Genomic DNA, 144,179 nt, shown 5'->3' with positions numbered 1-144,179 from the left:
GGACAACAACTTTTGGGGTCCAATTTCTTCTGTAACCCTTGGGAAAATAAAAAATTCTGGGCTAAATAATTATTTTTGAGGAAAGAAAACGTATTTATTATTTTCACGGCTCTGCATTATAAACTTCTATGAAGCACTTGGGGGTTCAAAGTGCTCACCACACATCTAGATAAGTTCCTTTGGGGGTCTAGTTTCCAAAATGGGGTCACTTGTGGGGGGTTTCTACTGTTAAGCCACATCAGGGGCTCTGCAAACGCAACGTGACGCCCACAGAGCATTCCATCAAAGTCTGCATTTCAAAACGTCACTACTTCACTTCCGAGCCCCGGCATGTGCCCAAACAGTGATTTACCCCCACATATGGGGTATCAGCGTACTCAGGAGAAACTGGACAACAACTTTTGGGGTCAAATTTCTCCTGTTACCCTTGGGAAAATAAAAAATTGCAGGCTAAAAGATCATTTTTGAGAAAATAATTTTTTTTTTTTTTTCATGGCTCTGCGTTATAAACTTCTGTGAAGCACTTGGGGGTTCAAAGTCCTCACCACACATCTAGATTAGTTCCTTTGGGGGTCTAGTTTCCAAAATGGTGTCATTTCTGGGGGATCTCCAATGTTTAGGCACACAGGGGCTCTCCAAACGTGACATGGTGTCCGCTAATGATTGGAGCTAATTTTCCATTTAAAAAGCCAAATGGCGTGCCATCCCTTCCGAGCCCTGCCGTGCGCCCAAACAGTGGTTTACCCCCACATATTGGGTATCTGCGTACTCAGGACAAACAGGACAACAATATTTGGGGTCCAATTTCTCCTATTATCCTTGGCAAAATAGGAAATTCCAGGCTAAAAAATCATTTTTGAGGAAAGAAAAATTATTTTTTATTTTCATGGCTCTGCGTTATAAACTTCTGTGAAGCACCTGGGGGTTTAAAGTGCTCAATATGCATCTAGATAAGTTCCTTGGGGGGTCTAGTTTCCAAAATGGGGTCACTTGTGGGGGAGCTCCAATGTTTAGGCACACAGGGGCTCTCCAAACGCGACATGGTGTCCGCTAACAATTGGAGCTAATTTTTCATTCAAAAAGTCAAATGGCGCGCCTTCCCTTCTGAGCCCTGCCGAGTGCCCAAACAGTGGTTTACCCCCACATATGAGGTATCGACGTACTCGGGAGAAATTGCCCAACAAATTTTATGATCCATTTTACCCTACTGCCCATGTGAAAATGAAAAAATTGAGGCGAAAAGAATTTTTTTGTGAAAAAAAAGTACTTTTTCATTTTTACAGATCAATTTGTGAAGCACCTGAGGGTTTAAAGTGCTCACTAGGCATCTAAATAAGTTCCTTGGGGGGTCTAGTTTCCAAAATGGGGTCACTTGTGGGGGAGCGCCAATGTTTAGGCACACAGGAGCTCTCCAAACGCGACATGGTGTCCGCTAACGATGGAAATAATTTTTCATTCAAAAAGTCAAATGGCGCTCCTTCCCTTCCGAGCCTTACCATGTGCCCAAACAGTGGTTTACCCCCACATGTGAGGTATTGGTGTACTCAGGAGAAATTGCCCAACACATTTTAGGATCCATTTTATCCTGTTGCCCATGTGAAAATGAAAAAATTGAGGCTAAAAGAATTTTTTTGTGAAAAAAAAGTACTTTTTCATTTTTACGGATTAATTTGTGAAGCACCTGGGGGTTCAAAGTGCTCACTATGCATCTAGATAAGTTCCTTGGGGCGTCTAGTTTCCAAAATGGGGTCACTTGTGGGGGAGCTCCAATTTTTAGGCACACGGGGGCTCTCCAAACGTGACATGGTGTCCGCTAAAGAGTGGAGCCAATTTTTGATTCAAAAAGTCAAATGGCGGGGCGTGGCCTGGCAGGCGATGTGAACAGACGTGCAACAGAGCTCTCCCGCTTCATTATCTCTGTATTAACCCCTTAGAGGCGCCGCCGAACGCAAATCATACTCTCAGGAGTGCACATAGTCTCGGGGAGCGAGGTGTGACCCGAAGGAACGGAATCTTATCTGAGGATGACACGCAGGAGACAGAAGGAGCTGACAGCTGCGGGAAGCTCACAGGCCCAAGATGGCGCCGAGGCTGCAGAGGAGGTGGCGAGGGCAAGCACTGCTTATCAGAGGAAGATGGATGTGATCGCTAAGTTGGAGCGATTTGCCAGGTCAGAGGAGGCTGTAAATCTGCAGTCAGAGGCTGGAGGTGTGAAGTCTGGAGCAGCTGGTGCCCCCGGAGAACAGCAGGAAGGAGGGGCTCAGCTACAGTGCGGTGGGTCAGACCAGGGATCTCCTACAAGGGCCGCAGGAGCTGTTCTGCCTGCACAGTCTGACATGCCAGAAATGGAGGAGCCGACTCTGAAGGACATATTTTCAGTGGTGATGTACTGTAAGTCTGCCCTGGGGGCTCTAAACCTACGAGCGGATGAATTAAAGGGAGAGATGGTCGCTTTAAACTCTGCTATGCGTAAAGTTGAAAAGAGAGTGGAAGAGGTGGAAGAAAGGGTTGGGAGTGCAGAAGATCGGATTGGTGAATTGTTAAACAGGGAAAAAAAGTATATTCAACGTATTGCTGATCTGGAGTTTAAGACTGATGACCTTGAAAACCGATCCCGCAGGAACAACCTAAGGATTGTGGGGGTCCCAGAAAAGGCGGAAGGGAGCAACCCCACGGCTTATATTGAGGCATGGCTAAAAAACGCTGTGGGTGGAGATGGCCTTACTAAGATGTTTGCCGTTGAAAGAGCGCACCGTGTGCCCACCAGACCCCTCCCCCCCGGCTCGGCCCCAAGAGTTATCTTGGCTAAAATTCTGAACTATCAGGACCGAGACATTTTGTTGAGGAAAGCCAGGAATTGTGATGAGCTGACCATTGATGGTAATCGGGTCTCCCTTTATCCGGATTACTCTGCGGCGGTCCAAAAGCTTCGGATGAAGTTTGGAGAGGTCAAGAGGAGGTTGCGAGACTTAGATGTCCGTTATTCAATGATTTACCCAGCAAAATTAAGGGTGGTGGCTCTGGATCGGGTGCATTTTTTCCAAAATCCAGAGGAGGCGTTACAATGGCTGGATCTCAATACTAAGCATGTCAGAGCGGGGCAGACCCGCTGAAACTGATTTAAGTGCTACTGAGGCAATTGTTAACCCTTCACTGTTATGTTTGGTTTGATAGTTAACTGGTACTTATACTGTGACTTTATGGTATATTGATATCATCAGGTTGTGTTCGGCGGCGCAACGGAATTTGCATTTTGGCTATGGTGGGCGGGGGAGCTGAAGGAACGCAGAGTTTTTATCGTTAGGCTGTGAAACAGCGTTCCCAGATCTCAAATTGAGAGGGAGAGTTTATTTTGATATTCTAAGAGTAGAGAGGAGTTGGGTGGGCTTAAGAGAGGGGAGAGATGGAGAGTTATTTCAGTTGGGAATTGGGGATGGGGGGGAGGAGGGAGGGGGTGGGAGTTGGGGTTGAGACCTTAGGGAGCTTGAACTCATTCATTGTTTCTATAAGCTACAATGGGTGGGGAGGTTAAAATCCTAAGTTGGAATGTTAGGGGCCTTGCAAATGCTACTAAAAGAACAGCTATTTTCCAATATGTACTGAAACAGAGGCCTTCAGTGATATGTCTGCAGGAAACTCACCTAGTGAAGGAAAAGGTTGCTATTCTACAGAAGAGATGGGTGAGAAAGGCGTATCACTCACTGTTCTCAAATTATGCCAGAGGTGTGTCCATTTTGATACACGTTAGTGTTCCGTTTGAAGAGATTGAGGTAACCACCGATAAAGACGGCCAATTTGTGTTTTTAGTATGCAAGATATTTAACAGGTTAATTTGTATTGTGTCAATTTATATTCCACCACCATATTCCAAGAAAAAGATACAGGAGATTCTGGAAATTACGGGTAGGTGGGATGGGGTGCCCCTCCTTATAGTGGGGGATGTGAACAATATATCTAATGATCACTGGGACAAGGGTAGACATGCGGAGTTGAGAAGTGAAGGGAACTCTACTCCTTTTGGAAATTATCTAAGAGAAATAGGATGGATAGATTTGTGGCGGGTGCGTAATCCTAGGACATATGCCTACTCATGTTATTCAGCTACATACGGATCTTTATCTCGCATTGATGTGGCTTTGGGAAATGGGGGGGTGAATAATCTAATACACGAGGTGGAGTATAGGCCTAGAGTAATATCGGACCATAGCCCAGTACTGGTCTCGGTACAAATGACTGGGAAGAGTGGTCTGACGGGGTTGGGATGGAAATTTCACCCCTCCTGGCTACAGTATTTGGATATGGAACAGGTGGGAACTGAACTCGGGGAGTTTTTCAGGATTAATGAAGGGAGTGCGGGGAATCTTGTAGTGTGGGACACCATGAAGGCATACCTGAGAGGAATTTTATTCCGGGACATCTCGAGACATAAAACTAAGTCTAAAATTCAAGACAATGCAGTGATGGAGGAACTGAGGGTGGCGGAAGAGACACTGGCCTCTCAGAATTCAAGAGAAGCGCAACTTCGTATGAGGGCGGCTCAGGTAGCGGTCGATGAACTCCATATGCGTAGGGCAAATAGGTTGAGAGCCTTTCAAAAGGAAACATTTTATTCTGAGGGAGAGAAGGTGGGACATTTGCTCTCGGTGGTGGTTTCTGCGCAGCGGGATTCTTCACATGTATACTCCATAAGAACAGAGGAAGGTAAAACGGTTACTCAAGGGGAGGAAATTTTAGACGTTTTTCGGAGATTTTATAGTAAATTATATTCTTCTAGGGTGGATAAAAGTCCTGAGGAAATGAATAGATATCTGAAAGAGGTTGACTTACCCAGACTAGGTAGAGAGGAAAGGGAGTGGATGGATAGACCGCTTGGGGAGGAAGAATTGAAGGCGGCTTTGGCGGATATGGCGGGGGGCAAGGCTCCGGGGACGGACGGTATCCCAGTAGAGGTTTATAAAATTCTTAATGCAGAGTTAATGTCCAAATTGGAGCGAGTGTTCTCTGAGTCGTTGGAGAGGGGAGTGCTGCCTCCATCAATGAGAGAGGCCATCGTGGTGGTTATTCCTAAAGCTGATAAAGATCCTCAACAGCCGGAGTCGTATAGACCAATTTCACTTCTAACGGCTGACATAAAGATTTTGGCGAAGGCCCTGGCGAACAGGCTGTCCCAAGTGATCGATAAATTGATTCACCCAGACCAGTCTGGCTTTATGCCCAATAAATCCACGGCAATTAACTTGAGAAGGCTATTTTTAAATATGCAAATTCCTGCAGACAATGCCGGAAAAAGAGTTGTGGTGTCTTTAGATGCCCACAAGGCCTTTGATTGTGTGGAGTGGAGTTACTTGTGGTCGGTACTGGATCGCCTGGGGTTTGGTCCAAAATTCATCTCCTGGGTTAAGTTGCTGTACTCGTTCCCAACGGCAAAAATTAGAGTTAATAATAATTTGTCAGAGAGTTTCCCGCTGTTTAGGGGTACCAGACAGGGGTGTCCGCTGTCCCCGTTGCTCTTCGCTCTGGCCGTAGAGCCGTTAGCGGCTAAAATAAGAGGTGCTCAGGAGGTTAGAGGTTTCATCTATGGTAGGAGGGAAGACAAAATTGCATTATATGCTGACGATATTTTGTTGTTCCTGGAGGATTCTGAAAGGTCCCTGTGCAATGCGGTTGCTTTGATTGAGGAGTTTGGTCGGTTTTCGGGTCTCACAATAAACTGGGATAAGTCTTGTATGTTGTTGATTGAGGGGGACAGTATTGGCAGTGGAGAGAGGGCGATAACCACAAAATTAAAGATTGTTCAAAAATTCAAATATTTGGGTATTCAGATTGCTCTTCCTCTAACTACCTTTGAGGAACTGAATTTAAGTCCATTAATGCAGAAAATTCGTACCAAGATTGCGGCATGGAACAAATTACATTTATCGGTGGTTGGTAGGGTGAACCTCTTAAAGATGATTGTAATGCCACAGTTGTTGTACGTGCTACATAACTCTCCCATTTGGATTACACAATGCAGATTCCGTAAGATTAGGGCTTTGTTTGGGGAATTAATATGGGGAGGAAAGAGTCCTAGGTTTAAACAGGAGATACTTCAGAGGGCCAAAACAGAGGGGGGTCTTGCACTTCCTAATCCATGGCTATACTTCTTAGCAGCACAGTGTCAACATCTCAAAGGATGGGGGGAGGAGGCAGGGAGTGTGCAAATACCTAATAGCTTGAGGTTCTTACTACAGGCAGACGTTTTGAGTGACAGTTTGGAGGGAGGACAATTCAAACAAATGGGTTCACAGGGGTGCACTATCAAATTAATTCACAGAGTATGGGAAAAAGTCAAACTCATTAGGGAAGTGAGTGGGTTCACCAGATTCTCGCCTATTTGGGACAACATTTATCTACCGGAATTTAGGCAGAGGGAGGGTTTTCACTTTTGGTCTGCAGCAGGTATTAAACGGCTGGGGCAGCTGATAAGTCAGGGCAGACTTAAAACATTTGAGGAGTTGCAGGAAGAATTTCAGTTGCCATGGTCTGAATTGTTCCAGTATAATCGTATCTCTCATGCTTATCAGGCACAGAATAAAAGGGGAGCCATAGTGGTACAGATTGATCTCATGCTCGACTATATCCTTAAGAATAGCTGCACGAAGGGGGCGATTTCAGAAATATATGGGTTTCTACTTTTTTCTTTCCTGGAAAAATATCCCATCCGAGCCAAAGGGAAATGGGAAGCTGAATTGGGAATAATTGACAATGATAGATGGGAGTCGGTCCTAGAATATGTGCCCAAGATATCAATGAGTGAACCAGGCAGGCTATCACAGTTATTCGTAATCCATAGGGCCTATAGAACCCCTGACAGGTTGTTCAAGGCTGGGCTTAGGCAGAACTCGGAATGCCCTCGGTGCTCACAATCCCAGGCGGGGATATTGCATATGATGTGGCAGTGCCCTAGACTGTCCTCCTTCTGGATAGTTGTTTTAAATCGTATTGAACTGGTGTATGGATGTTCTGTCCCTAGGGTTCCACTGACTTGCATATTGGGATATGTGGAGGAAATTGTTACGGACAACATGTTTAAAATAGCTATTGCACGATTGTTATTCATTGCTAGGAAATTGATCGCCAAATTTTGGATTAGAGAGGAACCTCCAACAAGAAAAGACTTTCTTAAGCAAGCGGAGCATATACTTACTTTGGAGAAAAGTATCTACACCAAAAGGAATAAGCTGGACATCTTCCACAAGCTGTGGCAACCGTGGATGGACTTGAATTAGGATGATAAATGAGAATTTAGGGAACCTAGTATTCAATGGAAATATAACAGATGTTTATTCAAATGTTTGTATGATGATGGGAAGTGGGGTGGCTCTGGCTGAGGTCTCTGGGGTTGGGCGGGGTGGGGGGGCTCTGAGTCGGGGGGAAAAAGTTATCTGTAAATGTTTAATGAAACATTGCCATGAGAAATATTCTGATTGTTTATTCTTTGCGGATAATAAAAATCTATCTGATAAAAAAAAAAAAGTCAAATGGCGCTCCTTCCCTTCCAAGCCCTGCCGTGCGCCCAAACAGTGGTTTACCCCCACATATGAGGTATCAGCGTACTCAGGACAAATTGGACAACAACTTTCGTGGTTCAGTTTCTCCTTTTACCATTGGAAAATAGAAAAATTGTTGCTAAAAGATAATTTTTGTGACTAAAAAGTTAAATGTTCATTTTTTCCTTCCATGTTGCTTCTGCTGCTGTGAAGCACCTGAAGGGTTAATAAACTTCTTGAATGTGGTTTTGAGTACCTTGAGGGGTGCAGTTTTTAGAATGGTGTCACTTTTGGGTATTTTCAGCCATATAGACCCCTCAAACTGACTTCAAATGTGAGGTGGTCCCTAAAAAAAATGGTTTTGTAAATTTCGTTGTAAAAATGACAAATCGCTGGTCAAATTTTAACCCTTATAACTTCCTAACAAAAAAAATTTTTGTTTCCAAAATTGTGCTGATGTAAAGTAAACATGTGGGAAATGTTATTTATTAACTATTTTGTGTCACATATCTCTCTGGTTTAACAGAATAAAAATTCAAAATGTGAAAATTGCGAAATTTTCAAAATTTTCGCCAAATTTCCGTTTTTATCACAAATAAACGCAGAATTTATTGACCTAAATTTACCACTAACATGAAGCCCAATATGTCACGAAAAAACAATCTCAGAACCGCTAGGATCCGTTGAAGCGTTCCTGAGTTATTACCTCATAAAGGGACACTGGTCAGAATTGCAAAAAACGGCAAGGTCTTTAAGGTCAAAATAGGCTGGGTCATGAAGGGGTTAAGTGTTCCCTTTATTTTTTTTTAGCATTTTATATATGTGTATAATAATGTACCCGGATAAGTATAACACATTTCACAAAGTCATAATTTACAAAAAAAGGTCACTGAGTGTATTAGATTTTAGAGAAGCATACTTATCTGCTGTGTGACATCATCGTCTCCTATCCATGCTGTTAAGGTACCTTCACACTAAACGATATCGCTAGCGATCCGTGACATTGCAGCGTCCTGGCTAGCGATATCGTTGTGTTTGACACGCAGCAGCGATCTGGATCCTGCTGTGACATCGTTGGTCGGCGCAGAAAGTCCAGAACTTTATTTCGTTGCTGGACTCCCGCAGACATCGCTGAATCGGCGTGTGTGACGCCGATTCAGCGATGTCTTCACTGGTAACCAGGGTAAACATCGGGTTACTAAGCGCAGGGCCGCGCTTAGTAACCCGATATTTACCCTGGTTACCAGCGTAAATGTAAAAAACACCAAACACTACATACTTACATTCCGGTGTCTGTCCTCTCCGGCGCTCTGCTTCTCTGCACTGTGTAAGCGCAGCGGCCGGAAAGCACAGTGGTGACGTCACCGCTGTGCTCTGCTTTCCGGCCGGCGCTCAGTGCAGAGAAGCAGAGCGCCGGAGAGGACAGACATCGGAATGTAAGTATGTAGTGTTTGTTTTTTTACGTTTACGCTGGTAACCAGGGTAAACATCGGGTTACTAAGCGCGGCCCTGCGCTTAGTAACCCGATGTTTACCCTGGTTACCAGGGAACTTCGGCATCGTTGGTCGCTGGAGAGCTGTCTGTGTGACAGCTCTCCAGCGACCACACAGCGACGCTGCAGCGATCGGGATCGTTGTCTAGATCGCTGCAGCGTCGTTTAATGTGACAGTACCTTTAGTTGTAAAACAAATCAGATTCTCACGCTGTTGAACTCAGTTAACCTCACTGAGTCCAGCACTGAAGGGAATCCCAGCTCAGAGCTTTCCTCTGATACAGAGTTGACTGATTTCTTTGTTACCCTTCTCTCTGTGCTAGCTTCTTAAGCATTGAAGTACGAAAAGCTCATAATGCTTTTAAAGGGCATCTGTCACCACATTTGACCTATCTAAACTATTAATATGGCCATACAGGCTATAATATGCTATAAAAAGTCCTCCCTGTAAGCCTCATATCCGATGCCTTGTTGCTAAGAAATCCTTTTATCACTTTTATCAACTTATATAAATGACCTCTTCCAGGCTCTGGGGAGGATGCTTTCTCGAAGATAACTCTGCCTCCAGAGCTTACTTTACATGAAGGGCAGTTATCAATGAAACAAGTAACTAACACAGAACAGGAGAAATTAAATTTGTCTTTTTGCAAACATTGTTTTCTTCTCTCTCAGCTCTGCTGTATTGCAACAATATTACAGCCCTGTCTGCCTGTGAGCTGGAAGCTGAAGCTGAGGGGAACCTGCAGATGTCAGTGATAACCACACACAGCTCTGCAGTGAGATCAGTAGACCAGAGAGCGGCCATAATACATCACACTGGTAACTCCCCCTTTCATTTAAAACAAGCTCCGGAGGCAGAGTTACCTTTCAGGCAGCGTCTTCCCCAGAGCCTGGGAGAGGTCATTTATATAAATGGATAAAAGGTGATTTCTCAGCAACAAGGCATGTGATATGAGGCATACATGGATGACTATTTTCAGCATTCTATAGCCTCTATCCCCATATTAATAATTTAGATAGGTGAAATATGGTGACAAATTACTTTTAACTCAAATAATTTTTATTAGAATAAAAATGAACATGTATATTTAGTTTTAAATATTAACCACTTTCTGACCTCAGACGGGATAGTACGTCCGAGCTCAGATCCCCCTCTTTGATGCAGGGCTCCGGCGGTGAGCTCGCATCAAAGTCAGGACATGTCAGCTGTTTTGAACAGCTGACATGTGCCCGCAATAGCGGCGGGTGAAATCTGGATTCACCCACCGCTATTAACTAGTTAAATTCCGCTGTCAAACGCTGACAGCTGCATTTAATTGGCGCTTCCGGCCGGGCGGCCAGAAATGAGCGCATCGCTGACCCCCGTCACATGATTGGGGGTCAGCGATGCTTCTGTATAGTAACCATAGAGGTCCTTGAGACCCGGCTAGCAGTGAGCGCCACCCTGTGGTCGGCGCTCATAGCACACCTGCATTTCTGCTGCATAGCAAAGGCGATCGAGTTGTGCCAGCTTCTATTGAAGCATGGCAAAAGTAAAAAAAAAAAAAGTAAAAAAAAAATGTGAAAAAAAAATAAATAAAAGTTTAAATCACCCCCTTTGCCCCATTCAAAATAAATCAATAAAAAAAAAATCAAACCTACACAGATTTGGTATCGCCACGTTCAGAATCGCCTGGTCAATCAATAAAAAAAAGCATTAACCTGATCGCTAAACAGCGTAGCGAGAAAAAAATTTGAAACGCAATTAAAAAAATTGCATTAAAATGCAATAACGGGCGATCAAAAGAACGTATCTGCACCGAAATGGTATCATTAAAAATGCCAGCTAGGCACGCCAAAAATAAGCCCTCAACCAACCCCAGATCATGAAAAATGGAGACGCTAGGGGTATCGGAAAATGGCGCAATTTTTTAATATTTTTTAGCAAAGTTTGGAATTTTTTTTCACCACTTAGATAAAAAATAACCTAGTCATGTTAGGTGTCTATGAACTCGTAATGACCTGGAGAATCATAATATCAGGTCAGTTTTACCATTTATTGAACCTAGCAAAAAAGCCAAACAAAAAACAAGTGTGGGATTGCACTTTTTTTGCAATTTCACCGCACTTGGAATTTTTTTCCCATTTTCTAGTACATGACATGCTAAAACAAGAGGTGTGACCCAATACTTTTATCCTTGTGTTTAATTTTTTACCATGTCGGATTTGTACTGGTGATAACTACAAAGCCTCTTGTCTATCAGCTTTCAGCTGCGTAACACAAGCTCTGTAGGAGGATGCGTGGTGAAACTGATACATACACATTGTGATGTCAGAGAGCTTCCTATCGCTGCTGCAAGTTACACCTGACCTTTTGTGGCACATAAGATATAAAACGTATGCATGACATTATACCTGAGGAAGACTTCAAGAAGTTGAAACCGGTTGTATTTTAGTTTGAAATAAAAATCATCCTTGAATCAGAATATCGAGTTCCATCATCTCCCTTCAGGAGTGCATATTGCTGGGAGAAATATTTACAAAAGATATAAAACGTGCATGCCGCTTCAATTATTTTCCCCTGTTATAATTGCAAACATGTAATAACATAATAAAGTGGGAATATCATCATTATATTTTTTAGAAACTGTAATTTTTATTGAAATTTTTAGAAAATTGCAAATCACATGTATATAAAAACAACATTCACTTGAAGTTTGTACCGCAGAGTAAAACTCAATCTTTCATTCAAGGGGGTGAATAATCAGTCAAGATCCAGCATACAGCCATCACCAAAACCTCAGCAAACCCTTACCGTAAGCAATGTACTCTGATGAGCCTTATTTAATACTAGAATCTATTACTCGGCCATGTTTAATCTATAACATAACCCAGGACTGACAATAGACAAAAGACACAGACTCACAGGGAGAATGAGGAAAAGGGGGAAATGTAAAAGAAATGTCCATTGTGCTGAGCCCAAAAATAATCTCAAGGTGCCCAAACTGACTCTAATAATTCAACCCATGCATTCAGGACAGCTTTCATAAGTCCTGAAAAGATGGAGGATTCTTCTTCCAATTTAGTACAATCAGGCATTTGGATGCTGTTAACACATGGAAGTTTAGAGGAGTTTTTACCCATCACCCTGGGAGGAACGTTGAGAATATGGATCAAAGGATCCAAAGAAACTTCAGAGAATAATACCTTGTGGATCTGGGATTTAACTGCGAGCCAGAACCCCATAATTCTAGAACATGAGCAGAAGATGTGAGTTTACGTATCTGATGAGGTCCAACAGCACCAGCAGGCATCCAGAAACAAAGAATTAAGTTTATGTAAGCTTTTATAATTCTTAAAGCACCACTACAGCATATTGTTTATTGCTGCGCTCGAGTGGTACCACTAATCTAAGTTCCTTCCCTAGTCTTATACCTACCTGTCACCGTCTTCTGTTCCCAGCAGGACAGCCATCAGGGCATTACTGCCCTTACTGGCTTATGTGGCCTGGCGAGCATAGGAGGCCCAGAGCGTGCCCCCTCTCTTCTGCTCACTGGGCCCCAGCGGCAGGATTCTGCCAGTTCAGTAACTGATATCCTCCCGCACAGCAACAGTTAATAGCCCCCAACCTATTACAGGCCGGCTTCTGATGTCAGCATGCACGTCGCCGGCATATGAAGTCACTGCCATACTGCACGTCCACACCGCAGACGAAACGAGCAGAGGACACTGCTGGACTTCTGCCAAGTAAGGAGAAACCTTTTTTGTGTAAAGCTGCACTACGGAGTGCATTATACTATTATATAATAACTATGGGGGTGCATTACACTACTATATATAACTGTGGGGTGCATTATACTGCTATATATGGCATGGGTGCATTATACTACTATACAGTGGGTACGGAAAGTATTCATACTCCTTTAAATTTTTCACTCTTTGTTTCTTTGCAGCCATTTGGTAAATTCAAAAAAAGTTATTTTTTTTCATTAATGTACAGTCTGCACCCCATCTTCACTGAAAAAAATACAGAAATGTAGAAATTTTTGCAAATGTATTAAAAAAGAAAAACTGAAATATCACATGGTCATAAGTATTCAGACCGTTTGCTCAGTATTGAGCAGAAGCCCCCTTTTGAGCTAGTACAGCCATGAGTCTTCTTGGGAATGATGCAACAAGTTTTTAACAACTGGATTTGGGGATCCTCTGCCATTCTTCCTTGCAGATCCTCTCCAGTTCCGTCAGGCTGGATGGTAAACATTGGTGGACAGCCATTTTCAGGTCTCTCCAAAGATGCTCAATTGGGTTTACATCAGGGCTCTGGCTGGGCCTGTCAAGAATGGTCACAGAGTTGTTTGGTTTCCACTCCTTTGTTATTTTAGCTGTGTGCTTAGGGTCATTGTCTTGTTGGAAGGTGAACATTCGGCCAAGTCTGAGGTCCAGAGTACTCTGCAAGAATCTTATTTCTCATAGTCTGGGAGTCTTTCATGTGTTTTTTAGCAAACTCTATGCAGGCTTTCATATGTATTGCACTGAGGAGAGGCTTCCGTCAGGCCACTCTGCCATAAAGGCCTGACTGGTGGAGGGCTGCAGTGATAGTTGACTTTGTGGAACTTTCTCCCATCTCCCTACTGCATCTCTGGAGCTCAGCCACAGTGATCTTTAGGTTCTTCTTTACCTCTCTCACCAAGGCTCTTCTCCCACGATTGCTTAGTTTGGCTGGACGGCCAGGTCTACGAAGACTTCTGGTGGTCCCAAACTTCTTTCATTTGAGGATTATTGAGGCCACTGTGCTCTTAGGAACCTTGAGTACTGCAGAAATTCTTTTGTAACCTGGGCCAGATCTGTGCCTTGTCACAATTCTTTCTCTGAGCTCCTTGGCCAGTTTCTTTTACCTCATGATTCTTATTTGGTCTGACATGCACTGTGAGCTGTGAGGTCTTATATAGACAGGTGTGTGCCTTTCCAAATCAGTTTAATTAAACATAACTTGACTTCAATAAAGGAGTTGAACCATTTCAAGGAGGATCACAAAGAAATGGACAGCATGTGACTTAAATATGAGTGTCTGAGCAAAGGGTCTGATGAATACTTATGAACTTATGACCATGTGATATTTCAGTTTTTTTTTTCATAAATATGCAAAAAATTCTACATTTCTGGGTTTTTTCAGTCAAGATGGGGTGCAGAGTGTACATTAATGTGAAAAAAATGAACTTTTCCAGTTCACCACCTGACAGCACACTGGAGGACGTCCTTCTTATTCTTGATGGGACAGGAACACGAGAGGTTAAAAGGACCCTCCCCCTACCACCCTTCAGTGTTTTTCCTGTCCTATCAGTGATAGGAACGGACGAGAGGATCTGCCGTTCTGTGCGGGGGGATGTGGATCGGGGGGCTCAGCCTCACCCTTCCCTCCTGAGATACCCGTTGGCTGACACCCGCCCGAAGGGTCCCTCAGCCTACCAGTGTAGCGCTGCTCCTGGGTTGGGGATCGCTTCCTCCTGGCGGGGGCTCTCGATCCCTCCATCTGTCCCGTGGTGTGTGCGGCTCAGCGGCGGCCTCTGCTGGCGTCGGCGTCTCCATGCGGCCGCTGGGGGAACCAGTTCAACGCCGCACCTTCCTCTCTTTCCGGCCGCACGTCACTTCCGGTTTGCGGCTGAGGGGGATGGACGGCGTCTCTGCTACAGGAAGTGCAGAGGAAAGAGCGGTGGAGAACACTGGAGCGTCATTTTGAAGTGAGGAACAGAATAAAAGGTATGTGCAGGGGCAGTAGTGATCTCTAGAGCATCATGGAGGACGCAGCTAGAGCAGAGTGTCAGGAGTCAGCAGCGCTAGTAAGTAGAGGCCTTGAAAAAAAAAAAAGAACGCTAGTGTTTGCTATACATGTATATATATATATATATTTCTCCATAGGCAGCCTCCCTATCTGAGAAATCGGTAAAGAAACCCAGTAGGAATAAGAAGTGTCCTATCTGTGCGGTTAAGCTAAAGGATTCCTGGCAGAAACCCCTATGTGAAGCATGCACCTGTAAAAGTCATAGGAGAGGAACAGGCGTCTCTTATGTCTAATATGAGAGCCATGATAAGGGAGGAAGTGCAGGCTTCAGTCTCAAGTCTGGTACTCCCTCAAGTCTCACCTTCACCCTCGGAGAGGCCGAGGAAAAGACCGAGGGTCGAGTACTCTTCCATAGACTCATCATCCTGTGGGTCAGAGGTAGAGGAGGAAGATGAGAGTAGAGATCCCCCGGAGAAAGGGAGAAGATATCTGTTCTCCGCTGCGGACACTGGAGAACTGTTGGAAGCAGTACGGCATACCATGCAGATTGAGGAGCCGCAGCCATCTTGCTCCGTTCAGGACGAAATGTTTGGGGGCTTGCGCTCACAGACATCTAAAGTCTTCCCTGTTAACTCCCAAATCAGATCTATGATTCTGGAGGAATGGGAGGAAGCCGAAAAGAGACTGACTATCCCTAAGGACTTCAGACTTCGCTTGCCGTTCAACCCAGAGGAAGTTAAGGAGTGGGTCGATATACCAAAAATTGACATACCCTTGGCTAAAGTCTCCAAAAGGACGGCGATCCCGTTCGAAGATTCGTCCAATTTGAAAGAAGCCATGGACAGAAAAGCAGATGGCCTTCTAAAAAGGGCCTGGGAAAGCTCCTCGGCAATTATTGGAGCTAATATTGCAGCGACATCAGTAGCCCGCTCCATGGACCTTTGGCTAGATGATCTTAAAGATCAATTGATGGCTAAAACTCCCAGAGATACTATTCTAAAATCCCTACCCTTGCTAAAACTAGCAACTACCTTCTTGGCAGACGCATCTGCAGAATCGGTTAGGTTCGCAGCTAGGGGTCAGTCTCTATTGAATGCAGCCCGTAGAGCCATCTGGCTTAAGAGCTGGTCAGGGGACATGCATTCTAAGAATTAATTGTGTTCTATACCCTTTTCCGGGGGCAAGGTCTTCGGACCGGTCCTCGGCGATATCTTAGAGAAAGCTGCAGATGTCAAGAAAGGTTTTCCGTAAGAGAAGCCTAAAAAATTCCAGCCCTTTCGGAGGCCCCGCTATAATCAAAAACCCGATTATAGGGGTAAGGGAAAGCAGGGTAGATGGAGCTACCAAAAAGGGGGGGATAACAGGCCTAAAAATAAAGAAACAAGCTACTCTGGACCAGGGTCCAGTTACCGCAGAAAATGACGCCATCAGAGTGGGGGGTTGTCTGACAGGATTTCTGGGAGGTTGGAGGGGGATCACATCAAGTCCATGGGTCTTACAAATAGTATCCCAGGGATACAAAATAGAATTCACATCCCTTCCTCCCGAAAGATTCCTGGTATCCAGCTCTCATTTAAAACTGTCATCCCCCATGTGGTCAGACATTCAAGACCTGTTAAAAATGGCGGCTATCGTTCCGGTACCCCTTCAGGAAGAGTGCAGGGGTCACTACTCCAATCTCTTCTCGATAACAAAACCATCAGGAGAATCGAGAACGATTATAAATTTAAAACATCTGAACAATTGGGTCCTTTACAAAAGGTTCAAGATGGAGTCAATTCGGTCTACCATCCCTCTATTGGGGAAAGACATGGTGATGTGCACACTGGACTTAAAGAGTGCATATTACCATGTACCCATTTATCAAAATCATCAGAGGTTCCTGCGGTTCGCGGTAAACTTGGAAGGAACGATCTTCCATTTCCAATTCCGCTGTCTCCCCTTCGGCCTGGCTTCCGCTCCCAGAGTTTTTACAAAACTTATGGTGGAAGTGGTCGCTTTCCTGAGGAATCAGGATATAATGGTGGTTCCCTACTTAGACGACTTCTTAATAGCAGCAGACTCAGAAGTCCAGCTCAGGGTCAATTGTCAGTCTCTCATCTCAACATTACAGAATCTGGGATGGATTATAAATTGGGAGAAGTCGGATCTACTCCCAAAACCCAGAATAAAATTCTTGGGAGTCATGCTCGATTCACAAGCAAGAATGTCATTTCTTCCAGAAGACAGGCTAAAGGGCATAATACAGAAGATCCGTCACTTTTCTCGGGGTCAACATACGATCAGAGACGGGATGAAAATACTAGGTCTCATGACGGCCTGTATTCCCTGCGTGAGATGGAGCCAGTTTCATTCTCGACAGCTTCAGAGGGGAGTTCTGAGGACCTGGAACAGAAGACAGAACTCACTGAACCGGACCCTGAGCCTTACTCCGCAAGTCAAAAGATCTCTGGTGTGGTGGACTCTTTCCAGAAACCTCCGTCTGGGGGTGCCATGGCTTCAGACACCAAGCATATCAGTTACAACAGATGCCACAGTCAGCTCGGTTGGGGAGGTCATGTACTGGGAAGATATTTTCAAGGTCGCTGGGGAAAGGAAGACAGCAACCAGTCATCAAACCACAGAGAGCTACAGGCGGTTTGGGAAGTCTTGACGGCAGCGCAGCATCTGCTGCAGAACAAACACGTGAAGGTCTTCTCAGACAACACAACAACGGTAGCCTTCCTGCGGCATCAAGGCGGTCCAAGACATCTGGCGTTACAAAACCTGGCGGAACACATATTCCAGTGGGTAGAAAGGTCGGTTCTGTCCATCTCGGCGATCCACCTGGAGGGCTCCAAGAACCAGTTGGCAGATTTCCTCAGCAGAAAAAATGTATCCCCCATGGAGTGGGAACTGAACAACGAGCTGTTCAAGGATCTGTGTCAACGTTGGGGGAGACCGACGGTGGACCTATTTGCTACAAGAGGAAACGCGAAGCTCAAGATCTTCTATTCCCTAAACCCTTGGGAGAGTCCAGCCGCATTGATGCCTTCTCACAAACCTGGAACCACGGGTTTCTGTATGCATTCCCTCCTCTAGCAATGATCCCGAGGGCACTCAGAAAGATCTGCGAGGACGGGGCCAAAGTCATACTCATAGCTCCTCACTGGCCGAAACGGAGTTGGTTTCCATTGCTAAGGAAACTGTCAGTGGAAGAGCCCCTCCTGTTACCAGAAAGAGAGGATCTTCTTCTGCAAGGTCCAGTTCTACACCAGAATCCGGGAGCACTTCAGCTGGCGGCCTGGATCCTGAATGGAGGGTCTTAAGAGCGAAAGGGCTTTCAGAGGATGTCATTTCTACCCTTCAAGCCAGCCGGAAGCCGGTGACATCGGCTATCTATACCAAAATATGGAAGCGATTCTGTGGGTTTTGCGGAGAGACGACAGTTGACACTGACCATCCAAACATCCCCAAAATTCTTGACTTTCTGCAGTCAGGGTTTCAAAAAGGTCTTAGACCAAGTACATTAAGGGTCCAGATAGCGGCCCTGAGTGTATTCTTTGATTCTTCCCTGTCTGCCCATCCCTGGATTAGTAGATTCTCTAGAGCAGTCCAGAGATTAAAACCATTGATTAGAAAGTCAGTCCCGCCGTGGGATCTGAACTTGGTCCTAAATTTCCTATGTGAACAGGCGTGGGATGTATCAGGGGATATAGAAATTGATAAACTCTCCCTTAAAACTGCATTTTTAGTTGCGATCACGTCGGCAAAAAGATTGGGGGAAATACAGGCTCTGTCGGTGCAGAATCCATATTTGCAGATATTCGAGGACAAATTAGTACTCAGACTCGATCCGGCGTTTCTCCCTAAAGTTGTGTCAGATTCCAATATGAATCAAGAGATTGTTTTACCATCATTTTGCCAGTTCCCTAAAAATCAGAAGGAGAGTTTTTACCACAACTTAGATGTAAGAGACTCGGTGCTCAGGTACCTCGATTTATCCAGACCCTGGAGACGGGACAACAATTTGTTCGTCCAGTTCAGGGGTCCGAATAAAGGTAGAAAAGCGTCTAAAGCGACTATCGCACGGTGGATAAAGTCCACAATCAGTTTAGCTTATAAAGCTAGAGGACAAGATTCCCCGGTTAACATTAAAGCCCATTCATCCAGGGCCATGGCCACGTCATGGGCGGAGAAAGGGGGGGCGACGGCAGATCAGATCTGCAGAGCTGCATCATGGTCTAGCCTTAGTACCTTCTCTAAACACTATAAGTTAGATGTAGTGTCACCACAGTTGGCTTTTGGTAGAAAAGTACTGCAAGCAGTGGTCCCTCCCTAAATACCATTCTCCTTTGGTATTTCTCCAGTGTGCTGTCAGGTGGTGAACTGGAAAACAGTAATTAGACCTACTGGTAATTGTATTTCCAGGAATCCATCCTGACAGCACTATTAGTTCCCTCCCTAATGTATGATCTTTATACTCATGTGATGTAACATTTGTATGATTGATTATTTTGTTGGAATAAACCTGTGTTTTTTGCATCCATCCAGATGTGTTACTTTGGAAAAGCACTGAAGGGTGGTAGGGGGAGGGTCCTTTTAACCTCTCGTGTTCCTGTCCCATCAAGGATAAGAAGGACGTCCTCCAGTGTGTTGTCAGGATGGATTCCTGGAAATACAATTACCAGTAGGTCTAATTACTGTTTTTTAAATTTACCAAATGGCTGCAATGAAACAAAGAGTGAAAAATGTATAGGGTTCTGAATACTTTCCGTACCCACTGTAACTATGGGGTGCATTATACTAATATGAGGTTCATTATACTACTATATATAACTATAGTGTGCATTATATTACTATATTTAACTATGGGATGCATTATACTAGTATGTATGACTATGGGGTGCATTATACTTCTATGGCTGACTATGGGATGCATTATACTACTATGGATGACTATGGTGTGCATTATATTACTATATATGACTATGGGATGCATTATACTACTATGGATGACTATGGGGTGCATTATACTACTAATGATGACTATGGGGCAATATGGAGAGACACGGGGCAGTTTGGAGAGACATGAGGCAGAATGGAAGGACACTTGGGGTCCAGATTGGGAGGACACGTGGGGTCCAGAATGAGAGAACACGTGGGAGCAGGTTGTGGGACATTATTACTGTAGGGGCTAATTAAAGGATATTATTTTTGAGGATACTGTTTTCAGTGTGAGGGAGAAGAGGTCCTGTTACTGTGCAGGGCGACACGGTCGTTTTTTTTTTCCTTCATCTTACATATTGTAGAGTTTGGGGAAAAATGTGGGAATGTGCTTTAGATAACTGCGTTATTTTCTGGAGAGACGAGTCCTGACTGGAAGAAGTGATGGTGGTCTCTGCTGTATGAAGATGAAGGAAATCAACTACAGACGTCATCAGTGAGTCAGTGTGTTACCTGCACACTGACACTATACACTGTATACGATATACAGAGGTCCTGTACATAATGTCAACAGTGATCACTGTATTATCTGTGCAGTGACACTATATTCACAGCACCTGCGGAGACACGGGCGATTGGTGTGCACCCAGGTCCACTAGCCGGAACCGCATGGACCAGAGATCGTCCCACAGAATGCCTGCTCTCCTTTTAATGTCGGCAGAACACTACTCAGACAACAAAGGGTGAGGGTAAAACAGTGTGGCAATAGTTTATTGAGCCGCCAACACACAATAGCATACAGAACAGTCCTAGCAGATTGCCAAGATGGTGCAAATTACAGTCTCACCCTTCTGCTGACTCACCGGGATTAGAGCTGCTTCCATTGTCGCATACCCCTACCATTGGCTCCTCAGTTTTGGCAGGGCCCCAAAGTGAGGAGGTAATGACAAACTTAGGAAGCTAATCGAGAGCAGTGAGGTATGTAGCCAGGAGAACGGATTGTCCCACTCTGGATTCTTTAAGATGTCTCTGGGGTTTCAGTGATGGTCAATGAAGCAGTCCTGTGTTCTACCAGCAGGGTCTGTAGTACCCTAAGCTGAGATCCTGAAGAGTCACACCAACCAGAAGAAAAAGTCTCTTTCTATAGTGGCATGTAACCTATCTTTTACATTTAACAAGTGTCCTTCAGTCTAACATCACAGGTAAGGGGAAGAATGGTGATTAAATCAAGTTGAATTACTTGATTATTTAAATGATTTGCATAGTTTTTTCCTCTCTGCCTTCAAAGTCAACAAACTGGTTCCATAATACAATACATAGTTAGCATATCAGCAAACTTCATTGTTCAGTGGCCATGCCTTAAGGTACCTTTAAAGGCACAGATGATTGGCCTCGGGGAGACCAAAACATCCAACACCGCGGAGACACCATCACGTGTTTCTCAACGCAGTGATTCCAGAACACTGCCCCCATCCCTTATGGGAAATATGCAGATGCATGTAAAGAAGCTGCGGAGACACCATCACGTGTTTCTCGACGCAAGCAGTGAATAGCCAGGCCTTTCCCCGGGAAGGAACAACCACGGGAAGGGCAGCATCCTATGAAGGAAAGCCACCTATGCCAAGCATGGTATCCATCCACAGACAGCTGTTTCGGGGTTTTTGCCCCTCATCAGTGTGGAGTAGGAATCTGGCTATTAGGAGCAGTGCCTAGTAAAAAGGCTATAAAGGCACAGATGATTGGCCTCGGGGAGACCAAAACATCCAACACCGCGGAGACACCATCACGTGTTTCTCAACGCAGTGATTCCAGGACACTGCCCCCATCCCTTATGGGAAATATGCAGATGCATGTAAAGAAGCTGCGGAGACACCATCACGTGTTTCTCGACGCAAGCAGTGAATAGCCAGGCCTTTCCCCGGGAAGGAACAACCACGGGAAGGGCAGCATCCTATGAAGGAATGCCACCTATGCCAAGCATGGTATCCATCCACAGACAGCTGTTTCTTTTTTTTTTTTTTTTTTTTCCCTCAGATGGGAAAATCCACGGTCCAGAAATCCGAGACCAAAGAAAAATCCCAAACAGCTGCGTCAAATCCAAAACACAAAAGCTGTTCCCATCATCATCGGAAAATTTCACTTTAATACAACATCAGAAAAAACAAATCAAGACATATTTACAAGGTATCTCCACTTCTTCACCTTCCAAATCCCTTCGGCATCCACCTCCCCCCTTCTTCTTTTATCCCATAGAAAACACACATACATCTTCCCCAAAATCACTTTTAGACTATTCTTTACTACAATTTCCTTTCTCTTAAAAACATACACATTCCTCACATCCCATAATACTTCCTTTATACATGCAACTATTAACCACAACACTCTCTCCTTCACTCCACCACACATTCCCAAGCCAAACATGAACAACTCGAATGATAACAAGCTCACACCACACAATTCTTTACACAACGGTCCCATTCTTCCAATCACCTCCCTAGCATAATGACAATTCCAAAACACATGTATTACACTTTCCCTTCCACCACACCCACCTCTTGGACACATATCACTTCTCCCCAACCCACGATTCTTCTGAAATTCTCTAACTGGTAACACTCCATGCAAAGACTGCCACACAATCTCACTCTGCCTATTCGTCATACCGTCCAACCGCACTTTCTTCCATACTTTTTCTATATCATTCCCTCTAACCATGTTTATTCCACACTCTGTCTCTCTACATTCAATCATCCTATACACAGCCTTCTTATTACTCAACAACCTAACATCCACATCACACAACTCATACTTCACCAAAAATTTATAAACCCACACATACCATCTAGGCACGTCAAAAGCAACCGGATACCTCAGATCCCTCTCTCGCCACTTCAAACGAAATAAATACGCCCCAAACAAAAACCTACACAGACAAGAAAACTTGCCATCCATCCTAATCATCCTCAACACAAAAACCACAATATTTACACCAAAAAACACCTCAAGGTTTGGAAAACCCAACCCACCTTTTTCTAAACGTTTCACCAAAACCTCCCTCCTAGCCCTCTCCATTCTAGAATTCCACAAAAACACAAACAGAATCCTATTTAACCCCCTCATACACATATACCCCGGCGGAAAGACCACTGCAATATATAAGAAAATAGGCAAAATCACACTTTTAATAACTAAGATTTTTCCAAAAAACGAAAGACTTCTCATCTTCCAAAAACATAGCTTCCGCTCAACCTTTCCTTTCGCATCATCCCAACTTTCTTTCCCATCCAAACTCTCTGAAAATTTCACCCCCAAAACCTTAATAGACCCAGTCACCTCATTCACTCCTACATCCTTACTTAAAACCCCTCCCCCAAAAACCTTACACTCACTCTTCTCCCAATTCACCTTAAATGCTGACGCACCACAAAAAATAGACGCTAATAACTTCACCCGCCTCACAGAATACTCTGAATCACACAACACACACACGTCATCCATATAAGCACTAACCTTCCATTCCCTCCCTCCACCTCCTGGCACTTGTACTCCTCTAATCACTTTATCTTTCCTCAACATACAAAGCAACGGTTCAATCGCACAAATAAAAACCACAGGAGACAAAGGACAACCTTGTCTCACACCTGAAAAAACATTCACTCTTCTACCCACAGAACCATTCATCAAAACACAACTATAAATGTCTTTATATAAGCTCCTCACCCTCCAAACAAAATCAGGCGGAAACCCCATTCTCAATAATACCCGGAACAAAAAACTATGTGATAACCGATCATACGCCTTTTCAAAGTCCAAACTCAAAACAAATACACTCTTCTTCCGACTCATACAGTCCCACAAACAATCTCTCAACATACACACACACTCATGTATACGTCTCCCAGGCACTGCACAACACTGTTCATCCCCAATCACACTCTCTATCACGTCACGCATCCTATTCGCCATTACTTTCGCATAGATCTTATAATCGCAATTCAACAACGTTATCGGTCTCCAATTTTTTAAACTCTTCAAATCTCCTTTTTTAGGTATTAACACAACCATCCCTGCACGCATACTCTCAGCCACCTCCATACTAGACCACATATACTTACACACATCCACAAAATCCTTACCAATCACATGCCACATCACCCTATAAAACTCTATAGGAAGACCATCCTCTCCTGGAGTCTTATTTAACGCCATGCTATTCATTACCTTCCATACCTCATCACCTGTCACCTCACCCATCACTCTCTCTCTCTCCATCTCACTCAATTTATTTTCTAATACACTTAGTACATCCTCCTCCAAAGCCTCATCCCTCCACTTCACTGCATACAGCTCCTCATAAAACTTAGCCACATGTTCACACATATCCTCCCCACTTACCTCTCTTCCATCCTCTGCATTCAAAACACCCATACTCTGCTTTTTCTCCCATACTCTGCAGATGCATGTAAAGAAGCTGCGGAGACACCATCACGTGTTTCTCGACGCAAGCAGTGAATAGCCAGGCCTTTCCCCGGGAAGGAACAACCACGGGAAGGGCAGCATCCTATGAAGGAAAGCCACCTATGCCAAGCATGCTATCCATCCACAGACAGCTGTTTCGGGGTTTTTGCCCCTCATCAGTGTGGAGTAGGAATCTGGCTATTAGGAGCAGTGCCTAGTAAAAAGGCTATAAAGGCACAGATGATTGGCCTCGGGGAGACCAAAACATCCAACACCGCGGAGACACCATCACGTGTTTCTCAACGCAGTGATTCCAGGACACTGCCCCCATCCCTTATGGGAAATATGCAGATGCATGTAAAGAAGCTGCGGAGACACCATCACGTGTTTCTCGACGCAAGCAGTGAATAGCCAGGCCTTTCCCCGGGAAGGAACAACCACGGGAAGGGCAGCATCCTATGAAGGAAAGCCACCTATGCCGAGCATGGTATCCATCCACAGACAGCTGTTTCGGGGTTTTTGCCCCTCATCAGTGTGGAGTAGGAATCTGGCTATTAGGAGCAGTGCCTAGTGAAAAGGCTATAAAGGCACAGGTAATTGGCCTCGGGAAGACCAAAACATAACCTTTACACATAACGATTTCGTTAACGATATCTTTGCAACATCACGCTTTTTGTGACTTAGCAACGATCCCGCTAACGATCTTGTTATGTGTGACAGCGACCAACGATCAGGCCCCTGCTGGGAGATCGTTGGTCGCTGGGGAATGATCAGGACCTTTTTTTGGTCGCTGATCACCCGCTGTCATCGCTGGATCGGCATGTGTGACGCCGATCCAGCGATGTGTTCACTTGTAACCAGGGTAAATATCGGGTTACTAAGCACAGGGCCGCGCATAGTAACCCGATATTTACCCTGGTTACCATTGTAAAAGTTAAAAAAAAAACAGTACATACTCACATTCCAATGTCTGTCACGTCCCCCGCCGTCAGCTTCCCTGCACTGACTGTCAGCGCCGGCTGTAAAGCAGAGCACAGTGGTGATGTCACCGCTGTGCTCTGCTTTACGGCCGGCACTGACACAGTCAGTGCGGGAAGCTGACGGCGGGGGATGTGACAGACATCGGAATGTGAGTATGTAGTGTTTTTTATTTTACTTTTACAATGGTAACCAGGGTAAATATCGGGTTACTAAGCGCGGCCCTGCACTTAGTAACCCGATGTTTACCCTGGTTACCCGGGGACTTCGGCATCGTTGAAGACAGTTTCAACGATGCCGAAGTCGTTCCCCTGATCATTGGTCGCTGGAGAGAGCTGTCTGTGTGACAGCTCCCCAGCGACCACACAACGACTTACCAACGATCACGGCCAGGTCGTATCCCTGGTCATGATCGTTGGTAAGTCGTTTAGTGTAACGGTACCTTTACTATTTTACAAAGATAACAGAAGATAAACTGTATAAGATAATAAGGGGTTAACCCCTTCAAGACCCAGCCTATTTTGACCTTAAAGACCTTGCCGTTTTTTGCAATTCTGACCAGTGTCCCTTTATGAGGTAATAACTCAGGAACGCTTCAACGGATCCTAGCGGTTCTGAGATTGTTTTTTCGTGACATATTGGGCTTCATGTTAGTGGTAAATTTAGGTCAATAAATTCTGCATTTATTTGTGATAAACACGGAAATTTGGCGAAAATTTTGAAAATTTCGCAATTTTCACATTTTGAATTTTTATTCTGTTAAACCAGAGAGATATGTGACACAAAATAGTTAATAAATAACATTTCCCACATGTTTACTTTACATCAGCACAATTTTGGAAACAAAATTTATTTTTGTTAGGAAGTTATAAGGGTTAAAATTCGACCAGCGATTTGTCATTTTTACAACGAAATTAACAAAACCATTTTTTTTAGGGACCACCTCACATTTGAAGTCAGTTTGAGGGGTCTATATGGCTGAAAATACCCAAAAGTGACACCATTCTAAAAACTGCACCCCTCAAGGTACTCAAAACCACATTCAAGAAGTTTATTAACCCTTCAGGTGCTTCACAGCAGCAGAAGCAACATGGAAGGAAAAAATGAACATTTAACTTTTTAGTCACAAAAATTATCTTTTAGCAACAATTTTTTTATTTTCCCAATGGTAAAAGGAGAAACTGAACCACGAAAGTTGTTGTCCAATTTATCCTGAGTACGCTGATACCTCATATGTGGGGGTAAACCACTGTTTTGGCGCACGGCAGGGCTTGGAAGGGAAGGAGCGCCATTTGACTTTTTGAATCAAAAATTGGCTCCACTCTTTAGCGGACACCATGTCACGTTTGGAGAGCCCCCGTGTGCCTAAAAATTGGAGCTCCCCCACAAGTGACCCCATTTTGGAAACTAGACGCCCCAAGGAACTTATCTAGATGCATAGTGAGCACTTTGAACCCCCAGGTGCTTCACAAATTGATCCGTAAAAATGAAAAAGTACTTTTTTTTCACAAAAAAATTCTTTTAGCCTCAATTTTTTCATTTTCACATGGGCAACAGGATAAAATGGATCCTAAAATGTGTTGGGCAATTTCTCCTGAGTACACCAATACCTCACATGTGGAGGTAAACCACTGTTTGGGCACATGGTAAGGCTCGGAAGGGAAGGAGCGCCATTTGACTTTTTGAATGAAAAATTATTTCCATCGTTAGCGGACACCATGTCGCGTTTGGATAGCTCCTGTGTGCCTAAACATTGGCGCTCCCCCACAAGTGACCCCATTTTGGAAACTAGACCCCCCAAGGAACTAATTTAGATGCCTAGTGAGCACTTTAAACCCTCAGGTGCTTCACAAATTGATCTGTAAAAATGAAAAAGTAATTTTTTTTCACAAAAAAATTCTTTTCGCCTCAATTTTTTTCATTTTCACATGGGCAGTAGGATAAAATGGATCATAAAATTTGTTGGGCAATTTCTCCCGAGTACGCCGATACCTCATATGTGGGGGTAAACCACTGTTTGGGCACTCGGCAGGGCTCGGAAGAGAAGGCGCGCCATTTGACTTTTTGAATGGAAAATTAGCTCCAATTGTTAGCGGACACCATGTCGCGTTTGGAGAGCCCCTGTGTGCCTAAATATTGGAGCTCCCGCACAAGTGACCCCATTTTGGAAACTAGACCCCCCAAGGAACTTATCTAGATGCATATTGAGCACTTTAAACCCCCAGGTGCTTCACAGAAGTTTATAACGCAGAGCCATGAAAATAAAAAATAATTTTTCTTTCCTCAAAAATGATTTTTTAGCCTGGAATTTCCTATTTTGCCAAGGATAATAGGAGAAATTGGACCCCAAATAATGTTGTCCAGTTTGTCCTGAGTACGCTGATACCCCATATGTGGGGGTAAACCACTGTTTGGGCGCACGGCAGGGCTCGGAAGGGATGGCACGCCATTTGGCTTTTTAAATGGAAAATTAGCTCCAATCATTAGCGGACACCATGTCACGTTTGGAGAGCCCCTGTGTGCCTAAACATTGGAGATCCCCCAGAAATGACACCATTTTAGAAACTAGACCCCCAAAGGAACTAATCTAGATGTGTGGTGAGGACTTTGAACCCCCAAGTGCTTCACAGAAGTTTATAACGCAGAGCCATGAAAAAAAAAAAAAAATTATTTTCTCAAAAATGATCTTTTAGCCTGCAATTTTTTATTTTCCCAAGGGTAACAGGAGAAATTTGACCCCAAAAGTTGTTGTCCAGTTTCTCCTGAGTACGCTGATACCCCATATGTGGGGGTAAATCACTGTTTGGGCACATGCCGGGGCTCGGAAGTGAAGTAGTGACGTTTTGAAATGCAGACTTTGATGGAATGCTCTGTGGGCGTCACGTTGCGTTTGCAGAGCCCCTGATGTGGCTTAACAGTAGAAACCCCCCACAAGTGACCCCATTTTGGAAACTAGACCCCCAAAGGAACTTATCTAGATGTGTGGTGAGCACTTTGAACCCCCAAGTGCTTCATAGAAGTTTATAATGCAGAGCCGTGAAAATAATAAATACGTTTTCTTTCCTCAAAAATAATTATTTAGCCCAGAATTTTTTATTTTCCCAAGGGTTACAGGAGAAATTGGACCCCAAAAGTTGTTGTCCAGTTTCTCCTGAGTACGCTGATACCCCATATGTGGGGGTAAACCACTGTTTGGGCACACGTCGGGGCTCAGAATGGAAGTAGTGACTTTTGAAATGCAGACTTTGATGGAATGGTCTGCGGGTGTCACGTTGAGTTTGCAGAGCCCCTGGTGTGCCTAAACAGTAGAAACCCCCCACAAGTGACCCCATTTTAGAAACTAGACCCCCCAAGGAACTTATCTAGATATGTGGTGAGCACTTTGAACCCCCAAGTGCTTCACAGACGTTTACAACGCAGAGCCGTGAAAATAAAAAATCATTTTTCTTTCCTCAAAAATTATGTTTTAGCAAGCATTTTTTTAGATTCACAAAGGTAACAGGAGAAATTGGACCCCAGTAATTGTTGCGCAGTTTGTCCTGAGTATGCTGGTACCCCATATGTGGGGGTAAACCACTGTTTGGGCACACGTCAGGGCTCGGAAGTGAGGGAGCACCATTTGACTTTTTGAATACGAGATTGGCTGGAATCAATGGTGGCGCCATGTTGCGTTTGGAGATCCCTGATGTGCCTAAACAGTGGTAACCCCTCAATTCTAACTCCAACACTAACCCCAACACACCCCTAACCCTAATCCCAACTGTAGCCATAATCCTAATCACAACCCTAACCCCAACACACCCCTAACCACAACACTAACCCCAACACACCCCTAACCATAACCACAACCCTAATTCCAACCCTAACCCTAAGGCTATGTGCCCACGTTGCGGATTCGTGTGAGATATTTCCGCACCATTTTTGAAAAATCCGCGGGTAAAAGGCACTGTGTTTTACCTGCGGATTTTCCGCGGATTTCCAGTGTTTTTTGTGCGGATTTCACCTGCGGATTCCTATTGAGGAACAGGTGTAAAACGCTGCGGAATCCGCACAAAGAATTGACATGCTGCGGAAAATACAACGCAGCGTTCCCGCGCGGTATTTTCCGCACCATGGGCACAGCGGATTTGGTTTTTCATATGTTTACATGGTACTGTAAACCTGATGGAACACTGCTGCGAATCCGCAGCCAAATCCGCACCGTGTGCACATAGCCTAATTCTAAAGGTATGTGCACACGCTGCGGAAAACGCTGCGGATCCGCAGCAGTTTCCCATGAGTGTACAGTTCAATGTAAACCTATGGGAAACAAAAATCGCTGTGCCCATGCTGCGGAAAAACTGCACGGAAACGCAGCGGTTTACATTCCGCAGCATGTCACTTCTTTGTGCGGATTCCGCAGCGGTTTTACAACTGCTCCAATAGAAAATCGCAATTGTAAAACCACAGTGAAATGCGCAGAAAAAAACGCGGTAAATCTGCCATAAATCCGCAGCGGTTTAGCACTGCGGATTTATCAAATCCGCAGCGGAAAAATCCGCAGAGGACCAGAATACGTGTGCACATTCCTAACCCTAGCCCTAACCCTAGCCCTAACCCTAGCCCTACCCCTAACCCTACCCCTAACCCTACCCCTAGCCCTACCCCTAACCCTACCCCTAGCCCTACCCCTAACCCTACCCCTAACCCTAACCCTATTCTAACATTAGTGGAAAAAAAAAATTTCTTTATTTTTTTATTGTCCCTACCTATGGGGGTGACAAAGGGGGGGGGGGGGTCATTTATTATTTTTTTTATTTTGATCACTGAGATAGATTATATCTCAGTGATCAAAATGCACTTTGGAACGAATCTGCCGGCCGGCAGATTCGGCGGGCGCACTGCGCATGCGCCCGCCATTTTGGAAGATGGCGGCGCCCGGGAGAAGACGGACGGGACCACGGCTGGATCGGTAAGTATGATAGGGTGGGGGGGGACCACGGGGGGGGATCGGAGCACGGGGGGGGGAATCGGAGCGCGGGAGGGGTGGAACGGAGCGCGGGGGGCGTGGAACGGAGCACGGGGGGCTGGAACGGAGCACGGGGGGGTGGAACGGAGCACGGGGGGGTGGAACGGAGCACGGGGGGGTGGATCGGAGTGCAGGGGGGGTGATTGGAGCACGGGGGGGTGATTGGAGCACGGGGGGGAGCGGACACGAGCACGGAGGGGAGCCGGAGCAGTGTACCGGCCAGATCGGGGGGGTGGGGGGGCGATCGGAGGGGTGGGGTGGGGGCACACTAGTATTTCCAGCCATGGCCGATGATATTTCAGCATCGGCCATGGCTGGATTGTAATATTTCACCCGTTATAATGGGTGAAATATTACAAATCGCTCTGATTGGCAGTTTCACTTTCAACAGCCAATCAGAGCGATCGTAGCCACGAGGGGGTGAAGCCACCCCCCCTGGGCTAAACTACCACTCCCCCTGTCCCTGCAGATCGGGTGAAATGGGAGTTAACCCTTTCACCCGATCTGCAGGGACGCGATCTTTCCATGACGCCGCATAGGCGTCATGGGTCGGAATGGCACCGACTTTCATGACGCCTACGTGGCGTCATGGGTCGGGAAGGGGTTAATAATGATAAGGGGTTAATATTCATCCTGCAAGAAGAGTCAATACTTCAGACAACAGAAGAGAGGAGAGGGTGTCAGAAAGCTTGCAACCGTTGAAAAATCCAAATGAGGCTGAGTCCAATACTTTGCAGGTGAGTGCTGATGCTGCTGGGAAGCACAGCCACAGTAAAGAAAGAAGGAGAGATTGTATCCGGTACTTCAACTTGCGCAATGTTCTTTTATAATTTTAAAATGCCTTGACATGCTGAATAAAGGTTTTTGATTTTATTCTACATGTTGAAGTGCAGGATACAATACCTCCTTCTTTCCTTACTTCAGACAACAGTTTATGACATAATTAAGAAAAAATGTTGAGTCATCACAGCTACTGTGTATAATGTGGTATTATTAATGCATTATGTGATCTTTATTTTTTTTTTTATTTTTTTTTTTTTTGAAAATGTAGGCCCCTTAAAAAATAGTGAGGAAAGAATGGTTGTAGATGACGAGGAAAAAGCTAACATATTAAACACCTTCTTCTCCACGGTATTCACGGTGGAAAATGAAATGCTAGGTGAAATCCCAAGAAACAATGAAAACCCTATATTAACCCCTTAATCCCATATGACGTACTATCCCGTCCAGGTGACCTGGGACTTAATTCCCATGGACGGGATAGTACGTCATATGCGATCGGCCGCGCTCACGGGGGGAGCGCGGCCGATCGCGGCCGGGTGTCAGCTGCCTATCGCAGCTGACATCCGGCACTATGTGCCAGGAGCGGTCACGGACCGCTCCCGGCACATTAACCCCCGGCACACCGCGATCAAAGATGATCGCGGTGTGCCGGCGGTGCAGGGAAGCATCGCGCAGGGAGGGGGCTCCCTGCGGGCTTCCCTGAGACGATCGGTACACGGTGATGTGCTCACCGTGTACCGAGCGTCTTCTCCCTGCAGTCCCCGGATCCAAAATGGCCGCCGGGCTGCATCCGGGTCCTGCAGGGAGCACTTCCGGGTCAGGATCAGGCTGCAGCTGCAGCTCTAATCCTGCCCGGCTGTATGTCAGATCACCGATCTGATAGAGTGCTGTGCACACTGTCAGATCGGTGATCTGTGATGTCCCCCCCTGGGACAAAGTGAAAAAGTAAAAAAAAAAATTTCCACACTTGTAAAAAAAAATAAAAAAAAAATTCCTAAATAAAGCAGAAAAAAAAAAATATTATTCCCATAAATACATTTCTTTACATAAAAAAAAACAAAAAAAACAATAAAAGTACACATATTTAGTATCGCCGCGTCCGTAACGACCCGACCTATAAAACTGGCCCACTAGTTAACCCCTTCAGTGAACACCGTAAGAAAAAAAAAAAAAAAACGAGCCAAAAAACAACGCTTTATTATCATAACGCTGAACAAAAAGTGGAATAACACGCGATCAAAAAGACGGATATAAATAACCATGGTACCTCTGAAAACGTCATCTTGTCCCGCAAAAAACGAGCCGCCATATAGCATCATAACCAAAAAAATAAAAAAGTTATAGTCCTGAGAATAAAGCGATGCCAAAATAATTATTTTTTCTATAAAATAGCTTTTATCGTATAAAAGCGCCAAAACATAAAAAAAATGATATAAATGAGGTATCGCTGTAATCGTACTGACCCGAAGAATAAAACTGCTTCATCAATTTTACCAAAAGCGGAACGGTATAAACGCCTCCCCCAAAAGAAATTCATGAATAGCTGGTTTTTGGTCATTCTGCCTCACAAAAAATCGGAATAAAAAGCGATCAAAAACTGTCACATGTCCGAAAATGTAACCGATAAAAACGTCAACTCGTCCCGCAAAAAACAAGACCTCACATGACTCTGTGGACCAAAATATGGAAAAATTATAGGTCTCAAAATGTGGAGACGCAAAAACTTTTTTGCTATAAAAAGCGTCTTTTAGTGTGTGACGGCTGCCAATCATAAAAATCCGATATAAAAAACTCGCTATAAAAGTAAATCAAACCCCCCTTCATCACCCCCTTAGTTAGGCTAGGTTCACATTGCGTTAATGGGTTAACGCTAACGGACAGCGTTGCACGGCAAAAATGTCACAATTAACGCCGTGCAACGGGTCCGTTAGCACAACCATTGACAGCAATGTGATTTTCGGGTGTAGCGCATCGCTAGAGCGTGCCATTTTCGGCTCGCGCTAGCAAGGTGCCGTTCTTTTGTGGCGCGCCTCAGACGCTGCTTGCAGCGTCCGCGGCGCGCCCGAGGTCCGATCCCCGATCTTCCAGAGCGGGGACGTTAACGCGACCACTAAACACGACACCTAAAAAGACATTGCGTTAGCGCAATCCGCTAGTGCTAAACGGATTTCCCTAATGCAATGTGAACCTAGCCTTAGGGAAAAATAATAAAATTAAAAAAAATGTATTTATTTCCATTTTCCCATTAGGGTTAGGGTTAGGGCTAGGGTTAGGGCTAGGGTTAGGGTTAGGGCTAGGGTTAGGGTTAGGGTTAGGGTTTGTATTACATTTACGGTTGGGATTAGGGTTGGGATTAGAATTAGGGGTGTGTCAGGGTTAGGTGTGTGGTTAGGGTTACAGTTGGGATTAGGGTTAGGGGTGCGTTTTGATTAGGGTTTCAGTTATAATTGGGGGTTTCCACTGTTTAGACACATCAGGGGCTCTCCAAACGCGACATGGCGTCCGATCTCAATTCCAGCCAATTCTGCATTGAAAAAGTAAAACAGTGCTCCTTCACTTCCGAGCTCTCCCGTGCGCCCAAACAGGGGTTTACCCCAACATATGGGGTATCATCGTACTCGAGACAAATTGGACAACAACTTTATGGGTCCAAGTTCTCTTGTTATCCTTGGGAAAATAAAAATTTGGGGGGCTAAAAATCATTTTTGTGGGAAAAAAAAGGATTTTTTATTTTCACGGCTCTGCGTTGTAAACTGTAGTGAAACACTTGGGGGTTCAAAGTTTTCACAACACATCTAGATAAGTTCCATGGGAGGTCTAGTTTCAATATGGGGTCACTTGTGGGTGGTTTCTACTGTTTGGGTACATCAGGGGCTCTGCAAATGCAACGTGACGCCTGCAGACCAATCCATCTAAGTCTGCATTCCAAATGGCGCTCCTTCCCTTCCGAGCTCTGCCATGCGCCCAAACAGTGGTTCCCCCCCACATACGGGGTATCAGCGTACTCCGGACAAATTGAACAACAACTTTTGGGGTCCAATTTATTCTGTTACCCTTGTAAAAATACAAAGCTGGGGGCTAAAAAATCATTTTTGTGAAAAAAAAAAAGAATTTTTATTTTCACGGCTCTGCGTTATAAACTGTAGTGAAACACTTAGGGGTTCAAAGTTCTCACAACACATCTAGATAAGTTCCTTGGGAGGTCTAGTTTCTAATATGGGGTCACTTGTGGGGGGTTTGTACTGTTTGGGTACATCAGGGGCTCTGCAAATGCAACGTGACTCCTGCAGACCAATCCATCTAAGTCTGCATTCCAAATGGCGCTCCTTCCCTTCCGAGCTCTGCCATGCGCCCAAACAGTGGTTCCCCCCCACATATGGGGTATCAGCGTACTCAGGACAAATTGGACAACAACTTTTGGGGTCCAATTTATTATGTTACCCTTGTGAAAATACAAAACTGGGGGCTAAAAAATAATTTTTGCGAAAAAAAAAAATAAATTATTTTAACGGCTCTGCGTTATAAACTGTAGTGAAACATTTGGGGGTTCAAAGCTCTCAAAACACATCTAGATAAGTTCCTTATGGGGTCTAGTTTCCAAAATGGTGTCACTTGTGGGGGGTTTTAATGTTTAGGCACATCAGGGGCTCTCCAAACCAACATGGCGTCCCAACTTAATTCCAGTCAATTTTGCATTGAAAAGTCAAATGGCGCTCCTTCCCTTCCGAGCTCTGCTATGCACCCAAAAAGTGGTTTACCCCCACATATGGGGTATCGTCGCACTCAGGACAAATTGCACAACAACTTTTGTGGTCTAATTTCTTCTCTTACCCTTGGGAAAATAAAAAATTGGGGGCGAAAAGATCATTTTTGTGAAAAAATAAGATTTTTTATTTTTACGGCTCTGCATTATAAACTTCTGTGAAGCACTTGTTGGGTCAAAGTGCTCACCACACATCTAGATAAGTTCCTTAAGGGGTCTACTTTTCAAAATGGTGTCACTTGTGAGGGGTTCCAATGTTTAGGCACATCAGGGGCTCTCCAAACGCAACATGGCGTCCCATCTCAATTCCAGTCAATTTTGCATTGAAAAGTCAAATGGCGCTCCTTCCCTTCCGAGCTCTGCCATACGCCCAAACAATGGTTTACACCCATATATGGGGTATCAGCGTACTCAGGACAAATTGGCCAACAATTTTTGAGGTCCAATTTCTTCTCTTACTCTTGGGAAAATAAAAAATTGGGGGCGAAAAGATCATTTTTGTGAAAAAATATGATTTTTTATTTTTACGGCTCTGCATTATAAACTTCTGTGAAGCAATTGGTGGGTCAAAGTGGTCACCACACATCTAGATAAGTTCCTTAGGGTGTCTACTTTCCAAAATGGTGTCACTTGTGGGGGGGTTTCAATGTTTAGGCACATCAGTGGCTCTCCAAACGCAACATGGTGTCCCATCTCAATTCCTGTCAATTTTGCATTTAAAAGTCAAATGGCGCTCCTTCCCTTCCGAGCTCTGCCATGCGCCCAAACAGTGGTTTACTCCCACATATGGGCTATCAGCGTACTCAGGACAAATTGGACAACAACTTTTGGGGTCCATTTTATCCTGTTACCCTTGGTAAAATAAAACAAATTGGAGCTGAAATAAATTTTGTGTGAAAAAAAGTTAAATATTCATTCTTATTTAAACATTCCAAAAATTCCTGTGAAACCCCTGAAGGGTTAATAAACTTCTTGAATGTGGTTTTGAGCACCTTGAGGGGTGCAGTTTTTAGAATGGTCTCACACTTGGGTATTTTCTATCATATAGACCCCTCAAAATGACATCAAATGAGATGTGGTCCCTAAAAAAAAATGGTGTTGTAAAAATGAGAAATTGCTGGTCAACTTTTAACCCTTATAACTCCCTAACAAAAAAAAATTTTGGTTCCAAAATTGTGCTGATGTAAAGTAGACATGTGGGAAATGTTACTTATTAAGTATTTTGCGTGAGATATCTCTGTGATTTAAGGGCATAAAAATTTAAAGTTGGAAAATTGCGAAACTTTCTAAATTTTCGCCAAATTTCCGTTTTTTTCACAAATAAACGCAAGTTATATCGAATAAATGTTACTACTAAAATGAAGTACAATATGTCACGAGAAAACAATGTCAGAATCGCCAAGATCCGTTGAAGCGTTCCAGAGTTATAACCTCATAAAGGGACAGTGGTCAGAATTGTAAAAATTGGCCCGGTCATTAACGTGCAAACCACCCTCGGGGCTTAAGGGGTTAAGGGTCACCAATCTAACCCAAGAAGAGGTGCGAAACCGGCTAAATAAGATTAAAATAGATAAATCTCCGGGTCCGGATGGCATACACCCACGAGTACTAAGAGAACTAAGTAATGTAATAGATAAACCATTATTTCTTATTTTTAGTGACTCTATAGCGACGGGGTCTGTTCCGCAGGACTGGCGCATAGCAAATGTGGTGCCAATATTCAAAAAGGGCTCTAAAAGTGAACCTGGAAATTATAGGCCAGTAAGTCTAACCTCTATTGTTGGTAAAATATTTGAAGGGTTTCTGAGGGATGTTATTCTGGATTATCTCAATGAGAATAACTGTTTAACTCCATATCAGCATGGGTTTATGAGAAATCGCTCCTGTCAAACCAATCTAATCAGTTTTTATGAAGAGGTAAGCTATAGACTGGACCACGGTGAGTCATTGGACGTGGTATATCTCGATTTTTCCAAAGCGTTTGATACCGTGCCGCACAAGAGGTTGGTACACAAAATGAGAATGCTTGGTCTGGGGGAAAATGTGTGTAAATGGGTTAGTAACTGGCTTAGTGATAGAAAGCAGAGGGTGGTTATAAATGGTATAGTCTCTAACTGGGTCGCTGTGACCAGTGGGGTACCGCAGGGGTCAGTATTGGGACCTGTTCTCTTCAACATATTCATTAATGATCTGGTAGAAGGTTTACACAGTAAAATATCGATATTTGCAGATGATACAAAACTATGTAAAGCAGTTAATACAATAGAAGATAGTATTCTGCTACAGATGGATCTGGATAAGTTGGAAACTTGGGCTGAAAGGTGGCAGATGAGGTTTAACAATGATAAATGTAAGGTTATACACATGGGAAGAAGGAATCAATGTCACCATTACACACTGAATGGGAAACCACTGGGTAAATCTGACAGGGAGAAGGACTTGGGGATCCTAGTTAATGATAAACTTACCTGGAGCAGCCAGTGCCAGGCAGCAGCTGCCAAGGCAAACAGGATCATGGGGTGCATTAAAAGAGGTCTGGATACACATGATGAGAGCATTATACTGCCTCTGTACAAATCCCTAGTTAGACCGCACATGGAGTACTGTGTCCAGTTTTGGGCACCGGTGCTCAGGAAGGATATAATGGAACTAGAGAGAGTACAAAGGAGGGCAACAAAATTAATAAAGGGGATGGGAGAACTACAATACCCAGATAGATTAGCGAAATTAGGATTATTTAGTCTAGAAAAAAGACGACTGAAGGGCGATCTAATAACCATGTATAAGTATATAAGGGGACAATACAAATATCTCGCTGAGGATCTGTTTATACCAAGGAAGGTGACGGGCACAAGGGGGCATTCTTTGCGTCTGGAGGAGAGAAGGTTTTTCCACCAACATAGAAGAGGATTCTTTACTGTTAGGGCAGTGAGAATCTGGAATTGCTTGCCTGAGGAGGTGGTGATGGCGAACTCAGTCGAGGTGTTCAAGAGAGGCCTGGATGTCTTCCTGGAGCAGAACAATATTGTATCATACAATTATTAGGTTCTGTAGAAGGACGTAGATCTGGGTATTTATTATGATGGAATATAGGCTGAACTGGATGGACAAATGTCTTTTTTCGGCCTTACTAACTATGTTACTATGTTACTATGTTACTATGTGATGGTGATATGTGGTCTGGTCATGGTGTCTCAGTATTTGTTCCTTGTATATGGTGGTAATTAGGCTTGAGCGAAACGGATCGGACAAATACAAAAGTCGACGACGTTTGGCAAAGTCGGGTTTCATGAAACCCGACCCGATCCTAGTGTGGGATCGGCCATGCGGTCGGCGATCTTCGCGCCAAAGTCGCGTTTTGTATGACGCATTTGGCGCCATTTTTTCAGCCAATGAAGGAGCGTAGGCAGAGTGATGACATAGGTCTAAGGGGCGTGCACTCCTATCGCCATCTTCTCGCTTGTGCGCTGTAGCCATTTGCAATGTGTAACACTAGCTTTTCTGTTCACGGACGGAGGGGGGAGACAGAGAGAGAGAGAGATATTTCCCATTGACTTTGCATTGGGTTTCGTGATTTCTTTTTTGCGATAAGATAAGATAAGATAGTCGGGTTTCGCAAAACCCGACTCGACCCTAAAAAAGTAAAAGTCGCTCAACCCTAGTGGTAATATATGGTCTGGTCATGGTGTCTCAGTATTTGTTCCATGTACGTAATATATTTTGGTCACTATGTGGTGGAAAAATGTGGTCTGGTCATGGTGTGGTATTTGTTCCTTGTATGTAGTATTATTTGGTCACTATGTGGTGGAAATATGTGGTCTGGTCATGGTGTGGCAGTATTTGTTCCTTGTATGTAGCATTATTTGGTCCCTATGTGGTGGAAATATCTGATCTGGTCATGGTGTGATGGGTATTTGTTCCTTGTATATTGTATTATTGTTCATTTTTAAAAAATGTATGTGACACATTTCCTTAAAGAAACATAAATAAGAATATACCTAAAAAGAGTACAGGATATTTTAACAAATGTTTAATAGTTTAGAGGAGAGAGAAACATATGCACCACTCCTGTATTTATCACCCACTCCTGGTTTTGGTTTACAAATACTAATGTAAAATACTGACCAAATACTGCTAGTGTGATGGCAGCCTAAAGCCTTCCTAACTTATTATCAGCAATGTTGGTAATTATAAGCATAGCTTCTTGCAGATAGATTAAGTGGAGGTACTGACATGATCTGATCAGCCTGTTCTACCTTGTCTTTTACGATGCTTTGTAGACTTTGGAGACTGTGCTCAGCATAAATCAGTACACCCCTTTTGAAAAGTAAGATTTTAATTGATATTTCACTTAACATAAGAACAGTTTCCAAAAAATCCAAGACTGAGTTTCATAGAACATTTTTTAAACCCATAAAGTGAAAGTAAGGCTAATAATATAACTTTCATTACAAATTCATCAGTTTTACTCACAGTAGTTGATGCAAAAATGAATACACCCCACATGAAAAACTATTATATATGGTATTTTGTAGTGATGAGCGAATATACTCGTTACTCGAGATTTCTCGACCATGCTCGGGGGTCCTCGGAGTATTTTTTAGTGCTCGGAGATTTAGTTTTTCTTGCCGCAGCTGAATGATTTACATCTGTTAGCCAGCATAAGTACATGTGGGGATTGCCTGGTTTCTAGGGAATCCCCACATGTAATCAAGCTGGCTAACAGATGTAAATCATTCAGCTGCGGCAAGATAAACTAAATCTCCGAGCACTAAAAAATACTCGGAGGACCCCCGAGCATGCTCGAGAAATCTCGAGTAACGAGTATATTCGCTCATCACTAGTATTTTGCATAACTTATATGATTATTAAGGACAGCATGACCAGTGTCAGCACCCAGCCATGAGGGCAAGTGCTAGGGCCCTGAGCAGGTGGGGGGCCCACTCGCCGTTGGGGACACCGGCAAGCTATGGGGGCCCGGTGTTTGTGCCAGTGCCGACACCCGCAAGTGGGCCCACCCGCTTGCACAGGGCCCTGGCACTTGCAATACTTACCTCTCCCCAATTCATCGCTGCGGCGTCTTCATCATCTCCTGACTGTGACATTCAGGTCAGAGGGTGAAATAATATCACTAGTATGCGCCCTCTGCCTGAACAGTCACAATGCAGAGAGCTGGAAGATGGCGACGCTGAGGAGTTCAGAGCAGAGCAGTGGCCAGCGAGGAGCGGAGAGTATGTCTTTTTTTATGTTTTGAGCATCATAAATGGGTCCATCATATATGGAGCATTATATATGGGGTCCATTATACACTGGAGCAACATATATGGGGCCCATTATACCCTGGAGCATCATACATGGGGCCCATTATACACTGGAGCATCATATATATGGGGCCCATCATACACTTGAGCATCATGGGCCCATTATACACTGGAGCATCATATATGGACCCATTATATATGGAGCATTATATGAGGCTCATCATGGAGCATTATATAAGGCCCATTAAATATGGAGCACTATATTGGGACTATTCGGTATGGAGATTATATGGGGCCCATCATATACTGTATGGAGCATTATATGGGACTCATTATACTGTATGTAGCAATATATGGGGTCCATCCTATACTGTATGGAGCACTGTATGCCCACTCTCCCCAGTCCCACAAGCTCGCTGCCTCGGTGTAATCCTTGACACTGATCTCTCCTTCAAACCAAATATCCAAGCCCTTTCCACTTCCTGCCGACTTCAACTCAAAAATATTTCCCGGATCCGTACATTCCTCAACCAAGAATCTGCAAAAACCCTAGTCTATGCCCTCATCATATCCCGCCTTGACTCCTGCAAACTTCTGCTCTGTGGCCTCTCCTCTAACACTCTCACACCCCTCCAATCTATTCTAAACTCTGCTGCCGGACTAATCCACCTGTCCCCCGCTATTCCCTGGCCTCTCCCCTCTGTCAATCCCTGCACTGGATCCCCATTACCCAAAGACTCCAGTTTAAAAGCCAAACCATGGCATACAAAGCCATCCACAACCTGTCTCCTCCGTATATCTGTGACCTTGTATCCCGGTACTTACCTGCACACAACATCCGATCTTCACAAGATCTTCTATATTCCCCTCTTATCTCCTCTTCCCACAATCGCAGACAACATTTCTCCCACGCATCCCCCATACTCTGGAACTCTGTACCCCAACATATCAGACTCTCGCCTACAGTGGAAACCTTCAAAAATAACCTGAAGACCTAACTCTTCCGACAAGCCTACAACCTGCAGTAACCACCGATAGACCAAACCGCTGTTGAATAAATGGAGCTATAATAATAAATAATAATAGTAATATGGGGCCCATTACATATTGAGCAATATATGGGGCCCATCATATATGGAGCAATACATGGGGCCTATCATATACTGGAGCATTATATGAAGCCCATCATATACTGTATGACTGCATGGAGCATTATATGGGACCCATTATGTATGCAGCACTATATGAGGCTCATTATACTTTATGGAGCATTATCTGGAGCCCATTATACAGTATGTAGCAATATATGGGGCTCATTATACTGTATGGAGCAATATATGGGGCCTATTATATATTGCATGAAGTAATATATGGGGCTCATTATTCTGTATGAAGCAATATATGTGGCTCATTGTACTGTATGGAGCCTTATACCAGATACCATTATACCAAATATACCAGAAAAAGTCCAGAAATCGGTCAGAAGGTAATAATAATCATTGTCTTCTAATTTTACTTGCCTTTCTATTCTTCCCCTGCTCTTTAACCATGCTCAAATTTGCCCTCGCCGTTTTTGCTCCACTAATCCTCACTCTCCTTCGCTAACTCCCAACCCCTGTACCCTCGAACCAAATAACTATCTCCCCCTTTCTCTTACCCCTCCACCTTGCTTCATCTGCAGACCTGCTCCTTAACCTCAGACCTCTCGTACTAAAATATAATAAAAGCCGATCACTCTCCTTCACCCACCTGCTTTCCCTTTCTCTGCTCCTTCTCACTGCTGGTGACATATCCCCCAATCGTGGCCCTGCCCCATCTCATACATCCCGCTAATCCTCACCCCTATCCTTCTCACACTAAGAGAAACTACCGCAATCCTTCACACATAAAATCAGTGCCACTGACCCCCACCCCCTGCTTCCTCTCTCTGGGGCACTTTGGAATGCCCACCCCATCTGCCACAAGCTCCACGTGATCCATGATCTCTTTACTTCCCGCAACCTTTCCTTCCTGGCCCTCACTGAGACCTGGCTGCCTCCACTGCTGCACTGAGATACGGTGGCCTCCAATTTACCCACACTCCTCGCTCTGGCAACAGACATGGCGGAGGAGTGGGTTTCCTTCTTTCTAAAAACTGCTACTTCAACCCTATCCAATCCCCACCCTCCCTTATCCTCCCTTCTTTCGAGGTTCACTCTGTCCGCATCTACTCTCCCTCTAATCTCCAAATGGCTGCCATATACTGACCACCGGGCTCAGCCACTGCTTTCACTTTCTCTCTGCTGACATCCCCACCATCATCATGGGTGACTTTAATATCCCTACTGACACCGGCCAGCCAGCAGCCTCCAAACTCCTGTCCTTTACTTCATCCTTTGGACTTACTCAGTGGTCCTCCACAGCCACCCACAAAGACGGAGATACACTAGACTTCATCTTCACCCGCCTCTATTTCCTATCTAATCTAACAACCACTCCCTTCACCCTATCTGACCACCATCTACTCACCTTCTCATCCTTGTCCTCCTCACCCACCCCCATGTCCAACCACTAGCACATCGTCGCAGAAACATCGCACACCTAGACATTCACAGACTCTCAGACCCTCTTCTACCTCTGTCCTCCATATCTTCACTCCACAACATGGACAGTGCCACCACTTTCTATAACTCCACCCTCACATCAGTCATAGACTCAGTCACCCTTCTCATGCATGACAAAGTGCGATGAATCAATAGGCAACCCTGGCACAACAATCTCACCAAGAAACTTCGATAAGCATCCAGGGTCGCGGAGTGGTGTTGGAAGAAAACCCGCCAGCCAGACGACTTCACTGCTTTCAAACAAGCTACACTTGCTTTCAAATTAGCCCTCACCTCTGCTAAACAGACCTATTTCACAAACCTTATATCCACAATCCAAAACAACTGTTCAGCACATTTAACTCTCTCCTCTGCCCACCACTGCCACCTCCAACTCCCCTCATCTCTTCCGAGGACTTTGCCACCTATTTCAAAAAGATCGACCAAACAAGGCAAACCTTTACTGTTCCACCACCCAACCACTCCATATACCAGACCTCTGCCCTTTTCTAATAACCTCCCTCTCCAACATCACTGAAGGAGAGCTTACTCACCTCCTTTCCAAATCACACCTCACCACCTGTGCACTTGACCCCATCCCTTCCCACCTGCTCCCCAACCTCACTAACATGCTCATTCCAGCCCTAACCCATCTCTTCAACCTATCGCTATCTTCTGGTATCTTCCACTCTGCCGTCAAACATGCCACCATCACACCCATCCTCAAAAATAGCAAACCTTGATCCAACTGCTATGCCCAGCTATCGTCCCATATCACTGCTCCCATTTGCTTCAAAACTCCTTGAGCAGCATGTCCATGCTCAACTTTCTTCCCACCTCTCATTTCTCTCCTTGACAACCTCCAATCTGGCTTCCGCCCCCACCACTCCACCAAAACTGCCCTGACCAAAATTACTAATGACTTACTCACAGCCAAAGCCAACAGGCAGTTCTCCATCCTCCTCCTTCTTGGCCTGTCCTCTGCCTTCGACACAGTCAACCACTGCCGACTGCTAGAGATTCTTTCTTCCCTTGGCATCAAAGACCTTGCCCTGTCCTGGATTGCTTCATACCTTTCCGATTGCACATTTAGCGTTTCCCACTCCCCCACTACCTCCTCATCCCGCCCTCTCTCTGTTGGTGTCCCTCAAGGCTCTGTCCTGGGCCCTTACTTTTTTCCATCTATACCCCTGGCCTAGGACAACTCATAAAGTCCTATAGCTTCCAGTACCACCTGTTTGCGGATGACACTTAGATCTACCTCTCTGGCCCAGATATCACCTCCCTGCTGTCCAGAATCCCAGAGTGTCTATCAGCCATATCCTCCTTCTTCACCTCTCGCTTCCTAAAACTCATTGTAGACAAAACCAAACTCATCATCTTTCCTCCATCTCACGTATCTCCCCTACCTGATCTATCTATTATGGTAAACGGCATCACGCTGTCTCCCACACCTGTAATCCGCTGCCTCTGAGTAACTTTCGACTCTGCCCTGTCCTTCAAACCGCATGTCCAAACTCTTACCACCTCCTGTCGCCTCCATCTCAAAAATATTGCCAGAATCCATCCCTTCCTCAGCTCTCAATCAACTAAAACTTGTGCATGCCCTCATCATCTCCTGCCTCGATTACTGCAACAGTCTCCTCTGTGGCCTCCCCTCTATCTCTCTTGCAACACTCCAGTCTGTCCTTAACTCTGCTGCCCGGCTAATCCACCTCTCTCCTCGCTACTCCCCTGTTTCTCCCCTCTGCAAATCCCTCCACTGGCTCCCAATTCCCCAACAAATCCAGTTCAAGCTCCTAACACTGATCTACAAAGCCATCCACAACCTGTCCCCTCCCTATATCTCTGAACTAATCTCGCAATATCTTCCCTAACGCAATCTTTGATACTCCCAAGACCTCCTACTCTCCTCCACACTTATTCATTCCTCACACAACCTTTCTCCCGAATATCCCCATCCTCTGGAATTCCACACCTCAACACATCCAATTATCCACCACCATCAGATCCTTCAGATGGAACCTGAAAACCCATCTCTTCAGGAAAGCCTACAGCCTGCATTAACCATTCTGCTGCCTCACCACCACCCGAGCTGCTGCCTCATCACCACCAGAGCTGCTGCACCCCAACTGTCTGTCTCTTCCCCATTATCTCATAGAATGTAAGTCCGCAAGAACAGGGTCCTCTCCCCTCTATACCAGTCTGTGATTGTAAATTTATTTACTGTAAACGATATCTATAACTCTGTATGTAACCCCGTTCTCATGTACGGCACCATGGAATTAATGGTGCTATATAAATAAATAAATAATAATTATTATTATTATATGGGGATCCTTATTCTGTATGAAGCACTATCTGGTGCCCATAAAACTGTATTGAGCAATATATGGGGCTCATTATTCTGTATAGAGGGCTATGTGGTGCCCATAATGCTGTATGGAGCAATATATTGGGCTCACTATTCTGTATGGAGCATTATGTGGTGCTCATAATACTGTATAGAGCAATACGTGGGGCTCATTATTTTGTATGGAGGACTATGTGGTGCCCATAATATTGTATGGAGGACTATACAGTAGATATAACTCATGTAATGTAAAAAGTAAAATCTTTCACATTGTACTATACTTATACGCAGCACCCCAGGTAACCGGCTGCTGCAGTGATGTTGCCTTTCCTTCGGGGAGAGTAATGTCATGCTCAGAGGCAATGGAGTTCTCTTCACCAGGTAAGGCACCCACACACAATATATTCCAAAATTTGGCCAGGAGGGGGAGCTCAGGACTCGGATTCAGGGGAGCTTCCCTGAGCTATATGTATCCTGACCTGGAGAAGGAGCTAGGACAGTCTGATAGAGACACTGAAGAAGAAGAAAGTCTGGGACTAAGAGCAGACAGAGAGGCCAAGCAGCCATGTGGGAGCTGCAGCCTTTGGAAAGGGAGATTGCCAGAGAGGAGCTGGTCGAGGAAGCTCAGCTAGGCAGAGCTGGTAAGAGAGAGGTGCAGTTGAGCAGACGTGGGAGTCTGCAGGTCCTGGCAGAAAGTGGAAGAAAAGCAATGAAAACAAACAGACGTGCAGCAGAAGTGTGAGCTGCAACTCCAGGACAGAAGATATCCCGAGGGGTTGAATGTAGTGAGCATCAGCAGGGACCTCATATAACATCGCAAGGAGGAAAGGCTCACGGACCTCAACTGGGAAGGCGATTCTCCCATTGCCTCCGAGCCGGCCGGACCACAGGACATCTGTACCTGGTACCCTGGACTACTACCACCAGTAAACCAGGTAAAGACTTTACAACTCTGTGTCCTCCACTTATTCGTCAGCATACACCATCCTTGCCACACACCTTGGGAGCCCTGGGGACCCCGCTTCACCTGTGAGAAGTGTTACCATCATTGCTGCAACAACATCCCCCAGAGGACCCCTTTAAAGCAGCGTCAGTCCCCATTGACCAAACACCACAGGTGGCATCACGAACAATAGACTTTTACAATATCCCTTTAAAGACCTTTCCCCTTTAATTGGGTGCAGACCGGGTCGCAGCCACCTTTAAGACCGGACCTGGTACCGAGTACCCCACGGCCCTGGCGGGCGTTCCATTTTGGCGTCACGAACAGGATGGACCGACCCATTGGAATGGGTCTTGTGCGTCATGGACTGTGTTATACTGTGTGAAATTGTAATATGGCTGCCATTGCTGTACCACAAGGCAGACAGAGAACAGGAAAAGATGTGTTGCCATGGATGGAGTTCAAGAACCAGCATGAAAGCTGGATCCACCCACTACAGAGACTTTGATGCCAGAAAAACATGTCCATCACCATGATGGATCCGCCCACAGAGATGGCTGGCGGGAAAGTGCGGGAGGCACTATAGAGGAAGCCCTGGAAGCGTGATGGAGAAGGACATGGAACAGCGTGGCAGCAGTATGGCTGCACACTACCTGGTTAAGACAGCAGAGAAGAGCCGCTAGCACTAGCAGATACCTTTAAAGATGTCCCCAGTCTGCAGCAGCAAGAAACCTCGGACTTGCAACCTACCCTGGACTCGGAGCTCCTCGCCGCGGAGCTGGTGCAGCAACTTCTAAAGACCCAGATGACAGCGGTGGCCACCTGGAAAGAATCTCTGGTCCAGAGAATGACAACCGCCCAGCCGCAGCGACAGTACCTACCAGCCGTGCTCCCAGCCCCGGCGAAACCTGCACCTTCGACCTCGGTGGAGACAGAAAGTAAGGCCCTGCAGGAACGTGAGATGCCACCGCCGACGGAAAACCTGGACCTCGCGACTGCCGCGCCGATGGAGTCAGAAAGTGAGGCCCAGCCAGAAAACGAGCTGGAGCCGCAGCACCAGGCCCTGCAGCCAGTGGACCATACGCAGCAACCAATGATCCAGACCCCAGCGGAGATGAAACAGGACACCGGCACCGGAGAGACAGGTATGCTAACTGCCCCGGTAGCTGAAGACACCTTAGTGGTACCACTAGCACCCCCGCCAACCTTAGTGCTCTGCCAAATTACGACTGCTATAGCTTGGGACCATATGAAGGATGTATGCGACGCTCTAGCTGAACCAATCACACCTGTACCTGTACCCCGCTTCACCTGTGGGAAGCGTTACCATCATTGCTGCAACAACATCCCCCAGAGGGCCCCTTTAAAGCAGCGTCGGTCCCCACTGTCTGAACACCACAGGTGGCGTCATGAACAATAGACTTTTACAATATCCCTTTAAAGACCTTTCCCCTTTAATTGGGCACCCAGGGCCACGGACCGGGTCACAGCCACCGTGACATCCCCTTTAAGACCGGACCCAATAATGAGTACCCCACGGCGTTCCATATATTTCTCTGTCTTATCTGTGCATCATGAATTGTGGAATGTGTTAAAGGGGCCCACTGAGACTTTTTCACCGGGGGCCCACCAACACCTGGAGCCAGCCCTGAAGGACAGCATCAAATCTTCTAGGCATGGAATGAACAAATTGGCAACATTTTGCAACTTCTATCTATTTCCCTTCTTCAAGAACTGCCTCTCTTAGATCCTCAATGCTGTTGGAGAGTGATGCTCTACTTATTTCCTCAGAATTCCCATAGGTGTTTTCATTGGGTTGCAGATCAGGAGACATACTTGGCCACTAAATTACTTTTTCCCTGTTCTTTTTCAGAAATGCAACAGATGTGTTTTGGATCATTGTTGGAAAAGTGCTCATCTACTAAGGGCACAGTGATGAGAGCATCTTCTTTTTTAACATAGAGCAGTACATCTGTGGATTCATGATACCATCAATGAAATGTAGCTCCTGGACACCAGCAGCAATCATGTATCCCCGCATAAGGACACTGATTGATAGCTCTATTTCTACATTAGTATGTTTGCAATAAAGGGTTTTTCGTTCCATTTCTTTAACTTGACTTTATATTCACGAATTGGTCCCACAACACTCCTCCAATCTGCTGGCTATGTCCCCTGATTGTCTCCTCTCCTTTTCTGTAATGTCCACAGAAATTGTCTGCAGATCAAGCACTGGTTTTGGCAAGGCAGATGGGCGGCTGGAAATCAGTAGGTCAGTATATGCTGGTTCTTCTCTTTTTAGCACACTGTAGATCCATGCCTCACTTTTGTCCAGCTAGCGATATTTCCTAGCAGTCTCCTCTCCTTCTCTTCTAGCAGGGCCGTATTTAGAGTTTCTGCTGCCCTAGGCACTTTTAGTTTTGCCTCCCCCATTGGTGAGTATGACACTATCGGCAGTGACTTTGGCAATAATCGAAGGAAGAAAAAGAAGACTGACAGCACTCACTTATTGGGGCGCCCGGTCCACATCCAGGGAACCTTCCTGGATCATCCACATAGTCCAAAAAGAAACAAAAGACCAGCGCTCCATCCGGGTGTAGTATTCCAAAATGCAAACTTTATTGGGCCATGTAGCAGCAACGTTTCGACCCGGAGGTCTTTATCAAGCATACCTAAACATGCAGGGCAGCGGCCTTAAATAGTGTGGATACCACACATGCACCAATCACCATCAGGTCAGCCCCCTGTCTCATAATATCACATAGAAATAACAAAACACACATCAGATACATATCGTTTAAAAATCCACCACCGCAGATACAAACACCATAGAGGAGACATGGAAAAGCTCTATAGCATATACAATACATAAGTTGTTTACCTTTCCATCCACCAATAAGGTAGATGCATCAATCGTTACCATAGAGATGTGAATCAATCATAGATAAAACAGACTCCACCAATACATAACCGTTGTAAACGGCGTCTAAATATACAGATGGCCTATCAGATAGTTCCGGACATATGAGCAAACATCTAACGACCAACCGACCCCCCTGTAACATGCCGCATCACTCACGTCATGTCCTGCTCTCGTCTCCACAGCTTACTGAGCCGATCACCATAGCCGGCGATATCAGCGTCATCACAGTGACGCGCATGCGTACATCAAGCCGCAAGAGCATATCGCGGAAAACAGGGAAACCAATCAGCGGAGGAGACCGCCCATACCTCCGGTCACATGACTAAAGAAACCATGTAACCAAGGTAACATAAACAAAAGCAGTGCTCCTAAGCTGCCTCATCCAAAGCCGCCCAGATAGAAGTCCTATATGCAGCCTCTGTATGAGAGAGTGTACCCGCAACTGACACGGCCAGTGCACCACCACCAGATAGTGCAACCCGCCGGTCAGCGCGTGCACCTCCATAGATAACAGAAGCGCAATAAGGGCACAACCAGGAGCAACAACCGCTAATCTCCTTAGTATACCCATAAGCCAGATGGCTATAACGCCCTGGAGAACTATAAAAGACAAAAAGGCGCCCTAACAGTACATAATATACAGTCTCTATCACACCATATCAAATATAGTGGAATTAAATAATCTAAATAGAAGCTTCAATCCCGTCATCCATTGTCCATGGTGTATCCAATCCCCAATGACTATACACAGATGACCACCTATCGAAAAATAAAAGAGAAAAATAAAAAAATATAACTCAATACATAACACAAACCGCGGAGTGGAACATATAAAAGATACATTTTAAAAATACACCGATTCGAGCTGCACGCTCCTCATCAATATAATAAGACTATACTACACAGGTCTGTAGATTGAAGTCTAAGTTCAAACCACCCGGTTGTAAAGATCCCAGCATGAAGATCCACTTCAACTCCTTCTGTTTTAACAATTGCAGTCTGTCACCACCCCTCCTCAGGGTCGGAACACTATCAATGACCCTGAATCGCAGCTGATTGACAGAGTGCTTATGTTCTAAGAAGTGTTTAGGAACAGGTAACTCAGTAAGGCCAGTTCTCACAGTACTCTTATGTTTGATTATTCGTGCTCTGACTTCCATGGTCGTCTCCCCAATATAGGTGAGCCCACACGGGCATACAATCATATACACAACCCAACTGGATGTGCAAGTGTACCTCTCTTTAAGAAAAATCTTTCTGCCAGTATGGGGATGGCAAAAGAATTCTCCTTTTAACATGTTGTTGCAGCAAGAGCAACCTAAACACGGAAAATTTCCATGTTTGGCCACACTGAGAGTTCTCTGAATCGAGGATTTCGAAGTCCCTACATCAGAACGAACCAACCTGTCCCTGAGATTACGCCCCCTTCTAAAGGACATCAGTGGAAACGTCTCAAAACTAGGGATCGATGGAAGACCCCGTTGTAAAAGTGACCAGTGTTTCCTAATCACTCTACCAATCTGGTTACTTGCTGGATTATAAGTAGTCACAAATGGGATCCGATCACATACCCGCTTCACACGTGTCTTTTTACGAACACTTTCGCGGGAGCAATTCAAGGAGAAAACCTTGTGTATGCTATCAGGCTCTGACGTGGCCCCCGAGTGTGCACAACTTGTCCTCACACTGTTGGAGTTCGTCCTCAGGAGGAATTTTTTCCTCTTTGGGGACGATTTTTTCCTGCAGTTGAGGGGCACCGCCATGGGGTCCAACGTGGCCCCCACGTATGCCAACATCTTTATGGCGGTGCTCGAGGACAGGTTTGTGTACAGTTCCATCCTCTGGCGCCACGTCAGAGCCTGGTGGCGCTATATTGACGATATTTTTGTCATTTGGGAAGGTAGTCTACAAGAATTATTTGATTTCCAGACTTATCTGAATCAGATACACTCGGAATTGCAATTTACCCTCACACATTCTATGACTCAGGTACAGTTCCTGGATACCTTGGTATACAAGGAAATGGGTAGGTTGAGAACTGACATTTTTGTTAAGGAAACTGACAGGAATAGTTTGCTGATGTTTGATAGCAACCACCCAAGGAGTATGGTAAATTCACTGCCATGGAGTCAGTTGTTACGGGTCCGGAGAATTGTGTCCGATGAAGATAAGGTTAATCTACGTCTGGATGAGATGTGTTCGAAGTTTTTACAGAGGGGGTACCCTGGTAGGGAGGTTGTGAGATTCAAGGAGAAAACCTTGAATTGCTCCCGCGAAAGTGTTCGTAAAAAGACACGTGTGAAGCGGGTATGTGATCGGATCCCATTTGTGACTACTTATAATCCAGCAAGTAACCAGATTGGTAGAGTGATTAGGAAACACTGGTCACTTTTACAATGGGGTCTTCCATCGATCCCTAGTTTTGAGACGTTTCCACTGATGTCCTTTAGAAGGGGGCGTAATCTCAGGGACAGGTTGGTTCGTTCTGATGTAGGGACTTCGAAATCCTCGATTCAGAGAACTCTCAGTGTGGCCAAACATGGAAATTTTCCGTGTTTAGGTTGCTCTTGCTGCAACAACATGTTAAAAGGAGAATTCTTTTGCCATCCCCATACTGGCAGAAAGATTTTTCTTAAAGAGAGGTACACTTGCACATCCAGTTGGGTTGTGTATATGATTGTATGCCCGTGTGGGCTCACCTATATTGGGGAGACGACCATGGAAGTCAGAGCACGAATAATCAAACATAAGAGTACTGTGAGAACTGGCCTTACTGAGTTACCTGTTCCTAAACACTTCTTAGAACATAAGCACTCTGTCAATCAGCTGCGATTCAGGGTCATTGATAGTGTTCCGACCCTGAGGAGGGGTGGTGACAGACTGCAATTGTTAAAACAGAAGGAGTTGAAGTGGATCTTCATGCTGGGATCTTTACAACCGGGTGGTTTGAACTTAAGGTACCTTCACACATAACGATATCGTTAACGATATCGTTGCTATTTGTGACGTAGCAACGATATCGTTAATGAAATCGTTCTGTGTGACAGCGACCAACGATCTGGCCCCTGCTGGGAGATCGTTGGTCGCTGAATAAAGTCCAGAACTTTATTTCGTCGCTGGACTCCCTGGAGACATCGCTGGATCGGCGTGTGTGACACCGATCCAGCGATGTCTTCACTGGTAACCAGGGTAAACATCGGGTAACTAAGCGCAGGGCCGCGCTTAGTAACCCGATGTTTACCCTGGATACCATGCTAAAAGTTAAAAAAAACAAACACTACATACTTACCTACCGCTGTCTGTCCTCCAGCGCTGTGCTCTGCTCTCCTCCTGCACTGGCTGTGAGCCGGAAAGCAGAGCGGTGACGTCACCGCTCTGCTTTCCGGCTCACAGACAGTACAGGAGGAGAGCAGAGAAGCAGAGCGCAGCGCTGGAGGACAGACAGCGGTAGGTAAGTATGTAGTGTTTGTTTTTTTTAACTTTTAGCATGGTATCCAGGGTAAACATCGGGTTACTAAGCGCGGCCCTGCGCTACCCGATGTTTACCCTGGTTACCGGCATCGTTGGTCGCTGGAGAGCTGTCTGTGTGACAGCTCTCCAGCGACCAAACAGCGACGCTGCAGCGATCCGGATCGTTGTCGGTATCGCTGCAGCGTCGCTTAATGTGAAGGGGCCTTTAGACTTCAATCTACAGACCTGTGTAGTATAGTCTTATTATATTGATGAGGAGCGTGCAGCTCGAATCGGTGTATTTTTAAAATGTATCTTTTATATGTTCCACTCCGCGGTTTGTGTTATGTATTGTGTTATATTTTTTTATTTTTCTCTTTTATTTTTCGATAGGTGGTCATCTGTGTATAGTCATTGGGGATTGGCTACACCATGGACAATGGATGACGGGATTGAAGCTTCTATTTAGATTATTTAATTCCACTATATTTGATATGGTGTGATAGAGACTGTATATTATGTACTGTTAGGGCGCCTTTTTGTCTTTTATAGTTCTCCAGGGCGTTATAGCCATCTGGCTTATGGGTATACTAAGGAGATTAGCGGTTGTTGCTCCTGGTTGTGCCCTTATTGCGCTTCTGTTATCTATGGAGGTGCACGCGCTGACCGGCGGGTTGCACTATCTGGTGGTGGTGCACTGGCCGTGTCAGTTGCGGGTACACTCTCTCATACAGAGGCTGCATATAGGACTTCTATCTGGGCGGCTTTGGATGAGGCAGCTTAGGAGCACTGCTTTTGTTTATGTTACCTTGGTTACATGGTTTCTTTAGTCATGTGACCGGAGGTATGGGCGGTCTCCTCCGCTGATTGGTTTCCTGTTTTCCGCGATATGCTCTTGCGGCTTGATGTACGCATGCGCGTCACTGTGATGATGCTGATATCGCCGGCTATGGTGATCGGCTCAGTAAGCTGTGGAGACGAGAGCAGGACATGACGTGAGTGATGCGGCATGTTACAGGGGGGTCGGTTGGTCGTTAGATGTTTGCTCATATGTCCGGAACTATCTGATAGGCCATCTGTATATTTAGGCGCCGTTTACAACGGTTATGTATTGGTGGAGTCTGTTTTATCTATGATTGGTTCACATCTCTATGGTAACGATTGATGCATCTACCTTATTGGTGGATGGAAAGGTAAACAACTTATGTATTGTATATGCTATAGAGCTTTTCCATGTCTCCTCTATGGTGTTTGTATCTGCGGTGGTGGATTTTTAAACGATATGTATCTGATGTGTGTTTTGTTATTTCTATGTGATATTATGAGACAGGGGGCTGACCTGATGGTGATTGGTGCATGTGTGGTATCCACACTATTTAAGGCCGCTGCCCTGCATGTTTAGGTATGCTTGATAAAGACCTCCGGGTCGAAACGTTGCTGCTACATGGCCCAATAAAGTTTGCATTTTGGAATACTACACCCGGATGGAGCGCTGGTCTTTGGCAATAATCGCTGATGTGAAAGTAGCCTTTTGCAGTAGATCCGGCAGTTTTTCCGCATTTACTGCATAACGGATTACTTACGGCAACACAGTGTTCGGCCTCATTCATTCCCTATTGGACTTGCAGACTTGTGCGGCACTTGCGGTTTTGCCGCAATCCGGTAAATGCGGTACTTGCAGCAATGGAAAAAAAACGCTGCTAGCAGTGTTTTTTTTGTCTCACCACAAGTGCAAAACCGCAAGTGCCACATATGTCCACAAGTAGCCATCACTACCTGTCCCTGCACCTTGCTAGCTCATCCCTAACCATCCCTCCCTAACCTAAAACTACACTATAAAGCTTTAGAAAAACAATTTATTACCTGACATATTCCTCTGATAATGAGGGCTCCAGGCTACAGTGTAGACCGGGACGGGCAGTCTCCGGGTCTCCATTCTCTCTCTGTGCACACCCTCAGTCCCCGCGTCACTGCCTGTGCTGCACTGTACACAGACATCCCTCCACCGGACGCGGTAATCACCTCTCGCAGTAGCATACCGGAAGAGGTGTATCTAGGGTTTCTAGCACCTGGGGCAAGAATTCATTTTGGTGCCCCCCCTCCCCCCCTCCCCAGGACATATGCGATTTTCACACTTAGTCATGTACCCACGAGCTCCTCTCCCTAGTGCTCTCAATGTTCAGTGAAAAAGTGAGAAGCAGAAGAGAAGCTCGTTGTCACAGGACCATAAGTATGAAAATCGCATATGAGTGAAGTGTCCATGTGACGACTACTGGAACCTGCAGAGCTGAATCCTGACAGGCTACTGAATTCTCACAACTAATGCACTGCACACTTTTAGGATTCTCCCTTGCCGGTGGGCAGTCATGTCAGCACAAGCATGTGATTTGTATAGGTCTGGCCACATTCCAACTAGACGTGCCCGGCCTCGCTCAGTTCATTTTCATTGAGTGAGGCCACACAAGTCTAGTCAGCACATGACCACATGTATGTAAATCGCCAGCATGAGAGAATCCTGACAGCGTGCAGTGCGCACTGTGAGAAGTCAGAAGTCTGCAGTAATAAAGAATGACTGCAGACTCATTACAAACCTGGACATCCCCTTTAATGCTCCTAACATAAATAAAAACATGAGAGTTAGTTAGTATCACACATAACATTTACATCCAGGTACCTTATAAATGACGTCGTCTCTGGAGTCGTTCTCCTTCTTTTCTTCCTCTTGTCCAGACCCCATGATGAGATTTCTCATCCACAGCCGTCTCTGCAGACTTCCATCTTCTCCACTCTTTTGCAGAAAATCTCCACATGATGCCCTTAAAGATACAAGTGTCATTATAATGCTCCTTAACAAAAAAATATTGCCCCTCACTATATTGTCTGCACAAAATATGACCCCCACACTGTCCCTCTTATGGTGCATGCTCTTCACACTGACCTCTCCTTTCCATACCAGCCCCCTCTTCACACTGTCCTCTCACACTGTGTCCCCCCTGTAGGGCCCAGTATTTATACTGTACTCTCTCATCATACTCCCCCTCCTTGGTATACTGTCCAGTCCTGGCTGTGCCCTTACACTGTCCCCCCATGCTACGAACCCACTACTCAGTTTCTATTCTGTGCCCCCTCACTTTTCTCCCCCCGTACTGTCTCCTCACACTATTCCCCTCCCTCCTCATACTGTCTCTTCTCACATCCCTCCTGTTCACCATACTGTTTCCTCATATATTTACCCCCTCACTTTCTATACTGCCTGCTCACCTGACTCCCCATACTGTGTCTGCACACATCCCATCATCTTCACTCCCCGTACTCTGTACACATACATTTTTCACATCACTACTCATACTGTGTCCACATACATTCCCCCGTTCGCTACCCATACTGTCTGCACCCATCCCCTATACTGTTTCTTCATACATGTCCCCCATTCCCCCATACTGTTTCCTCATATATGCCCCCCATCCCCCAGTAGTTTCCTCATATATGCCCCCATTCCCCATACTGTTTCCTCATACATGCTACCCATTCCCCTGTACTGTTTCCCCATCTCCCCCTTTGCTCTTCATTTTGTGTCCTCACATCTCCCCCACACATTAAATCCCCCATCCCCACTCAAATTGTCCCCCCCCCCCGTGCATTTATCCTTCGGTATCTTCTGTTCCACTGGAGCACTTATCACCAGTGTTCGCCTGTGCAGCGCGAGTGAGCGAAATCAGCAGCGTGATCACATGATCTGATCACACTGCTCACGTCGCTCTGACCCGGCAGTCAGAGCCTCAATTGTACTCACTTCTGTAAAACGCGAGTACAATTGATCCCTGGGCAGGGGCGGACACTGACAGCTTGGGGCCCCTGTGCAAGAAATGTGTCTGGGCCCCCTTCCTTTTATGGTGACAAAGTTACATATATATATATATATATATATATATATATATATATATATATATATATATATATATATACAGCCACACACATACATGTGTGTATATTACATAACGTATATACTCGAGTATAAGCTGACCCAAGTATAAGCCGAGACACCTAATTTTGCCACGGAAAACTGGGTAAGCTTATTGACTCGAGTATAAGCCGGGTATGCATTGTCCCCCTCATTCCTATCCTGGTATTTGTGGTTCCCCGTCCTGTCCTGGTATGCGTGGCTCCCCCTGTTATATGTATGGCTCGGCTCCCCAGTCCCATCTTGTATGCATGGCTCCCCCTGTCCCTTCTGGTATGCATGGCTCCCCCTGTCCCATCTTGTATGCATGACTTCCCCGGTCCCATCTTGTATGCATGGCACCCCCTGTCCCATCTTGTAGAGAACATAGAAAGCTAGCACTCAATCACTGTGATTCACGATGCCAGTGAACGGGGCCCAGAGTCCCATAAATCATAGAGTCAAGGAATCACTCCACTCGTATATTTAAAGATGCTTATATCAAAAGTTTATTCAGCTAGAGTTCGTGGTAAAAGCGATAGGCGATAATTAACATTTCGGCCAGCCCGTGGCTTTGATCACAAAATCGCTGTAACAAGCAGAAAGACAATCAAAATTTCAAAAACAGACAAATATATACATACATATTTACATTAATGAATGCATGTCAGAAGATAATCGCCATGGTAGGGCCTCCCCACCCAAGACAAAGGACATATATTATGTCTGGTAAATGGAACTCAGAAGGACTTGAGATCAGAGAGAGTGGTTCAAAGAAACACAGTATATGGTATTGAGATGGATAAGGCAAGTGAACATACCCCAAACAGAATTTGTTAAAGTAAGGACACTGTGTGACTGGTGAGTCTGGTAAAGGATGCAGTTGTGTAACCTGCAAGGGATAATACAAAGTAAAATTGCAATGAAGGAACTGTATATATAGACAGTGTTTGTAGGAATGCTATCCAGTGATCCGCCCCCAGAAAATCAGATGTCATGTGGAGGTACTGTAGATTGGCTTGTTACAGTGATTTTGTGATCAAGGCCACGGGCTGGCCGAAATGTTAATTATCGCCTATCGCTTTTACCACAAACTCTAGCTGAATAAACTTTTGATATAAGCATCTTTAAATATATGAGTGCAGTGATTCCTTGACTCCATGTCCCATCTTGTATGCATGGCTCCCTCCTCCCATCTTTTATGCATGGCTCCCCTGTCCCATCTTGTATACATGGCCCCCCCCTGTCCCATCTTGTATGCATGGCTCCCCCGGTCCCATCTTGCATGCATGGCTCCCCCTCCCATCTTGAATGCATGGCTCCCCCCTCCCATCTTGTATGCATGGCTCCCCTGTCCCATCTTGTATGCATGGCTCCCCCTGTCCCATCTTGTATGCATGGCTCTCCCTGTCCCATCTTGTATGCATGCCTCCCCCCTCCCATTTTGTATGCATGGCTCCCCTGACCCATCTTGTGTACATGGCTCCCCTGTCCCATTTTGTATACATGGCTCCCCCTGTCCCATCTTGTATGCATGGTCGGCCCCCCCATTTTGCATGCATGGCTCCCCAGTCCCATCTTGTATGCATGGCTCCCCAGTCCCATCTTGTATGCATGGCTCCCCCTGTCCGATCTTGTATACATGGATCCCCCTGTCCCATTTTCTATACATGTCTCCCCATCCCATCTTGTATGCATGGCTCACCCCCCATCTTGTATGCATGGCTCCCCAGTCCCATCTTGTATGCATGGTTCCCCCTGTCCTATCTTGTATGCATGGCTCCCCCTGTCCCATCTTGTATGCATGGCTCCCCCGGTCCCATCTTGTATGTATAGCTCCCCTTCCCATCTTGTATGCATGGCTCCCCTGTCCCATCTTGTATACATGGTTCCCCCTGTCCCATCTTAGATACATGGCTCCCCCGGTCCCATTTTGTATGCATGGCTCCCCTTGTCCCATCTTGTATGCATGGCTCCCCTTGTCCCATCTTGTATGCATGGCTCCCCCATCCCATCTTGTATGCATGGCTCCCCCAGTCCCATCTTGTATGCATGGCTCCACTGGTCCCATCTTGTATGCATGGCTCCCCTGGTTCCATCTTGTATGCATGGCTCCCCCTGTCCCATGTTCTCTGCATGGCTCCCGATCCCATCTTGTATGCATGGCTCGGCCCCCCATCTTGTATGCATGGCTCCCCTGTCCCATCTTGTATGCGTGGCTTCCCCTGTCCCATCTTGTATGCATGGCTCCCGGCTCCCCCTGTCCCATCTTGTATGCATGGCTCCCCCTGTCCCATCTTGTATGCATGGCTCCCCTATCCCATCTTTTTTGCATGGCTCCCCCGGTCCCATCTTGTATGCATGGCTCCCCTGGTCCCATCTTTTATGCATGGCTCCCCACCCCAATCTTGTATGCATGGCTCCCCCCTCCCATCTTGTATGCATGGCTCCCCTGTCCCATCTTGTATGCATGGCTCCCCAGTCTCATCTTGTATGCATTGCTCCCCACCCCAATCTTGTATGCATGGCTCCCCTGTCCCATCTTGTATGCATGGCTCCCCCAGTCCCATCTTGTATGCATGGCTCCCCCAGTCCCATCTTGTATGCATGGCTCCCCTGTCCCATCTTGTATGCATGGCTCCCCCTATCCCATCTTGTATGCATGGCTCCCCCTGTCCCATCTTGTATGCATGGCTCCCCCTGTCCCATCTTGTATTCATGGCTTGGCCCCCCCATCTTGTATGCATGGCTCCCCAGTGCCATCTTGTATGCATGGCTCCCCCTGTCCCATCTTGTATGCTTGGCTCTCCCTGTCCCATCTTGTATACATGGCTCCCCCTGTCCCATCTTGTATGCATGGCTCGGCCCCCCATCTTGTATGCATAGCTCCCCAGTCCCATCTTGTATGCATGGCTCCCCCTGTCCCATCTTGTATGCATGGCTTTCCCTGTCCCATCTTGTATGCATGGCCCCTCTGTCCCATCTTGTATGCATGGCTCCTCTGTCTCATCTTGTATACATGGCTCCCCTTTGTCCTATCTTGTATACATGGCTCCCCTGTCCCATCTTGTACACATGGCTCCCCCTGTCCCATCTTGTAGGCATGGCTCCCCCTGTCCCATCTTGTATGCATGGCTCCCCCTGTCCCATCTTGTTTGCATGGCTCCCCCTGTCCCATCTTGTACGCATGGCTACCCCTGTCCCATCTTGTACGCATGGCTCCCCGGTCCCTTCTTGTATGCATAGCTCCCCTGGTCCCATCTTGTATGCATGGCTCCCCCAGTCCCATCTTGTATGTATAACTCCCCTTCCCATCTTGTATGCATGGCTCCCCTGTCCCATCTTGTATACATGGTTCCCCCTGTCCCATCTTATATACATGGCTCCCCGGTCCCATCTTGTATGCATGGCTCCCCCTGTCCCATCTTGTATTCATGGCTTGGCCCCCCCATCTTGTATGCATGGCTCCCCAGTGCCATCTTGTATGCATGGCTCCCCCTGTCCCATCTTGTATGCTTGGCTCTCCCTGTCCCATCTTGTATACATGGCTCCCCCTGTCCCATCTTGTATGCATGGCTCGGCCCCCCATCTTGAATGCATAGCTCCCCAGTCCCATCGTGTATGCATGGCTCCCCCTGTCCCATCTTGTATGCATGGCTCTCCCTGTCCCATCTTGTATGCATGTCCCCTCTGTCCCATCTTGTATGCATGGCTCCTCTGTCTCATCTTGTATACATGGCTCCCCTTTGTCCTATCTTGTATACATGGCCCCCCTGTCCCATCTTGTACACATGGCTCCCCCTGTCCCATCTTGTAGGCATGGCTCCCCTGGTCCCATCTTTTATGCATGGCTCCCCACCCCAATCTTGTATGCATGGCTCCCCCCTCCCATCTTGTATGCATGGCTCCCCTGTCCCATCTTGTATGCATGGCTCCCCAGTCTCATCTTGTATGCATTGCTCCCCACCCCAATCTTGTATGCATGGCTCGCCTGTCCCATCTTGTATGCATGGCTCCCCCAGTCCCATCTTGTATGCATGGCTCCCCTGTCCCATCTTGTATGCATGGCTTCCCCTATCCCATCTTGTATGCATGGCTCCCCCTGTCTCATCTTGTATGCATGGCTCCCCCTGTCCCATCTTGTATTCATGGCTTGGCCCCCCCATCTTGTATGCATGGCTCCCCAGTGCCATCTTGTATGCATGGCTCCCCCTGTCCCATCTTGTATGCTTGGCTCTCCCTGTCCCATCTTGTATACATGGCTCCCCCTGTCCCATCTTGTATGCATGGCTCGGCCCCCCATCTTGTATGCATAGCTCCCCAGTCCCATCTTGTATGCATGGCTCCCCCTGTCCCATCTTGTATGCATGGCTCTCCCTGTCCCATCTTGTATGCATGGCTCCTCTGTCTCATCTTGTATACATGGCTCCCCTTTGTCCTATCTTGTATACATGACTCCCCTGTCCCATCTTGTACGCATGGCTCCCCCTGTCCCATCTTGTAGGCATGGCTCCCCCTGTCCCATCTTGTATGCATGGCTCCCCCTGTCCCATCTTGTATGCATGGCTCCCCCTGTCCCATCTTGTATGCATGGCTCCCCCTGTCCCATCTTGTACGCATGGCTACCCCTGTCCCATCTTGTACGCATGGCTCCCCGGTCCCTTCTTGTATGCATGGCTCCCCTGGTCCCATCTTGTATGCATGGCTCCCCCGGTCCCATCTTGTATGTATAACTCCCCTTCCCATCTTGTATGCATGGCTCCCCTGTCCCATCTTGTATACATGGTTCCCCCTGTCCCATCTTATATACATGGCTCCCCGGTCCCATCTTGTATGCATGGCTCCCCTTGTCCCATCTTGTATGCATGGCTCCCCTTGTCCCATCTTGTATGCATGGCTCCCCCATCCCATCTTGTATGCATGGCTCCCCCAGTCCCATCTTGTATGCATGGCTCCACTGATCCCATCTTGTATGCATGGCTCCCCTGGTTCCATCTTGTATGCATGGCTCCCCCCGTCCCATCTTGTATGCATGGCTCCCCTATCCCATCTTTTTTGCATGGCTCCCCCGGTCCCATCTTGTATGCATGGCTCCCCTGGTCCCATCTTGTATGCATGGCTCCCCTATCCCATCTTTTTTGCATGGCTCCCCCGGTCCCATCTTGTATGCATGGCTCCCCTGGTCCCATCTTTTATGCATGTGTGACGCCCAGGAGACCGGGATACCCAGCACCGGACCAATGGAGTCTGTCTCTTGAGGGGGATGTCACGGGTGGCTTGACCCGGTGCTGTGGCCTCAGGCAATGCACAGTGTAAGGGGTATCATGAGGGGACAGGCACTTACTTGATCAGCAGCAGGTTCTCCCAGCGGTGACGATCCTGATCCTGGATAGATGGCTATTGTCCAAATGAAAGACTGAGGCACTGAAACGTTTAACCAGTTTACTTTAACATAAAAGGATTTACAACCAGTCCTGTCACCGGAGTCTGTATGGGAACTCTGAGTTACTTTGACCCTGCCGGGGTCTTCGCCTCTTATTGTGCGCAATTTCTGTGTGGCCCTGCTGCTGTATGTGAACTGGCTGCCGGCCCAATCTGTCCCCTCCGGGTCCTGGTTCGACGGGCAACCCGAGTCCTTTTATCGGTTTACCCCCTCTGGGAGTACCGCTGAACTCTGTGTCTGTTGCTGCGTCCGGCCCTAGTGAAGCTGATATCACCTCACGTTTTTCCGGTTGCTGTATTATATATAATGAATACAGCCACGGATCCGGTATCCGTCTTTGCGCCTGTTCTGGGTAGTGATTAATGCTACCCGGTTCTCACAATGTCCTTTTTCTCTATCCCTCTTCTCCTCAGGCCAGTGATTTAGGCCTGGTAACAGTCACAGGGCTGTTAGAGATTCAACTGTATGACCTCTCACTATCAGCTCCTTGGCCCAACTGCCATTTCTTCTCTCAGACCAGAATGGATCAAGGGGAGTCTCTGGAGCTCCCCCTTCTGGCCGGAGGTGGTAGTGCAGTCTTGCTATTTTAGTATTTGTACTTACTGTCAGTAACTATTTTTGTGGCAAATACCCCTAGGGGTGCCACATTCCCCCTTAGTTAAGAACAGTACTCCGGGACTGTGGGACAATAACATTTTGAAATAACAATTAATATGTACAGAGTCTCAAAAATGAAAAGTTACAAAAACCACTCAAGGAAACAAAAATAGAGTTCTGTAAAAAGTCACTTCAAATAGCGTCCATTAATACAGTTCTATCCTTGAAGGTATTAGGAACGGCACTGTACTTAGTGTCCAGGAATTTAGTTCCATTTTTCCAACGGAGTTATCAATATAGAGTCTAAAGAAAGTTCAAAAAGAGCAGAAAGCAAAGTTCAAAAAGCAGTCTTTCCGGAGCTTTGATTTAATGCCTCCGGGCTGATAAAAAGTTCAAGAATATGCAATAAGTTCATACAGACAAGTCTCTGTAGGCACTGGGCTTAAACGTTGCAGACTGATAGCAATGACTATACTACATTTTCTGTTTAACTATATACGGCATAACATATATACAATTCACATTATGAGCTTTATAGTTGGTAATCTGCATACCTGGCCGGTAATTGACCCTGGGTACTACGCTGTGATCTACGTAATAGCGGTGTCTCTTCATGTGGTGTACTACTGTCTACTGCGGATGTAGTATCTGCCCGCTCTGCTAAAGATAATTCCACGACTATGGAGTTGGCAAGTCCACCGTGAATGGGATTACTCTGACCAGGAATCTGTTCTTCCTGGCCTGGAACCTCCTGTAGTACGGGGTCAGCCTCTTCCTGTCTTGGGACTTCTGGTATTGGGTTCGGTGTTGGGTAAAAGGCCACCATGGGAACCACTACTGCACCATGGTATGTTAGTAGGGTTTTGGGAAAGTCTCCTATACAGGTGTGATACACTTCCTCTTCTTTTTCCTTTACTGGTTGAACTTGTATGGGTTGAATAACTTCTGGTTCTGGCTGGACAACGTCTGGCTCTTTCAATGCTTCCGGACATAATTTAAGATTGTCTCTTGACACTAGTACAGATGTTAAGCCTCCGTTTTTGCTAATGAGACACATTTTAGGATTATCCACTCTTGTTGGTAAAACTGTGTAAGGTACGGCTTCCCACTGATTGTCCAGTTTATTGGTTCGACGATTTCTCTTGAGCACTTGGTCACCCGGTCTTAATGGGGTCGCTAGAGCATTCTGGTTGAAAGTTCGCTCTTGTCTTTCTCTAGTTTGCTGAAGGCTTCTTTCCACACTCTCTTGCACTTGGCGATACTGCTTTTGCCGTATGATATCCCAATTGGAGTCTTGAACTTCTGCGTCTGGTTTCAGAATTCCCATTTCTAGATCGATTGGTAATTGGCCGGGTCTTGCACGCATAAGGTAAGCTGGGGTGCAGTTGGTGGAGCTCACCGGGACATGATTATACAGATCCACCAAGTCAGGCAATTTCTCTGGCCATTGATTCCTTTCTGTCTCAGGTAAAGTCTTTAGTAGGTCTATTACAATATGGTTCATCTTCTCGCATAAGCCGTTTGTTTGTGGATGATAGGCCGTCGTCCGGATCTTTTTGCAACCATACATATTACAGAATTCTCTGAAGATCTCTGATTCAAAGGCTGTACCTTGGTCGGTGAGAACCTGTTCCGGATATCCATGGGGTCTACAAAAGTACGTTTGGAACGCTTTGGCTGCTGTTTTTGCTGTCAGATCTTTTACGGGTACTACTACCAAGAAACGTGAATAATGGTCCACGATGGTCAAGGCATAGACATAGCCGGACCGGCTTGGTGTCAACTTCACGTGGTCCATGGCTACAAGTTCAAGTGGTTGTTTGGTGATTATGGGCTGCAGTGGTGCTCTTTGGTTCTTTTGATCGTTTCTTCTGAGGTTACACGGGCCACAATTTCTGCACCACTGTTCGATTGATTTTCTCATCCCGACCCAATAAAATCTTTCTCTTAGAAGTACTTCTAACTTTTTCCAACCGAAGTGACCAGCACCATTATGGTAAGCTTCGAGGACCATCTTCACATCTTGTTTAGGCACAATAATCTGCCAAACCAATTCATGTGTTTTCGGATTGGTGTATCTTCTACAGAGCTTCCCTTGATACAGGAACATTTTGCCTCTCTCTTTCCAGAGTTGATGCGTCTCTTCTGGGGCATCCTCATAGGGATATGCACTTTGCTCAGTCAACAGTTCCTTCACCAACTTCACAGCCGGATTGCTGTCTTGGGTGTCAGCCCATCTATGGTGTGCTAACGGATTAAAATTCACCTCTTGTTGTTTCTGATAGGTACTTGACTGATGATGTTTTGCCTTGGGACGATGGAAGGCTGGTAGTTCAATTTCTTCAAGCTCCCCCGTTTCCTCTTCTACATCTCTCAAGTGTGGCATCCGGGATAGGGCATCGGCATTTCCATTCTTGCGACCTGCTCGATACTTGATTATGAAGTTGTAATTAGATAACCGGGCTATCCATCGCTGTTCTAACGCACCTAATTTGGCTGTGTCCAGGTGGGTCAACGGATTGTTGTCAGTATAGACAATAAATTCTGCAGCGGCCAGATAGTGTTTGAAACGCTCCGTCACAGCCCAAACTACTGCCAGTAGTTCCAATTTGAAGGAGCTGTAATTTTCTGAATTTCTTTCAGTAGGCCGGAGCTTTCTACTTGCAAAGGCGATGACTTTCTCCCGACCTTCTTGCTTTTGTGACAGCACCGCTCCTAGTCCCACATTACTGGCATCGGTGTAGAGGATGAAAGGTTTATGGTAATCTGGGTATGCCAGAACCTCTTCTCCGGTTAGTGCCTTCTTTAGTTGTTCAAAGGAGTCTTCCCTTTCGTCGTTCCACTGAAAAGGAGGGTTTCGGTTTGAAGGTTTCTTCGTCTGCCCTACCAAGGTGTCTTGCAAGGGTGCTGCCAACTTGGTAAATCCTTTTATAAATCTGCGATAGTAACCCACCAATCCCAGGAATTGTCTCACTTCTTTTGCGCTGGTAGGTCTTGGCCAATCCCTTATGGCGCTTATTTTCTCGGGATCTGGTGCTACTCCCTCCGAACTCACGATGTGTCCCAGGTACTGTACCTTTGGCTTGAGAAGGTGACATTTGGATGGCTTGACTTTCATGCCATACCTGGATAAGGCTTCGAACACTTCTGCCAGGTCTATTAAGTGTTGTTCGTAAGTCTTTGAGTAGACGATCACATCATCTAGGTACAGGAGGACGGTCTCGAAGTTCTTGTGTCCGAGGCAGCATTCCATCAGCCGCTGGAAGGTACCGGATGCGTTGCAGAGTCCGAACGGCATGCGATTAAATTCACATAGACCCATTGGTGTGGTGAATGCCGTCTTTTCCTTATCTCTCTCAGCCACAGGGACTTGCCAATACCCGCTTGTTAAGTCTAAGGTGGAAAAATAATTAGCAGATTTCAAAGCAGTTAAGGACTCTTCTATCCTAGGCAAGGGGTAGGCGTCTTTATGGGTGATGTTATTAATCTTCCGGTAGTCTACGCACATTCTCATGGTTCCGTCCTTTTTTTTGACAATCACTAGAGGGGCCGCCCAGGGGCTACAGCTGTCTCTTATTACCCCGGCCTGTTTCATTTCCCTCAGCATATCTTTTGCACATTGATAGTGAGCGGGCGGTATGGGTCTATATCTTTCTTTTATTGGGGGATGGTCACCTGTGGGGATTGTGTGTTCTACCCCTTCTATCCGTCCGAAGTCCAATGGGTGTTTACTGAAGACTTGTTCATATTCCGTCACTAGCCTATACACCCCTTGTTTTTGATGGGTAGGTGTTGAATTTATGCCCACGTGTAGCTGTTGGCACCAATCCTCCATTTCTCCATCTGAGCCATTGCCTTCCACCTGACAGGTTGGTTCTAAGGGCTCAATGGTTGTGATGGCATTGTTGTCAACAGTATATAGCTTTGCCATTGTAGCATACCTTGGCAAAGTGACCTCTTCCTCTCCACAGTTCAAAAGTCATACCGGCACTCGTCCCCGGTGTACCTCGACTATCCCTCGTGCTGTGAGTATAGTGGGCCTGCTGTCGGTGTACACTGGTTCTATTAAGGCTTGATAATCTCGTCCCTTAGTACCAATGGCTGCTCTACACCATACCAGCATTTCTGTTTTTGGTGGGATTACAATAGACGTTGGATCACTTACCCTCACACTGCCGATTTCTCCACCTGCAACTTCTACCTGTTGCCTTAACATCAATACTTTTATTTCCCTCCGGAGAACTCTCTGCTGGCAGGATTGGGCAGTTTCAGCAATTTGCTGTAAGACAGAAATGACTTCGGAAAAGCAGTTCTCTAACACATTCATTCCTATCAATACAGTTGGTTCACAGTTCCGCCGGTCAACATCAACAACAATTATACCCTGTTTCTTCAGTTCTACTTTACCAATCTTTATGGTCATCTCCCTGAATCCTAGTTTCGGTACCAACTTACCATTACTGGCCCATATATCTAGTTCAACATCAGAGGGCCCTTTATCAATATCTGCATCAGCCCAGTACCTCTTATAAAGGATATACGGTATAGATGAAATCTGGGAACCTGTGTCCAGCAAAGCGTTGAGGGGAATTCCGTCCAGCACGATAGGGATAATGGGTCGTCCTCCGATGTACCTGTCGTGCCAGGGTGTTGGGCCTTGAAAGTTCATTCCTGCGAAGCGGCCCGCATTCCCAGGGGATTCCCGTTTAAATCACAATCTCGTGCAAAGTGGCCCGGCTGCTGGCAACGGCGGCAAATGGGCTGTCCATCCGGTTGGTAGCGGTCGCGGGGTCGTCCTCTCCATGTCGGGTATCTCCGGTGTCTCATCCATGGAACATCCTCTCTACAGTTTGCCAACTCCATCTTGTGTCCTCTCATCTCCTGCATGGTTTTAGCCATTGAAGCAACAACATCAGCTAAAGAGTCAAGCTTTTGTTGAAGAGCCTCATTAGTACTGGGCCCCAGGGGCTTAGCAATGGCCCCAGACATAGCTGATGTCACTGGCACTCCCTGTTGTTGAGGTGCCTCTGCCATGGGTTGCGCAGGATCCTGATCCCGAGGTGCCTCTGCCAGCTGGAGACGTATAGCGCTCTCCTTTAATTGGGCAAATGTCAATTCAGGGTTCTTAAAAACAAGCATGCTCACATGCCCCCGGTGAGAAGGGGTGTAGAGTCCCTCAATAAATTGATCTCTTAGCAGTTTATCCGCTCCGGTGTTAAAAATGGGTTCAGCCAGTGTAAGTGATTTAAGAGCTTCCTGCAGGTTTAAGGCAAAGTCTCTCACGCCCTCATTAGCTTTTTGTTTGCAACTAAAGAATCGTATTTTAGCTTTGCTGCTGGCCGTGGTTTCAAATGTAGCTTTTAATCCAGCAAATATGCGTTCAACAGTGCCTTTTAGATCAGCTGCCCATGCTGTGACTTCTCGCTTAGCATGGCCACTTAACTGCATCATCAGGAGACTAACACGCTGAACTTCACCCACAGGGAACATGTCAAAATGGGCCAGCATCTTTTCTCTGAAATCGTCAAGGGTATTAGGCTCACCTTCATATATTGGAAGCCATGGGCCACCCGGGGTATATGGCATCAGCACCGGCATGATGGGCGCCACTCCTTGCACCGCTGCGCTGCCGGACTCTCTATTGACACTCTGTCTTTCAGCTGCCTAGCGTTGCCGAGTGCTGCGGCGTCTCCGTGCTGCGACATACTGTGCCCCCTTAGTTAATCCGGACCCTTCCGGTCCTCCGCTTCCGTCGGGATAGTGTAGATTCGTTCCGCTGTGCAGCAGGATCGATTTTCCCCTTGCTCTGATGTCAGAGCGCTCAGCTTGGTTCCGCCCACAATGACACGCCCCCTGCTGCTCCCACCCACCGCGCTCTGTAATGGCGGATTCTGAAGTTTTTCAGTTAGACTGGGGCTCAGGTGATGGCGTAGCTCAATTAACAGTCTCGTGCCTAACGGTTATGAAGTGATTACCTCAGGGGATGGCGGCCATCTTTACTCCATTATAACCAATGGGGAAAAGTCACTTTCAATAGTTTTCAATGGGGAATGGATTTTTCTTTAATAAAGTCAATTTTCAAGATTTTTCATCCCAGTTTTCACAGTTTTGGGCTCCAATCACGGCACACAATACCCGGTATACGGGCTGGCTAGATCCTGTTCGTGACGCCAATTGTGACGCCCAGGAGACCGGGATACCCAGCACCGGACCAATGGAGTCTGTCTCTTGAGGGGGATGTCACGGGTGGCTTGACCCGGTGCTGTGGCCTCAGGCAATGCACAGTGTAAGGGGTATCATGAGGGGACAGGCACTTACTTGATCAGCAGCAGGTTCTCCCAGCGGTGACGATCCTGATCCTGGATAGATGGCTATTGTCCAAATGAAAGACTGAGGCACTGAAACGTTTAACCAGTTTACTTTAACATAAAAGGATTTACAACCAGTCCTGTCACCGGAGTCTGTATGGGAACTCTGAGTTACTTTGACCCTGCCGGGGTCTTCGCCTCTTATTGTGCGCAATTTCTGTGTGGCCCTGCTGCTGTATGTGAACTGGCTGCCGGCCCAATCTGTCCCCTCCGGGTCCTGGTTCGACGGGCAACCCGAGTCCTTTTATCGGTTTACCCCCTCTGGGAGTACCGCTGAACTCTGTGTCTGTTGCTGCGTCCGGCCCTAGTGAAGCTGATATCACCTCACGTTTTTCCGGTTGCTGTATTATATATAATGAATACAGCCACAGATCCGGTATCCGTCTTTGCGCCTGTTCTGGGTAGTGATTAATGCTACCCGGTTCTCACAATGTCCTTTTTCTCTATCCCTCTTCTCCTCAGGCCAGTGATTTAGGCCTGGTAACAGTCACAGGGCTGTTAGAGATTCAACTGTATGACCTCTCACTATCAGCTCCTTGGCCCAACTGCCATTTCTTCTCTCAGACCAGAATGGATCAAGGGGAGTCTCTGGAGCTCCCCCTTCTGGCCGGAGGTGGTAGTGCAGTCTTGCTATTTTAGTATTTGTACTTACTGTCAGTAACTATTTTTGTGGCAAATACCCCTAGGGGTGCCACACATGGCTCCCCACCCCAATCTTGTATGCATGGCTCCCCCCTCCCATCTTGTATGCATGGCTCCCCTGTCCCATCTTGTATGCATGGCTCCCCAGTCTCATCTTGTATGCATTGCTCCCCACCCCAATCTTGTATGCATGGCTCCCCTGTCCCATCTTGTATGCATGGCTCCCCTGTCCCATCTTGTATGCATGGCTCCCCCTATCCCATCTTGTATGCATGGCTCCCCCTGTCCCATCTTGTATGCATGGCTCCCCCTGTCCCATCTTGTATTCATAGCTTGGCCCCCCATCTTGTATGCATGGCTCCCCAGTGCCATCTTGTATGCATGGCTTCCCCTGTCCCATCTTGTATGCTTGGCTCTCCCTGTCCCATCTTGTATACATGGCTCCCCCTGTCCCATCTTGTATGCATGGCTCGGCCCCCCATCTTGTATGCATAGCTCCTCAGTCCCATCTTGTATGCATGGCTCCCCCTGTCCCATCTTGTATGCATGGCTCTCCCTGTCCCATCTTGTATGCATGGCCCCTCTGTCCCATCTTGTATGCATGGCTCCTCTGTCTCATCTTGTATACATGGCTCCCCTTTGTCCTATCTTGTATACATGGCTCCCCTGTCCCATCTTGTACACATGGCTCCCCCTGTCCCATCTTGTAGGCATGGCTCCCCCTGTCCCATCTTGTATGCATGGCTCCCCCTGTCCCATCTTGTATGCATGGCTCCCCCTGTCCCATCTTGTATGCATGGCTCCCCCTGTCCCATCTTGTATGCATGGCTCCCCCTGTCCCATCTTGTACGCATGGCTACCCCTGTCCCATCTTGTACGCATGGCCCCCCGGTCCCTTCTTGTATGTATGGCTCCTCCGGTCCCATCTTGTATGCATGGCTCCCCTGGTCCCATCTTGTATGCAGGCTCCCCTGGTTCCATTTTGTATGCATGGCTCCCCCGGTCCCATCTTGTATGCATGGCTCGGCCCCCGCATCTTGTATGCATGGCTCCCCTGTCCCATCTTGTATGCTTGGCACCCCCGGTCCCATCTTGTATGTGTGGCTCCCTCTCTCCCATCTTGTATAGATGGCTCTCCTCTCCCATCTTGTATGCATGGCTCCCCTGTCCCATCTTGTATGCATGGCTCCCCCTGTCCCGTCTTGCATGCATGGCTCCGCCTGTTCCATCTTGTATGCATGGCTCCCCCGGTTCCATCTTGTATGCATGGCTCCCCCGGTTCCATCTTGTATGCATGGCTCCCCCGGTCCCATCTTGTATGCATGGCTCCCCCTGTCCCATCTTGTATGCATGGCTCCCCCTATCCCATCTTGCATGCATGGCTCCCCCAGTCCCATCTTGTATGCATGGCTCCCCGGTCCCATCTTGTATGCATGGCTCCCTAGTTCCATCTTGTATGCATGGCTCTCCTGGTTCCATCTTGTATGCATGGCTCCCCATCCCATCTTCTATGCATGGCTCCCCCGGTCCCATCCTGTATACATGGCTCAGCCCCCCCATTTTGTATGCATGGCTCCCCTGTCCCATCTTGTATGCATGGTTCCCCCGGTCCCATCTTGTATGGGTAGCTCCCCCCTCCCATGTTGTATGCATGGCTCCCCCCTCCCATCTTGTATGCATGGCTCCCCTGTCCCATCTTGTATGCATGGCTCCCCCTGTCCCATCTTGTATGCATGGCTCCCCCTGTCCCATCTTGCATGCATGGCTCGGCCCCCCATCTTGTATGCATGGCTCCCCAGTCCCAACTTGTATGCATGGCTCCCCAGTCCCATCTTGTATGCATGGCTCCCCAGTCCCATCTTGTGTGCATGGCTCCCCCTGTCCCATCTTGTATGCATGGCTCCCCAGTCCCATCTTGTATGCATGGCTCCCCCTGTCCCATCTTGTATGCTTGGCTCTCCCTGTCCCATCTTGTATACATGGCTTCATCGGTCCCATCTTGTATGCATGGCTCGGCCCCCCATCTTGTATGCATGGCTCCCCTGTCCCATCTTGTATGCATGGCTCCCCCGGTCCCATCTTTTATGCATGGCTCCCCTGTCCTATCTTGTATGCGTGGCTCCCCCAGTCCCATCTTGTATGCGTGGCTCCCCCCTCCCATCTTGTATGCGTGGCTCCCTCCACCCATCTTGTATGCATGGCTCCCCTGTCCCATCTTGTATGCATGTCTCCCCCTGTCCCATCTTGTATGCATTGCTCGGCCCCCCATCTTGCATGCATGGCTCCCCAGTCGCATCTTGTAGGCATGGCTCCCCTTGTCCCATCTTGTATGCATGGCTCAGTCCCCCATCTTGTATGCATGGCTCGGCTCCCCCCTCACATCCTTGTATGCATGGCTCGGTTCCCCCCTCCCATCCTTGTATGCATGGCACGGCTCCCCCTTACCATCCTTGTATGCATGGCTTGTCTCCCCCCCTCCCATCTTGTATGCAAGGCTCGGCTCCCCCTCCCATCTTGTATGCATGGCTCGGCTCCCCCCATCTTGTATGCATGGCTCGGCTCCCCTCATCTTGTATGCATGGCTTAGCTCCCCCCCATCTTGTATGCATGGCTCAGCTCCCCCCATCTTGTATGCATGGCTCCCCCATCCTCCCCCGTTCTCCTTCTTCTCCCCATCCTACTTCTCCTTCTTGTCCTCCTTTGCCCTCCTCCTCCAGCGTCCTCCTCCCCATCCTCCTTCTCCTCCCCGTCCTCCTTCTCCTCCCCGTCCTCCTTCTACCCCGTCCTACTTCTCCTCCTTGTCCTCCTTCTTCTCCCCATCCTCTTTCTCCTCCTTGTCCTCCTTCTCCTCCCCCATCCTCCTTCATCCTCCCCATCCTCCTTCATCCTCCCCTGGGCCTTCATACTCACCCTCCTCACAGCGCGCTGAACGGACTCCCTGCATCTCTGTCCCGACTCCTGGCGCTGCAGCTTCTTCCTGTGTGAGCGGTCACATGGTACCGCTCATTAAGGTCATGAATATGCATCCATATTCATCACCTTAATGAGCGGTACCACGTGACCACTGTGAGCATAGTACAAGCTGCTGGCGCTGAGACCAATGGAGCTGCAGTCACCGCTGGAGGAGAGTGAGTATGTCATCTGGGGCAACCGCCTGCCCACCGACCATCCCCCCTAATTCCCCCCCACTTCTCCCCTCCTCGAAGACGACATACTCACCCTCCTCCAGCCGCCCCCCGCATACTGCCACCCTAGGCACGTGCCTAGTGCAAATACAGCCCTGTCTTCTTGCATAGTCAGCACTTGACCCTTGAAGCCAATTGCTGAAGCCACTAAAGAGGAGGACAGGAGACCAAGGGAACCCTACCAACAGGACAGAGGTGAAAGGAAACCAAAAGGTGATGCAGAGGATGCAATGGGGATTTATGAATAATGTGATAAGGTTACAAACGAATAGAGATGGTTAAGAAACTCTTTTACTTAAGTTAAACAGGAATTTTTTACATAAATGTCTTCATTGCATTAATTCAATTTATATATGTTATTGTTTGCCAAATATTGTTATTGTTATCGACAGGACAAATTAATTTCTATTAAACAAAAAAATGAAAACTACTTTATAGTGCTTAAATCGCTATGTCCAGAAATAGCTGCATTTTTCTCCTGGGGATATTTACACCAATCAATATGAAAATTCATACAAATTTATTGCAGAGTGACCTTAAGAGTGGACACTGATCTGATGGATAACTATACTGTAAAGCAGTACATTATAGTGCTGAACATACAACATTTCATACACAATGTATTTAAAATAATACCTCTCCTGTCTCCCAATGTAAAACCTTAGCAAACAACTATAATTAGCCAACACTCCAAAATTGTAAGGCTATTTTCACACGTTGCATTTCTGCAGTGTTGATATATGCACCAAAAAGACAGGACAGGTAAAAAGTTAATTTCCTCCCGGTAGTCAGGCTTTCACTGCCGCAGACGCATGGATTCAGAACACTATTAACCTGCAGTTAAAATCCATATATGCATGTTAATATTGTTTTTTTACATGACAGGTTCCCTTTAATAGGTTAAAAAGCCCTGCAAAAATACGGTAGGGTTCAAAATATGTGGGGGAAAAACAGCGTGCCCATGAGATTTCAGAAATCTCTTTTATTATTCTGGTACTGTAAAATGCTCGGTATTTTACGCACCAAATACCAAATGGTCCAGTCACAGACCTAAATCCCATTGAGAATCTGTGGCAAGGCTTGAAAACTGCTGTTCACAGACACTCTCCATCCAATCTCACTGAGCTAGAGCGAGTCCGCAAAGAAGAATGAGAAAAACTTTCAGCCTCTAGATGCGCAAAGTTGTTAGAGACATAGCACAATAAACTTACAGCAGAAATTGCAGTGAAGGGTGGTCCTACAATGTATTGACTCGGGGCTGAATACAAATGCACATCTCAATTTTCAGACTTATATTTTTAAAATATTTAGAAAACCATGTATCATTTACTTTACACTGCACAAATACTTGCTACTTTGTGTAGGTATATTACATAAAATCCCAATAAAATACATTTAAGGTTTTGGGTGTAATATGAAAAAATGTGCGAGGTATGAATACTTTTTCAAGGCACTGTAATTGTTATGTATGTAATTACCTTAAGTCACAGGTTCCATTTCCACTTTTATTCTAGTTGAGAAGACGCAATATAAATCAATATAGGGCTTTTATTATATCTTCAGATGCACTTTGTAACTGAAATGTCATGTGGTTAGAAGAAGGTGATGGTGATATTTGATGGGTTACGTTACAATTAATGGAGCTGAAACTTGAAAATGAACTGATTATGGTTTTTTAGCTTTTGAAGATGTATCTACTTTTTTAGTGACAGTTCCTGGGGGCTGGCATGGTACAGTAGACCGGTGACCACTGTACCCTCACAGACGTCACTACGTAGCAGCTATCCAGCACTAGTGGGCAGGATGGCTGTCACTCGTGAGAAGGCGTGGAGGGACTTTCCACTGCTGATGTAGATGACATCACAGCTAGAACACGCACCCAGCAGATGACTCCTCCTTACTAGCACTTCTAATAGCTGCTCCATCTGCACATTGCTCAATGCCCAACACTGTCCTGAGCAAAAGAAGTTACTTGCTGAAAAAAACCCAAACTTTTCTGTGTTGACACTGATCATCTGCACCGCTCAGTGGGGTCACCTATGGGTGTCAAGAACCGGTGAATCTTCTCCATATCTGCTGATATCAGGACTATATTTTTTATATAGGAGAACTTTATACAGAGCTGTCACAGGAGCGACTCTATTCTTTTCTTATCCATATCCTAAGGCAAGCAGATCCACTAAAAGTCATACTCCATGGCAGGTAGGTGTCAAATATGCCTGATGCTTCTAAACCTATGTGCAGATTATAAGAAAACGAATGATCCGGGTGGTCTCATGCACAGAATATTTGGCAAAAGATGCAGTTTTGTTTTTTTTTTAGCTAAAGTGGATTCTAAAGGCAAGAGTTCATCTTCTCTCTGGATCCACCTTTGGTTTTAGCTCAAAAAAACGCATTGGTTTTAAAAATCAACAAATAAAAGACACTGTGTGAAAGTAGCCTTATAGGAAAGTATGTCTAAACTGGACCTATGAAATAAAGTAGCAATCATGGGGAGAGGGACGCAGACATTTTCTCTGGGCTTCTTGTTAATAATCTCATGTATAGTAAATGGAAATTAGACAGATTTCATATTTAGCGCCACATTCGGGCCAGTCAGGTATTACAAATGTTGGGCTTCGAATACCAGCAAATATGGCCAGTGCTTCCTTTTATCTGTTTTGTTTCGTAAAATCTCGTAGCCAATATGTGTATTGTGATTATGATTGTGGGTTTGTGAGAAGAGTCTTACGTTTTTTTTTTTATTTCTGTGGAATGTAAATGGTTTTTTTTTTTTAAATTCACTTTGAGAAAATCTACAAAATACATTCACCAAAACTAAAAAAGGAGAAGTTCTGTCCTCTCGGTATGTGTCACGAGAGAGGAATCGGTCACTTCTCCAAATTGTAGTCACTTTGAACCAAGCTGGATATTCCTCTGGGCGGTATCAGTGTGATGTAGGGTTAATACGGACTCTTTTCTGTAGTAACCGATAAGGTAGATGAGGAAGTCCTGAATGAGATCATAAATGGTAGCTGAATATCAGATGGTTGAGTGAGATTGTCACCCACTGTCCAAATCTGCCACAAACTTGAGACCCTTCATTTGACCCATCTCTTTGTGGTATCATCATGGATTTTTTTTTTTTAACTATAACAATGTGAGACTTTTGGGGCAATTTGAGCTTGTTTATTAGAGGGTCAGGCTTTTTCCTAAATCATTATAAACATTTAATTGCACTTTGCTTTTTTAGTTTAAGGTTATAAATGCCAGAGGGCAGACGGTTATTCATGTACTCATGTAGCAGAGCTAAACTTTCCATTTAACCCTTTACAGTATCTCAGCTACTGTATGAGAATGTGATGTATTTTGAGACTTCAATCTAAATAGGAACAGATAAAGGTTGATTTAAAACAGTAAGTGTTGCCATTGCAACTATTAAACACACACAAATATATGGTATCGATACAACCACAATAACTGTTCAATTAATTTAATTAGTTAATTAAGGGATTCAGCTATCTTATCTTCATACATATGGGGAAGCAAATCTTCGAATGACTTCTTTTTTTGCAATATAAAAACTATGCAAAATATTAGATAATATAATAAAACTTGCATTTAGAGAGTTAGTCAAAAATCACAACTTATTACCTATCCACAGAATATTATCTAACATGTGGATAGGGCATAAATGAGCAAAAAAGCTTTGCAGAACCCTGGTCTGGTATCTACGTCAATACTCTGTGGAAACCCACCAGGATCCTAGGAATTTCCTCAACTGGATGTAGAATACCATCTTGGTTGCTGACCCTCGTGACTTCATGATGTTAAGGCACGATTCATGTCATGACTAGGCCTTATGTTACGTCATGACGGTGGGTTCCTTGTAAATGTCAAAAGTGCCCAGGATACATCTTGGTCGCTGACCCCCGTGACGTCATGACGTTGCAGCACAATTCATGTCATGACTAGGCCTTAAATGACGTCATGACTTTGGTGGGTTCTTTGTAAATGTCAACGACTCCCAGGATACCAGCATTCGAGAGCTAGCTAAGGCTATGTGCACACGGTACATTTTTGGTGCATTTTCGTGACATTTTTGCTGCCAAGAGATTCAGAATCCTTTGCAGAAATTTCTGCAAGCAAATACTCAGCCTGCGCAAATACCATCACAAAATTCACAGGACCCTGGTGGGTCACCACGGACTACCGGAGTGAATGCCTTACAAGGGACTTGAACACAGGGAATGCCTTTAAGAAAAAGTTTTAATCACTGATGTAATGCTGTAATGGTAAAAATTAAATGTTGTTTTGAAGTTCAAAATCAGGTAAGTGGTGAAACTATCTTTCATTTTCAACCTTTTCAGTACAATGTAATAAGTGGATGAGCCAAGGATGGCAGTGAGTGCCCCTCTCTGACGTCCATGTGCCACTGGGGTATGGAATAATTTGGGTTCAGTATATAGAAGCTTCGGTATAGAAGAAAATTGAAGTTACATTCAGAAGTATTCTTTGTCCCATATCTTGCACATTAAAAAATACAATAAAAGTTAAATATATACAAGACAATAACAGAAGATGAATACAATATTTATTACCCCTGGATTTTCCCAATGTATTGCATTACAATGGATCTCATCTCACATGATGACTGGTAGGGAATTAGGGATGATTTGGTGCAGTGGCCTGTTGGTGCTGTTAGCAGTTTGGTGTTTAGTTTGAAGTTATGTAAGTGGAGATTAGAAAGGGGAATTTTTCCAAAGTAAATCAGCTACTTCCTTGTTTATCCAAGTCTAGCTACGACAGCTTACATGATATTATCAGGAAACGTTTGTGTAGCTGTATGTCATGATTGTACAGGCCCCGCGGCCAGCAGCCAGTAACAGGTTGTAGTACTGCTGGCACCTACAATAATCAGCTGGGCAGCCATTGAAATTATTGTATGTGAATTGTATTTTACATACCCCTCGTATCCTCCTCTCCTTTATTTTGTCATTATATCTTAATGGACTTATGACCCCAATTGGGGTAAACCAATTTTAGTATTAAAGATTACACTAGGTTCATGCCTAGAAGCTAAACATGTTTTTCTCTGCTGGTTGCAATGCTTGTTGCAAATGGTTAACTCTGGTGAAGAAGAGTTAACATAATGACATGGGATGCATATTGTATGAAGAATGTAAAGCTGATACATAAAAAATAAAGAAACGTTTGAGTCTGTACCTGAACCAGGAAATCCATTGTCTACAAGTGGCACGCTTAGTGAGTAGGCTGCGATTCAGGAAGGGTAGGGTTAAGGTTGCACAGGAAGCTTTGCAGTGTTGTAACAGCGGTATAGGCAGTCTATGTTACTAGAGTGCACAGGCCATTATTCCTTATTCACATGTGGCCTCATAGTCTGCAACAGAAAGAGAAGTAACACGTTGGAGCAAGCTTCACATTTGTGTAGAGGAAGGGTCAACACCGGGACATGGGTGTAGGCATGCCAAGGATGTCCCGGGACAGAGATGATCCTAAGGCCTCTTTCACACTACCGTCTTTCAGCTCCCGTCACAATCCGTTGTTTTTTTTAGAATGCAGATCCTGCATTTTCTCATAGACTTGCATTAGTGACGTATTGTGACGGATGGCCATCCGTTTCTTCCGTCTTTCACTGGATCCTGCATAAAAAAAGGTCCATCAGGCAGAGAAAATGTTCAGAGGAACGTTTTTTCTGCACGTCGGAAAATCGGTCAGCAACAAAACCTGCGCTGCCTGTCCCTGGCTACAATGGAAGCCTATGGGCGCAGGATGCATCGCTGCCTGTGAAAAGCAGGAATCCAGTGACGGATCCCGCCTTTTCAAAGAGAGCAGGTGTGGAAGAATTTCCCGTTAGGGAAATTCTCTCTCTCTTGCTCTCTTTCTCTTTTTACTATTGATGCTGCCTATGCAGCATCAATAGTAACAAGATATGTGAAAAATAATAAAAAAAATAAAAAAATTGCAATATCCTCACCTACCAGTGTTCCTGCGCAGCGTTACCGATGCTCCCGGTAGCTAGCGTTACTTCCTAGTAATGCATTGCAAAATCTTGCGAGAAGTCGCGCAATGTATTACTAGGAAGTAACGCTAGCTGCCGGGAGCATCGATGCGAGGGAACGCCGGAAGGTGAGAATACTGCGATTTTTTATTTTTTTTTAACCTGGTTTGTGTTGTGTATGCGTTTTCGCAGCGGAAAACTGTTGCGAAGATGCGTACACAACAGGTGCACATAGCCTCGACGGGTCCGTCAGAAAGACGGGCCCAGTGCACACGTTTTCCACAATCTGCACAGGATCCGCCATTTCAACGTCTTGACGGATCCTGTGCAGATTTGGAAGATGGAAGTGTGAAAGAAGCCTAAGGCCTCATATAATCAACCATATTTCTGGTCTGCATTGTACACATTTGTAATATAGTGCCCAGAGCCTGCTATGCACCCATACTGTGCCTCCAATTTTACGTGAAGGCTCACAAAGAATTGGAATGACCCATTGCATGCTGTATTATGGTATTTTCCCCTACGAGTTATATTACAGCACCTTATTATAGGGGAGCGCATAGAGTGCCTACAGGGTTCATGATACAGTGATATGTAAGCACTAGTTTTATTCTTTTCATAGCATAGCCCTAACATAAGAGATATGATTTGGGTGCACACTTTGTTAGATAAAGCTCCTTGATCTGGGTTTAAATGTGTCAATAGATTAGCTGACCTTACTCATCATGTCAATTTGACTACACTTAAAAACTTTCACTTGAACTTGCTGTAGTAATTTAAATACCGGCGTTCTTGCTGTTGTGGGTTTGCCAGTCATAGTAGTGAAACCATCATTCTCTCATGGTCACTAAATCTAAACAGTTGATTGCTATAACAATACCGATATTTATGAATATGTACTTAAATGCTCATTGCTTGAAAAAATTGGAAGTCGTTTCACTGTGAATGCAAGATTTTCCGAACAGCTGAATTTGACCATTAGTGCACCATTTCCAAAATCCCCACTAATATAAGTAGGGAGGAACAGCACCTGCTCAATCTCCTCTCCAGTCAATGACTGTGACTAAGTGCCCCTCGTTCTTAGCAATGATGGGATCCCAGAAGTTAGTAGGACAATCTCTTTAAAGGGGTTTCCTAGGTCTGTAATTTTCACATCATCTACACAATGTATAGAACTCTGCCACTTCTGGTGCATCACGGCACTTCCAACCGGTCTGATATTGATGACCTTTCCATGAAATAAGCATTCCCATCTACAGATCTTTTTTTTTAATTTGTGTACATATGCATGTAATGTAGTGAGAGTGTGTTAATATACTGATCTATTGCTCCTCTCTCCATGATCCAGCACCGTTCTGCTTAGTTTCTCAGTAACGTCACAATGCAGACTACTAAGCTCACCCTGTGCTTTATTCGTGAGTCAGAAGCCTCTATTATAATGTAAAGGTACCGTCACACTAGACGATATCGCTAGCGATCCGTGACGTTGCAGCGTCCTGACTAGCGATATCGTCCAGTGTGACAGGCAGCAGCGATCAGGCCCCTGCTGGGAGATCGCTGGTCGGGGAAGAAAGTCCAGAACTTTATTTCGTCGCTGGACTCCCCGTAGACATCGCTGAATCGGCGTGTGTGACACCGATTCAGCGATGTCTTTGCTGGTAACCAGGGTAAACATCGGGTAACTAAGCGCAGGGCCGCGCTTAGTAACCCGATGTTTACCCTGGTTACCATCCTAAAAGTAAAAAAACAAACACTACATACTTACCTACAGCCGTCTGTCCTCCAGCGCTGTGCTCTGCTCTCCTCCTGCTCTGGCTGTGAGTGTCGGTCAGCCGGAATGCAGAGCGGTGACGTCACCGCTCTGCTTTCTGGCTGCCCGGCGCTCACAGCCAGACCAGAGAAGCAGAGCGCCGAGGACAGACAGCAGAAGGTAAGTATGTAGCGTTTGTTTTTTTACTTTTTAGGATGGTAACCAGGGTAAACATCGGGTTACTAAGCGCGGCCCTGCGCTTAGTTACCCGATGTTTACCCTGGTTACCGGGGACCTCGGGATTGTTGGTCGCTGGAGAGCTGTCTGTGTGACAGCTCTCCAGCGACCAAACAGCGACGCTGCAGCGATCCGGATCGTTGTCGGTATCGCTGCAGCGTCGCTATGTGTGACGGTACCTTTAGCCTATGGAACTTTGTTCTGATGGTCAATAGGCTTAAATTGTTAAAGCCACTTCTGGATCACACAGAGTGCAGCATGACCCGGAGAGTTATGGAAAGCATTGAAAAACACAATGGTTGGGACAAAATTGATGACAATTGTGTACTACTTATTCCAACCCATCAGAAAGTGAAAGGATCTTCAGAGTCCTACTTCATTCATCATATTCCACAATCATGTCTGTCATCTGTCTGATTAGAAAATGACAGTAATCAATGCCAGATATGACATTACTTTCTTTTTAAAAGTTTGTGCCATTAACAACATTTATCCCCCATCCAAAAGATAGAGGGTAAATATGTGATCTTTGTCTGGCTGCTCAGACTTGCATTGATCCCAAGAATTGAAGCACAGAATCACCTGTGTGAATGGAGTGGTAGTAAGCATGTGACCGACACTTCCGTAGGCCGGGAACTGAACAGTGGTCACACTTGCTTACAATCACTTCCTTCACACAGGGAACTTTGGAATAGTCTTGACCAATCCAGGTCCCAGTAGCTGGACCTCCATTAATTCAGTAATAAGTCCTATGGATCCAAGCACCAGATGCATTTGATTCCACCCCAAGCAATTATAAACTGGGGAAAGGCAACTGATGGAGGTGGGAAAATGAGAGTGCACGGTCTACCTGAAGCTTTCCTATGGATGAAAAATAGATATATTATTATTATTTATTATTATAGCGCCATTTATTCTATGGCGCTTTACATGTGAGGAGGGGTATACATAATAAAAACAAGTACAATAATCTTAAACAATACAAGTTACAACTGGTACAGGAGGAGTGAGGACCCGGCCCGCGAGGTCTTACAATCTACAAGGGATGGGCGAGAATACAGTAGGCGAGGGTAGAGCTGGTCGTGCAGCGGTTTGGTCGATCGGTGGTTACTGAAGGTTGTAGGCTTGTCGGAAGAGGCAGGTCTTCAGGTTCTTTTTGAAGGTTTCGATGGTAGGTGAAAGTCTGATATGTTGTGGTAGAGGGTTCCAGAGTAGGGGTGATGCGCGAGAGAAATCTTGTATACGATTGTGGTAAGAAGAGATAAGAGGGGAGTAGAGAAGGAGATCTTGTAAGGATCGGAGGTTGCGTGCAGGTAAGTACCGGGAGACGAGGTCACAGATGTATGGAGGAGACAGGTTGTGGATGGCTTTGTATGTCATGGTTAGGGTTTTGTACTGGAGTCTCTGGGCAATGGGGAGCCAGTGAAGGGATTGACAGAGGGGAGAGGCTAGGGAATAGCGGGGGGACAGGTGGATTAGTCAGGCAGCAGAGTTTAGAATAGATTGGAGGGGTGCGAGAGTGTTCGAGGGGAGGCCACAGAGCAGGAGGTTACAGTAGTCGAGGCAAGAGATGATGAGATTAGGAGTAGGGTTTTTGCAGATTCTTGGTTGAGGAATGTACGGATCCGTGAAATATAGATATAGATCCAAATAGTTCCTCCCACTCTCCAAAATGTAACCACTGTACATAAAGCTGGGCATAGACATGAGAAAGTAATCATCCAACAACTATTTGTTCCATGCACACTAGATTAGATGGGAAAAGTAGTCACCAGACTCCTCTGAGATCTGTGTTTCTACCTCAGGAACCAAGGATTGGGTATTTTAAAGCTTCTTACTTTGGTTCCTCAATAGTCAGGTGGTCTCCATGTACATTGGAGCGTTACTTAATACTGCATAAATCAGCAGGTTTAGCCCGCTTTATCATTATGTGTATTACCCGGTTTCCCTGAAAATAGGGCGCCCCCCGAAAGTAAGGCATGCTAGGGGGAGCACTGTGCCTGCTAATATAGTGCACCCCCCCCCCCCCGAAAATAAGGCATACCTTGTTCTGTGCATGGGCATGCAGTTGTGTCTAGCTCCCGCTGTCCTGTGCCCGCCACTGCAGCCACGCTGTTCGCAGGAGTTAATCACAGCCTCGGAGCTGTGCCGATCTCTGCCCATGAGCCCTGCACCAATCACAGCACAGGAAACATGGGCCAGCAGACGTCATCCATAGCCTCTGATTGTTACTGGGCTGTGATTGGCCCAGGGCTCCTGCGCCCTGATTGGCCCAGGGCTCATTTAAGGACAGTGCTATTGCTAGACATGAGAAATATGGGCCAATGATTCTAAAAGAAATGGAGTCACAAGAAAATCCACAATAACTTCAGAGTTTGGATTGTTATGATGATGTTCCAGAAGATAATGACATGGTTGTCATTGAATAAATCTGGTTTTGTGTTATTAAATATTGAGATCAGTAAATGAACCATTATTCGTTGTTTTACATGTTGTACTTGGAAATACCGTAATTATACGGTAGTAACAAGAAATTCTTGATACGATTGTTTATTTGATTCTACTGTTTTGTGATGACTACTTTTCAGCATACGCTGGTATGTTAATAAATGTTAATTTTTTTGTTCAAAAATAATTTGTCAATTCTTTTTCTTGAGAAAATAAGACACCCCCCTGAAAATAAGACATGGTGCAACTTTCGGAGCAAAAATTAATATAAGACGGTGTCTTATTTTTGGGGAAACAGGGTACATCATGCAAGTTTTTGTATTCCGGAAAAGCCCTTCAGTGAGAAAATTGATGGCAATTATAAAAAGGAGTGTCATATCTCTCTAAAACCAAGAAAATGTCCCTGAGAAAACTATTTATTTTTTGTCTTTGGTTTGCTTTGAAGTTAGCATTCACTTAACTTTGTATTATGTTATTCGAAAATGTTTATTTTCAACCATTGATGTCATGTGTGTAGTCAAAAAAATGTCATTGATAATAATGATGACTAAGTCTAAGACTCTGAAAGATTTTTTAGCTGTCTTAGTAGGGTGAATGACTGACGATAAGAGACGGATGTTTGTAGGTGAATGCAAATACTGTCCATTATCACATTTTACCAGAATGAAAATCGTAATTTACAATATACTGAAATTTTTTATTGTCTCATCAGGGAAAACCTTTAGAACATCATAGTTATTTCTAATTGAGTCTAGATGTACGAAAAGCAATTTCACTACATTTAGTTATAAATTTTACTTGTGGCTTTTCAGAGGTTCCAGTTTCAATATTCGTTTCCAGATACCCTTCTTTTTTGCCCTATGGTAGAGTTTTATTTATATAGTAAGTTTGTCATGCTGGCAGATCGTGGACCCACTGCAACACAGACCGAGGAGAGCTCAGAGGGGCGTAACTAAGCGACCACCTGGGTTTTCACTAGAAGTCCTGATGGGTATGGTTAGACTTGAGCCACAAGTGGACACAAGGTACTATTCCAGGACAGATCTCGGTACCGCAACAACTGACCCAAAAGGTCAGGACAGCAGACATGAAGTCCAAGGCAGGAGTGGATTATGATGGAAAAGATTATAAAGCTGGTTCAGATGGGACAGGGTTTCAAGCACAGGTACTAGTTCAGATACCGCCAGAGCGGTTTCAGGTTTTGGTTACTGTTGTTCAGGCACCTCCCAACAGGTGGAGGTGCCTTAAGTACTAAGTGCTACCGAGCCATTCGCTGGAGACACATTAGTACTGTATGTATTGTCTCTTTAAGAGACAGAGAGTGCACACCCTGGGATGCGGGAGCAGGGGACACAACAGGGCGGCCTGGGTGGTTAGTAAGGGGGCTTCCCTGCTGTGAGGGAGAAGCGGACGCATGCAGGGACGCTGGACTTACAAAGTTATATCATCTAATCTATGATTATTTGTTTTTTATTCATATATTTGTTTTTATAAATATACATCAACATTCAGTTGATTGATATTCTGGATATTGATGTTTTATATCGATGACGAGTTATAGTAGTTGGTTTTATATATTCAACATCAACCTAAGTTCCACCATATGTTATCTACGGCCACTGAAGAGGTCACTCCTACCTTTAAACGGGTTGTGTGGGCATATGATAGGTCATCAATAGCAGATCGGTGGGTGTCCAATATCTGGAATTCACTGATTAGCTGTGATTTGCTTTGGTGGTGGTCGGCTATAAACACTTTGAAAAGCGCTGTTAAGCTCAGCTCTATGAAATCTGTAGCGGCTGCTGCCTGTCATTGCTGGCTACTGCAGCACATCTTTTATTCACAATATTTACATCCGACCACCCCTAAAGTCCTAAAGTAACCGGTGGTCGGTGGGGTGTCGGGTGTCTGATACTCACTGATCTGTAGTTGATGCAGTAGCCTGTGGATAGATCATTAATACTTATGCCCTTAAATGCACTTAACTCTTTACGATCCAGTACCTTTCCATCCACATTTGGAAATGTTTGTCTACCAGAAAATATCAGTTGATGTTTAAATGGTCCTGAGTTTTGTACTAGATTATCAATTAATGATGTGGGCAGATGTTGGTACATGAGTGGCCAACCAACACATTGTGGCAGAGCTACATGATCTTCCTAAACTTTATGTGGTTATATCTGATTATTTCAGGCTTTTTAAATGTCATAAAGGAGTAGAGTATTAGCTTGTCTATATGACATTTCTAAATGCCAATACAATTTTGCAATGTTCTTGGTCCTAAATGGTCTCTGGTTGCAGCATATCCACAAACCATACCATTTTTTTAAGAATAGATATTTCTTCTGCAAGATAGTCAGGTAAGTTGTATGAAAGTAGTTATAAAAAACTCCAACCTCATTCACTTGATGGCGTTTGTCATATGGAACATGGATATCTATGTCACTATTTTCAAGGCCATTGGCTTTAAAATCCCCCTTAGTCTGTTCCTTTCTTCTATTCTTTGCATGTTTGCAGTGTAGAAGAATCCACAAAGCATGGCCATTTACAGCATGAAATGATGGATATAAACAAAATAGTAAGAAACAAGATGTCACCTTGTACAGTGTTTCTCAATGTTCCTAAGCCAAGAACCCCCGCGCTGTGCTGCTTACTAATGCTTTAGTACAGTGCAAGTACCTCTGAGAGCGATAGTGCATAGCCCTACATACAATAGGTTGAGAACCTCAAGCCTAGGACATGTAATACCTGGGAGAAGAAATATAATGACTCAGGCATGCGGTGTATATCAAACAGCTATGGACTTAAAGGGGTTGTTCACTACTTTGATATTAATGATCTATCAATATCAGATCTATGGGGCTCCCACACTCCACAGCCTCATAGATCAGCTGTTATCAGCTCCAGACTTGACCGATAGGCAACTGAGTTATCTGGTGGTTTTGCCTGCATTTCAATTCAATCCATAAAATCACCATAGACATAGATCACACTGCTCCAAAATGTTCTATCATGGAAATGAATGATAAATTTAGTGAATAATTTAAGAACATGCACATTGTGTTTCTATTTATTAGCCCCTTCTATTACAATAATCTCATGATTTATTGCTACCTGATTTTTGTGGTAGCGTGTCTTAATGTGATCATAAAACTGAAAAATATGAAAACGATCTGACCCTAACACAATGGATCAACTGTAAAACACATGAAAATCTATTTTAGACATCATCATTTTGTGGCCAATGTGAACATGCGTTTAACCTCTGCATGTGTACCAACTCAAGTTAAGCTCAATTTTTGTGTTTTTTTTTCTCTGTATTGTTGCATTCTGTGCAAGCTGGGCGTGGCCTCCCTGTTTCTGAGCTAGAGACTATATAAGGCTTCCCCAGTCTGGTGTTTCACTGGTTGGGCCCAGTCCTTTCACTGCCCTTATTCACACTGAGGTCAACATTGACACATGGTAAGGTTTTAATATTAGACATTGTAGGACTGTCCCTATCAGAGTTACCTTGACGCGGTGGGATGGCTTTTGTGCTATTTTTTGAAAAACAGTATTACTAAAAACCCTGTTATTTAAATGCACTTTTTCCTTTTTTACTTAGTTACATCATGGTTTTCGTTTACTTTTTTCTCTTGTAGGTTTTAATGTTTTGTGGCCAATGTGAACATGCGTTTAACCTCTGCATGTGTAACAACTCAAGTTAAGCTCAATTTTTTTGTTTTTTTTTCTATATACATCAATTAGTATTGCATGGATGCAGTAGTTGTCATGTAAACCAAAGAAATGAGCTGGAGCATAAGTTGGTTTGCATGGAAATCAGAAGAGCACGTTCACACCGTGGACATTTCACAGACAAAACGCAATAAAAAACAAAACAAAATAAGCATATACCCTGTAGTAAGTAAATAGTAATAGTACATATAAATAACATAGGGTACTTGGTTAACACTATGTGGATCAAAAATCGTAAAAGCCATCCCACCGCGACAAGGTGTACCCAGCCGGGACTGTCCCATCCTGTCTCTAGTATTAAAGCCTTACCTTGTGTCAGCCGACCTCATTGTGAGTAATGGCAGTAATTGTCATTTGTAGCTCTTCTAGGTGTGAGACATAGAGAAGGTCATATACTTAGCTTATCCTATATCAGTTAGGTCAAAGTTTTGTCCTTGATCACAGCTTGGAAACGCCTTAGGTGACCATACACATTAGTAAAATATTGGTCAATCCTACCACTTTTAGCAGGACTAGCTAACCATTAAAGTGCATGAGGTGTTATGGTTTTCCCCAACAGCTGATGTCAAGAAAAACAAGAGTCAGGAATTTTGGATTTCAACACGTATCCTTTTGCTCTCAAGATAGATAAGTTGGTGTCTATCGGTGACTTATTCTCCTTTCCCTATTGAAAACACATGTGTGTGTATAAAAGGTTCACAAGGAATAGATGTCAGTCGAATGATCATTTGCTTGACCATTATCTAAGCTTTAGACTCTAAACACTCACTGTTGGGGAGAACCATAACATCTCCATGCTTATTAGATGGTTTGCTGGTCCTTCATAAGTGATAAGATCGACCAACATTTTACTAATGTGCAAGGACACCTGAGGAGTTTCAAAATTGTTATCAATGTCAAAACTTTTCCCTAAATAATACAGGGTGGTAAGCAAAGTATATAACCTAAACACTCAATCATTACATGAACCATATATTTAGTGCCAATGATGGTATTGAGTCTCCTTATGTGAGATGAGAAATTCCTTTTCCAATGTAATGGGACAATGTTTGACCCCATCCGTGGCACTAAATGTAGGGCTTCTGAATGGGGCCATATTACAAAACTTTAGCACATTGTGTTCACAAAATTTAGAATATTTGTCGTAATACAGTATAGAGAAAAACATTTTGATTTGACAAAACATTTGGGGTCTATATTCACAATAGTGTCAAGTGTTAAGTCCTTCTTCTCCACGGTATTCACGGTGGAAAATGAAATGCTAGGTGAAATCCCAAGAAACAATGAAAACCCTATATTAAGGGTCACCAATCTAACCCAAGAAGAGGTGCGAAACCGGCTAAATAAGATTAAAATAGATAAATCTCCGGGTCCGGATGGCATACACCCACGAGTACTAAGAGAACTAAGTAATGTAATAGATAAACCATTATTTCTTATTTTTAGTGACTCTATAGCGACAGGGTCTGTTCCGCAGGACTGGCGCATAGCAAATGTGGTGCCAATATTCAAAAAGGGCTCTAAAAGTGAACCTGGAAATTATAGGCCAGTAAGTCTAACCTCTATTGTTGGTAAAATATTTGAAGGGTTTCTGAGGGATGTTATTCTGGATTATCTCAATGAGAATAACTGTTTAACTCCATATCAGCATGGGTTTATGAGAAATCGCTCCTGTCAAACCAATCTAATCAGTTTTTATGAAGAGGTAAGCTATAGACTGGACCACGGTGAGTCATTGGACGTGGTATATCTCGATTTTTCCAAAGCGTTTGATACCGTGCCGCACAAGAGGTTGGTACACAAAATGAGAATGCTTGGTCTGGGGGAAAATGTGTGTAAATGGGTTAGTAACTGGCTTAGTGATAGAAAGCAGAGGGTGGTTATAAATGGTATAGTCTCTAACTGGGTCGCTGTGACCAGTGGGGTACCGCAGGGGTCAGTATTGGGACCTGTTCTCTTCAACATATTCATTAATGATCTGGTAGAAGGTTTACACAGTAAAATATCGATATTTGCAGATGATACAAAACTATGTAAAGCAGTTAATACAAGAGAAGATAGTATTCTGCTACAGATGGATCTGGATAAGTTGGAAACTTGGGCTGAAAGGTGGCAGATGAGGTTTAACAATGATAAATGTAAGGTTATACACATGGGAAGAGGGAATCAATATCACCATTACACACTGAGCGGGAAACCACTGGGTAAATCTGACAGGGAGAAGGACTTGGGGATCCTAGTTAATGATAAACTTACCTGGAGCAGCCAGTGCCAGGCAGCAGCTGCCAAGGCAAACAGGATCATGGGGTGCATTAAAAGAGGTCTGGATACACATGATGAGAGCATTATACTGCCTCTGTACAAATCCCTAGTTAGACCGCACATGGAGTACTGTGTCCAGTTTTGGGCACCGGTGCTCAGGAAGGATATAATGGAACTAGAGAGAGTACAAAGGAGGGCAACAAAATTAATAAAGGGGATGGGAGAACTACAATACCCAGATAGATTAGCGAAATTAGGATTATTTAGTCTAGAAAAAAGACGACTGAGGGGCGATCTAATAACCATGTATAAGTATATAAGGGGACAATACAAATATCTCGCTGAGGATCTGTTTATACCAAGGAAGGTGACGGGCACAAGGGGGCATTCTTTGCGTCTGGAGGAGAGAAGGTTTTTCCACCAACATAGAAGAGGATTCTTTACTGTTAGGGCAGTGAGAATCTGGAATTGCTTGCCTGAGGAGGTGGTGATGGCGAACTCAGTCGAGGGGTTCAAGAGAGGCCTGGATGTCTTCCTGGAGCAGAACAATATTGTATCATACAATTATTAGGTTCTGTAGAAGGACGTAGATCTGGGTATTTATTATGATGGAATATAGGCTGAACTGGATGGACAAATGTCTTTTTTCGGCCTTACTAACTATGTTACTATGTATGTTACTAAGTCCACGTTTTTAGCTTTAATAGTTCCAAACAGGAACATTTATAGACCCAACAAATCCTGCTGACTTAAATAGAGGAATAACAAATAATTCTAATTCTCTCTTGGCCCAAAGTTTTAGGGACTTTTGTAAAAGATATATTATTTGCCAGTAGTCATATATGAAAAACGAAACAAGAGTCCCGAAACTCAGTGATGTCACTATGTTATACTAAAATGTGCACTATGTGCACAATTATTAGGCAATTTGTTTTTTTAATGTTTAATTTAATTATTGGAAAAACTCCAGTGCTGTTGGTCAACATGAGGGGTTAATAAACCAAAAAACTAAATATTTAAAAACGTAAAAGTGAGATTTTTTTTTCTTAGAAGAATATCTATGTAAGCAGGATTATTATGCAACTAAATAAGAAATGTCAATTTTCCATCTCATTTATTTTCATCTGTTAAAGAGAGCATACTGTAATAAGTAAACAACTCAAAAGTGTACAATAATACATTTCAGACATTTAAAATTAATATCAATTACCAATATATCCCTTCTTTCCAATAACAGTAATATAAGTCTTCAATCCTTGGAGACTGTCAGTTTTTTAGTCTTTTCATGATCAACGTTTTGGGCAGCATCAACCGCAGCCTCCCAGACACTGCTCAGATTTTCCTTCACTTTAAATCTACTGTTTAAGAAGGTTCACAAGTTCTCAAAAGGCGTGCGGTGTGCAAGGGGTCAGGTCATTATTCTTTCATCTTTAAGGCCTTTACTGGCAGCCAAGCAGTGGAGACTTCGATACATGCAATGGAGCATAGCCCTGCACAAAAAGCATGTTTTTCTTAAAGAATACATACTTTTCCTGTACCGCTGCTTGACGTAAGTGTTGTCTAAGAACTACCAGTAGGTTTGGGATTTGATTTTGAGTCCATCTTCAACTCAAGAGGTTCAACTAGCTCACCTTTCATAATATCAGGCCCAGTTGGCGTTTCAGTTGAAGTGGAGGACTGTGCCTGTTACTGATCCAGCCTCTGGCCCATACATCTGGTCCATCAAGAGTCACTCTCATCTCATCTAATATATAAAGCTGAATGTGTGTATGTCCGGGATTGGCATCTGCACCGTCGCCGCTACAGCCACAAAATTTTGCACAGTCACGAGAGTGTCATAGGCTGTGTTGTGAGGCGAAATTTTAACCCCGCGCATTCCAATTCACCAAACAATTTTGCCCTTATCTACATAATGGGGAAAAAGTGAAAGGAAAAGTGTTGGAGGCAAATTGACAGCTGCCAGATGTGAACAAGCGGGGCTTAAAGAGTGAGAGCGATGGCGCCAAAGAATATATACCGCATAGTTGCTAAGGTGGGGCCCCGACATGGGATACTCACCACACACGGGGATATGAACACACACATAAAATGCACCACACACTACCACGTGCTTGAACACATATACCACCCTCAGCACACATTTCACCACACATACACCAACCTCGCCACATAAAAGTCGAAACACAAAAGTCACCGCTCAAAACTCGCCACGCGCAAAACTCGTCACACGTGCAAAACTCACCTCATGGAAAATTCGCCACACGCAAAACTTGCACACGCGGAAAAATTGCCACATGCACAAAAGTTGCAACACATGCAAAAGTTGCCTCACACAAAACTTGCACATACTCAACGCACCACACATAAAACTCACCACGCGCAAAACTCGCAATACGCAAAACTTGCTGCACACAACTTGCTACACTAACCTGTCACATGCAACTCGACGCACAAAAAGTTGCTACACGCATGTCCCCACATGCAACTCAACACACACAACTTGACACATGAAACTCGCCCTAAAACACACACAAGTCTGGTATTATCCTTCAAAAATAAAAATCTGATTAATAAGCAGACAAACTACAAGAGCAACAAATGTACCATATAGGAAATACGGCAGCTGTCAGTCACATGACCTGTCTATTATGTGCATGTGTGAGCTAATATATATTGCCAGGGGGGAGGGCTTCCTGTTGGCTGGGGATTTATCAGGCTGCCAATTTAGCTTACAAATACTGAGGTGAAAATACTGACCAAATAACGCGTGAACGCGGTCTAATACAGGAGGAGATGACATACAGATATATACTATATACAGGAGAGATGAAACACAGGTATATACTATATACAGGAGGAGATGACACACAGGTACAGTATATACTATATACAGGAGGAGATGACACACACATATGTACTATATGCAGGGGAGATGACACACAGGTATATACTATATACAGGAGGAGATGACACACACATATATACTATATACAGGGGAGATGACACACAGGTATATACTATATACAGGAGATGACATACAGGTATATACTATATACAGGAGGAGATGACACACTGGTATATACTATATACAGGGGAGATGACATACAGGTACATATTATATACAGGGGAGATGACACACAGGTATATACTATATACAGGGGAGATGACACACAGGTATATACTATATACAGGGGAGATGACACACAGGTATATACTATATACAGGAGATGACATACAGGTATATACTATATACAGGGGAGATGACACACAGGTATATACTATATACTGTATACACTATACTATATACTGTACACACAGATATATACTATATACAGGGGAGATGACACAGGTATATACTATATACAGGAGGAGATGACATACAGGTATATACTATATAAAGGAGGAGATGACACACATATATACTATATACAGGGGAGATGACACACAGGTATATACTATATACAGGAGGAGATGACACACAGGTATATACTATATACAGGAGGAGATGACATACAGGTACATACTATATACCGGAGGAGATGACACACAGATATATACTATATACAGGAGATGACACACAGGTATATACTATATACAGGGGAGATGACACACGTATATACTATATACAGGAGGAGATGACACACATATACTATATACAGGAGCAGATGACACACAGGTATATACTATATACAGGAGGAGATGACACACAGGTATATACTATATACATGAGGAGATGACATACAGGTATATACTATATACAGGAGGAGATTACATACAGGTATATACTATATAAAAGAGATGACACATAGGTATATAGAGGAGATGACATACAGCAGGTATATACTATATACAGGGGAGATGACATACATGTATATACTATATACAGGAGATGACATACAGGTATATACTATATATAGGAGATGACATACAGGTATATAGTATATACAGAAGAGATGACATACAGGTATATACTATATACAGGAGGAGATGACACATAGGTATGAGGGGAAAATGAGAGGTGTGAGGTGAAAGTGAGGGGTGTGAGGTGAAAATGAAAAGGTGTGAGTGCAAAATGAGAGAACTGAGGGAAAATAGTGGAGTGATCGGAAAATGACAGATGTGAGGTCGAAATGACAAGTGTTAGGGGGGAATGAGAGGAGTGAGGAGGAAAATAAGAGGAGTGAGGGGGAAAATGAGAGGTGTAAGGGAGAAAATGAGAGATGTGAGGGGGAAAATGAGGCGTGATGGGAAAATAAGAGAAGTGAGGTGCTATAACTAACCACAGATATTTACTATGCCCAGGCAACGCCGGGCTCTTCAGCTAGTTAGTCAATAAAACCTTAAAAATCTGTCTTCAGATATTTCTTGGCCCGGTCTTGACGTTTACCCTTCTATGTCTTGTTCATTTGTTGTCGGGTTTCAGTCTTTCTTACCTCAGCCATGTCTCTGAGCTCTGAACACCTTGCACTTCTGGGCCCTCCAGGGAGGTTGCAGTCCTGGAATATGACAGCACTGGAGGATAATGGGTTCCTGGTCGATTCACTTTTGATTCTTGTAGATTGTAAGCTTGCGTGCAGGGACCTCACTCCTAATGTCACTGTTTAAATTGTCTTAACTCGTACCGAATTTATTGTCTGTACATGTCCCCGCTTAATTGTAAAGTGCTGCGGAATATGTTGGCGCTATATAAATAAAAAATATTATTATTATTATTATTATTATATTCTTCTCAAATCTTTGGCATTTAGTGGGCATCTTTTTTATGAATATATTTTTTGCGACCCTGTTGACTATTTGTAACAAAACTTTTGATAGTTATGTGATCATGCCCCAAAATTTTTGCATTTTCAAAAGTGCTGCATCTCTATGTAAGACTTAATTATTTTTGACTTTTCAGAGTCAGTTAAATCTCGTTTTTGGCCCATTTTGCCCGAGGAAAAAAGATGATATCTAACAATTCTGCACATCTTGATAAAGAATGGTAATATCCTTAGGCCATATCCTCCCTCATTACACCAATACACATCACCTGATCTGCTTCATCTAATATGTTTTCAAGTTTATACAGCTTGGAGGGGGCAAATATGAATAAAAATGGTGATATAGTAAAATACTTAATTGCCTAATAATTGTGCACACAATGTATACTATAGACCAAAAGCATATGGTTTCACTGCATGAAGCCCATGGGATCACTTTCAATACATTATCATACTGCTATAAGCCTAATGTTAATAGCCCCAAAGTCCATTACTATAATAATGGCATGTTGGTTGAGTTGTCAACTCCTGGAGCTGTAGGTTTGAATTTCTCCATGGTCATATACATTCCCCTTGCCAAATGCTAGAAAATGTCAACATGAAATTAACATGTGTTCCCCATGTCCTCTGGCTTCACACTTAGGATACTTCAATGAGATATGACTTTCTCTAGAGTCCGGCCATAGAGGACGAGCTGAAGAAAATATTGGTGCTATTTAGAGAGAATATGTAACATTATCAAAGTATATAACTTATGGATATAGTAACTGTAAAGAGTGTGACATTTATGTTAACACATCAAGCATTGACCTCTCGCGTAGTGTTCGCTCTACTCCTCACCTGTCAGACAAGATAAGGGCTTGTCTTCTTCAGCATTAGAGGACACTTTTATAACTTGCTATGTCTGCGCTGACTTGGCGTCTTCTGTTTTCTTAAGTTTCATTGATGCACAAATGATTCACGTAAGCTAGATGTAAACTGTGACTTTTGCTTTCTTACTCCCTCACACTTCCTATTGTTGCCTTTCTCCTTTCTTTACTCTAATAGTTGCTATTTGTACACCTACTGGAACCTTGAAAATGGAAAAAAAGTGATATTTCAGATCATCGTTCATCTATTTATAGGTGCTACAGCAATGCTCGCGCCCTCCATACATGTATTTATGTTCTTATAGCTAAGCCCCAGAGATTAAAAAATCAGCCCTCCCACCAGGTGCCCACCATCAGCCAGCCTTTATGCACCCCAATGAATACATTTAGAGGGCATCCAATGGAGGGTGTTCATGGTACAATCTGATCGTATATCCCATGTTATCCTCATTCTCACAATGTGTGCACCTCTTATACGGACTGAAAGGGTTTAATATGATCTTTTTACATCTTGTAGCCTCGTATTGCTTATTTATGGGTCTCTGGATAAAGGGGTCATTTTAATTTTATTGGAAAAAATAGGAACCACGTTTAGATTGTAGATTGTCTAATTTTATTTAGTGACTGGTAGGCAGCTAGTAGTAGCTTATAACTGAGTGCCAGCCCCTAACAGCTGTACCACCGGTTCTACAAGGATGGCGGTCCAACTTACATGAAGACATATCATTGTATTCTTTGGTTCATAGGACCTTGCTAACCAGTAAACCTGACCACTGAAAAGAAGGAAAGTTATGGAGACCTCTAAGTAAGAGCACTGATAATTCTCTATAATACCATTCATTTCAATGGAAGGAGCTGCTTATACATGGCTACCGATACAGAGGTTTTTGTGGAGGTACCGGCTAGAATTTGATATTATGATAACGTGCTAAATCGTTGCTACCTAACATATTTCTATCATGTATTCTATCATGGATTTGATGTGCACTCTTCTTTGGTATGTGTGAAATATTTTGATCAGGTATTAAGGGGGGCAGTCCTGGTTTTTAAGGATTTGTTTTAACGATTTTGTATTCTTTATTTTGTGCTCATAGTTAACAGGAAATACATTTGCACTGGTGAAAAGTATGAGCTTGGTGCAAAATGGTCTGTTTTGTGAGCCATTGATAGATAACGTTGGTAATACATGAAATAATCATTGATGCAAACAATAGTGCTTTATACAAACCAGCACAGAATGCATAATAATTAGTGATGAGCGAATATACTCATTACTCGAGATTTCCTGAGCACGCTCGGGTGTCCTCCGAGTATTTTTTAGTGATCGGAGATTTAGTTTTCATCACCGCAGCTGAATGATTTACATCTCTTATCCAGCTTAATTACATATGGGGATTCCCTAGCAACCAGGCAACCCCCACATGTACTTATGCTGGCTAACAGATGTAAATCATTCAGCTGCGGCGATGAAAACTAAATCTCCGAGCACTAAAAAATACTCGGATGACACCCAAGCGTGCTCGGAAAATCTCGAGTAACTAGTATATTCGCTCATCACTAATAATAATACGTTCTGTAAATGTATATATATTATTAGTTAGATAGATAGATACTTGCTGTAAAACTATTTAGATTGTTCAGTCCAGTATATGACTAGAGATGAGCGGTGCTCGAGTCGAACTGTTCGCCAATTTCAAATTCGAGCTGTTTTGGCGGTGTTCGAGTCGTTCGACGATCCCGAACAATTTGCTTAAAATTCGGCTGTTCGAGCTTCTGTTCGATAACTGTTCGCTCACCAAAAGCATAGCTTGATTTGCACATTAAAACTGTTTATCATTGTTAATAGACTGTTTCAGTGTATAGTGGGCAGGGGGGGGGGCAGGGATAGATCGGTGCTGAAATAACGCCGATCTCCATTTTTTTTTCTTTCCCGCATTTACAGTGGGGCGGTGCAGTCTCTCAGCCTATCAGCAGTGCACACACACAGCAATGTGCATGTGATGCACACAAGCAAGGGCATGTGTAATTGACTGTGTATGTCACATGTCCTTGCCCTATAAGAACCAGCCATTTGCCCCGTCGCCACCATTTCCTCACTGCTGCAGCTTAGTGCTAGACGGCACCGCTGCTGCTGTGGGCGCTATACAGACTAAGAGTGTTTTTTTGGAGCGAATTGTCAGAGATAGGTTTAGGGAGTCGGGACTAGTTGTAATATCAGCCCTTTTCAGGGTAGGTTACAGCAGTTCATAGCACTGTTTGCCAGGCAGGTCTGTGCCAGTGCTGTGCAAGTGTTTGTCACAGCATTTGGTGTAATCTAGCTCAGCCAATTCTTTTGGGTTAGTAGCATTGTCTGAGGCCGGTGTCACACTAGCAGTATTTGGTCAGTATTTTACATCAGTATTTGTAAGCCAAAACCAGGAGTGGAACAATTAGAAGAAAAGTATAATAGAAACATATGCACCACTTCTGCATTTATCACCCACTCCTTGTTTTGGCTTACAAATACTGAGGTAAAATACTGACCAAATACTGCTAGTGTGACGGCAGCCTAATAGTCATCAGAGTAGCCCGCCTGTGAAATTAACTACACCGCTTGTGTATCTCTATTTTCACTGCATCTAATCCAGTTAATAGTTTAGGGCCTAGGAGCAGTGTCTGCACGTCAGCAGAGTAGCCCAGCCACCCACCGCCTGTTTACCTAAGTACTATTTTTTAATGGCATCTGGCCCAGGAAATCATTTTGGGCCTAGTAGAATTTGGTGCTACTCAGCAGCGTACCCCACCCATGAAGCAAGCTACACCGCCTGTTTACCTAAGTACTATTTTTTAACGGCATCGAGCCCAGGAAATCCTTTTGGACCTAGTAGAATTTAGTGCTACTAAGCAGCGTACCCCACCCATGAAGCAAGCTACAGCGCCTGTTTACCTAAGTACTATTTTTTAACGGCATTTGGCCCAGGAAATCCTTTTGGGCCTAGTAGCAATTTCTGCTACTCAGCAGAGTACCCCACCCATGAAGCTACACTGCCTTCTTTCTTTCTCAATCTAACCCCTCAGCTCTGGGGTGTCCACTCTCCCTCCAGCTCTCTCCTTCTCACATGTAGACTACCGCGTGTTTTCACACTGTGGCGAATCTTTTGGCCCAGGCATAAGACGTTGTTGAGGCAATGGATAATATGTCGCCTTACAAACGTCCATGACAACACATTCGAGGAAGCAACTAAACGCCTCAAATAGTGAGCAGGATGTGGAGCACCCCATGGGCAAACAGCGATCTATGTAGTATGCTCCTTCACAGAAGCAGCCCAATGGGAGAACACTATTCGGAGGCACAGGTAGTAACCGGAACACCCCCTCAATGTCTGTTTTGGCCATTAGGGTGCCCCTTACCAACTTCTTGACCTGCCTGATTGCCTCATCAAAGGAGGTACAGTACATAGTACTGTACTTGGTTCCATGTCTATGTTGTCGTTTACTGACCTGCCCCTTGGATATGACAAATGGTGGATTAGTCTGAATGTATTGGGTTCATTTTTTGGCACAACTCCCAACGGGGGTACCACTACGTCTTCTAAGGAAAGTGTTCTGAATGGACCCACCGCCATTCTACCTAAAGATTTTTTTTTTTTTGTCAAGACGTCTGGGTGTTGGTAGAGTGATTTTAGATTTTTACTCCAGCCTTTCTTTATTTTAGAAGGGCATAACATGCCTATATCTGTGTCTCCTCCTCCTTTTACTCCTCCACCTCTTTTCTTTTCGCATGACTATATGTAGTTGTGACTTTTCTATGTGTTTGTTGTGTCTTCTGAGCAGTTTGTCAGCTTTTGGACACCTTTTAAGGTGTTTTCTATGTGTTTTCCATGTGTTTGTATGTGTTTACCTGCCATTGGTTTCAATGGGGTTCGACGGTGTTCGTCGAACACGTCCCTGTTTGACGAACCGAACCCGAACACTAGGGAGGTGGCTCAACACTATATATGACCATCATAGTAGGTGAGTTTGGTGTACCTGCACATCAGAGGCTTTTGCACTTAAACAGTTAAGAAAATATACTATACTTCTGACTTAATGAATTCTGCCATTGCTGGTCAGACTGCATTCTTTCTTCTCATTTCCCACAAATACACAAGAGATTGGCATGTTTCCAAGTTCACCTCTGTTACAGAATACCTTAACCCATGCAGCTCTAGGTAAAACGTACCATAGAACCTTATGTGAAACCATAAGAATACCAAGCCATCTCCTGGGGGGACACAGATTCAGGATTATTTGCTTGGTTATATTCACTCAGTTCAGAGAGTGTAAAACGTCTGCATATTGGACCCTGTACTGTATTTTAGAGATTACTCTTTCATATCCAGTTACTAATTGCACTTGTTTTCAGTGTTCACATTTGCTGGATCTACAAATTGTATTATCATTTCAGTATGTCTAATTTTTTTTTTAATGTTAATAATTATTTTTATTATAAAAGTCAGTTCTTAACACCATGCCCTGTGGTTGGTGTCTTTTGGGCCCAATGGACCCTAATCAAGGTTTATAATTCTATAATTTTACAGCTACATAATCTGATGTCAAGTATATTAATTGTCAAGATTCCACCACTTACTGTTTCCTAAGGACGCTGTGAGTGGCAGCTCAGCCGCCCCATAGGATCAAGTGCGTGCTGGGTTGTCAGTATTGTGACTGACATCAGTCATCCAAGCAGGGATGTGCTGGGCTGTGGGTATTGTGAATGATAGCTCAGCTGTTCAATCTGGCCAAGCCTGTGGGGTTTCCTCCAGGTGTCACCCATTCAGGGTGATTACCTGGTTATTTAGCTGGCTGACAATGATCAGGACATTGCCAGTTGTAACCTTGCCCTGTGGTGTATTTACTCTGTGTTCTAATTGTATGATCTTTGTTGTCAGACCTTGGAATTGTCTTTTGACTACTCGTTTGTGTTATCCCTTTGGTGCACTCTGACCTTAGTTACCTAACCCTGGACTTTGCTTCTGACTGTCCTTTTGTCTTATCCTTTTGTCTTGATGTACTCTCTTGGCTTTTGACCTCGGACTCGTTGACTTCCCTGCCTCATGGTTGTCCATAAGAAGCGACTCAGAATCACATTAATGTCCATCATCTAATACAGTCTGCTGTTATCATTGAACACAGGTCATATCATATTTATTGACAAAAATATAGGTCTAGCTAGATAGCAGCCATAGGGGCATTTGCCAAGTGTGCCAGATGCCATGAGGATCGTCAATCATTACTGCCTAGAAAAGCTAACTGGACCATTGACAACATCTGCAAGGAGTTTGTATGTTCTCCTCATGTTTGCTTGAGTTTCCTCTGATTTCCCCCCACACTCCAAAGACATACTGGTAGGGAATTTAGACTGTGATGATAATGTATGTAAAGAGCTCCAGAATAAGGTACATGTTATATATATATATATATATATATATATATATATATATATATATATGGTAAAATGGTTTTACCATGGGTAAAAGGCCATCTATGAATATGACTAATAGATCATTTGGGAAATGGTCCAGTGTCACCTTCAAATTAGGTGGTCTTCTGCTTGGACTTGCTAGCCTTTTTGAATTAGGGGTACACTCCTATATCAGAATTGGAGTTTAGGGGTTGCTCTCCAGTGAACCAATCTGACCATGCCCATGGTTTTGTCCACAATATATGGTAAACATTTAGGTCATTTTTAGAGTTCAATTTACAGATAGGATATAATGACAAAGGGAGTTGTTTTTTTCAGATCATAAATGTATTTTCTACAATGGCTTCACAACAGATATTATACTTTAAATCTGGAAACCCACATGCTGATTATCTTATTTGGGAGGGTTTAGTGGTTGACCTCCAGTGGACCAATCTGACCATGCCCATTATTCTGTCCACAATATATGGTAAACTTTTAAGTCTTATTTAGAGTTCATCAAGTCATAGGTAGGATATAATGACAAAGGGAATTGCTGTTTTTTTTCAAATCAGAAATGTATGTTCTACTATTGCTTCACAACAGATATTATACAGTAAATCTAGAAACCAACTTGCTGATTATCTTCTTTTTTTTTTTGCTCTGATAGGTCATCACATGATAATGCACAGCACACTTATGGGTAAGTGAAGTATGATGTTATGTATTTACGGTAATAGGGTAACTATCTGTATGGTCTATAGACTTATTTTAAATCTGGTTCTGAGGAAATAGGGCCTTGATTCAATTTGTTGGACGTAGTGGTTGGATAGTTTAGATATAGTAATGTGCCCCCTCAATATACATAAATGTGTAATTGAGGCAGGATCCTACATGTAGTCAAATTGTCTTATAGGCAAATTAGTTTCTATCACCTTATTCATACCTTCATCAACATTAAGAGATTTATTTATCGTATTTGGTCAGTATAGGTCTATGGTTATTTACAACATTTTTTCCTCATGACGTCATAAGCTCGATATTTAGTCATTAATATCTATTACAATGGAGGTGATAAGGCTTCATCCTTGTGACAGTCATGTATCTTCATTGACTATGATTCTGATGAAAAAATTAAGGTGGTAAAACTTCTTTTTAGATTATCAATGTTTGATGGCTGGGTCCTCACCTTCAAAACTTCACCAATCAACAGCATAAAGGAACCTCAAATGCTACCTGGAGCGCTGCAATCCATTTTTTCTTTATTCAAGCTCAGAAATGGTACTGTACCTCAGTCCAGTCAAGTCAAAAGGGCTGAACGGAAGTGCTAGCCATAACTAAACCTACATATTTGTGTCCAGCATGTGCTACGGCCCCTTTGTCCTCCTGATCAGGGAATGAGGGTCCAAACCCACTGATAATGCATTGCTGGGATACTCAATAAAAGGGTACAGAAAATCACTTCAAGATATTGTGTGCAACTCTAATGTGAAAACTATTTGTAGGAGTCCCAAGTAATTAAGTTAATATATGTTAGTTTCTTTATGTGTTACTGCACAGCTTGTTTTATGAGTCCCTATTTTTTTTAGGGGAACCTTACATAGAGATATTTGAGCAGCCCCGTCAAAGAGGGATGAGATTCCGATACAAATGTGAAGGACGATCAGCTGGCAGTATCCTTGGTGAACGCAGTTCAGAAAATAACCGCACATACCCATCAATCCAGGTACAAATGAAAATAGGTGTAACATATTTATGAAACAAAACACCATTGAATATCTTCTGTTTTGATATCCGTCCAGTATTTCTGGGTCATAAAATTTGGTAGTTAGGTAATTTTATCTGTATCATGGAGTAGAAACTCCCTCTTTGTCACCACACATGGAATAAAAGTATGAAACTGAGCCTTACCATTTGGCAGCTAAAATTATGACCTCTAAAGATTGCTTCTGCAGCTGATGAAACACCAGATGGAGCTTTTTCCCACTGAAGAATAGCTGTTGACCATAATAACCTATTGGATGAATATTCCTAAAGTGCAAGAAAATATTTGTCTAGTTGAGTACTCAAGGCTTTTTGCTTAATTATTTTGTGCAGAAGAAGCAGTGTTAGTAGAAGAATGCAAGGAACACCGCTTACATAAAACTCCTTTATAAATCTGTCAAGACAAACAGGCGGCACTAGGCGCTGGTTTTAGGAATTTAGCATAGTTGGCCCAAAGATAATCCAATTTTTCAAATGGGTTGCATATTTCGGGCACCCACTTCTCATATTATGGTTCCCAGTGTGTCCTAATCTTTCAACCCATTTGGAGAGTTGGAAAGGTCAGTAATTGAGTATTGCAGATTTTCAATCTTTCCTGAATATCCTTTCAGAGAATGCTTAAAAGACTAGTAATGATTGTAATAGTTTAGCATACATTTAGCATCCTACGATGCTAGCAGGTGCATAGGATGCAGTGACACACAGGAGACAGAGCAAGGATTAACAAGGATTTTAATATAACACAACAATAGGTCAAGCAGGGGTGTATTATAATAATGAAAACAACAGTTCAACTTATCAGTCTCTGGGCATTGGTAGGAAGTGGCTGGAAGATTCCTCGGTGGTGCCACAGGCGGTGCGAGAAGTCTCCAATCCGGTCCCGTAGAAAGGCAATGCACTGTCTCCTTGCGGTGGTGAATCCTCTGGGTCCTTCGGCACGTATTCTCCTGGTACGGGCACAAGATGTTGTAGAGGTGTGGGTCCGCGGCACAGCAGATGTAGCAAACAGTTCAGCAGACAAGGCCACAGAAGTAGTATGCAGTCCAGCAGTTACGGACACAGGAGCAGGCCGGCACTCAGTAGGCACTGCAGGGATAGGACTCAGCGCTGCCTTTGCGGTGGAGAGCTGAACGGTGCTCTTAAGTCCGTACTGGTCACTGTGTGGTGCGGGGACCTCTCTGGGCTCGGTGTCATAAGTCAAGATGGTGTTGCTAACCGAGTGGGTAGGTACGGATAGCTGGCGTGGGTAAGTCGAGAGGGAGTCAAACGTCTCTGTGCTCACATGCTGGTTCCTGTCTTCCCGCGCACACCGCTATTTAAGTCAGACCTACCCCCATCAGTCAGGTGTCTTGAACTGTTCCGGCCAGAAATCTCTTCCCCCCAGAATAACGGTGACAGCCCTGACAGTTCCAGCCCAGACACGCAAGAGAAACCGTTAGACTGGCACTCCTCCCTACACATGTAAATGCTCCTATAACATCAGAAGGGAAGGCCATGAGGAAAGAGTTGGCAGATCTTCCAGGTGCTTCATAAAACCTCAAAAAAACTTCCCACAACCGAGTAGAGCATCTAGACGTTCATTAACGAGGGGTCAATGGATTTTGGATGGGGACTGGCCTTTCAGAAAATGGGTATGGTTATGCAAATAAAAAAATTCTAGCATTTTTGGAATAGAAATTTAAAAGGTTGTCAGTTATAGTTTTTCGTTTTGGAGGGTGGCCAAACCATGGTTAGGTATCCATATGTTGAAAATCAGATTATTCCTTTACTGCTCACTTATGGACCTCAATAGGACATGTTGCTGGATTTTTACACTTGTATATTTGGTAAACCAAAGTTTGGCCAAAATTTTATATTCTGGATTCTCTGTCTGAAAGTATTTCCCTGTAATAAACTACTTATTAACTGTGTCACTTTCAGGTTGGTTTTGCAACCCACTAATCGTTTTCTATTTTTAAAACTGAGGGAGGTGTTGAATCTGAACCACAGCACACACACGCACTCATGGTTATAGATGTGTTTCGGAAATAAATATACTCTCTTAAATAGCATTCATACAAGGTGAACAGCGCATATGTTCCACCGTACAGGAAGTTGCAGGTAGGAAGCCAACCGTGCAGAGGAGGTATATTCTGCCAAATCATGAGCCAACTTGTTTTCATACATTTCTAGGTTATTATCTTGCAGTGTTCTGCAGCCTGTAGAATCCTACTGATTATATGCACACTAGATGGTGGCCCGATTCTAACGCATCGGGTATTCTAGAATATGCATGTCCACGTAGTATATTGCCCAGCCATGTAGTATATTGCCCAGCGACGTTTTATATTGCCCAGCAATGTAGTATATTGGCCAGCCACGTAGTATATTGCCCAGCCACGTAGTATATTGCCCAGCCACGTAGTATATTGCCCAGCCACGTAGTATATTGCCCAGTGACGTAATATATTGGCCAGTGACGTAGTATATTGCCCAGCCACGTATAGTATATTGCCCAGTGACGTAGTATATTGTGCAGCCACGTAGTATATTGCCCAGCCACGTAGTATATTGCCCAGCGACGTAGTATATTGCCCAGTGACGTAGTATATTGCCCAGCCACATAGTATATTGGCCAGTTATGTAGTATATTGCCTAGTGACGTAGTATATTGCGCAGTCACGTAGTATATTGCCCAGTGACGTAGTATATTGCCCAGCCACGTAGTATATGGCCCAGTTACATAGTATATTGCCTAGTGACGTAGTATATTGCTCAGCCACATAGTATATTGCCCAGTTATGTAGTATATTGCCCATCCACGTAGTATATTGCCCAGTGATGTAATATATTGGCCAGCCACATAGTATATTGCCTAGTGACATAGTATATTACCCAGCCACGTAGTATATTGCCCAGTTACGTAGTATATTGCGCAGCCACGTAGTATATTGCCCAGTGACGTAGTATACAGCACAGAGCCACGTAGTATATTGGCCAGTCACGTAGTATATTGCCCAGCCATGTAGTATATTGCCCAGTTATTTAGTATATTGCACAGCCACGTAGTATATTGCCCAGTGACGTAGTATATTTCCCAGTAACGTAGTATACAGCAGAGCCACGTAGTATATTGCACAGCAAAGTAGTATCCAGCACAGAGCCACGTAGTATATTGGCCAGTCACGTAGTATATTGCCCAGCTACGTAGTATATTGCCGAGCCAGGTTTGTCACAGGTGAAAAAATAAACATATACTCACCTTTCCGAGGGAGCCCTTGTAGTCCATGGCAGGTTCCGGTCCCAGGGTTGGTATTAGCGCAGGACCTGTGATGACGTCGCGGTCACATGACCGTGACGTCATGGCAGGTCCTTCTGCCACCGGAACCTGCAACGGAAGATGGCGGCCGGCGCGAGCTGCAACGGAGAGTGAGTATAGCAGGTTTTTTTTAAAATTATTATTATGTTTTACATTACTTTTTTTACTATTGATGCCGCATAGGCAGCGTCAATAGTAAAAAGTTGGGGACACACAGGGTTAATAGCGGCGGTAACGGAGTGCGTTACACGCGGCATAACGTGGTCCGTTACCGCCGGCATTAACCCTGTGTTAGCGGTGACCGGAGGGGAGTATGCGGGCGACAGGCACTGACTGCGGGGAGTAAGGAGCGGCCATTTTTTTCCAGACTGTGCCCGTCGCGGATTTGTCGCGGCAGCCATGACAGGCAGCTGCTGAGACCTATCAGCAAATGAATAACCGTGACAGAAGGACAGACGGAAGTGACAATTAGACGATTACATATATAGATAAACCTGCCATCCAAAAGTCTGTGCTGGCAAGATTTAGAATATATAAATAATAATCTTTATTTTTATATAGTGCTAACATTTTCCGCAGCGCTTTACAGCTTTGCACACATTATCATCACTGTCCCTGATGGGGCTCACAATCTAGAATTCCTATCAGTATGTCTTTGGAATGTCGGAGGAAACCCACGCAAACACGGGGAGAACATACAAACTCCTTGCAGATGTTGTCCTTGGTGGGATTAGAACCCAGAACTCCAGCGCTGCAAGGCTGCTGTGCTAACCACTAAGCCACCGTGCTGCCCATTTTAGTGATTGAAGCTCAGTTTTTCTTTTAAAGGATTACACAATTACGGTATATTAATTGTTTGGGGCTGTGGGGTAAAATTTTCTGACAGGATCCCTTATGATAAAATTCAGCCTGCATGTAGTCAGCACTAAGGAAGCTTAAAGGGACACTGTCACCTGAATTTGGAGGGAACAATCTTCATCCATAGGGGCGGGGTTTTCGGGTGTTTGATTCACCCTTTCCTTACCCACTGGCTGCATGCTGGCTGCAATATTGGACTGAAGTTCTTTCTCTGTCCTCCATAGTACACGTCTGCGCAAATGTAACCCCTAACGAATCCATAGCTCCTTAGCAGAAAAATATATTACAGTAGAAGGATACATTAGGAGCTTAAACAACCCAGAATTGAAACATTTTAAAACTAAAAATGACATGCTATTAAAAGATAGACATTCACTTAAAAAAAATATCAATAAGTTTGTTATCATAGTATAATAATGCCTGTAAAGCGCTGTAAAATATAATTTTGCAATTTAAGCATGTAAACTAAATAAGTAATATAATACTATTATTGACTGAAATATTAAAAGCTTTCTCCAAATGTAAGGAAGAAAATTTCATGTGCTTCACTTTTTTTTGTTATTTGCAGCTGCAAAACTTAAATCACAATTCTAAAGGCAAAGTAAAAGTTACCTTAGTCACAAAAAATGAACCTTACAGACCACATCCCCATGATCTGGTTGGCAAAGACTGCAGAGATGGATATTATGAAACTGAATTTGGTGCTGACCGAAGAGTTTTATGGTAAGTACATTTCCTTGATTGAATAACCCTTCCGGTCTCTAAAACTGAAGAGTTTGCCGAATTTCACTGATTCATCTATTTTAAGCTTTGAAGTGAGTTAATGTTGTATTGCCTGTATAATCAAAGAAAAAAACAACAGATATTTTTATAATCTCAGATAACCCCTTTCCTGGCAAAGTAATATGGTAGGAACTTAATGGCTTATAATCGGGTGCTCTATCATAGAAGACCTTAGTTTCTTCTGCATTTGTAATTTCCCTGTGACAAGAAATAGAATGGCGCTGACCAGCAGTTACTAGTTACGTTTTCTTATTTCAGTGTTATAAATGATGGTTCAGTGAGACAGTGTCCTGAGATTGATTGTCTTTTTTTCAGCTTTCAGAATTTGGGCATTCAGTGTGTTCGAAGAAGAGAAGTGAAAGAAGCCATTCATTCCAGAATGATTCGGAAAATCAATCCTTTTGGAGGTAGATTGACTATTTTTTTTTATTTAATATTGGTTCTGTTTGCTATCTGGCCATCAAAAAATAAAACCTATCCACAACAAGGATGGCTATACCAGCATAGGTAGACCAAATAGTACATTTTATTAAAGGGACTCTGTCACCTGAATTTGGCGGGACTGATTTTGGGTCATATGGGCGGAGTTTTCGGGTGTTTGATTCACCCTTTCCTTACCCGCTGGCTGCATGCTGGCTGCAATATTGGATTGAAGTTCATTCTCTGTCCTCCATAGTACACGCCTGTGCAAAGCAATCTTGCCTTGTGCAGGCGTGTACTATGGAGGACAGAGAATGAACTTCAATCCAATATTGCAGCCAGCATGCAGCCAGCGGGTAAGGAAAGGGTGAATCAAACACCCGAAAACTCCGCCCATATGACCCAAAACCAGTCCCGCCAAATTCAGGTGACAGGTTCCCTTTAAGTAAATAAAAAAAGTCATAACAGGATTAAAAACACTCAAAACGAGTACACCGAGGAGGCGACTAACATAGCAGGAGGTGATAAATACTGGTAATAAGTTTATATATTTCCTCTACCTATTGTGACAGAGTCACTGGTAGAGTGCTGGAGGGGAAGATATGTTTCACTACGCCTAATGGCGTCAGTGATATAAAACCCAGAGTTTTTCCTCCAGCACACTAAGTGTTGTGAGAGGCTAAGTTAATTTGCATAATGGGCTGGCTTTTTTGTGGACATCCATAGAGCAAGTGGGAGGATGTCCACCTTATCTCCACCCCAGGGTGTGGTCTGGGGTTTATGTAGCTCCAAAGGCAGCAGTGGTCAGTGTCTGGAGATGAAGCACTCCAAGGAAGTGTTTGTTCCTGAACCGTGGACATTGCGAACCCAGAGCGGGCTGACCCCCGCTAGGAGAAGGATTGTTTTGTTTTGCTGTTTCGCCCAGAGGGCCGTGTTTATTTTTTTCCAGCTTGGTTTATACTGCACTTAAAGGGACTCTGTCACCTGAATTTGGAGGGAACAATTTTCAGCCATAGGGGCAGGGTTTTCGAGTGTTTGATTCACCCTTTCCTTACCCGCTGGCTGCATGCTGGCTGCAATATTGGATTGAAGTTTATTCTCTGTCCTCCGTAGTACATGCCTGCACAAGGCAATCTCACTCCAAATTCAGGTGGCAGATTCCTTTAATAAACCAATGACGTTCATAAAGAGACAATATTCCGTTTCTACCTCTTTGTCAAGCCGAGTGAGCCGATCTACCACACTATCTAATGTCTACTGATCACTCTCATTGATGTATTATACTACTGTACCATTAGCTGTACTACTGTGCCCATATATACATTTCTTGTATATTTACCTTGCTACTGCAGAGTATCACATCCATACAATAAATGGAAAATATATGTGATTATACTACTGTATTCATCTCTTCCTGCTATGTTGTGTCGCCTCCGTGGTGTAATCATTTTGAGTGTTTTTAATCCTGTTTTTATTCGCCGTGCAATGCTCCTCTGTGAAAACCAAAAGATCATTTCACCCAATGAACAGGCATTTTAAGTTTGATAGGGTGATCGGCAGCTAGTTTACTCTGAAAGATTATCGTGAAATCAGCATTCTTAAGAACGCTCGTTCATAACAATCTTTTGGTGTAATGAGGCTTAAGGATGGGTCTTCAATATCTAAGAAGTGGAAGACCCCTTTCAATACAATTTCCAAAATGATTAGTTTTAAAACATTAGATACTGGAGAAAGGGGTCCCAAGAATCAATTCACCCATCTATAATAGATGCTTATTAGTGATGAGCGAGTGTGCTCGTTACTTGAGTTTTCCGAGCATGCTCGGGTGTTCTTGGAATATCTTGGGCATGCTCGTAGATTATGTTTTTGCCTCCCTAGCTGCATGATTTGCAGCTGCTAGACAGCCTGAATACATGTGGAGATTCCCTAACAGGCAATTCCTGCATGTGTTCAGGTTGTCGAACAGTCGCAACTCATGCAGCTGCTGGGACACAAACATAATCTACGAGCATGCCCAAGATACTCGGAGACCACCCAATCATGCTTGGAAAACTCGAGTAACGAGCACACTCGCTCATCGCTAATGCTTATGTGATTGCTACAGTTGCATACAGAGCTGTCATTGTTGTTAGTTCATAAGACTGGCAACTCAAGTGACAGATTAGAGCCACCATGGCGGGGGCCGTCATATTCTAATTTGTGACCACAGTGTAGTAGGGAACAGGAAAGGAAGAAGGTCATCTGCTGCAGTTGGCCTGCTTGTATCTTTTATTTTCGCTCCACCAGTGGCGGACACAGACAGAAGAGGGCCACTATGCAAGAACAATATATGGCCCCTTTCCAGTCCAATAGCTCATCATAATGCATGATCCACCTGCTTTGGAGGTAGAAATGGGTCCCACTTACCTCTTAGGACCTGGTTGCACCATTCATATGTCCACCCCCGCCCTCCCCCACATAAGTTGGATATGTTGCTATTTAGCTTCCTTGCCAATAAAATCACAATTATTCATTGAGAAGTTGTTTTGTAGCAACAAGACAATGCACTTTAGTTGCTGAGGGAATTTGGAATGTGGGAGTGCCGCAGTAATCATAGCCTTGAGACCGCAGGGATATACAGTCTGTGCAGAGTTCTTACTATTCTGTTTTTGCAGAGATTATAATGAGTTAAATAAGTTGCTGGGAATATTGTAAGTATTAGTAGCAGGTTTTAAGTTTCAAGAAATACTTGCTTTTATTTCCTGGTGCTTCACAAATTTTGCAGCGCTGTACAGAGATCATCACCATTCACATCAGTAATAAACTACAGCTAAATCTACAGAAACAATGGACAGCAGATAATTTGCAATGCTATGAAATAGAGAAAAAATGATCTGCGCATATAAACACAAGATACAAAACACAAAAAAATCCACCCTGCCCACCTAAAGACAAACCACCAGCTGTAATGAAAACGTTAAATCACCAAAGGTATCCACACTGAGACTTTAGACTGGACACTCAGTTTAGCAGGGGCCCCTATGTTGCATCCACAGAGTAGATGTTGACCAAGAACAAGGGGAAAGAAAACCAGACAAACCTGGGTTAAAACCGGAGATACACTTGACAAGGACAGAATCAGAGCAACTTGGCCATACACATTAGATAACTGTTGGATGATTGATCAGTCCACTGATAGCCATCTTTACCGACTCCATCATATACAGAAGAACTCATCTTGGCCCAGGGTTCACATGTCCTCTACGAGAGAGAATCGTCTGGCAGCAACTTATCTCTCCAAGGTTCAGGCGATTAAATTCCAACCACGCAATCCAGCCACTCGATGCTTCCAACTGTCGGGAGTCAGTCAAGAGGCGTCTATACACATTAGATAGTCAGTTAATCTGCGGGTTTGGTCCACGTTTATCTAAAGTAAGTGGAGGCCTATAGCATGTCAGAGTGAATGGGCAAATGAATGGTCAAACAGTCCGAGCTTAAATAGAAGTGGGAATGGAGGGGTTAATCCAGAATGGCATGACACAACCGGGTGACAGGAGTAGAAAACAGTCCAAAAAACCACATGAGGTAATATATACAAAAAATCAAAATAAACCGCTTAGTGAATAATAGGCCAATGCATCTGTAATCTGATTGCTCCAATTATCGGTGCCCTTGATTGGCTGAGCATAATCCAAAGCGGCCATAATAGCTGTGACTTATTGTAGCTGGGCAGCTGAGCACACTACGCATGCGCTGCTAGGATCTCCAGAGCAGTGGCTACATGTAGAGGCCGGTGCCGGTTTTAGATAAAATGGGGCCCTGAGCAAAAGTTTAAAGCGGGGCCCCAAATGCAAACATATTGCACCATCACACAGAACCATTTCGGTTGTAGTTACATGCACTGAGTTGAGGCCGTTAAACAAGCGTGATCGATGATATTGAAGTCGTTTGACGCTTGTTACCCGGCCTCTTTACACTGGCTCAGGAAGAATGATGGGGACAGAACAATCACTAGTAGATCAATCTGTCCCCATACAGTATCATGTTATTAGCAGCACATCTGCAGTTTTAACCGGCAATGTGCTGCTGAGAACAATATTTTTTTTTCCAGCATAAACACTCGAATTACTCGATGAATAGGCAGCATTTTCCTCATTTAATATAATGCACCCCATAGTTCTTCAGATAGTATAATGCACCTCATAGTTCTTCAGATAGTATAATGCACCTTATAGTCCTCCATATAGTATAATGCACATCCCGTAGTCCACCATATAGTATAATACACACCCCATAGTCCTCCATACAGTATAATGCACACCTCATAGTCCTCCATATAGTATAATGCACACCCCATAGTCCTCCATATAGTATAATACACTCCCCATAGTCCTCCATACAGTATAATGCACATCCTGTAGTCCTCCATATAGTATAATATACACCCAATAGTCCTCCATAAAGTATAATACACTCCCCATAGTCTTCCATATAGTATAATACACACCCAATAGTCCTCCATACAGTATAATGCACACCTCATAGTCCTCCATATAGTATAATACACTCCCTATAGTCCACCATATAGTATAATACACTCCCCATGGTCCTACGTATAGTATATTACACGCCCCATAGTCATCAATATAGTATAATATACTTCCCATAGTCCTTAATATAGTGAAATGCATCTCATAGTACTCCATATAGCATAATGCATCTCATAGTCTTCCATATTGTATAATGCACCCCCATAGTAACATAGTAACATAGTAACATAGTTAGTAAGGCCGAAAAAAGACATTTGTCCATCCAGTTCAGCCTATATTCCATCATAATAAATACCCAGATCTACGTCCATAGTAACATAGTTAGTAAGGCCGAAAAAAGACAATAGCATATGCTATTCCATATACTCCATATAGCATAATGCATCTCATAGTCTTCCATATTGTATAATGCACCCCCATAGTAGAATGCACTCCCCATAGTCCTCGATAGAGTATAACTCAGTTCCCATATAAAACATATAATGTATTGCACTCCCTCTAGTCCTCGATAGAGTATAATGCAGCCACATAGAGTACATGCAGATTAATGCTGCCGAATATAGTATAACGCACACCCCATAGTACTCCAGTATTATGGCTAATACGTACTCACTGCTAAACTAAATGCATACTCGCCTCTCCTCGTTCCCTCGCTGCTCTGGTCTCTGCAGCGCATCTTCTCAGCAGCTGCACTACCCGGCACAGTGTGGCATGCGATTAAGTGATGTCATCACACCAGCTGCATCAGATGCAGACGGGGAATGATGGTAGAGGGAGCATCAGCTGACGCTCTCTCCTCCATCATTGCTTTCAACTTTAGCAGCATCTATGGGTAGAGGTAAGCAATGCAGGGGCGCAGCATGATAACTTCAATAGAGCTTAATGTCTAGGCAACAGCACCAAAAGGATACAGTAACATTACAGTGTTTTGCCCACCTACAGAGTAAAGCCCACACATTATGGCACCTAAACCCAGACACAAACTGAAGGGACCAGACACCCCACCAATTCTACTCAAAAAGAATAGACTGACAGATTGGAGCAATGTGGTCTAACCACAGTAAAGCACCTGTCATTGAACAAAATCCAAAATTATACTTCCTGTTACAAAGTTATAGATTATAATTCCCTTCACACGATAGAGGATGGGGCAATACAACACATTGTTCTCATACAACTGAGGGGAAAAAACTTCATGTTATCTGCTTGTTGTACAGTCAGCTTAGAGAAACATCACATTGATATAAGACCATTGCCAGTGAATGTTATTGATATTACCCTGTATTTAGCCTTTTTTGGCTCACATGATGGACCAGAAGCAAGTATGAAAAGCAAACATAGATACTATATGAAAAATGTATCATTTGTTGTAGCAGTCAGGTCCAAGGGCAGATGCATTCACATGAAGAGGGGGCTTTGATTGGTTCCCAAGCAGGGTTTATCCTAACACACAAAAACATTGACGAGAGGAGCAAAACACTATATAGCGCCGCTATATGGGCAACATTAGTTGTTATCTTGTTGCTATGATCTGATTGGGCGGCTTTAGTATTTAAACTGCCAAGGGACCTGACGACGCCACTTCCCCGGAAGAAGGCACGCACGCCGAAACGCGCGTTGGGGTGGTGGCGCCGCGGGTCCGAGGTAAATATGCTGCAATAAATATTGTTGTTTCCCCCTTTAACCTTTATGATGCGTTTTGCTGGATACTATTTACCAGTATAGCGAGATTGTGTCCTAATATATATGGGATCTACTATGCACGTGTTCTATGGTTATTTTAGGGTATAGGAATTATGAGATTGTATGGTGCTTACCTTTGACCTGTGGCTCCTTTGTAGTTGTAACCATCGTAGAATCCCAAAGTAATGTTATGTTATGATTTTATGTGATTATGTTTACTAATAATAAATTGTTTTCTACTTTGATCCTAGTTGTGCAACTTTTTCTATGTAGGGGTTACTAATTGACAATTTGTGCAGTTGACACCATTGCCATTCACATGGGCATCTGTCAGCTTTACACCTCTTGCAAGATCCAAATATTCAGATTCAACCCAGCTATCTTTCTGTATAAGGAAAGCATAATATATACAGTATACACTGTATAGGCAAAAGCATTGAAGATGTCCTTATACTGGAACTAAAGAGGCCAACCTCTGCAAAATAACCCACAGCATTATCCCTCCTCCACCAAACTTTAGATCTGGCGCAGTGTGGTCAGGCCGGTGACGTTCTTCTAGCATTCACCAATCTGAGGATGCCTGATAGAGAGGTCTGATCTGTCATGTCATACAACACTTTTCCACTGCTCCGGAGTCCAGTGTTCTACATCACCGTATCCAATACTTGGCATTGTGCTGGGTGATGTAAGGCTTTCGTGTTGCTGCCTGGCCAAGAAACCCCATCTCATGATGCTCTATCTTTGTGCAGATGTCCGGGTCAGGGGAGGTTTGGAGGGCTGCAGTTCTGACGTCAGCAGAGTGTTTTAGGCTTATGCGTCTCAGGACCCATTGATCCCGCTATGTAACTTTACGTGGTCCCCACTTTGTGACCGAGTTGCTTTGTATCCTAAATGCTTCCACTTTTCAATAATACCAAGAATAGGTGATGACAAAATATTTAATAGGCAAGAGATTCCACCAACTGATTTGTTACAATGGTGACATTTTATTACAGGACTATGCTCGAATTGGGTGAGCTCTTTAGAACAATTCTGTCACAAATGTTTGTAAAGGAAGACTGCAAAGCTAGGAGGTGATGGGACTGAATGAAAAACACAAAATTAATGATTAAGAGGTACATTATTCTCCTTTAAGGGAATCTGTCAGCAGGTTTTTGCTATGTAATCTGAGAGCAGCATGAGGTATGGGCAGAGGGACTGATTGCAGCTATGTGTCACTTACTTGGCTACTTGGTGGAGTTTTGATAAAATACCAGTTTTCTCGGTTGTAAACACAGCAGTGGTCAGAATACTGTGCTGTGTATAACCCCGCCTCCACCACTACACATTGTCAGCAAGCAACCAAACATTGGTGAGGGCGGGGTTACACAGATTAGCCTGACTAGCCTGCATGTGAGACCTAGTCAGGTAGTGATAATCTCCTGCTGATATAACACTGATTGTATAAAAACTAGCACACACAGCTTAATAAGTGACACATCCCTGGAATCGGGCTTTCTTGCCCCATATTATGCTGCTCTCAAATTAAAAAGAAAAAAAAAACTGCTGACAGATTCTTTTTAACCTTTTACACATATACAATGAGAATTGAAGTTAATAAAAAGTCAGATTTGTTCTGGAAGGTGTGATAAAGGCTTACAACGGATATCAAGGCACACACGTGTACAAAGAAAAGCAGCAGCTGTTGAATAGAAATGTCATTCAAGTCATTGCGCTTTTGTAATATTATAAAGTGAAGGAAATAATTCTTTGATCCCTTGCTGATTTTGTAAGTTTGCCCACTGATAAAGCCACGAATAGTCTATAATTTTAAGAGTAGGCTAATTTTAACATTGAGAGATAGAATATCAAAAATAAAATTCAGAAAATCACATTGTATAAGTTCTATAAATTTATTTGCATTTTGCAGTGAGAAATAAGTATTTGATCCCCTACCATCCATTAAGAGTTTTGGCTCCTACAGACCAGTTAGACGCCCCTAATCAATTCATTACCTGCATTAAATAAGGCTGTCTTACATAGATATTAATATTGGATTGAAGTTCGTTCTCTGTCCTCCGTAGTACACGCCTGCGCAAGGCAAGATTGAATCAAACACCCGAAAACTCCGCCCATATGACCAAAAACCGGTCCCGCCAAATTCAGTTGACAGGTTCCCTTTAAGTCTTGTTTGACAGAGGTATTAAATACTTATTTCTCACTGCAAAATGCAAATAAATTTATATAATTTATACAATGTGATTTTATGGATTTTATTTGTTAATGTTAAAATTAACCTACCCTTATAATTATAAACTGTTCATGTCTTTGTCAGTGGGCAAACTTACAAAATCAGCAAGGGATCAAATACTTATTTCCTTCACTATATGTAGAGATATTTTTGTTAGAAAATCACTGTGTGTTCAGTCCATTACCTATGTGTGTTGTGGCCTATATGTAAATGGTGGGAATACAGATTAGGTAAAAGTAGGCTAAAGCATTGGATCAAAAATTGGTTGGTAAGTGGAAGATTCACAGATGCAAACATTCATAATTTAGTCCTTACTAGCCATTAGGGTCATTTAGACTGGCCCCAGAGTGAAGGACACTGGGCAAAGGATAATGGAGCATTCTGAAATATCCTTGAACAAGAAAGAATAAAAGATGAATTGTGCACTACCAACGCTCAGATGATTTAAAAATCTACAACTATATTTTTGGATGATGATGATGTGGCATTGTATGGCCAAAACTAGAATTTGTTGTTAACTCTCCCACATTGTTTGTTATGGTTATAACCGTCCATTTGCATCAACTATTTGCATCAACTTCAGTCTAATGTATGTGGAAACTTTTATAGCAATAGACTGTGATATATTCAGAAGAAGAGGAAGCGAGATTGATTTACTGATGACTATAGGAACTTTGCTATAGACAAATAGTTAATACAGATTTCTCAAAAGAAGAAGTGTAATGTGCAGCGATTAAGAGTTCGAAGGTTAAATGATTACACTTCTATCTACCGCTTGTATTTTCTGATCGGTGTCAATGTTAGCACTGCTGACTCAATCATTGAGACATCTTGGCTCATTGTAGCATTAGATTTGGTATTCCTTTGGTTACATGACAAGCATTACAAGGCAAAAAGCATGTGGACCATCCTTTTATTGTGTGCATGCACCATTTCAGTCTCACCTATTGCTTACAGGAATACCCTGGACAAACATATACTCTGGATTATGCACGGTGTGGGGATAGGTAGGATATAAAGAACATCTAAGATACATTGTAGTAGTTTTTCCCATTGTTCCGTTAAAGCAGACTACATATGGTAGGAGTAGAAGAATGGGTCAAAGAACTGCAATTATTTTTAGCTGTTTTTCTTGCACAAATACAATATTTGTATTTCCAAAGGTGTTCGCATCGTCAGCTATTAATGGGGGTCCTAGCAGCGCTACTTACAACTCGTGCTTGACACAAGAAAGTGTTTGGTACATCATCATTGCTGTGTGTGAAAGGGGCTGGCTGTTTTTGTTTTTTTTTCAATGGATAAGCCAGTCCCCTTCTGTGTTATGTATCTGCCCTGACAACTAATTGGAAAAGACGGTAATTACATGTTTTGTAGAAGTAGAGTTTAACTCGTCCTCCCAGAGACCTGACTTGGACTGTAGGCCAAGCCCACCATCCCCCCATGAGTGACTGTTCCTCTCTAATGGCCTAATTGGACACTATGTCCAAACCTAATACTTAGCATATAATAATGATAAAAAATGGACCTAATATGGATAAACAAACCTGAAACAGACAGGAAAGTCACATTCAATACTGGTGTCAAAACACACAAGTTTTCAGGATGGAAATCAGATGACTTTGAAATCTTGGTAATTTATATTGGGGTGTGAAAAAAATCAGTAAGTAAATAACATTTTAAAGAAAAATTTTAAACCATAAAATAGTGCTTCTAAAGTTGATAGCCCAAGTCCTGTATAATGGCCCATTTCGACAAGCTGATGATCGGGAACAAGGGCTAAATAGGGCAATAAAGGGAAGATGTCGCTAGGATTTTGCTATGTGATCTGAGAGCACCATGATGTACTGGAAGAAAGCCTGATAATAGGGATGTGTCACTTAATGGGCTGTGTTTTAGGGTACCGTCTCACAGTGGCACTTTTGTCGCTACGACGGTACGATCCGTGACGTTCCAGCGATATCCATACGATCTCGCTGTGTCTGACACGCTACTGCGATCAGGGACCCCGCTGAGAATCGTACGTCGTAGCAGATCGTTTGGAACTTTCTTTCGTCGCTGGATCTCCCGCTGTCATCGCTGGATCTGCGTGTGTGTGACACCGATCCAGCTATGCGTTCGCTTGTAACCAGGGTAAACATCGGGTTACTAAGTGCAGGGCCGCGCTTAGTAACCTGATGTTTACCCTGGTTACCATCGTAAATGTAAAAAAAAAAAACAGTACATACTTACATTCCGGTGTCCGTCAGGTCCCTTGCCGTCTGCTTCCCGCACTGACTGACTGCTGGCCGTAAAGTGAAAGCAGAGCACAGCGCGCTGTGCTGTGCTTTCACTTTACGGCCGGCAGTCAGTCAGTGCGGGAAGCAGACGGCAAGGGACAGACACCGGAATGTAAGTATGTAGTGTTTTTTTTTTTTTTACGCTAGTAACCAGGGTAAACATCGGGTTACTAAGCGCGGCCCTGCACTTAGTAACCCGATGTTTACCCTGGTTACCCGGGGACTTCGGCATAGTTGGTCGCTGGAGAGCTGTCTGTGTGACAGCTCCCCAGCGACCACACAACGACTTACCAACGATCACGGCCAGGTCGTATCGCTGGTCGTGATCGTTGGTAAATTGTATAGTGTAACGGTACCCTAACTGTTTCAATACAATTAGTGATTAATCAGCTGGAGATTATCATTAAATGACAACTGGCCTTGTGCCTCCTGGTCCAACCCCGTCCCCCAGCAATGATTAGCAGCTCTCTAGCAGCTTTCTGTGTACGTTGCATAGTGGCAATCAGTAGTGTGAACGGGGATTATACATAGTTCAACATCTCAGCTCTGCTAAATCTGCAACAGAGAAAACTGTGATTACACCATATCTGCCACACTCAGTAAACTAAGTGACACATCACTGAAATCAGGGTCTCTGTCCCTACTTCATGGAAATGCGCCTTTAGTGTCCTTAATATTTTCTGATCAATCATATCACAATACTTAAGGAATTGAATGAATAAAAAGACTGTATACCAGAGGCCATGCCAGTGGGGTGGGTGAAAGGAAGGGTATAAAAACGAGTGTATAGCCCCAGCCCCAATCATCATAAACAGAATGACAGGTATAAATACAGGTATAAATAAATATAAATGACAGGTATAAATATCATCCCGCAAAGAAATTGTCAAACTATTGAAGGACGTCCTAAATAGGAGGACTGGAGAGGAGCAGCCACATTCAATAAACTCTCTGACACCACGATGAGGTCATGTACTTTTCTTGTACATTGGCCTCATGCTCCTAGTATAATATTATATGGGGACATAGTGTGCGTTTCTAATTTTATAGTTTTTTTATGTCAGATTAAAAGATTGTAGCTCACTTCATTGACTGCAGTTTTAGACATCCTCAAAGGGGCAAGAGGTAGAGAGGTAGAGAGGCGACATAACAGCGTAGTGTGCCTGGGGCCTAGGACAGGATAAAGCCTGGAATGGGCCTGGTTGCGCTTTCACCCGCACTAGTTTTATACATCTCCCCCATAAATTCTGCATGGGACATTTATTGACCTTTAATATCTAAAAGTGGCATCCTGGGTAGGCTTACCTCAGCACCTTGTCACACCCGTGGGCATCTCCTTCCTCCACCTACATTCATTTATGTCTGGGAAGCTATTTAACTATAGAATTTCACCATGCCAATGTTTAATACTATATGATTTTAAATACTAATATTAACCTCAAAAGGGCTGACAATTGTGATAGAGGAATATTTTGTGGGCTGAATCATCCTCCAATGCCCACACATTTCACACGTTGGTGACACTAACTTTCAGCCACATTAGTTACATTGCTAATTTAGACATAAAAAAATAAAAAAACTGAGCTACTCCGATTTCCAAGACATTTGTGACAGAGTAGTCTGACATGGGTTGTCTCCTCTTCGTTCCTCAGGAGCCCACTGCTGCCCGCCTCCCAGCGCTCCCGCTTGATTGACAGTTTGGCCACTGACCTGTGCGCTCCCGGAGAAGCACTGAAGCTGGGCAGATCAGGAGCTAACAATGCACCATAGTCATCTAGTCCACTTCTGTGCAGTGTTTTGCTAAAGAGAGCATGTAACCTGAGCAAAAAGGAGGAAACAATCACATTAAAAGTCACTCTATGGTTGAGAAAAGTTAGAATTTTTCATAACAAGTAAATTGAAGAGTTGCTCGTTTTTACAAGCACTTTATAATATTGCCCAATATTGAACAGGTGAACAACCATTTCACGGGCTGGCCCACCTTTCAACATATGGGCACTACTGATAAACCTGTCAGCATACTAAGATTATACCTGCATAGATACCAGCTAGTAGAGTTTAAGGGAAACCTGCTAATAATAATATTTTTTATATACAGTGGGGCAAAAAAGTATTTAGTCAGTCAGCAATAGTGCAAGTTCCACCACTTAAAAAGATGAGAGGCGTCTGTAATTTACATCATAGGTAGACCTCAACTATGGGAGACAAACTGAGAAAAAAAATCCAGAAAATCACATTGTCTGTTTTTTTAACAATTGATTTGCATATTATGGTGGAAAATAAGTATTTGGTCAGAAACAAACAATCAAGATTTCTGGCTCTCACAGACCTGTAACTTCTTCTTTAAGAGTCTCCTCTTTCCTCCACTCATTACCTGTAGTAATGGCACCTGATTAAACTTGTTATCAGTATAAAAAGACACCTGTGCACACCCTCAAACAGTCTGACTCCAAACTCCACTATGGTGAAGACCAAAGAGCTGTCAAAGGACACCAGAAACAAAATTGTAGCCCTGCACCAGGCTGGGAAGACTGAATCTGCAATAGCCAACCAGCTTGGAGTGAAGAAATCAACAGTGGGAGCAATAATTAGAAAATGGAAGACATACAAGACCACTGATAATCTCCCTCGATCTGGGGCTCCACGCAAAATCCCACCCAGTGGGGTCAGAATGATCACAAGAACGGTGAGCAAAAATCCCAGAACCACGCGGGGGGACCTAGTGAATGAACTGCAGAGAGCTGGGACCAATGTAACAAGGCCTACCATAAGTAATACACTACGCCACCATGGACTCAGATCCTGCAGTGCCAGACGTGTCCCACTGCTTAAGCCAGTACATGTCCGGGCCCGTCTGAAGTTTGCTAGAGAGCATTTGGATGATCCAGAGGAGTTTTGGGAGAATGTCCTATGGTCTGATGAAACCAAACTGGAACTGTTTGGTAGAAACACAACTTGTCGTGTTTGGAGGAAAAAGAATACTGAGTTGCATCCATCAAACACCATACCTACTGTAAAGCGTGGTGGTGGAAACATCATGCTTTGGGGCTGTTTCTCTGCAAAGGGGCCAGGACGACTGATCCGGGTACATGAAAGAATGAATGGGGCCATGTATCGTGAGATTTTGAGTGCAAACCTCCTTCCATCAGCAAGGGCATTGAAGATGAAACGTGGCTGGGTCTTTCAACATGACAATGATCCAAAGCACACCGCCAGGGCAACGAAGGAGTGGCTTCGTAAGAAGCATTTCAAGGTCCTGGAGTGGCCTAGCCAGTCTCCAGATCTCAACCCTATAGAAAACCTTTGGAGGGAGTTGAAAGTCCGTGTTGCCAAGTGAAAAGCCAAAAACATCACTGCTCTAGAGGAGATCTGCATGGAGGAATGGGCCAACATACCAACAACAGTGTGTGGCAACCTTGTGAAGACTTACAGAAAACGTTTGACCTCTGTCATTGCCAACAAAGGATATATTACAAAGTATTGAGATGAAATTTTGTTTCTGACCAAATACTTATTTTCCACCATAATATGCAAATAAAATGTTAAAAAAACAGACAATGTGATTTTCTGGATTTTTTTTTCTCAGTTTGTCTCCCATAGTTGAGGTCTACCTATGATGTAAATTACAGACGCCTCTCATCTTTTTAAGTGGTGGAACTTGCACTATTGCTGACTGACTAAATACTTTTTTGCCCCACTGTATATGTTATATATAACATATTCCGCAGCGCTTTACAGTTTGCCCACATTATCATCGCTGTCCCCGATGGGTCTCACAATCTAGAATCCCTATCAGTATGTCTTTGGAATGTGGGAGGAAACCGGAGAACCCCGAGGAAATCCACGCAAACATGGAGAGAACATACAAACTCCTTGCAGATGTCGTCCTTGGTGGGATTTGAACCCAGGACCCCAGAGGTGCAAGGCTGCTGTGCTATCCACTGAGCCACCGTGCTGCCCCTGTTACCACCTATCCACTATAAACTAAATCCACCACTTTAAAGGTGTATTCCCATCGCTAAATCCCATCCCAATAGATAGTAGGTGTAATAATAATAATATTAGCAAATACCTCCATTTAGAAATGTAGTATAGTTTTTCTGATTAGCTATGTTTCTTTCCTCATGTGCAGGCACTGCAGGACCTTAGGTATCCCTTGGTTACGGCCACTAGCAACTAGCGGTCACTATATCAGTGGTCGTAACCATGGATACCTAAGGTCCTGCAATGCCTGCACATGAGAAAAGAGACATAGTGAATCAGAAAAACTATACTACATTTCTAATTGGAGATATTTGCTAATATTATTATTATTACAACTACTACATACTGTATAGGGATAGGATCTTGGAGATGGGAATACCCCTTTAAGTTATCTTAACCAGCACTCCATCAACCTGTTTATAGGAGCCCACAGTGGGGAAAAAAGTATTTAGTCAGCCACCAATTGTGCAAGTTCTCCCACTTAAAAATGAGAGAGACCTGGAATTGACATAATAGGTGGACCACAACTATGGGAGTCAAAATGAGAAAACAAATCCAGAAAATCATTATGTCTGATTTGGCAAGATTTATTTTGCAAATTATGGTGGAAAATAAGTATTTGGTCACCTAAAATCATGCAAGATTTCTGGCTCTCACAGACCTGTAACTTCTTCTTTAAGAAGCTCCTCTGTCCTCCACTCAGACGCCTACACGAAACACACGTAGGGGCTGGCAGTCCGCTGACACACTGCGACCTACATGGGTGAGGATCAAAATTTAACTAGCCAACTTACTAGATGCTCTTAAAGGTGTATACACATGAAATTTTATGGTCTATTTGTCTAAAGAACTTGATTCCTCCGATCAGACGTTATGTTTTTTCCTAGTGTGGTCTTTTGGACTTTTTTACCTGTGTCCTTCATTCTTTAGATACCCATTTGAACCTCATGTGTGTCTATTTTGTATTTTCAATACTATTTTACTTGATATCTAAATAACTGAGTAACTTTATTTACTTTAAAGACCGTTCTCATGGCTCCAATTTTTCAAATGTTGTATATGGTGAGATTTCTATGTAGTTTTCTATGTACATATCTGATAAATACAGAGAAGCGACATGGACCAGTGGAAACAATGGAACGTGTCAACAGTTCTCGTGAAGTTGATAAAATAACTTCAGCTTGTGACTGAACACATTTTGAGTTTCAGAGCCCATCCCAGGGTAGCAAAGCATCTCCAAATCTGATACCATGTGGGAGGACCCAACATTATGATAAAACCTCAATGGAAAGGTGTTTTCCTTTATTTTACCTTTGAGAAATGCCACCTATGCTATTCACACAATTTTCAGAAAGTCCTGTTATTGCCATAAATGACTCAGTATTGATCACTAGTTGTTTTTTTCCATTGACTTTTTTTTGTGTAGTTCTAAACTTGGTATTATTGGTGAATAGTGAATGAAATGTGGATACACAGTGAAAATGAAAAAAGATGCAATGTCTCAAGTACTAAAACTATTTAAGGCTGGTTTCACATTTCTGACATTCATGGTCCGAGTATTGACAACAAAGTCCCGGTCAGGCGTGGGTCTTCTGACCTTGAACCCTGAAAGTCGGATGTGTGAAACCGGCCTATCAAGGAACCCTGGCTTTATTGCCCATAGAACCCAATTATAGGGCAGCATTTTTGTATTTTTCCAAGAGAATCCTGTTAAATAAAATTTGCCAGTGATTGGATGTCATAGGCAACAAGGCCAGTTTCTATATTAGACTTTTGTTCTAAATTAAGCCAGTGCCTGTGGTAAATATTAGCAGTTTGCATCCCTTTCACCAGGGGCGTAACTACAATAGGTATTTTTCTCCCAAAAATTCTGTGAACCTAGCCTAAGGGGCCATAAAAAAGCAATAAACAATGATTTTTCTTTTGCAAGATACAGTAATGGAGCCTTTTAGATATTATATATCTCTTCTGATAGGTCTCCAGTACAGTTAAGCAAATATTTCAAAATTCGGTTCGGATAACGATCGGCGGCGAATATTGTATTTGCAAATATTTGCCAAACGTCATTGGAGTCAATGGGAGTAGAAATGACCAAATATGTTCGGAATCAATCGTCAAACATAAATTCGGCAGGAATAGGTTACCAATACGGCACAAATATGGCAAATTCAGATTCGACGACCGATTCCGAACATATTCGCTTAACGCTAGTCTCCAGTAAAGACTTCACCAATTTGTATAATATCTGAAGTTAAGGAAAACATTAATGTGATATTACACGATATTTCTTCTCCTCCACAGTGCGAGATGATCAGCTGCTGACAATCGAGGATTACGACCTAAATGTTGTACGATTGTGCTTTCAAGTTTTTCTTGCTGATGAGCATGGCAATTACACCAGAGCTTTACATCCAGTTGTGTCCAACCCAATTTATGACAACCGTAAGTTCTCTAGAAAATGCACAAAATGGTAGCCAAATTGTAATAAAAAAATCAGATTTACTGTACAATTTTGGCGACCTCCTCAGCATTTTACCTGTTTTACTTTCTTGTAATTTATGGAAGCTAATTTATCATTCCAGGTGCTCCTAACACTGCAGAACTTCGGATCTGCCGAGTAAATAAGAACTGCGGTAGTGCAGCCGGAGGAGAGGAAATATTCTTGCTATGCGATAAAGTTCAAAAAGGTGCAGTCTTCACTTTTACTATCTAGCTACATATCTATCTGCTTGTGTCATAAATATCACTGTCTTTTTATGCCTGAGAAATGGACAATACAATTCTGAGCATGGTAACGGTCTCCACTGTGTTGCTTCCTTCTGGCTTCTCTGGATATTCTTGACTTGATTGAGAGGTCCTTATTCCCTTTAAGCAAATAGGGAGAGAACTGTCAATCAATCTAATCTGGGAAAAGACAAAACAGAAGAGGGCCGCCCAGTAAAACCCTTGAAATCAACCCAATACATCTACTAGCTCTAGTTCTCATTTGCTCTTTTTATACCCCTATACATAGATGACATTGAGGTTCGATTTTTCACCAGTACTTGGGAAGATAAAGGACAATTTGGACAAGCAGATGTGCACCGGCAAGTTGCTATAGTGTTTAGAACCCCTCTATTTCCCTTTGATATTACTGAAGTCACAACAGTGAAAATGCAGCTTAGAAGACCCTCCGACCAAGAAGTCAGTGAACCTATGGACTTCCGATACATTCCTTGTGAAAGGAAGGAAGGTAATATGCTAGGGAAAAAAAATCCTTTATTTTCTATGTTTTCCAGGCATTTCAGCTCTTGTGTATCTCCCAGCAGGAACAGTGTGGTAAATTCCGCTTTTTCCTTTTAATTTATGATAGTTTTAATCATTACGATCATATTGTAGAGTGCCATTATTTTCCATGGTGTCGTAAATTGTTAAACATTACAAACCAAAGTTTAAACTAAATACATTGAGTGAGATCACATATAAGGTTCCAGTCTATAGGGGCAATTAGAAAAAAGGGATTTTTTTTCTCCCAAAACAGCACTAATCTTGTCTATGCTTTATGTTTGGTTTTGCAACATAGCTCAGCTCACTTGAAAGTCATTAAATGCTAGACGCAAGGCTTTTTTGTAAATGTTAGCCAAGGATTTAAGTGACATACTTAAAACTTTGCCAACTTGATGCACCTTTGAAAGAGGAGCTGGCTCTTGGAGTAGAGATTCAGCCCTAACTATCCATCACTTCTAGATTAGCTTACTCTATTCTTGGTAGTCCGGTGGGCAGTGCTAACTAGTACCTAACAGCTACATTATGTCTGCACGCACATACATAAAAAGATGTCAGTCCTTGAATAGCACCATCCTCTTGACTCCTAAGGAATTTAAAGGGGTTGTCTACTACTAGGATAACCCCTTCTCCACCTGAATGTTTAAAATAAAAACACCTATCCTCACCTCCCGTGGCGGCACCATTCAAGCGGTATCGGCACTCGTATTCCCAGAGCTCAGGTAATGTGATGTGAGCCCTGCACCCAATCAACGCTGGCTTCACTGTCCCCTCCTTCGGATGTATAAGTAATCAAGAGGAAGTGAGAGCTGTGGCTGGTCCCTCACTAGCTTTTGATTACTTATACGTCCGAAGGAGGGGACAGTGAAGCCAGCGCTGATTTGGCACAGGGCTCACATGACATAACGACCTCACGTGAGCCCTGAGACTGCGAGTACCGAAAACAAACAAAGAAGAAAGTTTGACCGCACAGCTGCTGTGAGATCAGTGTGCTGACAACAATGCCTCGAGGCATAAGCCTGACATCCCAGTAGAGGTGCTCGTACGGAAAGCAGGTATGATCCAACAAGAAATCTGAAGAGAAGTACGGCAACACTCACCGGTCCAGTGTGGTGCAACGGGTCCCGTTGAAGCGCTGACGTAGGCGCGAAACGGCCGTCGTCACATCCTGCTCACCTCCTCCCTTGTTCCACTGTCCTGGGCCGTTTATGTGATGGCGTTTTAAAGGCTTGAATAAAGATTGTTGCACCACACTGGACCGGTGAGTGTTGCCGTACTTCTCTTCAGATTTCTTACTGCGAGTACCGACACTGCTGGAATGGAACGGACACAGGAGATAAGTATAGGTGTTTTTATTTTAACGGGGTCAAACATTCAGATTGAAAAAGAGTTGTCCAAGTAGTCGGCATCACCTTTACATTAACTATTTACAAGTTATACTGATAAGTTTTCACAAAACTATATATCGATCTGCTCATATTCGGCATAGCAGATGCTTGTCATAAGAAGTTTTTTAATGCTCTTATATGATTATATATGTTGGATGGTATGAGGCAGAGGGTTTCGAGGCAGACAAAAATGAAGCACGGTACATCACTGTCATGAAAGTGGTTAAGTGGACATTATTTTAGATAGAGCAGAAAATGAAAGTACATTGGTAACTGGTATTGCGACATATTTCTGTATATATATATATGTAACAGGAAATATGGAATACCTATATAGGTTGTATTAATAATTATTTTTGTTTTGATCCCGTTTAGACCATTATGCTAAGAAGAAGAAAAAAAATGAGGATATGTTGCAGAAATTTTTTGGTAAGTACTGAGTAATGCCACGAAATTATTTTTATTGAAAAATTAAAATATTATTCTTTTATAGCCTGAAATGTGGCACACTGGTTAGTACTTTTGCCTTGCAATGCTGAGATCCTGGATTAAATCCAACCAAAGAATATATCTCCATGGAGTTTGTGTGTTTCCCTGCGTTCCCGTGTCTTTGATTGGCCTTTGTAGATGTCTGAGATAAGGAAATTAAACTGTTGGCTCCAGTTAGGACAGGAACTTGAGAACGTGTTGGTGCCATGTAAACTATAGAAAATTAAATAGATAAAAGTACAAGGAGACCAAACTATTGACCACCAATAACTCAATAAGTGTGACAAGACCAAACATTGGCCTCCCAATGACCATTACCAATCGTTTTTCTCACATACACATATCAGTACCCTTTAAAAATCAATATAATTGGATGGATGTGGATAATTTTGATGTCTTCATCAAATTATTATGGTCACCAATAGTAATTCTTCAGCTAGATATGTTGTCTTAGCTTTTCCTAATCTTACTCTCAGTATTAATATCAAGTCCTTTGTCTCTTGTAGTTTCTCTTCAAAATCATCAAGTGGAAAAAGCAATAAAGCCAACCATGCCACCATTTCATGCCATGGATCGACCTATAAAGAGAGGTATTGAATGGAGAATTTTATATCATTACAGTAGATGTTTGTTTTCTTTTATTGGTAACAATTAATCATATCCATGATTTTATATAGTAAAATGTTTTATAAATCTAGTAACTATGGACAACCATAACCAGTGGTGCATATAGATCCATCCTAAAAGCTAAAATTAGCATAAAGGTATACTTCCTGGAAAAAGGATGCCTAGGCAGCTGTACAATACTGGAAGCCTCTTCTGCAAAGCTAAATGTATGGTTACCTTAGTAAAAAGAACGCAGGCAGTGCCATCACTGGAGGTACACGTTATTTGTGTTATTAAAAGGATTGTCCAGGTTTGGCAAGAAAGTCTGCACCGATCTGACTGCAGACGTGTAAATCCTAACAGGGTGCACAGCATGTGCTGTCAGGATTCTCTGGTGCCGGAGGTGAGAACGGGCATCCATGTGACCACAAGTTTGCAATATGCATACTCCTTCCCAGCCACATCCGAACAGACGTCCGTGGCATTGCTCAACTGCTTGCATTGAGTGAGGCTGCACATGTATAGATGGAGTGCGAGGTGCTGCCACTGGAAAATCCTGACAGCGTGTGCTGTGCGCAGGGTCAGACTGGACCACTGGAGAACCGGAGGATTTTCCGGTGGGCCAAGGCCCTGACACCTGCTGGCATACAGTGCCAGCAGCTGCCTAGGGCTCCCGCTGCTCCAGAGGCCCCCAGCAAGTGGGGTGTCGCTAATAGCGCACACCACGCAGCTGCTATGGGGCCCCCGGTACCAGCGGAGCAGCAGTGGGTGACAGAAAGCCTAAGCTTGTCCCCACTGCTAAAGTGAAATGAATATTCATGATTCCCCACGCCCCCATGGGCATGGAGAGGAGTGAATTAATTTCACTATAATAGCGGGCAGTGTTTGCCGCAAATTGCGGCTAAACACTGCCCGCTATCAGAGCCCGCAGACCAGGGCGACCCCCCGCTCCATCAGGGGCCCCCAGCTCACACGGCCGCTATGGGGCCGTAAGCCAGGGGTCCCGGTGCCAACGCCGCCCCCCAGCGCTCGTTAATGGGGAGAGTCAGATGACGCTCCCTCTCCCATGATTCCCCTCGCCGCAGACACACAGTGGGTGCGCAATGACATCACTTCATCGCATACCTGCTGTTTGTGAGGCCGACAGCAGCGAAGTTCCTGACATCGGAGCAGAGCCGCTGCTGGAGTCAGCGTGGGAGCGAGGAGGAGAGGTGAGCATTGTGCTTTTTTTTATTATTGAGTCCTGGTTGTATGGGGGGTGAGCTGCATGATGCCCTATGGGGCAAAGGGGGGGTGAGCTGCATGATGCCCTATGGGGCAAGGGGGGTGCGCTGCATGATGCCCTATGGGGCAAGGGGGGGTGAGCTGCATGATGCCCTATGGGGCAAGGGGGGGGTGATCTGCATGATGCCCTATGGGGCAAGGGGGGTGAGCTGCATGATACCCTATGGGGCAAGAGGTGTGAGCTTCATGATGCCCTATGGGGCAAGGGGGGGGTGAGCTGCATGATGACCTATGGGGCAAGGGGGGGTGAGCTGCATGATGCCCTATGGGGCAAGGGGGGGTGAGCTGCATGATGCCCTATGGGGCAAGGGGGGTGAGCTGCATGATGCCCTATGGGGCAAGGGTGAGCTGCATGATGCCCTATGGGGCAAAGGTGAGCTGCATGATGCCCTATGGGGCAAGGGTGAGCTGCATGATGCCCTATGGGGCAAGGGTGAGCTGCATGTTAACCTATGGGGGGAGTGAGCTGCATGATGCCCTATAGGGGAAGTGAGCTGCCTGATACCCTACGGGGGGAGTGAGCTGCATGATTCCCTATGGGGGAGTGAGCTGCATGATGCCCTATGGGGGGAGTGAGCTGCATGATGCCCTATGGGGGGAGTGAACTGCCTGATACCCTATGGGGAGGGTGAGCTGCATGATACCCTATGGGGGAATGAGTTGCATGATGCCCTATGGGGGGAGTGAGCTGCATGATACCCTATGGGGAGGGTGAGGTGCATGATACCCTATGGGGGGAATGAGCTGTATGATGCCCTATGGGGGGAGTGAGCTGCCTGATACTCTATGGGGAGGGTGAGCTGCATGATACCCTATGGGGGGAGCTGTATGATGCCCTATGAGGGTGAGCTGCATGATACCCTATGAGAGGGGGCAGCGTCATACCCTCTGAGGCTGGTTGCATTATATTCTATGGGGGGCTACATTATATTCTATAGGGGGCTGCATTATATTCTGTGAGGGGGATACATTGTACCCTATGAGGGGGCTACCCCAACCCCTGCAACATAATTAAGACGTGTACTACCTTATATTATACCCTGATATAAACGTGTTTTACCGCACAATTGGTGGTCTTGTATTTATTTCTATGTAGCTACATAGTGGGCCCCAGGAATGATTTTCTCTGGTGGATCCAAGGTGCTCCAGTCCGACGCTGGCTGTGCACTCTGAGGTCATATGAGTGATTGCAGACTTTTGTGCCAAACCTGGACAACCCCTTTAATCTACTGTCTCAGACAGTGCTATGTTTATAAGAAAAACACATGGCTTAAAACTTTGTTTTTTCTTCTTCTCCTCACAGAAACAGTTATGAATGAGACATGCAGGCAACCTAAAAATGGAATCGATATCATGCCAAGATCCAGTCCGTCACTGTTCCCTTTTGAAATTCAAAAATTGCAGCAAACAGCAAATGTGTCCACAGCACCAAGCACTCAAAGTTTTCATTGGCAAAATCCAAGCATGACGTCCAACCCAACTAATAGCCAGAATTTCGGATTTGCTTTAGGCACCACATCATCAATAAATATATCTGAACAGAAAAGCTATCAGATGAGGAAAGCTCCGGAGCCTCCTGCCAACTCTTTGGATTTTATCCCTATGGTACAAGCAAACAATGATCACACTTTGCAAAAGTCCACATACGGTTCTGATAAAGGTCTGACTAATACGTTTCGTATGTCTACTATCCCACAGTCTAGTTACCCAACGATGTCTACTGTAACCACCTATGGATCACCGTATCACCGAGATGCATTTGACACTAATTCCAGTCAGATGATATTAAATCCAATAGATGACTCTTCTTGCTCCAGTATTGCTCAAGCCGGCTACTACATTTCTCAGTTCCATCCTACGCAACCTGACAGCAACATGTCAAGCCAATCATGCACCGATCTATTACAAGCATCGGATGAATATATTATGAGTGTTGATTCGGATTTGGAAACTATCCTTGACAATATTATATCAAACCAGTAGCACATTTACTAATTGGTGCGTTTTTTTTTCCAATGAAGTTAGACGACAGTCCTCACGAACCATTGGGTTAGTAATTATTCCTCTGGACATGTGAAATCCAGTTTTGACAGTGAATGATTCCTTCAATCTTAATACTCCGATGAATAAGGCTGAATGATTCAATATTGGCATGGTCATAATCTTTCAGCTTTTATGGTGGGGGATATTAATTCTATATGTCAAGTGTCCTGTTTAAAAAATAAGCAGAAAGTACAAGTACGATAGGACTGTCCAGATGTGGCCTCCATTATTTTCTATATAACCAACTCTCTAAGGCCTTATCTGCAAAGTACCCGAAAAATGGTATCTATCCCTTGATATTCTCTAGGAATGAATTTTATTTGGTTAATCTACAACTTCTAATTTTTAGGGGGAGGTATTTCTGTATGAAGATATTTGATTTCTCCAATTATGGACATCACTAATGATTGTTGAAAGCCACCAATACAGGCATAAGTAACTTGTGGGTCTCCAAAATGTAGTGGAACAAGAAATTTGGATATGCCTAGTAAGGCAAAAGTAAAGGAAGCTGATACCTTATAGAGAGGCTTCTGCTAATGAGTGGGCAGGAAGTTACATGGATATATGTCCTTTCATCACTTTAAAGGGACTCTGTCACCTGAATTTGGCGGGCTCTCTGTCCGGTCCGATGGGTGGTGTTTTCTCTCCTTTCATCCACCCCTTCCTTTCCCACTGGCCGCAATATTATCTTGAATATGAGTCTGTTTCATCCGTAGTTCACGTGTGCGCAACGCAATCTTGCCTTGCGCACGCGCAGTATGCTTTGCCCAACTGCGGGCAAAGCCGAAAAGCATTAGTGCGCATGCGCAGCTGTACTATGTCCCGGAAGTATTTCGCTGTGTTCCGGGACATAGTGCGGCTGCGCACTAATGCTTTTTGGTTTTGCCCGCAGTTGGGCAAAGCATACTGCGCATGAGCAAGGCAAGATTGCGTTGCGCATGCGTGAACTACGGAGGAAACAGACTCATATTCAAGATAATATTGCGGCCAGCGGGAAAGGAAGGGGTAAATGAAAGGAGAGAAAACACCGCCCATCGGACCGGACAGAGAGCCCGCCAAATTCAGGTGACAGAGTCCCTTTAAAGGCATTTAAGTTGGCACATCTGCAGCCGATAGTTCATCTTTGACAGCACATCGTATCTTTCAAATGCTCTAATTAAAAAAAAGCTCAGTAGAAATTGTTGACAATTAACATTTTCAATAGTAATTTTATAACTGTGCCCATAAGGTGTTTAGTATAGGTAGACATACAAGGTTACAACTGTGGTCTCATGTGTAGTTTTGTATTACTATAAATGTTGATTGCGGGGTAAATATATTTTTATACTTGTTTTAATTTTTTACAAGTACCATTTGCTACAAATGCAAATATTTATAGGATATAATGACTATGTCATAGTAGTTAGGTCTCAGCTGGAAAAGCTAATTACCATATCATTTCTGAATAATTTTGTATTAAAAAAAAACCCTTTTGTTAAAAGTTTGATAACTTTTAAACTGAACAATTTTTAACATAAAATTACTATTATTTCAGCCCGACTTAAAGGGGATGTCCTCAACATTACATAGCTCCCTAGTGTCTTAAATATGTAAATAAATTAAACTTACTAATATACTTTTCCAACCTTCACCGATGACCCGATTTCAGGCCACGTTGTGTTGCTGGTCCTAGAATTGCAGCTTCTCATGACATTACAATGAAGACAGAGAGCTTCCTTTGATGATGTGATGAAGGGGCTATCAAGCCCAGTTTCTTCTCAATCATGGCTGTTGCTGAGACAGAGAAAAGGGACTTGCTTAGTAAAGGTTGGGCCATCTTGAGAAGCTAGTCTTCAGTGACCACACCGTGAGGTCTGAATGCAGGCCATAGGTAAAGTGTAGAAAATTAAGGTAAGTTTGACTGATTTACATCTGCAAATCACTTAAAGGGATCCTGTCACCTGAATTTGGCGGGACCGATTTTCGGTCATATGGGCGGAGTTTTCAGGTGTTTGATTCACCCTTTTCTTACCCGCTGGCTGCATGCTGGCCGCAGTATTGGATTGAAGTTCATTCTCTGTCCTCCGTAGTACCCACTTGCGCAAGGCAAGATTGCCTTGCGCAGGCGGGTACTACGGAGGACACAGCATGAACTTCAACCCAATATTGCGGCCAGCATGCAGCCAGCGGGTAAGGAAAGAGTGAATCAAACACCTGAAAACCCCACCCATATGACCGAAAACCTGTCCCACCAAATTCAGGTGACAGGTTCCCTTTAAGAACTGATGTCATCCCATAACCATTTTAATGCAACCTGAAGTTTCATAGTTGACTTACAATCTTTGATCGAGTATTGTTAGGTGAAATTTTTATTTTAATTTGTAAAGTAGGAAGTGCAGATACAAATGCATTATTCATTATGTCCCACATTTGTTGAAGCTGTGAGAAGCAATTTTCCAAAAACATCACAAAACCACTGAAAACCTAACATGAAATTATAACAAATGCAGGTACAAGGTACCAAAAAATCAGAAAGGGTGACTAAGATTAGAAAACGGCGCTGCTTTTATTCTCCAATATCAACCTAGTAAAAATAAATTAGGCTAAGGTGCCAAACCAATATAATGCATTGGTAAAAAAAGAACAAGGTACTGACCACTGGATCACACTGGGACAAGTAACAAATGACGAGAAGAGTTGTGTCTTAATCCAGCACTGCCTTAAAAAGTTGCCTGGAGAGTTTTTCCAGCCTAAGTGTAATTACATTTTTGTGTGTGCCAGTAAACAACGCGTTGTGGACTTGAACGGAGTCCTTCTTCAGGTTGAAAGCACAATTACTGTGGGTTGTAATGAAAAGAAGGAATTTGATGAAGTCCAAAACAGAACCCAGAAGTAATTATTCTTACACTGTGAAATCTCTTCTGGGAATAATGTGAGGCAGAGCCAGGCCAACAGATAATTCTCCTTTTCTTTGCTGTGTAATACCAGACCCAGCCCATGGATAAGAAAGGCGCTGTTTATTCTCAGGTCATAATTCTGGATCTCCAATATCCAACGTAAATATGATTATTCCATACTTACTCACTGATTTCACATATTTTTTTAACGAAATATGGTATAGATAACAAGTTATAAGCTACCATTTTTACATTCGTGGCAACCTATCCCTCAACCGGAATGTAGTCAGACCCACTCTCGGACGAGCGCTTATGTGTCTTATTTGGGAGAGGGAAAACAAAAGGATCAAGCGATTGAATTCACACTGCCCAATTCTCCTGCCTGACATCATCTCTCAGTGGAGAGACAGCAGGCCATCATACACATTAGATTGTCTCCAGTCTTGCTGAAATCTGTGGGGTCACCAGACTGTAAGGCTACGTCTCCACGGTCAGTAATCGGCAGCGCTTTGGACGCAGATCCATCCAAAGTACTGCCAGCTTTTAAACGCAGGTGAATCCGCATGTTTTCATTGAACCGTGCGGAATCACTGCGCCCAGTAAATTGTACGGGTGACATTTATCTTGCGGAGGCTAACGTCTCCACAAGATAGATAGATATGCTGCAGTCTGTAAAGACGCACCGCATGTCCGTCTTCGCAGGGAAGCAGCGGGGGCTCCGGACGCATAGCGGAGATGGGATTTATAGAAATCCCATCCACTATGCTGTAACATCTGGCCACTGCCAGTTGGACACTGTGGATGGACGCAACGTCCAACCCCAATTCCAGCAATGTGTCACTTAATAGGCAGTTTCAATAAAATGAGTGTTTTATCAGCAGGAGATTATTACTGCAGGACTACGTGTCTGGTACCTCCCAGTCAACTGCTCTGTGTAACCCCGCCCCCAGCACTGATTAGCAGCTATCAGTACACAGTGTGAACAGAAAGCTGTGATGTGGGAGCGGCTATACAGGCTCAGCACTGTGCCCACTATTAGAACTTCAGCAGAAATTGTATCTAAACAACAGCACACAGACAAGCAAGTGATATATCACTGGAATCAGGGTCTCAGACCCTACATCATACTGCTCTCAGTTTACATCACAAAATTTAGTGTGAAATTCCCTTTAACAGTACATAGTCTGATGTTAGTAAGTGGTATACAGCTGTCCATTCACCAAATTCTTTCAGCATGTAAAAAAGCATAGTTGTTTCAAACAACTTCACGTTTTGCCACTGAGTGGATTACTTTATTTTTTTTTTTGCTAAGCAATATTCATGTGTTACCATTATCAATATCCCTGATCAATGGGATGTAATTATAATGATTTCCAAAATGGAAAGTATATTTTAGGAATATGAGGATGAAGTGTGTCTCAAACATTGTAATATTGTAATTAGCATTCATTTATCTGGATCAACAAATTGAACTCAGTGTATTTTACATGGAGCTTGATGTGATTGTATGAACCTTTCGTCCAAGCTTGGAAAAAGACTTATTCTGCACAAATGTGCAGTCAGAAAACTAAATTTGTATAAATGGTAATTAGAATATATGTATTTTTTTCTTGCAAAAAAAGAGCTCTCTGCTTGGTTGAAGATTACTGCTATTTTGTCCTCCCTTATAAAGTTCTCATATGCCCGTATATAGCAATGTTGTGTCTCTATATAAATTGTTCAAACTCCTCATTTTTTGAGAAGTTTCGGTAAAACTTTTTTTTTTTTACTGTGCGCTAAATTTTCTGTAACACTGTAAAAATCTGATTTGAAGGTTTATGCCATCTCCAGGTATATTGTAGGCAATTGTTTTTCTAAATGCATTACTAAATAAATGAATAATAAAATCTGTTGTAATTTTGAATGTATGTTCTTATCATTAGGAAAATAACAAATGCATAAATATAATATATAAATTAGAGAAAAATCCTTTAATTTTTGCATTTCCAGCAGAGTTTGACTTTCAAAAAGAAGAGAATGACTGGTGGCGGATTATAGTCAAATGGGGCGATCACCCAAGGACCAAGGCTCTGTGAGGAACGGGATACAAATCCAGAAAGTCTGCTGACATATATAATTACATCTGCATCTAAAGCAGGGGTCCCCAACTCCAGGCCTCGAGGGCCGCCAACAGTGCAGGTTTTCAGGATTTCTTTAGTATTGCATCGGTGGTAATGTGATCATCTGCACAGGTGATGATTCCAACCCCTGTGCAATACTAGGGAAATCCTGAAAACCTGCACTGTTGGCGGCCCTCGAGGCCTGGAGTTGGGGACCACTGATCTAAAGGGAACCTGTCATGTCATGAAACGCCAATAACCTGCAGGTTAATAGATTTACAATGCTGTCACCTTATTGAAAGTGCAGCTATTGGAATAAAATATTAACTTCATTCCTCTCGGGAGCCGTCGGCTTTCAGTCATAGGGGAATGCCCGCAGCGGTCACAGTCATCTCTAGCAGCATTGTGAGTGGCTATAGGTACGCTCCTGCACTTTAATGGTCAGCTTGCTCTGCATAAATGTGCTGGGGTCATGCTTACATCTGCTGTTCACTTTGTACGGAGCGATGATTGAAGCTTCTCCGGGGACGTCCCTATAACTGAAAGCCAGCAGCTACCAGGAGGAATAAAGTTAATTTCCTCCCAATAGCTGCACTTTCAGTAAGGCAGCGCGCATTGTAGGCTATTAACCTGCAGATTAACCCTATACCTGCAGATTAGCATTTGGGACATGACAGATTCCCTTTAATGTTGCAAATGTAATTCCATACAGCAACAGTGCTGGGGAAAGCCATCCTTATGTTTCTGCCAGGGGTCTCCTCTATGGCACAGGCAGCATGATGATATAATTGCGCTGCTTGCGTCCTTTAGCAGGATTCCAGCCAAACGAGGCCACGCTCAGGATTGTCAGAAAGTGAAGTCTATTTTTTTTGTATTGCTTTGTGGGTGTTAATTTTGATTATATATTCAGCTGGACAGACGTCAGTTAAAATATAATCAGTTTCCCACACATAGGCATTAACCACATATCCCCTCTTTACCAGTTCTAAGTAACAGCACCGTATATCCCACATGTAAAGCATATCCCGTGTAGCTTTAGTTCATACTTCAGACGACTATGGTTTGGTTTGATGCACGTGAGAAGTTTCTGATGACGAGTGCAGCCCACGCTCCTGCACTCACACATGGAAAGTCTTACAAAGATGTCATCAAGGGACCTAGGAATCAGGCTATTTTAATAACTAATTATTATTGTTCTGAAATGTTACAAAGGAGGCTGATATTTCCCAGAAATAAAAGGAGATAGTATATGAAAGAAGTTTAACATCTGGAACACGTGAGGCTTTACCTGTAAATTCATATAAGGTATACATGTGTCACCCACCGACTCTTTATTTGACCCATTTACAGTCTCTTCCTTCACCAGGGAAAGTTTCCACATCTGCCATTGACCAATCCTAGTACTGAACTAGACTTTAGTATCTGTTGCTGCTTATTGCAGTTCCACCAGCGTGCATCACTGCTTTCTCACACACGACAATCAGGCACTTGACAGAGGAAGCTGCCGTCAGCACTTGTGCAATGGAAATATACTGTATTTCTATGTTGGTATTGGTGCAACCGACATTTCTGTGGTCATGGAAAAGACCAGTAATTCCTAGATTTAAAGTGGAAATACTTGTAGTTAGACAAGTCTCTCTATGTATCTTCTGTTAGTCTATATTGATTGTATTGCCAGGATAATATTTTAGGGTATGTGCATACTGTTAGGGTTCATGCTCTCTGGCACCTGCTTGGAACACGAAGTCACAGTCTTTTTATATCATAGACTGAATAATGTTTAGAAATCCAAAGGAAGAAGAAAGCAGCAACACTTCCGTTATGTGACGAAGAAACCTTAGTCCTTTATTTCCAATATAAATTCATGGACAAGGTAATAAGAGCAGTGACAGTGCAAATAAAAGGACGACGGCCATTTCGCGTTATGCACGCTTCCACGAGTCCAGAACCTGAATAATGTTTATTTCCACTGGTTGTACAGTACCAAAAACCTAAACAATAAAGATAAAATCCCTAGCCTTGAAAAGGTGCTAACTAAAGAAGTTCGACCCTCGCTACTTCAGACATGGTTGACCTAGTCCCAGTTCGGTCAAACAAAACAACTATTGTCCATAGCAACCAGTGAAACCTGCAGTTTGGTGCACACAGCCTATGCAGTCTCTCTCTAGCTCCAACACAACCCACTCTGCTCAGCTTCCCCCATCTGATTAACCAGAGAACACATGGCCTGGTTCTAGTCCTGGCTATCAAGGTGCACCTAATCTGAAATGTCAGGATTTAACCCTAGCCTATCTGGTTTTCCTATTTTGGCTACCATTTTCCGACTGTGCTGTTTTTGGGAACATGACAACGTTTCTACTTTTGTGGCACCCGTTGTGTTGGCTTCAGACCGGGCCAACAAGCCAAGGGTTTTGTGCGGGTCGCTATTCCTCCAGGGTTTTAGCAGGTTGCCATAATCTGTGGGACAGGGCCTCCTTTTCCATGGTCTGTGTACTTTATAGCTGACCTCTCCCACCTTTTCCACCATCTCATAGGATCCCTATCACTTAGTAAGGAACTTGCTCTCCACTTTGGGCACTAACACAAGAATCCAATCCTCAAGCCTAAATTGTCTTAATCAAGCCAACTGATTATACCCCCTGGAATAATCTTCTTGGACCTTGAGGAGGTGCTATTTTATCTGGCCCCTAACTTTGGTCCCTCAACACAACAGATCATTATGCCTGGCCAATTGCAAAAAAACAATTATCGGCTCCAGGGGAACACAATTTAACACACTTACGGACCCTTTTCCAGAGTACCTTTTATTATTAAGAATCTGAGTTGGGCAGTCCAAAGGCTGTCTTGGGACTTCTCCAGTCAGGGATATTAGCCTCAGGGAATTCTTCCTCATCCTCCTTTCTATCCAGTACAGTGAAAGGAAATTCACTGTTTAAATGATGTGGCCTTGTTACCATAGCCAACATCTAGCACAATATTGGAGTACTGGGTGCTAACCTACAAATCCCAAAACAAACGAAAGTCATACAACAATTATCGTATGCAATAAGTCTTTGACCATTCCTATTTTGTCGGACATGGAACCACAGTCGGTGAGTATAACGATTCAGACCATGGGATAGTTTTTGGTGTCTCCATGGATGCACCTTACCTTCACCCCCATCCCAGGGATTAGCACATGCAGAAGTGTGGCCCTTACTAATCTCCGAAAACTTCCAGGAGTTTCATCACAGTCACACCATTCACTGTCACTAGGCACATCTGAGGTATGGCTCTGTATTCAGGATATGCAAAAAATAAGTAAGAAGCATCAGCCTTCTCAGTAGTCCATTGGTTCTGAGACCAAGGGACAATGGGCTGATATATGACCCGTGGCACGACATCTCCAATAGACAAAGGTATGAAATGTACACCTTGAACCCCGATCTGACCCTTTTTGGATCTTTGGTCGCCCATCAGATGTGGTCTTGAGCCCTTTATTTTGCATATCCTGAAAAGATGACCTCAGGTCTTGATTTCTGAGGGAGGTCTTCACAGTCAAGTATCTTTCCATGAGCCTCACAAGGTCATCTGCATTCTGGGGATCTTCTTGGACAACCCAGCTTTGCAAGGATTTCGATAGTGATTGGATAAATCGGTCCACTACCACTCTTTCCACCATCTATGCTGGAGAGCAGGTCTCAGACTGTAGCCATTTTTGCAGCAGGTGTAAGAGGTTGAACATCTGGGAACGGGTAAGGTTTGTCTCTTTGATAGCATCAGTGGTGCACCAGTTGCACCCTGACTGTCAGGGTTACGCCCAAACATGCCATAATCTCTACCTTAAGCTTGCCATACTCCTTGGCATCTTGTTGTAGTTCGCTTTCTGTGGTTCACCAGTAAGGTATGGAGCTAGAACCTCTGCCCATTGCTCTGGTGGCAGTTTATACCAGTCTTCCACCCTCTCAAAGTCAGTCAAAAAAGTCATATAATCATTGTTATTTTCTGCAAGGCCTCCCATATTGTTTGCCTCACACTGTTATCTTTAGAGAACCATCTGCAGTTGCTGAAACTGTTGCTGCAACTGCTGGATCAGGTGTTTGTTGGTATCTTGTTGGGCCTGCTGCTGTTGGACCAGTTGCTTAACAAGCTCCTCTATGCTTTCAGAACACGTTTGCAAGGTTGTAGCTGCCTTTACCAAGAACATTGAATCTTTAAGCTGTAATCACTTGTGACCTTTGGGATCTCCTGCCGCATTCAAACACCAGTTGTAAGGCTTCACACTCTCAGGTAGCCGCTTGGAACATGAAGCCACAGAGTTTTTATATCGTAAATGGAATGTTTATTTCCACTGGCTGCAGAGAACAAAAAAAAAACATAAACATAAAATCCCTAGCCTTGTCCAGGCACTAACTAAACAATATCGACCCTAGCTCCTTCACACACGGTTGAGCTATCCACATTCCGGTCACACAAAACAGCTATCGTCTATAGAAACCATAGATGCTTGAAGTTTGGTGCACACAGCTTTTCAGAGAGATTCTGGCTTGTCTATTTCCAGCTCCAACATAACTCACTCTGCTCAACTTCCCTCCAGTTGACTCATAAATGAACACATGGCCTGGTTCTAGTCCTGGCTATTCAGGTGCGTGTAATCAGGACCTAGAGTGCTAGAATTTAACCCTAGTCTATCTGACTTTTCAGTCCGTTCCTCTGGACAGCACCACAGGAGATAGCCCTTCCTAGACCTATAGCGGGACAGAATCACAGACGTTAAAATGCCCCTTCTATCTCCACCCTCCAGTGTTTTTACTGTCCCCATGAGGGACAGACGAGAGGATCATGGGAAGAGAAGAAATTTTCCTGATCAGTTGAACAGGAGCTCCGGATTGCCAGACCCGGGAGAATTGGGGGGTCCTCGCATCTCTCTCCTTCCTTTTGCAGCAAGGTCCGGAGGCCGACACCTCATTGAACAAGAGGTCCCTCAGCCTGCTAGTAGAGTTGGAGCTCCTGATCCAAGTTGCTTCCCCTTCAGGGGGGCTCTCGGCTCACTTTCGTCCATTCACTAGTCGCATGACAGGAGGTACATCGCTGATGGCACTGACATGCAGAAATACATTTCCGGTTTACAGGGGAGCGACATGTAAGTCTATTGCCCGGCGTGCGTCACAACGTGGGCCACACTTCCAGGATTTGATAAAAAGAGCGCCAAGAATCACCTGCTTAAAGGGGAAGGCCACAATGCAGATGGAATACAGGTGAGAGGAAAACTATTTATTGAACTTCTGGGCCTAAGTTACCAGTGCTGCAAAACAGGCAGCACTGGAGGAACAAAACATTGACCATTCTGAAACCGCTACTGAATCCCAGGGACAAGTGAGAGGTGTCTAGGTAGAGGCCCTCAACTAACAGCCAGCCAGTGCACTTTCTACAACAATGCAGTGTTCCTGGTTGGGACGCTGCTTCCCTCCATGGTGGGCTCACGGTATTACCAGCTTCCTCGGTTCTTCCAATATTATTGGAGGCAAAGGGTAGGCAGCACAGGTAAGTGCACAGTGTACATTGTCTCGAAATGCAAGGCCTCTGGGCTGATACTAGACTCATGCCTTTATGTTGTAGCTGGGCCGAGAGCCTCATGTGCTGATGTTTTGGCTTCAACGTTTAACTTATGCAGAGTTGATACAGCACATTACCTCTGTGAAGACTGCCCTCCAGATGCACCTCATTAATTGGCTCCTTCAAGTGGGGCTACTCTGACAATTGTGATGTGAAGGTTTATCCTGAATTCAAATGGATTACCCTCTTAAATGTAAGTCGGAGTCTGGTCTCATGTGTCGCACATTGAAGTGTGGCCCTAGCCTGAGCCTTAAAGTGCCTCATTGCAGCTCTATAGATCAGTACCTTATGACACCTCTGTGCCTCAGAGCCTCATGGCACCTCTGAGCCTTGTGGCACCTCTGTATCTTAGTGCCTTATGGTGCCTCATGGTACCTCTGTGCTTCATAGTGCCTCATAACACCTCTGGGCTTTGTGCCTAGTGCATTTGTGCCTCTAGTTTGGGCCTCTGCCTTGGTGCCTTGTACCTCAGTTTTGGGGCCTCTGGCTTGGTGCCTCTAGCTTCGGGCCTCGTGCCTTTGAGCGTTGGCCTCTGACTTCATGCCTCATGCTTTTAATTGACTTTGCACTTTGTGTCTCTAGCCTCAACTCCAGTTAGAGAGTCATGTCTCTGGACCCAGATGCAGCTCAGATTTGTCTAGTATTTATTTGGTTTCACAATAGCAGTCTCAATTAAGCTATTGTCTATGTCTAGTCAGAAGTTTTCAGACTTGGCACTTAATGGCTAAAGTCGGGACGCCATTTCACAGCTATGGTTGAAGCGAGACATATGTCTATCAAGTTTATCCTATAACACGACATACTATTGTTCCGGAAAAATTCCAGTGAGGTACTGTAGATGCTAATTTTCTCATGTCGTGGGGGTTGCTGAGATCATTCCTGATTCCACATACGGCAATCGGACTAGTTTACTTGATCAACATCCTGTCAACAGATTCTAGTCCTATAACCTGTATTATATTCATCAAAGAAGGCATCCAGGCCCTCTGTCATAAATGAACAGTTCAGGTGGCAGAAGGTCCCATACTCTCACTACTTTCTGTAAAGAACCCATAGTTGGGTAGGCCTACTGGTAATTTGCTTTCCAGAAGTCCCTCAGGACAGTACCCTTATTTTCCCTCTCTTATCTTAAGGCTTGCACAAAATCAATCTTTCTGCAGATCGGTCATTCATCAAGTCGCCATGGCTTGAGCTGGGACAATTAAAGTTTTTATATGGCATATGAGTTTCTAGTGGCTTGAAAGATCATTTGCATCCATTATTCTGTGGTACTTTGAAAAACACTGGAGGGTGGAGGTGCCTTTTAACTACGGTACTCAGTGATCCTGTTCCGTCATAGGTCAAGGAAGGACTACGTCCTGTGGTGCTGCCCTGAGGAATTTCTGAAAACCAAAATACCAGTAGGTCTACTTCCCTTTTTCCTAAAATGCATTAAGCATTTTTGTTGCATTTTTTTCTGTGCTGTTTCTCCACAAAAGCTGAAGGATTTCCCAATACCAATAAAGTGAGTAAGATTCCTCAAGTCTCATTGGTTATTTTATCCTTGCACATTTGAAGCAGTTTCAAATCTACAGCATATCAATTCTTTCATTTTTTTTCACCTATTCTAATGAATGGGGAAAAATGCATCAAAAACGCTGTCAAAAAAGGAGTAAAAACTACGAAAAACTGCATGTAATCTATGCTGCGATTTTCTTGCCACTTTATTATTTGCAGGAGAAATGTCTGCAGCAAATACTAAAAGAAGCCCTCCCATGTACTGTAATGTATTTTTTATATACCGTACTCACCTATCACCACCTTCTCCTTGATCCAGCTCTATTCTGCTCCTCTTTTAAGCGACATCATCTCACTTCAGACTTTTTGCATCACTCTATGCATGAGCCAAAAGTCTCTTAGAGTGTAAGCCTATGGCGTGTAGTTTTGAGTCTCCATGAGCTGACATTGTAAAAGCCACTTTCTGCATCACACAGAGCGCTGTGTGACCTGGAGAGTCTGCAGAGTGGGACATCACCGAGAAGAAGAGCAGAATGGGGCTGGATCCTGGAGGCGGCGGTAGGGGAGTATATTACCATACACACTACACATAAGCAGATTTACTAACACTCTCTAGGCTGTGTGTCTTCCTGCAAAGGAGTGGTCAATCAAGCAAAAGGATGAGTCACTGGGCGGAGAATAGAGCTGGAGTGACAGATGCTTGGGATCCACCATAGCTATTTGCATATTAAGTCAACACTGATTTCTCAGTAATAGAGGAACAGATTTGCCATGTAAAGGTATTACTAGACTTGTCTTCAAAAGAGCTACAAATAAATAGTTTGGAGTGTAAAATTCTGCTGACAGATTCCCTTTAAACCGTACCTACACTTTCGCAAGAGAAGGATTATTTTTGCTTATAACATGCAGTACAGACTTTGGCCGCTCTGTGCTACAGGTTATCAGTAAAAATCACTAATTGAGTGATTTTGAAAAATGATTATACTGCAGAGTCCAGCACTATAATCATCTTATTAAAGTGTAGGTATGTTTTATTTGTTATATTATAAAACTTTTACGCAGCAGTGAAATGTCAATATAACTTGAAATAGCACCCATTTTTTTGGTCATAGCGAGGCAGCAGCGTGTTCCCAGCTTAGAAAGACATACATACCGTATTTTTCGGACTATAAGACGCACCCCAAATTTGGGATGAAAATTGCAGAAAAAAAGATTTTTTTATAAGATGGGGGTCCGTCTTATTGTCCGAATTTAAGATCTCTTACCTGAGGGCAGGCAGTGGCAGAGCAGGGTCACAGGAGGCATGGTGGTGGCAGAGGTGAGGTGATGCTGAGGTGCGGTGGG

The 144,179-nt window shown here is 44.0% G+C and overlaps 1 protein-coding gene across 1 annotated transcript; it reads left to right on the top strand.

Moving 5' to 3' along the window:
- The first annotated feature begins 74,314 nt into the window (after positions 1 to 74,314).
- REL (REL proto-oncogene, NF-kB subunit) lies at positions 74,315 to 131,443 on the top strand. The gene is made up of 11 exons (XM_069768899.1): positions 74,315 to 74,587; positions 100,540 to 100,572; positions 101,459 to 101,595; positions 106,358 to 106,512; positions 106,888 to 106,979; positions 123,996 to 124,136; positions 124,277 to 124,381; positions 124,708 to 124,926; positions 126,722 to 126,775; positions 127,342 to 127,425; positions 130,029 to 131,443. Exons 1-11 carry the CDS (start codon positions 74,581 to 74,583, stop codon positions 130,706 to 130,708), a joined length of 1,707 nt encoding a protein of 568 aa, XP_069625000.1. The 5' UTR covers positions 74,315 to 74,580; the 3' UTR covers positions 130,709 to 131,443.
- The last annotated feature ends 12,736 nt before the right edge of the window (positions 131,444 to 144,179 follow it).

The sequence above is a fragment of the Ranitomeya imitator genome, chromosome 5, assembly GCF_032444005.1.
Source record: "Ranitomeya imitator isolate aRanImi1 chromosome 5, aRanImi1.pri, whole genome shotgun sequence".
Taxonomy (NCBI): domain Eukaryota; kingdom Metazoa; phylum Chordata; class Amphibia; order Anura; family Dendrobatidae; genus Ranitomeya; species Ranitomeya imitator.
This window is presented reverse-complemented; position numbering and strand designations above follow the sequence as displayed.

What these genes read in the sequence shown, in the direction of transcription:
- REL (XM_069768899.1), top strand. An exon ending in GCTGACCGAAGAGTTTTATG is followed by an intron (nt 106,513 to 106,887) that starts GTAAGTACATTT and finishes TCTTTTTTTCAG; the next exon opens with CTTTCAGAATTTGGGCATTC. An exon ending in ATGCGATAAAGTTCAAAAAG is followed by an intron (nt 124,382 to 124,707) that starts GTGCAGTCTTCA and finishes CCCTATACATAG; the next exon opens with ATGACATTGAGGTTCGATTT.